Below are 114,318 nucleotides of genomic sequence, written 5' to 3' on the forward strand. Positions count from 1 at the left end.
AACGGAAATATCACATTTACGTAAGTATTCAAACCCTTTGTTATGAGACTCGAAATTGAGCTCAGGTGTATCCTGCTTCCATTGATCGTCTTTGAGATGTTAGGACAATTTGATTGTAAATTCAATTGATTGGACATGATTTGGAAAGACACATACCTGTCTGTATAAGGTCCCACAGTTGACAGTTCATATCAGTGCAAAAACCAAGCCATGATGTCAAAGGAATTGTCCGTAGAGCTCCGAGACAGGACTGTGTTGAGGCACAGATCTGGGAAAGGGTACCAGAACATTTCTGAAGCATTGGAGGTCCCCAAGAATACAGGGGCCTCATCATTCTTAAATGGAAGAGGTTGGGAACCTCCAAGACTCTTCGTAGAGCTGGCCGCCCAACCAAACTGACCAATCATGGTAGAAGGGCCTTGGTCATGGAGGTGACCAAGAACACAATGGCCACTCTGACAGAGCTCCAGAGTTCCTCTGTGGAGATGGGAGAACCTTCCAGAAGGATAACCATCTCTGCAGCACTCCACCAATCAGGCCTTTCTGGTAGAGTGGCCAAACAGAAGCCACTCCTCAGTATTATGCATTTGGCAGCCCGCTTGGAGTTTGCCAAAAGGCACCTAAAGGACTCTCAGACCATGAGAAACAAGGTTCTCTGGTCTGATGAAACCAAGATTGAACTCTTTGGCCTGACTGCCAAGCGTCACAATTGGAGGAAACCTGGCACCATCCTTACGGTGAAGCATGGTTGTGGCTGTGGGGATGTTTTTCAGCAGCAGGGACTGGGAGACTAGTCAGGATCGAGGAAAATAAATGAACGGAGCAATGTACAGAGAGATCCTTGATGAAAATCTGCTCTAGAGCGCTCAGGACCTCAGACTGTGGTGAAGGTTCACCTTCCAACAGAACAACGACACAAAGCACACAGCCAAGACAACGCAGGAGTGGCTTTGGGACTGAATGTCCTTGAGTGGCCCAGCCATTGCCAGGACGAACCCAATTGAAGATCTCTAGAGATACCTGAAAATCGCTGTGCAGCGACGCTCCCCATCCAACCTGACAGAGTTTGAGAGGATCTACAGAGAAGAATGGGAGAAACTCCCCAAAAACAAGTATGCAAGCCTGTAGCAAGAAGATGGCTGTAATCGCTGACAAAAGAACTTCAACAAAGTACTGAGTAAAGGGTCTGAACACTTATGTAAATGTGATATTTCAGTTTTTACTTTGTCATTATGTGGTATTGTGTATAGATTGATGAGGGAAAAAAACAATTTAATCAATTTTAGAATAAGGCTGTTGCAGTGAATGTCTAAGGCACTGCATCGCAGTGTTAGTGGCGTCACTACAGACCCGGGTTCGAACTGGCTTACGTAGTTAAATAATTATTAAAAATGTTTTATTAAGATGCTGCTGTTAATCTTGTTGTTGTCTATTTCTCAGCAAATGGAAGATAAGTTTTCAAATTAACACATCTCTCTGTCACGTTAGTGCATGCCAACCACCCCTAACACTAAATTCCGGTCAAGCCCTGCCCATCATTACCACATGGTGCCAGGCAACACATACAGCACTTTGGAATGGTATGGTTAATGTTTTTTATTGATCCAATATGGTGTGTCCCCTTATAACCCAAGGCAGCAAGATAATAAACTCCATATAAGACACTATTAGTAAAATATCAACCATACTGTGCATACAGTATTTCTGTAGTGACGCAGTCTTCTTTGACTTTGCATACATGTTTTATTATATTCTCCTCTGACAGAGAACAGAGGGATGTTTTATCAGGTGAGGTTAGCTACAGTTAAACCTAGTGTGATAAAGGCACAGAAAAACCAAGATGGAGGTGAAAATACACTGTGACCAATACTCTTAAAGTCTGAGAAAGTTCCATCCAAACCTAAAATAGAAATGAGGAGTGGGGGTAAAGGGGATTGAGAGCATGGGTTGTGGCTTGAGCTGTATTGCGTAAGAGAAGCTGTACAGTGCTGGAGGAAGGTACCACATCTTTCATATAAGCAAGTGAGAATGAGAGTGACTGACCCATATAGGCTACTGACTACAAAGTGAAAAGACAGAGAAGCGATAACCACACGCTATGGTGAGAAAGAAGCTCATTTCTACACAGCATGCAATGCACATGCACACATGCATATTCACGCAACCACCATACTATGGGGATGATGAAGGGGTTGATGGAATCCATGTGGGTTGACATGTTCATTTTGATACATGTGTATTTGCAGTCTTTATTGAGCAAACAGAAGCATCTACCACACTCTCTCTCCATTTGTGGGTGTTGTTATGAGACTAACGTCAGGGGCTTATTCAAAGAACCTTGCAGATAGAACAGTGATGTACAGAAGATCAGAAGTCGTCTGTGTAGGCCTATATTCTGTAAAACACATTCCTATTAGCTATGCTTCTGATCACATGTAAATAAAATAACTACACCACAGTCATCGAAAGGGACATGCAACTCTGATGGTAGCTGCAGAATGCTGGATAACTTTCAAATATAGTGTTCTTTAATCCTGCATAGTGTTGAAAATATATAGCATCTGACAACTCAAACATTTATATTTCTACAAAGGCAATTTGTTTTTCAGGTATTTTCACCATGCAGTTCTGGACGTATTTATTCCATTTTCTTTTGTACTGCGTTGTTTTGTCTTGACACATTTACTACCATTTTCCATTCTCTCACAATGGACATTAACATTCAGTAACCTTCATTGTAAATGTACACAATACCACAATAAATCTGCTCCTTTTATTCTCTGTCCCCAACGCACTAGACGACCAGTTCCTACAGCCTTTAGCCGTACCCTTATCCTATTCCTCCTCTGTTCCTCTGGAGATGTAGAGGTTAACCCAGGCCCTGTAGCCCCCAGTTCCACTCCTACTCCCCAGGCGTTATCATTTGTTGACTTCTGTAACCGTAAAAGCCTTGGTTTCATGCATGATAACATCAGAAGCCTCCTCCCTAAGTTTGTTTTATTCACTGCTTTAGCACACTCCGCCAACCCTGATGTCCTAGTCGTGTCTGAATCCTGGCTTAAGGCCAACAAATATTCTGACATTTCCGTCCCCAACTACAACATTTTCCGCCAAGATAAAATTGCCAAAGGGGGTGGAGTTGCAATCTACTGCAGAGATAGCCTGCAGAGTTCTGTCATGCTATCCAGGTCTGTGACCAAACAGTTCGAGCTTCTACTTTTAAAAATACACCTTTCCAGAAACAAGTCTCTCTTATAGACCCCCCTCAGCCCCCAGCTTTGCCCTGGACACCATATATGAATTAATTGCCCCCATTTATCTTCAGAGTTGGTACTGTTAGGGGACCTAAACTGGGAAATGCTTAACAGCTGGCCATGCTTTACACCTGGCTACCCCTACTCTGGTCAACAGCTCTGCACCCCCCACAGCAACTTGCCCAAGCCTCACCCATTTCTCCTTCACCCAAATCCAGATAGCTGATGTTCTAAAAACAAAATCAGCTGGGCTAGACAATCTGGACCCTCTCTTTCTAAAATTATCCGCAGCAATTTTTGCAACCCCTATTACTAGCCTGTTCAAACTCTCTTTTGTATCTTCTGAGATCCCTAAAGATTGAAAGCTGCCGCAGTCATCCCCCTCTTCAAAGGGGAGACACTCTAGACCAAAGCTGCTACAGACCTATATCTATCCTACCCTGCCTGTTTAAAGTCTTCAAAAGCCAAGTTAACAAACAGATCACCAACCATTTCGAATCCCACCGTACCTTCTCCGCTATGAAATCTGGTTTCAGAGCTGGTCATGGGTGCTCCTCAGCCACGCTCAAGGTCCTCAACGATATCATAACCGCCATCGATAAGAGACAAAACTGTGCAGCCGTCTTCATCGACCTGGATAAGGCTTTCGACTCTGTAAATCACCACATTCTTATCGGCAGACTCAATAGCCTAGGTTTCTCAAATGACTGCCTCGCCTGCTTCACCAACTACTTCTCAGATAGAGTTCACTGTGTCAAATTGGAGGGCCTGTTGTCCGGACCTCTGGCAGTTTCTTCGGGGTGCCACAGGGTTCAATTCTCGGCCAACTCTTTTCTCTGTATACATCAATGATGTCGCTCTTGCTGCTGGTGATTCTCTGACCCACCTCTACGCAGACGACACCATTCTGTATACATCTGGCCCTTCTTTGGACACTGTGTTAACAAACCTCCAGACGAGCTTCAATGCCATACAACACTCCTTCCATGGCCTCCAACTGCTCTTAAATGCAAGTAAAACTAAATGCATGCTCTTCAACCGATCGCTGCCCACACCCGCCTGCCCTTCTAGTATCACTACTCTGGACGGTTCTGACTTAGAATATTTGGACAACTACAAATACCTAGGTGTCTGGTTAGACTGTAAACTCTTCATCCAGACTCACATTAAGCATCTCCAATCCAAAATTAAATCTAGAATCGGCTTCCTATTTTGCAAGAAAGTATCCTTCACTCATGCTGCCAAACATACCCTCGTAAAACTGACTATCCTACCGATCCTTAACTTCGGCGATGTCATTTACAAAATAGCCTCCAACACTCTACTCAGCAAATTGGATGTAGTCTATCACAGTGCCATCCGATTTGTCACCAAAGCCCCATATACTACCCACCACTGTGACCTGTATGCTCTCGTTGGCTGGCTCTCGCTTCATATTCGTCGCCAAATCCACTGGCTCCAGGTCATCCATTAGTCTTTGCTAGGTAAAGCCCCGCCTTATCTCAGCTCACTGGTCACCATAGCAGCACCCACCCGTAGCACGTGCTCGAGCAGGTATATTTCACTGGTCATCCCCAAAGCCAACTCCTCCTTTGGCCACCTTTCCTTCCAGTTCTCTGCTGCCAATGACTGGAACAAATTGCAAAAATCACTGAAGCTGGAGTCTCCCTCACTAACTTTAAGCATCAGCTGTCAGAGCAGCTTACCGATCATTGCACCTGACATAGCCCATCTGTAAATAGCCCACCCAACTACCTCATTCCCATATTATTTATTTTTTGCTCCTTTGCACACCAGTATCTCTACTTGCACATTCATCTTCTATCACTCCAGTGTTTAATTGCTAAAATGTAATTATTTCACCACTATGGCCTATTTATTGCCTTACTTCCCTTATCTTACTACATTTGCACACACTATATATAGACTTTCCTATTGTGTTATTGACTGTACGTTTGTTTATCCCATGTGTAATTCTGTGTTGTTTGTGTTGCACTGCTTTGCTTTATCTTGGCCAGGTCACAGTTGTAAATGAGAACTTCTTCTCAACTGGCCTACCTGGTTAAATAAAGGTGAAATAAAAAGATTTTAAAACCTGTCCATATCTCATTTTTTGGGCCTTCAGGCAGTTTACATTTTGTTTATCTATTTGGTCATTCCTTGTCATTTCAGCAAGCCATGTCACCCACCATCTCAGATTGTTCTGAAATGAGTTCTGTAGCTTGAAACAGATAAGATTAGCATTCCTAGATTAAAAAATATATATATATAATTTGGTCTCTGAGAAAATAAGCTAACTGATTGCACCTAAATTGGCCATTTTCATCTATAGGAATCATTCACATTAACCATAAGCACTCCCATTACATTGCGCATGATGTCATTCATTTGACATCCACAGCGGAGTGGAAATGCAATGCCCCCTTGTGGTTGAAGGCTCCATTGTGGTTGAAGGATCGAAACCATGCGTCTTCTTCAGTCCGGCCAGAGTCCGTCACAGAACAGGAAGTTTTTGATGATAATTAAAAACAGGTCGCAAGCTAGAATTTAGCGTAGCTTTTAGCTAGCTAGTTAGATGCTCTGTAGGCTTGCTTGACTTGCTAGAAAGTTACAGAAACAAGTTGATGAAAAAGTAACTAAACAAACATGTTTTATTATCAACTGAAACAATATTGTTCTACTGCATTGAATGAAAAGGTCATATTTTGCAATCTCCCAAAATAAATTAAATCCCCGACGAGAGACTAGGCTATATTTTGTCTTGCGTGTTGTGAAACCCTCCCTGAGCTCTTCGTCCAGTACCGGAACGAGATTGCATGAAGATAACGTACAGCATCATTAAATATGTCACGATGTATTTCAAGATCAATGCATGTGTTGTCAATGTAAGACTTCAAAATGTATGTGTTTTCAGATAGGCCTAACAAGATTCAGGTTTTACAATTATACAGCAGTCCCGGCGACGCTCTGTATAAACTTTAATAATCCTCGGTTGCAATACGGTTTTGGAAACCTTTGAAACTTTACTTTCAAATCATCGAGAAATCATATTTAAAAACAAAAAGGATCCCACGGCCATATTTCCATATTACACCAACTCTGTGTGTGCTTGTTCATGGAACAGAAAAACGACCACTAATTATGTCACGTCCTGACCCTAGTAAGATGTCATTTTCTATATTAGAGTAGGGCAGAGCGTGACAGGGGGTGTTTTTGGTTGTTCTAAGTTTTCTATTTCTATGTTTAAGTTCTAGTTTTTCTATTTCTATGTTGTGATCGTTTGGGGTTGATCTCTAATTGGAGGCAGCTGATCCTCATTGCCTCTGATTAGAGATCATATTTAAGTAGGGGGTTTTCTCTTCCTGTTTTCTGGGTGATTATATTTTGAGTAGTGTGTTTTCTTCTCTGCGTCACGGTTTGTTGTTTTTGTGGTTTCAAGTATTTAAGTTTATTGCATTCAGTTTCACATTTAATAAATATGTGGAACGAAAACTACGCTGCATTTTGGTCCAATCCTTCAAACAGCTGTGACAAATTAGCTATCCAGCATCTCAGAACACCTGTGTGTAACAGAAGAGGGAAGCCAGAAAAGTGTTGAACTGAAAATATAAATGTATTAATCAAGACTCTGCAGACTGTTTTGGCTGCCAGAGCCAGTTCAATTCTGGACATAAAATATAAAGATCTTGGACGCTAATGGAGTAGACTAGCCATCATGGGGTAGGCTACCGGTTGCTTGCCTATCAGCAGATTAATTTCTCTTTCCACTGCTGTTATAGAGACATCCTCTTGTTTATCTTATCTGAGCATAGGCCTGTTTATGGCATTTTATTACACAAATATTTACAGAGGAGGGAGAGACAGCAGGTGAGAGAGAGCATGGGGGTGGTGTGTGAGTGTAAGGGTGGTGGTGTGTGTGTGGTGATTTATAGGCCCCAGGCAGAGTCCATGTCTATTTAACACAATCATGTTTTCTGAATGAAGGGAAGTTCGAGCCGGCTCTTTTAGGTGAATGAATCAGAATGAAAACCCTAGCTGATAATACTTTTCCTGAATGATTTTTTCTTCGAAAGCTGTTTGCGGTGCAGAAAAAGGACAGGTATTTTAAAATACATAGGTCCATTATCATTTCTACATATTTTCTAACTCTTCTCTTTCAGTCGGTCACTCGGTATAACATACTACGGGGAGTTAACGACCAATCATATTTACCTGAAAACTGAAATCACGCCCAATGGGTCAATGGATGCCGAGCCCGCACTCGAAAGCCCTGTCTTCCTGGTGCTAATACCGGGGCACGCATTCATTTCTTATTCTTTGCTCTTCAGATTGCCTGAAGGAAGAATGTGTCAAGGAATTTACAAAATGTTCAATCACACAAAGACTACGAAATTCAGCTGTGACTTCAGTCTATGATAGTGGGTTGAGAGTACTCGTGCACTTAGATGTTGTGAGTTTTGGGTCGTGGTATCGGTTTTTGTATTTGCTAAAAGCCAACTATTTTCTGCTCTGCTTGTGTAGCCAGTGCTTCCTTGCTTGAGTGAGATGGCCAGTGGTAAGATTAAGTTCACAAAGGCTAACCAGCCGAGTTTGAACCTCCGGCCATACCCTAGGGCATGTAGTTTGACAATGCAAATAAAAGATACTCAGGAGTGCTGTCCTGTTTGTCTGGGGTAGAAACACACTCAGGAGGCTTTGGCTCGTACCAGTTTGTGTGACCATTGTCTCTGGCTGCGTTCAACTTCCATTGAGCGTCGGGCTGACTTTGTGAGAGAGATTGAGACTGCTGGCAAAGGGTCTTACGGTGAAGCGACCTCGGCAATGACGAAGTCTGAGGCCGGAAGAGAGCAGAGACAATTTCTCTGGCAGTGTTTAGAGTATGGATTCTGGAATGATATACTATCCCTGGTTGGCTCTGGAGGATTTTCAGAGTTTGAATAGGATTAACTCAGTCTGGGGGAGCCTAAAGCCCCGGCTTTGGATTCGGCGGGGGAGAGTGAACTATTGGTCTTCTCCCCTGCAGTGGAGTTCCACCAGGTTTGGGGGAAGGTATTTATCTCCTGTCCATGCATTGGTGAAGCCGTCGCTTACCCCTCTTTAAAGATTTTGCCGATGAGCTAAAGGCGAGCTGTGATACCCCTCTTTTGGCCAAGCTGGTAAAATTGTGTGCCGCCCTATGGGACTCCCAATCACGGCCAGATGTGATACAGTCTGGATTCAAACCAGGGACTGAGATGCAGTGCCTTAGACTGCTGTGCCACTCAGGAGCCCTGTAGAGGGTATGGAGGAGGCTGGGCTCGTTTGCACACCGCTGATAGATGGAATGCTGGCGAATTACTTAGCTCCAGATGCTAACAAGGGGCCAAATCCTAGCGCGGTGCTTCTGAATAAACACTGCCGATTCTCAGAGCATCAGCTGGACAAAGAGTACCAAGCTGCGGGTGTCGCGGACCGGTTGTTGAATGTGGTCACAATGCTATAGATGTATCATATCGATTTGCTGCAAGAGTTTAACAAGAACATGGAGGCGGGGTTCTCATGGGCCGGGTAGTGACTGCAGGGTCATCGTGACCGAAGCATCCTTACTGAGATATGGAGCGCTACTCAGAAAGAGGGATTTGGTAAACAGCGCAAAGGATGCTGCATATTAATTCCCTAGAACTACAGACAGTTTTGCTATAGCTGAGGTTTTTATTTCAGATGTTGGAGGGCCAGTATGTGCTGGTAAGGTCTATCAACAGGCGAGGGGGATGTGGTCTCTCTCTCTCCTAAACCTGGCACATTATCTGTTCTTAAGGAGCAGTGCGAATTTCCTGTCGCTCAGGGCGATGTATCTTCACAGCTATCTCTATGGCGTGGAGACTGCACCCCTCAGTGGTTGAGTTTCTCATTTTCAGAACTCTTTGGTGGACATTTTGACATTCTTGCTATAACTTTTTGTGTAGGGCCTTTCTTTTCCGCATTGAAGGTTTAAATGGCAGCCATTTTGGCGTGTCATGTAGGAATTGATGGCTCTACCCCGGGGTCTCAGCCTCTTGTGTGCAGTTCCTAAAAGGCGTGCGTGAGCTCAGACCAGTGTCGAAGGCTATGGCACCGACCTGGGACCTGGCTTTGGTCCTGGACGCTCTGTGTGAGCCTTATTGGACTGTGGCTCTGACAATCCTTTCCTACAAGACTGTCCTGCTCATGGCCTTGGTGTCGGCCAAGCGTGTTTGGGATCTCCACGAGCTATCAGTACACCCTTCCTGTTTGGAGTTCGCACCTGGCGACTCCAAAATGATGTTACATCCTAATACATCTTTTGCTCCCAATGTTATAACTACTGTATGTCTTACAGGTCCCACTTTTCAAACTATTCCCTTTCTCATCTCCTCCATATGGGTGTGGCAGCTTCTTGGCCATTGTTCAGGGGCATGACGATTGGTGATAACTGTGCTGCAGTGAATTGGGGTTCCACACATACCTTTGTAAGGTTTTATCGCTTGGATTTAACGGCTCCCAGTGTTGCTCATAGCGTTTGGCAGCGTACAGGTTGTGCTGCCTGGTAACCCTTATCCGGTTTACCACAGTTCCCTGTGAGTTTGAGCCTTGTGCTGCCTTTAGGTGTGGCAGCACCTAAAGTGCACATTATCAGGATTACCTCAGCTTTCTGTGGATTTGAGCCTTTGGTTGCTGTGGCAGCGTGCGAGTATATAGTTTTCAGGTTACTGCAGATTTCCTGTCTGTTTGGGCCTCGGGCTGCCATGGTTAATCGACTCTAGTCTATGCTATGCAGCGCACATGTGTGTTTCACCAAGTCATGACAGGTGTTCTAATGTTTTGGCGTTGAGGTTCTGACATTTTAGACTCGCAAGGTGAGTATAGTTTTTGAAACCATGGGGTCTATGGAATTGGTCTACATGTGGCTCTGACAGTTCACGCTTCTCTGGTAAATATTAGGGAAAAAGGTGGCTTCTGTAACTAGGGTTGCACGATATAGGCAAAAAATCATATAGCGTTATTAAAAAAACTAATATTACAATTGCAATTTGACTTGCAATAAATATCAAAACACTTGGGTGAACTGTTGGAATAATTGAAGTTTGATGATGTATATTTAGAAACAAAGTGGAAAGCAGCATCATTCTTGTTTGGAACAATCTGTTGACTGCATTTGACCTAACAGAACAGCATGCAAACTTATAGTAAATACTACAGCGAGGAGGAATTGTGCTGTTGGAGTGGCGGGGCCGGACTTGTTGTGTGTGAAAAGCAGCCGCAAGAGGGGAAAAAAACGGAATAAAAAAAGGACGCGATACACGGCCGGGTGGCGTTTCAAAATATTGCACACCATATGGATCTCTTGTGATATGGATATCTGAATTCAATTAATTGTGCAGCTGTAATCCCTTTTTGGAGCCGGTGGAACCTGTGTGTGCTTGGACTGCGCTGGGCCTCCTAGTTTGGTACCCTCTAAACCGACTTGGGGCGTGACCATTATCCCAGAAACCCTTGACCCACTCCAATTTGCATACCGCCCCAACAGATACACAGATGATGCAATCTCTATTGCACCCCACACTGCCCTTTCCCATCTGGACAAAGGGAACACCTATGTGAGAATGCTATTCATTGACTACAGCTCAGCGTTCAACCCCGTAGTGCCCTCAAAGCTCATCACTAAGCTAAGGACCCTGGGATTAAACACCTCTCTTTGCAACTGGATCCTGGACTTCCTGATGGGCCGCCCCCAGGTGGTACGGGTAGGTAACAACACATCTGCCACGCTGATCCTCAACACTGGGGCCCCTCAGGGGTGGATGCTCAGTCCCCTCCTGTATTCCCTGTTCACCCATGACTGCATGGCCAAGCATGACACACCATCATTAAGTTTGCCGACGATACAACAGTGTTAGGCCTGATCACCGACAATGATGAGACAGCCTATAGGGAGGAGGTCAGAGACCAGGATAACAACCTCTCCCTCAACCTGATCAAGACAAAGGAGATGATTGTGGACTACAGGAAAAGGAGGACCAAGCACAGCCCCATTCTCATCGACGGGACTGTAATGGTGCAGGTTGAGAGCTTCAAGCTCCTTGGTGTCCACATCACCAACAAACTATCATGGTCCAAACACACCAAGACAGTTATGAGGAGGGCACGTCAAAGCCTATTCCCCCTCAGGAGATTTAAAAGATTTGGCATGTGTCTTCAGATCCTCAAAAGGTTCTAAAGCTGCACCATCACTATTTTTAATTAACCTTTATTTAACTAGGCAAGTCAGTTAAGAACAAATTCTTATTTACAATGACGGCCTACTCCGGTCAAACCCGGACACAGGGACAATTGTGCGCCGCCCAATCTTGGCCAGATGTGATACAGCCTGGATTCAAACCAGGTACTATAGTGACACCTCTGGCACTGAGATGCTGTGCCTTAGACTGCTGCGCCACTTGGGAGCTAAATGTTCCCTCTGTTTTGAATATTGGCCAACTGACAGAGCTCGCACTTCCTCTTGAACTTTTTCTGACACTGTAACAGGAACATTGAGTTGGGAAACACCCCCAATATGTTTCATTGGAGGAGAATTATTATTGTTTTATTTAACCTTTGTTTACCCAGGTTAGTCTCATTGAGATTAAATACATTTTTCAAGAGAGACCTGGTCCAAACAAGATAGCAGCAGGGAGAGCAATGTTTGATACAAATATCAGACATATTGTAACAACTTACAGACATAGACACACCATAAAAAATGAACATTTACATAGACAGACATACATTTCAATTACAGAAACATACAATCGTCTTAGATTTAAAAAAATATATATCATATGTACCACAGCATCAAGTCCGAATGACAATCACATTCCTTGGTAACATGTGAGTCAACCAAACATTCAAACTCCTCCAAGGAAACAAGATCGTGGAGATTCATGCTGGTCTGGACAGAATTACAAAACCATGGGTATTAGTTAAAATACATTTTGCCATGATACTTTCTGATTTTAGTAACTGTTAAAAGTAAGTAGTGAGACCGTAACTGGTATTTATTTCCTGACCTTATCAAAGAAAAACAGTGATAAAGTCACAGTTTTCCCAAAATGCCCTTCTAAATCATAGTATAACAATGTGTAAGCCTAAGTAGAGTCAACGACGAACAGCCAACAGCACTATAGAGATCACAGTGATGTGTCAGATGCTTTTGGTTGCTAATAAACCTAAGAGCTGCATGATACACGAAATCAATTGCCTTCAGGGTAGTGGTTGAGGTCTGTATATAAATTACATCACTATAGTCCAAGACATACAGGAATGTACCCGTACCAGCTATTTTCTGGCCTCCAAAGAAAAACAACCCTTATGCCGGTAATAAAAACCTATTCTCAACTTGATCTTCTTTACCAGGTTCTCAACATGATTAGGGAGACTCAGCTTCACTTGCTCTATGGAATTTCCTTCCAAGGTAGTAATGACATGGTTTTCAGAGTGTTTAGTATTGGAAAATACTATGTATTTTGTTTTAGAGGAATTCAGAAGAAGCTTCAAATCAAACTGATTGTGTTGACGGATGTTAAAAGCTGTTTGAGCTTTTTCAAAAGCCAAAGTCAAACTGCCACTTGAATAGAGAACAGTGTCATCCACATAGAAATGTACTGTACATCAAATAAAATGTATTGGACACATACACATATTTAGCAGATGTTATTGCAGGTGTAGCGAAATGCTTGTGTTCCTAGCTCCAACAGTGCACTAGTATCTAACAATTCTGAAAAATACACACAAATCTAAAAGTAAAAGAATGGAATTAAGAAATATATAAATATTGTGAGAAGCAATGCCTGAGTGGCATTGACAAAAAAATACAGTATATACATATGAAATGAGTAAAACAGTATGTAAACATTATTAAAGTGACTAGTGTTCCATTTAAAGTGACCGTCAGCAATATCAAGTCTTCCAATGTTGTTGGGTCCACCAACAAAATGAAGAACCCAAGTATGGATCAAATTCAAAGAATGGCAAGTATTTAAGATGCATTCAATGGTATCAGACTGTTGTTCTTTAAAAGGAAATGTCTGTCACATAGAGAAGAGCGATAGCAGAACGATAGACAACTGGTTGAGGAAACAGGCAGTGGGCTTCACGTAAAACGTCAATGTGGTCAGAGCAGTAAATGAGATGGGGAAGATTGTTGAGAATGCTGTGAATGTCTCAATAATGATACTGTTATAGCGTGAGAAGAAAAAACCTGTGGGTTATGAGGGTGTCGCAGTTATCATAGTGTCAAAGTTGAGTGTCTGAACGTGGTGAACTGTTCTTGTTCTGGTTAAAAACACTCCCGTAGAACAAGAAAAGAGACTTCTTTAGTGCTATTAGTACATCTGAATTAACTGACAACTGCTAAATGGTTTAACTAGCTAACATAAACGTCTCACAATAGGTTTCTAACCTCAAGGGTCTGTTTAAAGGAGAAATAAATACAATATTTATCTCTAATTTGTAATATTTTTTTCATAAATGTGTTTTTCTAGAGATGTTGTAATGTGTCAATATAAAAACTGTTTACTGGCAACATATCCATGTTCCATTCAATGTAGCCTAGTATTTACCAACTATCCTGTATGTGAATGACTGCCTTGGATGTCAAAATGATTGGGGTATTAATTTCAAGATTCAAGATTTTAAAGGTTCAAGATTTACAATATTTCTTAGCGTTAAAAGTTATACTTACTTACTCAGTCCTCTTATTCCCTTCTGGGACATTAAGCCGCTGTCACGGCTGTTCAAATGATCGGACCAAAGCGCAGCGTGTTCGTAGTTCCACATCTTTATTAACCGTGAAACTAAATGCAATACACCAATCACTTGAAATACCAAAACAACAAAACATGACGCAGAGAGGAAAACACAGTACTCAAAAATTAACAACCCACAAAACCAAAAGGAAAAAAAAAACTACATAAATATGATCTCCAATTAGAGACAACGAGAACCGGCTGCCTCTAATTGGAGATCATCCCAATAACCCCAACATAGAAATAGAAATCTAGAAAGCCCACATAGAAACAGAAAACAATAAAACCACCCAAAACACCCACTGTCACGCCCTGACCACTCTACTATAGAAAATGACCTCTTACAAGGGTCAGGACGTGACAGCCGCAACAATTGTCTCCCACTGGAGTATGTCTTTGACCACAGCTTGTGCCATCTGTCCCATAACCTATAAAGACTCAGCTCATCCAGCTCAGCAGCCACTACCGTCCGTCGCCATGTCGTTTTTGGCCGGTGTATCTTATAAAAGTTATAGTTCACCCTATTACAGAAATGTGTCCATTGTTGTCTTACCTCGGTCTTGTCCTGATTCCACGGCATCTACTCCACAATTCCACGGCATCTACTCCACGGCATCTACTCCACAATCCCTCATAAATCACAAACTGCAGGATCTTCTCCAAAATGAATACGGGAAAAATATACTATACAATATCCCTATACTAACGTCACAAAACTTGAGAAAACCAATCAGAATGCAGGTGAAACATGTCTGTCCAGCTAACCTTCACAAATGTGTCAGTTCATGTGTTATAAGAATGTATTTAACGAGCTGTGAGGAACTGAAGAATAAATGAACATGTCTGTGACAAAGCTTATCTAGGTAGACATATTTGCTTGACATGCATATTATTTAAGAGTAACAGTAATCAATAATAATACATTTAGTTTCTTAACCTGCTTTCAGTTAAAAACAATCTCAAAGTGCTAAAGAGTAAGTATATTGTTACTATTGAGTGTACAGTAACTGATTTTAATTTGCTATTATTAGCTTTAGGTGTTGGGTTAAGTAGTTTTAGTTTTTACAGGCTCTGATTCAGACGGAGATAAATTGACAAATAATTCACTTAAGTACATTTTGGGGGGGCATAAGTCCATGTTAAATCAACTTATCTCAAGTCTGAATAGGGTCCCCATTGCCTACTGAAATGTTTTTTTTTAACCTTTATTTAACTATGCAAGTCAGATTCTTATTTACAATGACGGCCTAGGAACAGTGGGTTAACTGCCTTGTTCAGGGGCAGAACAACAGATTTTTACCTTGTCAGCTCGGGGATTCGATCTAGCAACCTTCCGATCTAGCAACCCAACATACCCTTGCGCAGTTTTCACATTTTGCCGCCTTAAATTAAATTATTAAAAGGGATTCAATTGGGATTTTTTTCTCACTGATATACACAACCTACAACACATTTTCAAACTAAAAGAACAATTGTAGAAATGTGACAATACTTTTGGTCCCCTAAATTGGGGGAGCTATGTACAAGAAGTGCTGTAATTCCTAAACGGTTCACCCAATGTTGATCAAAATAGACAGCTGACTGTCTGCACACAAAGACACTAAACACATTACGCCCTGTTCAAATCGATCATTATTGTGTCACCTGGTCAAATTGTTCACAAAACAAAACATACAATATCCTTTAAATAAATGCACGTCGCTACACCCGCAGTAATATCTGCTAAATATGTGCATGTGACCAATAAAATGTCATTTTATTTGATGTAAAAAAATATATAATAATAATGTTTAATCAAGAATGATTAACGAGTGTCCCTGGCTGTTTTCTCTCTCTCCTCCCTTCTCTTGCTCTCCCCTCTCTCGCTCTCCCCCCTCTCTCACTCTCCCACCTCTCTCGCTCCCCCCTCTCTCTCTCTCCCTCTCCCCCTCGCTCTCCCCCCCTCTCTCGCTCTCTCTCTCTGCCTCGAAATGGAATGCTCATCCACCATCACTCAACATTCAAAAATTATCTGGAGAAGAAAGAAGGCACACAGGATAAGTTAATCTATAACAGTCTTTTGAGAGACAAATTAACAGGTGTTACCTTTGATGCGGTTTCATCATATTGAAAAACACAGCAAAGATTCCTGGGTACACCACCAAGGCTGCCGCTCCGATAACAGGATAATATCTCCCTCCATGCCCCTCCTCTTTTTTGTGTTGTGTGTGAAAAGCAAATACAGCTGTAGATGGAGTTATAGCTGTTACTAACTCCACCCACCCGGCCCCTGGGACAGCTTAAACTAACAAACTTAATGTCTGGGCGCTCTTGTCGAGTATCTCAGACTATGTCATTTGTAGATGATTGTGTGGAACCAGTTGGATGATTGGCTACAATGCTGTTTTCTCAAAGAAAAAAACAGAAGGTGACGCTACTGTATCTCTTCGGTATGTGCCCCTTGATTATTGTGACTGTGGTTGTAGAGACTTGAGACTAGAGACAGCTGTTGTTAAACTCATTTGTGACACCTTTAGACATTTTTCCATGTGATACAGAAATGTCATATATATGTGTAAGCTATACATGTCGGCTTATTAGTCTTATTAGTTATGTTCCCAAATGTAATTACTATATCTGCAGGCTTGGCTACCTGATGCTTTATACAATTTTATGGGACTTCCACTGTTGTTCCAGGCGTAGCCTACACCCTCAAGTTACACAACAAATATAAAAGGAGGCAGCGATCCATTTGCTAAGGTTGTAGGGAGATTTTCTGTGCAAAAGCAATTACACAAGCATAGCCGCAGAAAGCAGTTTGATGGTGGGGGCTGGTCGCTGTTAGTTTTTTTCCTTCTTTTTTATTTTTCAGGGGGTGCTATAGCACCCCTATTTCCCGTGGCTATGTTCACAAGCGTTGATGGCTACACCTAACAACAGTTGTGTGAAAAAAATTTGTGCAGACAAACTCTGTTGTATCTCATAGAGAAAGCGAAGTTGATCCATTTGAGTAACTCGAGGTGACTATGTCATCTATTTCTCTGGGACTAATGATCTGACTGACTGAATTTGCCTCTTATTTGAATGTTGGGCTTGAATGTGAGCTCACACAAGTCATTCTCCTCTGTGTTCAGGATGGAGAAGAGAGAGCATTTTCTCTTGGTAACAAGATTTTATCAACTCACTGCATTAGATGTTTGTCCAACTTGCCTAAAGCGCTGCTCTTGAACAACTTCCCTTTTCTGAAACTGTAATATGAACAACTGTGTTTATATTTCGTGTGACAATTTAAAACATTATTGTCGTGATAAGAACTAGAGTGTGGAATCTCCTCCATGGTGTTGCATTATTGAATGACAATGAGCATAGGTCCATCAACAAAATGAAGAACCCCCGTAGATCAAACATTCAGGGCCTGTTTCCTGGACACAGATTAAGCCCTGGACTAAAGAGTATGCACAATGTAGAATCTCCATTAAAATAGGCTTTTAGTCCAGGACTAGGCCTAATATGTGTCTGGGAAACAAGCCCTCAAAGTATTTAAGATAGTGTGAGAAGGTTGTGATTTCAATACAGGCTGTTAAAAAAGAAGATGGTCTAAGTTAGGAACAGTGCTAACAGTGTAAAAATGAACCAGTTACATCTGAAGTTTCTAATCTTCGAATTTGAGAAAAAGACATTTGTTTTTTAACAATGTGTGTGAGCATGGTGTGTAGAGCATGGTGTATGCAACGTCAGGGTTGTGGGTTCGATTCCCATGGGGGGCCAGTACAAAAAACAAAACAAACAAAAAAAATGCATGAAATGTATTCACCACTGTAAGTCGCTCTGGATAAGAGCGTCTGCTGAATGACTAAAAATGTAAATGTAAATATCATCAGGTAGGCCTACAGTATATGCACTTGTAACTTTTTTTACATTCAGGAAACTATCTACTAATTTATTATATTTTATTCCATGATATTGTTGTTACAAAATAGATTTGTGTTGACTGTGGGCATGGGAATACAAGAGCATCTGCTATGCTAAATTAACAAACTAGGCATGCGTAGCTCACCACATGATTCTCAAACCAAAGACTGGACAAACTCGTGTTTCTTAAAGTTAATTCAAAGGCACTGTAGAATGACTGTATAGCTTAGTAAGGCAATTTTTGTGTCATTATTGTTTAATTATAAGTAATTGTTATTGGAAATGTCTATTTATACATCCTAAATGCAAAATGGATATGCATGTTGCTAAGGTTTGATTTTCTCCTACAATGGCATAACCACATCTATAGCTCAGTACTTGAAGCAAAGATATGCATATTCTTGTTACTATTTGAAAGGGAACACCTTGAAGTTTGTGGAAATGTGAAATGAATGTAGGAGAATATAACACATTAGATCTGGTAAAAGATAATACAAACAAAAAAACATGCAAGGCCATACATTGAGATATGATTCTATGTGTAATTAAGATGTTGTCCACAACATGCCAGCAGTGTGTGTGCAAAATTTTCAGACTGATCCAGTGAAGAATTACATTACTACACAAAATGTTGTATCTTGTCTGCGAGGAGTTGCCGTGATAAAAGTGTTTTGTTATTGTGCACTATCCTCAAACAATTGCATCGTATTCTTTTGCTGTGATGGCTTCTGTAAATTGGACACTGCAGTTAGGTTAACTTCTTAAGGATGGTGGCAGTATTGAGTTGCTTGGATGACTGACGTGCCCAGAGTAAACTGCCTCCTACTCACTCCCAGAAACTAAGATATGCATATTATTAGTAGATTTGGATAGAAAACACTCTAAAGTTTCTAAAACTGTTTGAATGATGTCTGTGAGTATAACAGAACTCATATGGCAGGCAAAAACCTGAGAAAGAATCCAACCAGGAAGTGATTTGTAGTTCTTCTATCTAATCCCTATTCAAACTACAGTGTCTGTGGGGTCATTTTGCACTTTCTAAGGCTTCCATTGGCTGTCAACAGCCTTTAGAAACGTCTTTCATGTGTCTCCTGTTACTGGGCAGAGAACAGGAGCTCAGTCTATCAGTGGACTGCCTGGGAGCAGTGAATTGTTTACTGTGCGTTCACACTGGCGCTCCGCTCATTCTTTTTCTTCTGTAATGAATACGTTATTGTCCGGTTGGAATATTATCTACGTTTTATTTTAAAAGACCCTAAGGACTGATTGTAAACATCGTTTTGACATGTTTCTACGAACGGTAATGGAACTATTTGACTTTTTGTCTCTTATTTTACGCACACGCGTTATGCCTTTGGATAGTGATCTGTACGCACGAACAAAACGGAGGTATTTGGACATAAATATGGAGTATTTTGAACAAAAATAACATTTCTTGTGGAAGTAGGAGCCCTGGTAGTGCATTCCGACCAAGATCAGCAAAGGTAAGGGAATATTTATAATACTAATTCTGAGTTTAGTTGACTCCAGAACTTTGCTGGTATCTGTATAGCTTGCTTTGACGGTTGAGCTCTGTACTCAGAATATTGACAAACGTGCTTTCGCCGAAAAGCTATTTTAAAATCTGACACAGCGGTAGCATTAAGGAGTAGTATATCTATAATTCTTTCAGTAACTGTTGTAAATTTAATCAACGTTTATGATGAGTATTTTTGTAAATTGATGTGCTCATTCACTCAGTCTAATGTTTTGCTTTCGCCGTAAAGCCTTTTTGAAATCGGACACTGTGGTTAGATTAAGGAGAATCTTATCTTTAAAATGGTGTATAATACTTGTATGTTTGAGAAATTGTAATGATGAAATTTCTGTTGTTTTGAATTTGCCGCCGTGCACTTTCACTGGCTGTCATCATATCAATCCCGCTAACGGGATTCAAGCCATAACAGGTTTTAACAAGAATGTAAGCTTTCTGCCCATATAAGACATGTCCATGTCTATGTCCCAGAAAGTTGGCTATTGTTTACAACTTCATTATAGTCACATGGGCGGTAGGTAGCCTAGTGTTTAGAGTGTTGGACTAGTAACCGAAAGGTTGCAAGATCAAATCCCTGAGCTGACAAGGTAAAAATCTGTCGTTCTGCCCCTAAACAAGGCAGAGTTAACCCACTGTTCTTAGGCTGTCATTGAAAATAAGAATTTGCTCTTAACTCTTGTCCCATCCAGGTAAAATTTTTAAAAAACATTATCGCATATTGAACAACAACTGTCCTGTTTTAGGCACACCATTCCTGAAGAGGTTTTACAGTGCTGTTGTTGTTGATGTTGTTGAAATGCTGAGCGCTCCTGCCTCCTGCCTGCGTGTCACAAATGCTTCAATTAATTTCTTAAATGGCAGGCTATAGCCTTGAAATAATATGAATATAGCCTAAATAATTCATTTTCGTTCATTCCTGACTTACTCCTGACTGACTTAGAGTTAGTATGTTGTTTAATTGCCTGTTGAAATGTTGAACTTCAATTGATAGTGACAGAATCACACATTACTTCCCAAGCAAAGTCAATTTGTCTCCTCGGCTATAGAAGTTTGTAGCGCAACCTTCTATGTCATAAGCTAGGTTTTCATCCAATTGGGACAGATTTTCATGCAAATACCCTAGAATACGCATAAAGAAAAAATATGCGCATTTTCCCACCTCTGGTGTTTTTCTACCAAATTGACATTTCAAGGATAAAAATCAGTGTTTGATGACGTAACGCACACAAAATGCACTTTTTCGCTTAAGTTTTCATGTACTGAATAAAAATCGAAAGTTATGTATTATGTTTCCATCGCACTTTCAACTATACCAATAGTATTGTCACGAGCAAATGTGTGCTATGGTTCTGGCATGTGCACTCTAGCCAACAGATCACAGATAGTGTTAAGGCTGTGCGGGTAAAGTTTACATCAGGGGTAGGCAACCCTGTTGATGAAGTGCCGCAGACACTTCATGTTATTGATTTAACCGACCTGGAAGACCAGGTGTGTTGAATTTAGCAATCACTGAACTGCTGAATTATCTCAGTTGGTCAGGTATGGTGCCTAGTTGGAACAAAATCCTGCAGTACCTGCTGAACTCCAGGAACAAGGTTCCCTACCCCTGGTCTACATGATGAGATTATTATGGATTTTTTTATATGTAAAACGGCAGTCAAGTATTGATCATCATGTCACCAGAATCAGATCCTCGATATTTATTGGAAAGGAGCATCAAGATCACAGTGCAATTTCAACACCCTGTGAAGTTCATAAGTTATTTCATCTATAGCCTAATAAACTGCATGGTTTCCGAGTCGTAGTGGGAGGACCACACACTGTATCATCGTGTGACTCCAAGTTTACTTCGATATGATGGTTTTTATATAAATATTTGCGCATAAATGCGTTTCCACCAGAGAAGAGCTTTGACTGGGCTGAGCGGGAGCTGGGGTGCCAGGGCCAAGGGGTGGGAGGGCCAAGATTCCAGAGGTGGCGGAATGGAGTGCTCGGTTTTGGATGTAGGCTTTGAGCATAGCCTGAAGGTAAGAAGGTGCAGTTCCCCTTGCTGCTCCATAGGTAACCACCAGGGTCGTAAAGATGATTCGAGCTTCGACTGGAAGCCAATGCAGTGTGAGGAGGAGCGGGGTGACATGGGAGAACTTAGGAAGGTTGAACACCAGGTGGGCTGCGGGATTCTGGGTAAGTTGCAGGGGTTGGATGGGACAAGAGTGGAGCCTAGCCAACAGAGAGTTGCAGTAGTCTAGATGGGAGATGACAAGTGTCTGGATTAGGACCTGCACCGCTTCCTGTGTGAGGAAATATTGTACTCTACGGATGTTGTACAGCATGAACCTGCAGGAGCAGGTCCCTGCTTTGATGTTTACAGAGAACGACAGGGTGTTGTCCAGGGTCACGCGAAGGCCTTTCCCGGGAGGAAGATCAGCTCTGTTTTGTCGAGGTTGGTCTTGAGGTGGTTGGCCGACATCTAAGTTTAGACCCATGTTGCCACTTGGGTGTCAGAAGTTGGAAGGAGAAGAGCAGGAAGGAGAAGATCTGATGGTCCATGTTGGCGAAGGTAGTGGACAGATCTAGTAGGATGAGAGAGAGAGTCAGCTTTGGCAGAGAAGAGAGCCTCTGTGACACAGAGGAGAACGGTCTCAGTTGAGTGAGCCGCCTTTAAGCCTGACTGGTTAGGGTTAAGAAGATCGTTCTGAGAGAGATAACCAGAGAGTTGGTCAGAGACAGCATGCTCAAGTGTTTTGGAAAGAAAAGAAAGGGATACCGGTCTGTAGTTTGACATCAGAGGGGTCGAGTGTTGTTTTTTTGAGAAGGGGAGCGATTGGCCATCATGAAGTCAGAGGGGCCAGTGGTTAGGGATGAGTTGATTAGAAATGGGAGAAGGTAACAAATGACATGACCCTCCCCTGTACTAAATAAAAAAATACTGAACCTTCCCCTTGACTGAAATTGAAAAAGCATGACTCTCCTCCATTTTCCTCCGGGTCACAATAGTGTAAATTTCAACTACCCCCTAATTGGAAAAACACACCTGGCTGTTGACCAAGAAAATGCATTAAAGGGAAGGTAGCATAAAACTAACCACATATAACATGGATTTGCATTAGTACACGCATCAAAGTTCCAAACTTTTTTTTTTTGTTATTACATAAAACCGAGTCATGTAATGTAATATGGAGGACCCAGCAAACCAGCTTATTCCCTAGAATGTAAACTCCCACATAAATAACTTCAAATTAAACCAAATCGTTTGCACTCAATAATATTGGTTTCAATCAGATGTTTTGCTTCCAAAGAACAGCAAAGGAGCGATGTGGTTCAGAGCGAGTAACGGTTATTCACAGCTAATTTAATTTTGTCTCCTAGAGATTTCTTTGTCAGATTTTCCAATATTTGTTTTACGTACAAGAAAATGCACTGCGATAGGAAACAAATTCATGACATACAGAGAGACATAAAACATACAAATTCATGACCAATAAAAACAAAAGTTTACATCTCAAATTCTTTTTTGGGGGGGCTTTCTTTTTCTGGGAGTGTTCCAGGAGTTCGACTTTCCACTTTCCACTTCCTGTCCAAATGCCTTTCAGGAACCTAGGGTCTTCACATGGATTTTTTTTTATAGCCAGAATGAATCATATCTACACTGCACAACAACTGTCATTGAAAGCACAGTGCTTCCCTTCTGAATAATTCTACTTCCATCAAATATCCCCATCTCTTCAATGTATCAAATTACATAGACTAAGTCATCATTTATGAGACTGTAACAAAGCATAACATCTGCTAATTTGGGTTAGACTATTCATTTGTTATCTTAACACTATGACATGTTATATAACAGGCCTGAAAATTCTAGGTTTCACTGTTAGCCGCATCTTATTTTAGATAAAAGTGCATTGCACAAGCCACAACATGTCGCTCATAGTACATAATATGTATTTGAAAAGTACATTACCTGAATGATGGAATATGGGTTTATCGTTCTTAGGGTACTCAATCCATACCATGAAGGCCAATGGGGTGCTGCCTTCTGCCCTCTTCCCAGCTTCACACACCATCTTCATCTAGGAAGAGAAGGATGTGTTAGTAAGAACTACAAAAAATACAAAATGAGGATGCTACTACCACCACCACTACTACTACTACTACTACTAAAAGTAATTATCCACAGGTCGACTAAATGCTTGAGGACATAGATGTCAAAACATGAGAAGAAGTTATTAAGGGTAGAAAAATAGGAAATAGCCATTGTATTACTTTGATTAATGAAAATCACTTCTTGCATATCGGTAACTGCCAAGACTGACTATAGCCTATAATGGCCTTAATCTGGATTTACACTCTACTAGGCATACTCTAATAGAGGCTCTGCAAATGTTTTGTAACTTTTAGCAACAAAAATATTTCACTTTCTGTCTTTTATTATTGCTCAGATTAATACCTGGACGAGTGAAAGCCAAGCCTCTGCTGACTACACTGGCTGACTAACAATAACTACTCTCTGCTCAAGCAACCGCCATTTGGTCACAAAGCCCTCTGCTTCATTTGCCTCACAGACCGTGGACGTCAAACACATAAAAACGTAACAGGAATCAGACAACAAAATTAAGTACGAAATAATTTACAAGATATGATTGAACTGTGCTGTGTATAGTCAACTTTTTTCTTACCACCTCAGGTCTTATCCCAGCTTTGATTAGACTAGTACATGCAACTTCAATTGTAGGCCTATTTACTTTCCAGGCTTCATTTTGAAATGATATGGAACCATCATGGAAATGGTTGAAGTGGTCTCTATGTAGACTGACATCGGCTGGGAATGTCATGCCTGATTAGGCCTCTGTCTAATTGTCTCTTTTGCTTGTGTCTTGTGTGTTTTTGTGCTTTCTTTATACGTATGTGAGCTGTGGAAAGGATTTAAATCAAATCTAATTTTGTTATCCCTGGTAATACCATGCCCTTCTGACTCCACATTGGAGATACTCAACTTCCCTTTTGATTAGCTGAGGTGATTTGGTCAAGTGTGAAATGCTCAATCGTGCAACAGTTGATCCTTGATTGTGATACAGTTTTGGAAACCTTGAACATTCAACTTAATTATCATCCAGAAATAACTTTAAAAGTAGGCCTACACAAGATAAACTTAGTGTTATCTGTTTTAACACAGATTTCCACCAAGATTTTTTTGTATAACACAGCTTTGAGCCAATGTTTGTTTTGTTTTCCTTTAGTGTCCTAGTTCAGGTAAATATTCAGCAAAAAACACAAATGTGGGAATCTGTGTCAAAACGATGCACATTAAGTGCATAATTTGTATTTGTAAAATTATTTTGGGGTGATATGAAGGTAAAGTTACTGTAGTTGCCGAAATCGTATTGCATGCAATGATTATTAGCCGGTTAGACAGAGCGTCGGCCATCGGGACAGCTGTACACAGTGACTCCACTGGGATCAATGGTTAGAATGAATGAATGACCTGTATGGCCTTGGTTTCTCATAAGCAGGTTAGACCTAGCTCTGATTTACCCAAGGTGTGTTTTGTTTTCGCCAGGCATAATGGGAAACAAGTCGTCCAAAAAGTTATACCTTTGACTCATCTGTCCGTAGAACATTCTTCCAAGAGTCTTGATGATCATCCAAGTGCTTCCATTTTTTTGTTTCTTGATGAGATGGGTCCCATTATGTCTGGTGAAAACCAAACATTGCATTCCACAGTAAGAACCTCATACCAACGGTCAAACAGGTGGTAGTGTGATGGATTGTGGATGCTTTGCTGCCTCAGGACCTGGATGACTTGCCATAGAAGGAAACATGAATTCTGCTATGTATCAGAGAATTGTCTGTGAGCTGAAGCGCAGCTGGGTCATGCAGCAAGACAATTATCAAAAACAGACAAGTCTACATGAAAATTGTTTAAAATCAACACATTTTTAGTTTTGGAATGGCTGGGTCAAAGTCCAGACCCAATCCCAATTTAGATGTTGCGGCAGAACTTGAAACAAGCAGTTCATGCTTGAAAACCTACAAATGTCACTGAGTTAAAGCAGTTATGCATGCAAGAGTGGACAAAATTCCTCCACAGTGATGTGAGAGACTGATCAACAACTACAGGAAGCATTTGCTTTGCTTTATCTTGGCCAGGTCGCAGTTGTAAATGAGAACTTGTTCTCAACTGGCCTAACTGGTTAAATAAAGGTGAAATAAAAACAATGGTTGCAGTCATTGCAGCTAAAGGTTATTGAGTGTAAGGGGGGAATTACTTATACACACAAGGGCATTTTGTTGTTATTTGTAAACTCAGGTTCCCTTTATTTAATACTAGGTTTTGGTTGAAGATCTGATAACATTCAGTATCAAAAATATGCAAAAATAGAGAACCAGAAAGTGGGCAAATACTTATTCACGGTACTGTAAGTTCCTGTAAATATTGGCACAGAAGTTGTCAATTGTCCTAGGGACATCAGAGATCATATCATTCCCTTTAACTGTTGAGTGGTGTTACTTTTAGAGTTAAATGTATCCAGTATGAAAAAATAAGTAGAGTTCTGCTCTCCTTCAAGCCATTTTTTCATTGATCTGATGAAAGCACCTCCTGCCTTAACCTTGTTAATGTCATCCAGTTTGTTGGTTAACTAACTTAGCTTTATCCGTATCTGAAAGACGATTAAGAGGTCTCTGGTAGAGTGAGGTAATTCTTTATGTGTAACGCGGGTCGTACAAAGGGGACCAAGGCGCGGCGTGTGAAGTGCTCATACTTTACTTTAATTGTGAAGACACTTAGAACAAAAATTACAAAAACGACCGACAACAGTTCCGTCAGGTGAACATACACTAAACAGGAAACAACTACCCACAAACAGGAAAAAACACCCCTACTAAATATGACCTCCAATTAGAGGCAGCTGGGTCAAATCATACAATGTGTTTTTCTGGATTTTTGTTTTAGATTCCGTCTCTCACAGTTGAAGTGTACCTATGATAAAAATTACAGACCTCTACATGCTTTGTAAGTAGGAAAAACTGCAAAATCGGCAGTGTATCAAATACTTGTTCTCCCCACTGTATATTAAGAATATGAATTCAGAGGGCAGAAATGATTAAATATTAAACCATTAGACCTCTCACTAAAGGCCTTAGTCATACAAAAGTTATACTTAAATACAAACTGGTTCTCTAGCAGATTAGTAAGAATGTCTCACCCCATGTTCAAGAATGGCCTTTTTCCCTTCATTAAGATTACAACCATTCATGATATGTTTCACATGTGATAGGCCAAGGCCAGAGTGACCCCAAGGGCCAAGACTGAGCAGCCTGGCAGCTAGGGATTGCCTAAGTGGGTATCTCACCTGACGTGGGCATGTTTTCAATACAGACTCCATTTATCATACAGTATTCGATATAAGGAATACAGATGTTATGAAAGTTGCACAGTATACCCTTAATTGTGTAATAAATCAAATCTAGTGATACATAACTTGACATTTCTGCCATCCATTGTGACATTGTGGGAGGATAACCAACCTTCCAATTAATGGCAATGCATTTCTTAGCCGCTATAAATGCTAGGTTACACGGTTTCTTCTGATAACAGTCTCCAGTATCAACATTTCCAAGCAAACAAAAACAGGGAGAATATGTGGACATAATGAGATAAAAGAACATACTCTTTGCCAAAATTCATCCACCATTCACAAGACAATAACATTTGCAAATTTTCCCCCTTTTGTGCTTTACACCTCCAGCAGAATAATGCCATTTCTGAATGCATGATATTCAATTTAACTTTCATATACAGTGGCAAGAAGAAGTATGTGAACCCTTTGGAATTATCTGGATTTCTGCATAAATTGGTCATCAAATTTGATCTGCTCTTCATCTAAGTCACAACAGACAAATGCAGTCTGCTTAAACTAATAACACACAAATTATTGTATTTTTATTGTCTATTTTGATTGCATCATTTAAACATTCACAGTGTAGTTTGGAAAAACCCTAGGCTTTCTCCAAAAGTTAATTGGAATCAGGAGTCTGCCAACCTGGAGTACAATCATTGACACGAGATTGGAGATGTTGGTTAGAGCTGCCCTGCCCTATAAAAACACTCACAAAATGTGAGTTTGCTATTCACAATAAGCATTGCCTGATGTGAACCATGCCTCAAACAAAAGAGATCTCAGAAGACCCAAGATTAAGAAAAGTTGACTTGCATAAAGCTGGAGAGGGTTACAAAAGTATCTCTAAAAGCCTTGATGTTCATCAGTCCACGGTTAGAGTGGCCGCCCCGCGAAGAGGACTGCAAGAGTACAGTGCAGAATGCTCAATGAGGTTAAGAACAAACATAGAGTGTCAGCTACGGACTTAAAGACACCTCTGGAACATGCTTACATCTCTGTTGACAAGTCTGTGATACGTAAAATAGTAAACAAGAATGGTGTTCATGGGAGGACAACACGGAAGAAGACACTGCTGTCCAAAAAAAACATTGTTGCACACATTGTTGCACACACTGAAGTTAACAAAAGAGCATCTGGATGTTCCACAGCGCTCCTGGCAACATTTTCTGTTGACAGATGAAAATAAAGTTTAGTTGTTTAGAAGGAACACACATCACTATGTGTGGAGAAAAAAAGGCACAGCACATCAACATCAAAATCTCATCTCAACTGTAAAGTATGGTGGAAGGAGCATCATGGTTTGGAGCTGCTTTGCTGCCTCAGGGCCTGGACAGCTTGCTGTCAACGACGGAAAAATGTATTCCAAAGTTTATCAAGACATTTTGCACGAGAATGTAAGGCTATCTGTCCGCCAATTGAAGCTCAACAGAAGTTGGGTAATGCAACAGGACAACGACCCAAAACACAGAAGTAAATTAACAACAGAATGGCTTCACAGAAGAAAATATGCCTTCTGGAGTGGTCCAGTCAGAGTCCTGACCTCAACCCAATTGAGATGCTGTGGCATGACCTCAAGAGGGCGGTTCACACCAGACATCCCAAGAATATTGCTGAACGGTCCAACATTCCTCCTGACCGTTGTGCAGGTCTGATCCGCAACTACAGAACACTTTGGTTGAGGTTATTGCTGCCAAAGTAGGGTCAACCAGATATTAAAACCAAGGGTTCGCATACTTTTTCCACCCTGCACTGTGAATGTTTACACGGTGTGTTCAATAAAGACATGAAAGCATATAATTGTTTGTGTGTTATTAATTAAAACATCTTTGTGATTGGTGTCCCTTCCAAGGGACGGTTGAGCTAATGCAATTAGCATGAGGTTGTAAGTAACAAGAACATTTTCCATGACATAGACATATCTGATATTGGCAGAAAGCTTAAATCCTTGTTAATCTAACTGCACTGTCCAATTTACAGTAGCTATTACAGTGAAATAATACCATGCTATTGTTTGAGGAGAGTGCACAGTTTTGAACATGAAAAGCTATTAATAAACAAATTAGGCACATTTGGGATGTCTTGATACAACATTTTGAACAGAAATGCAATGGTTCATTGGATCAGTCTAAACCGTTGCACATACACTGCTGCCATCTAGTGGACAAAATCGAAATTGCAGCTGGGCTGGAATAATACCTTATCGCCTTTCTCTTGCATTTCAAAGATGATTGTACAAAAAAATACAAAAGAATGGTTGGTTTTTTTCTATGTATTATCTTTTACCAGATCTATTGTGTTATATTCTCCTACATTCCTTTCACATTTCCACAAACTTCAAAGCGTTTCCTTTCAAATGGTACCAAGAATATGCATATCCTTGCTTCATGTCCTGAGTTACAGGCAGTTATATTTGGGTATGTCATTTTAGGCGAAAATTGAAAAAAAAGGGGCTGTGTTGTGAATTAGACTCCAGGTAATATCGAAGGGTTCACATACTTTTTCTTTCCACTGTAGTACATTCTATGGATGATCTTAAAATGCAGTCATTTATGTCTGAGATTATATGAACATGACAGGGCATATCTGTATCCATTCATCATCATCAATAGTGTCTCCCTGGTCTTCCATACATTTTTATTTTACATGTTTTGTGTCATCGTGAAAAGCCACTATCAACCCATGATACAGTTTGGAAATCAACTTTAGAGGTTTGTCTAACTGCTTTAAAATCATTTTAATCTTGAAGCTTCTTGCCTGTCCAGTGTTTGCTGCACTGAGAGAGTAAAGTGTTGTATCTGCAAAAGTTCCCCTCTGCGCAGTCACAGACTGGTCTTCCCTGACTGCCTGACCCTGATGAGACCCCTGTCACCATCTGATACTGCTCAGATGAGGCATGACAAATAATTACCTTGGTGTACATTTATACATTATATTATCCAAGAAAACAATCAATGGTTCAATAATTGAAATTACCATTATTCCCAGATCACACTGTAGCCTACCCATCAACTCAAGATGGAACTTTGTATCCATTCACTGATTGTTATAATATATTGCAAAATTCACCTGAGCTCCATCGACTGGTCTTCCCTGGCTGTCTGACCCTGCTGGGACACCTGTCACCATCTGATCCTGCTAAGACATGATGAGCATAGTGTTGTGTACTGACTGTGCACCATGACAGTGAAGTCTGTAGAGCTGTTTATACTGTGTCAGTGTGAAAAGTAGTGAATTAGCTAGGGAAACTGACAGATCAATAACGTTACATTGCTATACTGACTTATAAAAACTCACATTACGTCGGAATATGTTGCTCTTTAATAGTTTGGCCGCTTGTTTCATTGTTTGACTCAGGTCTCGTGTGATTGAGGCAAACATAATAGCTAAAGTTAGTGAGCTAGCTAGCTAACGTTTGCCAACTTTTGCCTAGCTCTAGCTAATGGTACATCATAAAATGTACTTCGCTATACAGTGCCCTCACTAATATTGGCACCCTTGGTAAATATGAGCAAAACAGGTTGTTAAAAAATGTCTTTGCTGTTTATCCGCTTTGGTCTTTCATTCAATATGTTCACAAAAATCGAACCTTTAATTGAAGTAAAATTATTGAAATTAATACGTGAAATAAATGTGAAACATATTTTTCTCCGAAACATGTGTGCCACAATTATTGGCACACCTAGAAATAAATCAAGTATATTCCCATTCATATTTTACATTTTTAAGTTCACCTGAGTGATTAGGAACACTTAAGTGGTAAGCCATGACTTCCTGTTTCACTGGGGTATAAATATGAGGACATACAGTTTCCATATTTCTGCTTCTGTAACGGCCGTCGTAGGAAGTGGACCAAGGCGCAGCGGGTATGTGAATGCTCATATTTATTTTATGATGAACACTATACAAAAACAACGAAACGAAACGAAACGAAACGAAACCGGCCCGGCCCGGCCCGGCCCGGCCCGGCCCGGCCCGGGCCGGCCGCCCGCCCGCTAAACCGTCATGCAGGCTACACACAGCTATGCACAAACAACCTCCCACAATTCCCATGACAAACACACCCCTATACATAGGACCTTCAATCAGAGGCAACGAGGAACAGCTGCCTCCAATTGAAGGCCCAATACCAATTAACTAAACATAGAAATAGATAGACTAGACTGAACATAGAAATACACTAACATAGAACATAGACCAAAACCCTGGAATACTCTAAACAAACACCCCACTACATAAACACACACCCCGAACCACATAAAACAAATACCCCCCCTGCCACGTCCTGACCAAACTACAATAACAAATGACCCCTTACTGGTCAGAATGTGACAGCATCACTATGGGAAAGACCCGAGAATACAGTAATGATGTACAACAAAAGGTTGTTGAGCTGCACAAATCAGGAAATGGCTATTAAAAAATAGCTAAACGGTTGAAAATGCCTATTTGTAGAATAATAGTGAAAACTATGAAATAACACACCTCAAAACAATGAAATAACACATATGGAATCATGTAGTAACCAACAAAGTGTTAAACAAATCTAAATATATTTTATATTTGAGATTCTTCAAACTAGCCACCCTTTGCCTTGATGACAGCATTGCACACTGTTGGCATTCTCTCAACCAGCTTCATGAGGTAGTCATCTGGAACGCATTTCAATTAACAGGTGTGCCTTTTTAAAAGTTAATTTGTGCAATTTCTTTCCTTCCTGCGTTTGACCCAATCAGTTTTGTTGTAACAAGGTAGGGTCGGTATACAGAAGATAGCCCTATATGGTAAAAGACCAAGTCCATATTATGGCAAGAACAGCTAAAATAAGTGAAGAGAAATGACAGTCCATCATTACCTTTAGACATGAAAGTCAGTCAATCCGGAAAATTTCAAGAACTTTAAGGTTTCTTCAAGTGCAGTCGCAAAACCATCAAGCGCTATGACGAAACTGGCCCTCATGAGGACCACCACAGGAAAGGAAGACCCAGAGTTACCTCTGCTGTAGAGGATAAGTTCATTAGAGTTACCAGCCTCAGAAATCGGCAAATAACCTCTATGGGCTAGGTGGGACGCTTGTCCCACCTACGCAACAGCCAGTGTAATCCCGTGGTGCGATATTCAAATACCTTAGAAATGCTATTACTTCAATTTCTCAAACATATGACTATTTTACACCATTTTAAAGACAAGACTCTCGTTAATCTAACCACACTGTCCGATTTCAAAAAGGCTTTACAACGAAAGCAAAACATTAGATTATGTCAGCAGAGTACCCAGCCAGAAATAATCAGACACCCATCTTTCAAGCTAGCATATAATGTCACATAAACCCAAATCACAGCTAAATGCAGCACTAACCTTTGATCTTCATCAGATGACAATCTTAGGACATTATGTTATACAATACATGCATGTTTTGTTCAATCAAGTTCATATTTATATCAAAAACCAGCTTTTTACATTAGCATGTGATGTTCAGAACTAGCAAACTTCTGGTGAATTTACTAAATTACTCACGATAAACGTTCATAAAAAACAGAACAATTATTTTAAGAATTATAGATACAGAACTCCTCTATGCACTCGCTATGTCCGATTTTGCACATTTTGCTATATTCTCAGTAGATAGCCCGGCATCACAGGGCTAGCTGTTTAGCACTCACCAAAATCAGATTTACTATAAGAAAAATGTTATTACCTTTGCTGTTCTTTGTCAGAATGCACTCCCAGGACTTCTACTTCAATAACAAATGTTGGTTTGGTTCAAAATAATCCATAGTTATGTTCAAATATCCTCTGTTTTGTTCGTGTGTTCAAGACACTATCCGAATGGTAAAGAAGGGTGACGCGCACGACGCATTTCGTGACAAAAAAATTCTAAATATTCCATTACCGTACTTCGAAGCATGTCAACCGCTGTTTAAAATCAATTTTTATGCCATTTTTCTCGTAAAAAAGCGATAATATTCCGACCGGGAAAGTGTGTTTAGGTTCAAAGACGAAAGAAAATAAAAACATGGGGTCGACTCGTGCACGTGCCTCAGCCCATTGTCCTCTGATAGAGCACTTGCCAAAAGCGCTAATGTTTTTCAGCCAGTGGCTGGAATTACATCATTCAGCTTTTTCCCGCCTTCTGAGAGCCTATGGGAGCCGTAGGAAGTGTCACGTTACAGCAAAGATCCTCAGTCTTCAATAAACAGAGTCAAGAAGCTCAAGGAATGGTCAGAGAGGGCACTTCCTGTACAGAATCTTCTCAGGTTTTTGCCTGCCATATGAGTTCTGTTATACTCACAGACACCATTCAAACAGTTTTAGAAACTTTAGGGTGTTTTCTATCCAAAGCCAATAATTATATGCATATTCTAGTTTCAGGGCAGTAGTAATAACCAGATTAAATCGGGTACGTTTTTTTATCCGGCCGTGTATGTAAACCTCTGACCCACTGGAATTGTGATACAGGGAATTACTCGTTAAATAATCTGTCTGTAAACAACTGTTGGAAAAATTACTTGTGTCATGCACAATGTAGATGTCCTAACCGACTTGCCAAAACTATAGTTTGTTAACAAGAAATTTGTGGATTGTTTGAAAAACGAGTTTTAATGACTCCAACTTAAGTGTATGTAAACTTCCGACTTCAACTGTGTATATATATATATATATATATATATATATATATATATATATGTGTATATATATATATATATATATATATATATATATATATATATATATATATATATATATATATATATATATATATATATATATATATATATATGTGTATATATATATATATATATGTGTATATATATATATATATGTATATATATATATATATATGTGTATATATATATATATATATATATATATATATATATATATATATATATATATGTGTATATATATATATATATGTATTCAGACCCATTACTCAGTACTTTGTTGAAGCACCTTTGACAGTGATTACAGCCTCGAGTCTTCTTGGGTATGACGCTACAAGCTTGGCACACATGTATTTGGGGAGTTTCTCCCATTTTTCACAGCAGATCCTCTCAAGCTCTGTCAGGATGGATGGGGAGCGTTGCTGCACAGCTATTTTCAGGTCTCTCCAGAGCTCTGTCAGAGTGACCATCAGGTTCTTGGTTACCTCCCCTGGTCACCTCCCTGAGCAAGTCCCTTCTCCCCCGATTGCTCAGTTTGGCCAGGCGGCCAGCTCTAGGAAGAGTCTTGGTGGATCCAAACTTCCTCAACGTAAGAATGATTGTGGCCGCTGTGTTCTTGGGGACCTTCAATGCTGCGGAAATGTTTGGTGACGTCCCCCAGATCTGTGCCTCATCACGATCCTGTCTAGGAGCTCTATGGACAATTCCTTCGACCTCATGGCTTGGTTTTTGCTCTGACATGCATTGTCAACTGTTGGACCTTATAAAGACAGGTGTGTGCCTTTCGAAATAATGTCCAGTCAATTCAACTGGCCAATTTGCTCCAATCAATTTGTAGACACATCTCAAGGATGATCAACGGAAACAGGATGCACCTGAGTTCAATTGTGTCTCATAGCAAATGGTCTGAATACTTATGTAAATAAGGAATTTCTGTTTTTTATTTTTAATAAGTGTGCAAAAATGTCTAAACAGTTTTTGGCATTATCATTATGGGGTATTCATCCATTTTATTATAAGGCTGTAATGTAACAAAATATGGAATAAGGAAAGGGTTCCAAATGCACTGTACATTCTTTGCAATGTGTCATAAAATAGTCAAACATCATGCAGAAAAACAAACACCTAAAGGAGTTTTCCAATACCGTAAAAATTGTGTCAGCTTAGTTGCATATTTTGAAAAATGTTATTTAAAATTTTTGTAGCCTACACTAAGTAAATGGAAGAAGGCATGCTTGAAGGAGTTCAGTATGTCCCTCCTTTTTATCTTCTCTCAGACTCTATAGACACACACGCTTGGTAAAATTAGGAACCACATTGTCCAGAAAAGACCACAGCTGACACAAGGAAAAACTGGACACTCACAGAAATGTGTAATGTCAGTTAGTATTATATGTAGATGTTTTTTTCTCTGTCTCTGTGCTTTACGTGTTAAAGTAATGAACTACTTTGTCATTTTTTGCACAGATGACATGATAGTGCAGATGCCTCAGAGGGTTGAAGAAACTGTTTACTCGGGTGTTCGCATTAGACAACCCACAGAAGATGACCATAGTCATTGTTCATAATATTGCCTTATATGGCATTTCATTACTCAGAACTGTCCCTTACGGTCCTGAATGTTTATCAACTGACAGAAGTCAATCACATTGCTGCATTACTGTAACTGAAGCTGCAATCCATATTATGTGAGCTTCCATTTCTTTTTAACATTTTCCAGCTTTTCAGAACAACTCGGTATGTGCTTGGGGTATAGGCCTAGCCTGGTATAACCATCCTGATCTCGCAAGCTTTACAATGTGTTTCACTATCTTTGTAGCGAAACACATTGTAAGATCAGGAGGGTTATATGAGGCTAGTGTAGGCCTGCTTCTTCACATTATGAAATCTAAAGTCTGGTATTAGCTTACAAGTGGTGTGGGTTGGCAAAGCAGGCTTACTGGGTTGACGTTCTTCCCAACTGAACTAGTTTTCACAAATGCATTGGTTGTTCTACAATAGTTGTAACTCGTACTGCAGTTTACACATATGCACTTTTGCAAATGAAAGAATACGAATGAGTTTGACATCTTAGATTATAGAACCCATGGTGAGTACATCACCAAAGGTGGCCAATCCATGGTCTGCTAGGGCTGAATTTCATGCATGTTTTTGTTACAGCTCAACTGAATGAATGAAGACCAATATAAGTTAATTATTTGAATCAGTTTGTTGGTTTGTTAGTGCTTCACTGGAACAAAACCTGCCGGCTGCTGCTCTCTGGACTAGGTTTGGCCACCCATATTACAACCAGTGCGTTGTTTATGCTGGCATGTCATCACCTTCATCTGTGATATCAAAGACTACACCCACAAAATGATCTTGTAGAGACTTGCACGTTATTGTGTAATCAGGCTCATTCAACCTATTAAAATTGTTTTGGCCAACCGAGAATGAGCCATTTCCCAATGTTATACCTTTTTGTAGATGAGAGGAGTGATGCTAGACTTAAAATGTACTGCACACATCTGACCCTTTTTTACTAATTAGACACTAATTACAATCTGTGCTATGTCTAGTATTTACTTAGTTTATCATTAAAAACCTGACCTTGCTTGCTGAATTATACACATGGCGGTGTTCTGACTTGAGATCTGCACATGCAACTCTTACTTTTGTATAAACCATTTAATTGATGTAAAAGGGAGATTTTCATGGAAATTTAAGTTCACTTTTTTTTATTTAACTAGGCAACTCAGTTAAGAACAAATTATTATTTACAATGACGGCCTACCGGGGAACAATGGGTTAACTGCATTGTTCAGGGGCAGAGCGACATTTTTACCTTGTCAGCTCAGGTATTCGATCCAGCTCTAAACACCTGTGACGACCGTCGTAGAGAGGAGACCAAGGTGCAGCGTGGTAAGTGCTCATGATTAATTTTATTATAACTCAGAACACCAAAACAACAAACAAAGGAAACCGAATGTCACGTTCTGCAGGCTTTCACTGAGCTGTACAAAAGAAAGATCCTGGGCTGCCTAAGTATGATTCCCAATCAGAGACAACGATAGACAGCTGCCTCTGATTAGGAACCATACTCGGCCAAACACAAAGAAATACACAAACTAGATTGCCCACCCCGCATCAGACCCTGACCTAACCAAAATAGAGGAAATAAAACGTCTCTCAAAGGTCAGGGTGTGACAACACCAGGCTACCTGCCGCCCCTTGACCCCTTGATTTATTCCACATTTTGTTGTATTAAAGCCTGAATTCAAAATGGATTACATTTATTTTCCTCTCATCCATCTACACACAAAACCCCATAATGTCAAAGTGAAAACATATTTTTAGAAATCTTTAAAAAATGTATTGAAAATTAAATGCAGAAACATCTAATTTACATACGTATTCACACCCCTAGTCAACCAGGTTTTCCTCTAGGATTTTGCCTGTGCTTAGCTCTATTCCATGTATTTTTATCCCCCAAAAATCGCTCTTGTCCTCGCCGATGACAAGCATACCCATAACATATTGAAGCCACCACCATGCTTGAAAATATGAAGAGTGGTACTCAGTGATGTGTTGGATTTGCCCCAAATATAACACTTTGCATTCAGGACATGAAGTTCATTTATTTGCCAAATTTTTTGCAGTTTGTCTTTAATGCCTTATTGCAAACAGGATGCATGTTTTGGAATATTTTTTTATTCTGTACAGGCTACCTTCTTTTCACTGTGTCATTTAGGTTAGTATTGTAGAGTAACTACAATGTTCTTGACCCATCCTCAATTTTCTCCTATCACATCCATTAAACTGTCACTGTTTTAAAGTCACCATTGGCCTCATGGTGAAATCCCTGAGTGGTTTCCTTCCTCTCCAGTAACTGAGTTAGGAAGGTCGCCTGTATCTTTATAGTGACTGTGTGTATTGATACACCATCCAACGTGTAATTAATAACTTCACCATGCTCAAAGGGATATTTCTAAAAACATAATGCCACTTTGACATTATGGGGTATTGTGTGTAGGTGAGTGACAAACAATCTCAATTAAATCCATTATAAATTCAGGCTGTAAAACACCAATATGGGGAAAAAGGCAAGAGGTGTCAATACTTTCTGAAGGCATTGTAGATCTCAAGTCAAAATGCCTACCACCCATTATGCACATACTGCATTTGATTGTACCAATATTTGAAAATGTTTTGCATGTGCCTTGCAATTTACAGTATGTACACAAAAAGGTAATACATGTACTTTCAAATGACAGCAGCCATCAACTGACTGCCTGAAGCTGTTCATCTTATGAACAGGTTTGGACTTGTTGAATTGTTTCCCCAATCCTCTGAAAATCTTACTGACTCAGTCTGTAAACTGGCTACTAAAAGCTTGAGAGAAAGCTTTGTTAATACAGCATTGTTTCTATGTTGTACCACATACTGGACTGGACAGGTTGTCATTATACTTGGAAATTAGACTTAGTGATGGATGGACTTCGAATACTGATTTGTGTCATGGGTGACCTGCTTGATACTAACACATAGCACTCTGCAGTCATTGTGTGAGGATGTGGGTTTGGCAAGTAAGAATGTATTGGTGAACCTTTGTCCTCTTGGGAAAAGCAGATAACAGGAGATGAGAGGAGTGATAAGTTCCAACAGGCAGGTGCCCTTCCAGTTTTCAAAGTGCCCTTTTAGGTGGTGGTATAATTTCCACCCCAAATAATACGTTTTTCTATATATTTTTTGTCATTGTTGTTTGGTGGTGGGGGGGTCATCAAGTTTGCCACCCCCCCACCCTGTCTGTTGGTTGTGCCTGTTGAAAGGTACGTGCACAGATAGGGCTCTACCTGTGCAGAGCGCATGCCCATTTGCCTTTTCTAGTCTCCAAAGTGCCCTTTTCAGTGGTGATAGAATCATCTATTCTTCAGAACCAAAATGTTGTGTGTCTTGATTGTTGACCAATCATCAGCATTGGCAAACAAACAAACTCCAAACAAAGGCAGATTCAGATTAGTGCCCCTAAATAACTTGTTTAATTTCCTCCAGTTTTGCCTGACAAAAGAATAGTCCTACATTTATATTATCCATTTAAAATACAGTTTAGAAAACTACTATGGCGATATTTTTTGCCAGAACAATAATAGGCTACCTGGCGATCTGATTTATCAGTTTCATATTTCAGATAGGCCTAGTCCAGCAAACATATTACATAACCACAACCAACCCGACAAATGGATTGGTAATTATTGGTAATGTCATGACCTTCCCTAATGTTGTGGCAATGAAATCTACCAATAATTACCAATCCATTACATCGGGGTTTGTCGTGGTTAGGTGACGTGTTTGCTGTGAGTTTGGGTGGCTACTGGCTATGTTGTATGTGTAATATTATGGGATGAAGATGCAACATATTCTGGTGAATTTATTACAATATTTGTGAGGAAGAACAGGGCTACCCGGCTGGCAAGGAGCACTCTGCAGGGAAGCTGCCCTCCAAAGTGATGGCACCTTGCCGATAGAACATGGTTTTCCTAGTTGATATTGGATCCTAAAATGAATGAATTTCTGCTCCAAATGCAGGTGTAAAACACAGTTTATTTCTGGATCTGGCGTTGTGAAAATGCATCAACATTTATGCTGTAATGACAGGCTACATTTGCGCAGCGATTTTGCGCGTATGTTTTCGTGTTCACACATACATGGACTTGCTTGCGGTTCCCAAGTTTTGTAACACTACTTTTTGGTGGTAGTGGATCAAAAAGTTTGAAAATCACTGTGATACATGATAGTGGCAACAAATGGACTTGGGTTGGATATAGTAATGGTATTTCTTGCAATCTTCTATTTTGACTGGAATTGTGTGGCTATTCCAGTTCAAAACAGTTTTGCTAAATACTTCGCTCATCAGATGATGCTGTTTTCCCCTCTTCTTGTAATAATTGCTCAAGAGTCTGTGGGGGTGCAATTTTTTTAGTTTGAGCACATACCCCCCCAAAATGAGTGCGGTGTGGTTGGCTTAATATTAAAGATTCAGAATTAGCTCGTTAATACCTAAACGCAGTGGCGACACTTCATTTGAGCCCCAGCTGTTCAGAAAAAATATAATAATTGTAACACTTGGGCTTCGTGGGTGTGGAGTCAGGTGCAGGAAGCAGGAAAATGTTTGGTACAATATGTAATTTAATAAGTACTGAAAACTGAGGAAATGTGTCCAAACACAACAGGGCGAAACAATAACCCCGAAGTCTAAAATACACGTACCACAAAACATACAAAGTGACAACACGTAACAAGCCCGCACACAGAACAGGTGGAGAGGCGGGCTTAAATAATAATACTAATTACTAATAGAAAACAGGTGTAACTCGTAAAGACATAACTAACAGAAAAACGAAAAAGGGATCGATGGCAGCTAGTAGGCCGGTGACGACGACCGCCGAGCGCCACCCGAACAGGGAGAGGAACCGCCCTCGGCAGTAGTCGTGACAGTACCCCACCCGACGCGCGGCGCCCGCAGCGTGCCGACACTGGCCTCGAGGTCGACCCGGAGGACGAGGCGCAGGGCGACCCGGATGGAGGCGATGGAAATCAACTATCAATGATGGATGCAGTATGTCCCCCACCAGGACCCAGCACCTCTCCTCCGGGCCGTACCCCTCCCAGTCCACGAGGTACTGCAGGCCCCCCACCCAGCGTCTTGAGTCCAGAATGGAGCGTACTGTATACGCCGGGCCCCCCTCGATGTCTAGAGGGGGCGGAGGGACCTCCGGCACCTCACCGTCTTGTAGGGGACCAGCTACCACCGGCCTGAGGAGAGACACATGAAACGAGGGGTTAATACGATAATAAGAAGGGAGTTTTTTTAATTTATAACACACCTCGTTTATTCTCCTCAGGACTTTGAAGGGCCCTACACGCTGCGGACCCAGCTTCCGGCAGGGCAAGCGGAGGGGCAGGTTTCGGGTCGAGAGCCAGATCCTGTCTCCCGGTGCGAATATGGGGGCCTCACTGCGGTGGCGGTCAGCGCTCCTCTTTTGCCTTTCTCCTGCTTGTTTAAGGGATTCCTCTACAGCTCTCCAGGTGTCTTTGGAGCGCTGCATCCAATCCTCCACTGCAGGAGCCTCGGTCTGACTCTGATGCCATGGTGCCAGGACCGGCTGGTAGCCTAACACACACTGGAAAGGCGACATGTTAGTGGATGAGTGGCGGAGTGAATTTTGCGCCACCTCAGCCCAGGGTAAATACCTCGACCACTCACCTGGCCGGTCCTGGCAGTACGACCGCAGAAACCTACCCACCTCCTGGTTCACTCTTTCCACCTGCCCATTGCTCTCAGGGTGATAACCGGAGGTCAAGCTGACCGAGACCCCCAGACGCTCCATAAACGCCCTCCATACATGGGACGTGAACTGGGGACCCCGATCAGAGACGATGTCCGCCGGCACCCATGGGTGAATAGAGCCTCCGCAGTCTGTAGGGCCGTAGGGAGACCGGGCAACGGGAGGAGATGGCAGGACTACCAGGACTACCAGAACCGTGTTATTCCGCTGAGACGGGGGAGGATCGGTAAGAAAGTCCACCGACAGGTGAGACCACGGCCGTTGTGGAACGGGGAGGGGTTGTAACTTCCCTCTAGGAAGGTGTCTAGGAGCCTTGCTCTGGGCGCACACCAAACAGGAAGAGACGTAAAACCTCACGTCCTTAGCCAAGGTGGGCCACCAGTACTTCCCCCTAAGGCCTTGCACTGTCCTCGCCACCCCAGGATGACCCGACGAGGGTAGCGTATGAGCCCATCGAATCAATCGATCACGGACACCAAGCGGAACGTATTTACGACCTGTAGGACAATTTGAAGGCGCAGGCTCCATCTGCAACGCCCGCTCAATGTCCGCGTCCACCTACCATACTACTGGTGCTACCAGCTTAGAGGCTGGAATGATGAGAGTAGGATCGATAGACCTATCCTCAGTATCATAGAGGCGGGACAGCGCATCAGCCTTAGTGTTCATGGAGCCTGGTCTATATGACATCCTGAACTGAAATCGGGTGAAAAACATGGCCCACCGTGCCTGACGCAGATTCAGTCTCCGGGCTGCCCGGATATACTCTAGGTTCCGGTGGTCAGTCCAGATGAGAAAAGGGTGTCTAGCCCCCTCAAGCCAATGTCTCCACACTGTCAGAGCCTTAACCACAGCTAACAACTCACGGTCCCCCACATCATAGTTACGCTCCGCCGGACTGAGCTTCCTAGAAAAGAAAGCGCAGGGGCGGAGTTTCAGCAGCGTACCCGAGCGCTGTGATAGAACGGCACCCACCCCAGCCTCGGATGCGTCCACTTCCACTATGAACGGCAAAGAGGGGTCCGGGTGCGCCAACACGGGCGCATCAGTGAACAGCGCCCTCAACTGGTTGAAGGCTCTGTCCGCCTCTGCCGACCACCGTAAACGCACCAGTCCCCCCTTCAATAGTGAGGTAATTGGAGCCGCCACCTGGCCAAAACCCCGGATAAACCTCCGGTAGTAATTGGCAAAACCCAAAAACCGCTGCACTTCCTTCACCGTGGTGGGAGTCGGCCAATTACGCACGGCATTAACACGATCACACTCCATCACTATCCCTGAGGTGGAAATGCGATAACCCAGGAAGGAGACAGCTTTTTTGAAGAACTCACATTTCTCAGCCATGACGTATAGATCATGCTCCAGCAGTCTACCAAGCACCTGGCGCACTAGAGACACATGCTCGGCGCATGTGGAGGAGTAAATAAGGATATCATCGATATACACAATCACTCCCTGCCTGTGCAGGTCCCTAAGAATCTCATCCACAAAAGATTGAAAGACGGCTGGAGCATTCTTCAACCCATACGGCATGACGATGTACTCATAGTGGCCCGATGTGGTACTAAATGCGGTTTTCCACTCGTCTCCCTTCTGGATACGCACCAGATTATAAGCGCTCCTGAGATCCAGTTTCGTGAAAAAACGCACTCCGTTAAATGATTCCACTGCGGTAGCAATGAGAGGTAGTGGGTAACTGAACCCCACTGTGATAGAATTGAGACCTCTATAATCAATGCAAGGACGCAAACCTCCCCCATTTTTTTCACGAAAAAGAAACTCGAGGAGACGGATGAAATGGAGGGCTGAATGTACCCTTGCCCCAGAGCTTCCGTGACATACGTTTCCATAGCCAACGTCTCCTCCTGGGACAATGGGTACACGTGACTCTTAGGAAGCGCAGCATTATCCTGGAAGTCTATTGCACAATCCCCCGGTCGATGAGGTGGTAATTTAGTCTCCTTCTTTTTACAGAAGGTGAGAGACAAATCGGCATACTCGGGGAATGCGCACAGTGGAAACCTGGTCTTAACTCTCCACCGACATTTCACAAATGAGTGATTAGGCAATAATGGAAGAATCTATGTTGTCCTATTGTCAGAAAAGGACCCAAGCATTGCAGTGTGTATATTCACAGGTGAAAGCAGCCCGTGAGTAGCAGGAGCCAGGAGATAACTGGGAGCACGGGCTGAATCCCAGAGACCGAGTGTACATCAAGATCCATAACAAAGACCAAAGCCAGTGGGAGTACCGTTGAGGACAGTGGTGTCTCTCTATCATAGGTGAAGGATATTTTAAATAAACAAAAAGAGTTCTACAAGCAGTTATTACAACAACAACAAAAATATCTTCAAGTGTTTTTTCCAAATACTGCTGGAGTCAACTAATAAAATAATGGATGAGCTGACCAGAGAGGTCCAGGACCTGAAGAACAGTTTGCAGTTCTCCTATGGTCAGCTCGATGATTTAAAACAGGAGAACGGCAAGATGACAGCAATCTGTAAGTCATTGAGAGAGGACATCAGTTCTGCATGTGAATCCATGATAATAATGACGGAGAAATCAGATTATCAAAAGGGACAATCAAGGCGGAACAACATGGTTGTGTTCAGAATAGCAGAATCTCCACATGAGACCTGGACGGAGTCTGAGGACAAAGTGAGGGAAATGATCTCGGACAAACTGAATATAGACCACAGGAAGATTGAGGTGGAGAGCCCACAGGTGACATGCCCAGGCTGAGTGGTCAAGTTCCTGAGGTTCAAGGACAAGGTAGCTGTTCTGGAAAGAGCCAACAACCTGAGAGGAACATACAGTGCATTCGGAAAGTATTCAGACCCCTTCCCTTTTTACACATTTTGCTACGTTAAAGCCTTATTCTAAAGAAATTGAAAAAATCACCCCCATAAGCATTCCTGTCTCTTCTGTAGATGTTATGTCCTTGTATTGCTACTACTTTATCATCAAATGAATTATCTAAGTGAGTCTCAGAAATGGCTAATATTTGATTGTTATCTGATGTTAGCAAGTTATTGATTTCATGAACCTTATTTCTAAGGCTAAATATATTCATATGTTCTATTTTCAACCCTTTCCTGTGGAGCTTATCAGAGAGACATAATATGGAAAAGAGCACACAAAGCAAGATCATTTTTTAAATATTTTCAGCAGTCCATTAATCAGCTGGTGTGTGTAAGTGTGTGTGTGCTGCGGGGTTGAAGCTATGAACCCATTGGGTAGGCTCTCTCATCCCTTCCAGGCTTTTGGGAGGGAGGGTGGACAATGAGCCTGTCATAGCAGATGTAAGCAATGTCCCCACCCGCTCTGGCAGCTTTCATGACTGTGATAAGTTTTTTCCTCTTCTGGTGCACAGCTTCAGTATAGTCCTCATTGAGGAAGATATACAGTGCATTCGGAAAATATTCAGACCCCTTGACTTTTTCCACATTTTGTTACGTTGCAGCCTTATTAAAAAGTTTATTAAAAGAAATGTTCATCAGTCTACACCAGTGGAGATTTTAGCATGTAAATCTTGGTGGGGCAGAAGAAAAAAAGTGGGATGCATACCAGCAAAGCCACTACACATAAAAACATAGCTGATATGGCAGAATTGCTTAAACAAATGTGGTTTCTACTGACAATTGAGATGTACAAACTATGGCATAAGAGAACGATGAGTGGATAAGAGGCAATCCGTAATTTCGATTAAGACATTAATGAGCAAGCTAAGACGGACGTAGTCAATATAACTATTTGTTCAGCACTTTTGAAATGTACATCGACAAAATTCAGAACATGGGTCATCCTTACAGTGTTCTCCCTGTACACCAAGTCAAAACTGTAGGATAAATAACAGAGGCATATAAGCAAACAATGAAAGCTCTTACAATATTCAACGATTACATTTCTCTAAAACAGGTTATTGGCTATTTGTGCACCACCAAGTTAGAACAGTAAGCAAAATTAAGAGGTGAAAATAGACCAAATTATTAGGGTGAGGCACATTGAATGCCGTTTGGGTCTTTGCGTGTCCAAAAAAAAAAGACACGTCATATAACATTATTTGACGCGTTAAATAAGCTTTTAATTTAACACGTCAAATAACACAATTATATTATAGAATGTTTTGTGTGCTGAATTTGCACATGCAAACCAAGCACCGCAATTACTATAAGTAGCACTGTCAAAGCTGTACAAAATTTTTTTGCCAAACAAGCACACACCGGACCAGGAACGATGTGTTTACAATACCGCATTGGTGAAAATCGACCAAATTATTAGGGTGAGGCACATGGGCTACTAACAGCTTACTACACAACACTTAGTATTACTTTCTTAGCTACAGTATAAATTTCTCCCTAGCGTATTACATTATTTATGCAGCAGCATACAAGACATTTTTGGACTCACCTTGTGAAGGTGGTGCAGCGGTCCAATGTTGGCAAATTTTGTCATCAAAGTCTGGCATTCTCTGGATTTATGGTGGGAACTCGTAAAAGAAAAACACAGCCACTCCATTGAATAGCAGGCTAACATTAGTGGTTTCTTTGCAATGCTTGCAGATAGCCACTGATTCTTTCCAAACGACTCATTGTTGAATTTGCGATTTACAACTTGTTGTGTAATCTTCATGTCCAATGGCCGATGAGCACCGATACGTTTTATCTATAATTTCTCTTCAATATTTCTCTTCATATGAAAAGGATTAAAAAGGATTTGCCAGTAGATTGTCGACTTGATGACAACTGACGATGACTGCTAGCTAACACTTTGATAGTAAGATGTTGACATGATCAGTCCAATTAAAGCTACTGTAGATATAACGTGATTTGATGTCATTCAATCTGTGGCCAATGACCTTGAGCCTTCTTGGATGGGCACTTCTAATATAACTCTATGGAAGAACCAAAGGGGCTAACATTTTCGAGCTCTAACCTTAGAATTGGGGATGACGTACTGTCCCATGAGTGACAGAAAACTGAGCCAATTTAATTTACCCTAGGTGGACTCCAATGAAGTTGTAGAAACACCTCAAGGATGATCAATGGAAACCAGTTGTACCTGAGCTCAATTTTGAGTCTCATAGCAAAGGGTCTGAATACTTATGTAAATAAGATACTTCTGTTTTTCATTTTGTATACATTTGAAAACATTTCTAAAAACCTGTTTTTGCTTTGTTATTATGGGGTATTGTGTATAGATTGATTAGGATTTGTATTTATTTAATCCAGTTTAGAATAAGGCTTTAACGTAAGAAAATGTGGAAAAAGTCAAGGGGTCTGAATACTTTCTGAATGCCCTGTAAGCTTAGATTCCACCACTTCATTGATTGTTCTTCAATAATTGTGTAACACAGTTTACACATATGTATTCTTGCAAATGAAAGAAGATGAATGTGTTTGACATCTTGGAGTATTGAGTTGATTATAGAACCCATGGTTAGTAGATCACCAAAGTGGCCTGAAGAAATTTGTCTTGGCACCTAAAACCCACAAACTTTTACAGATGCACAATTGAGAGCATCTTGTCGGCTGTATCACCGCCTGGTACGGCAACTGCACTGCCCATAACAGCAGGGCTCTCAAGAGGGTGGTGCGGTCTGCACAACTCATCACAGAGGATAAACTACCTGCCCTCCAGGACACCTACAGCACCAGATGTCACAGGATGGCCAAAAAGATCATCAAGGACAACAAACACCCGAGCCATTGCCTGCTGACCCCACTATGATCCAGGACGCGAGGTCAGTACAGGTGCATCAAAGCTGGGACCAAGAGACTGAAAAACAACTTCTATATCAAGGCCATCAGACTGTTAAATAGCCATCATTAGCACAATTGAGGCTACTGCACTCTATATGTAGACTTGAAATCACTGGCCACTTTAATAATTGGAACACTAGTCACTTTAATAATGTTTAGATATTTTGCATTACTCAACCGGGATTCTTCTGATGGAATTGAGGAGCATCGATGACATCGTCCCCACAGTGACTGTACGTACATACCGCAACCAGAAGCCATGGATTACAGGCAACATCCGCACTGAGCTAAAGGGTAGAGCTGTCGCTTTCAAGGAGTGGGACTCTAACACGGAAGCTTATAAGAAATCCCGCTATGCGCTCTGACGAACCATCAAACAGGCAAAGCGTCAATACAGGAATAAGATGAAATCGTACTATACCGGCTCCGATGCTCGTCAGATGTGGCAGGAATTGTAAAATGTTACAGACTACAAAGGGAAGTACAGCCGAGAGGTGCCAAGTGACACGAGCCTACCAGACGAGCTAAACTACTTCTATGCTCGCTTCGAGGCAAGTAGCACTGAAAAATGCATGAGAGCATCGGCTGTTCCGCTCTCCGCAGCCGATGTGAGTAAAACCTTTAAACAGGTCAACATTCACAGACAGATTACCAGGACGTGTACTCCGAGCATGCGCTGACCAACTGGCAAGTGTCTTCACTGACATTTTCAACCTCTCCCTGTCTGAGTCTATAATACCAACATGTTCGAAATGGACCACCATAGTCCCTGTGCCCAAGAACACTAAGGTAACCTGCCTAAATGACTACCGACACGTAGCACTCACGTCTGTAGCCATGAAGTGCTTTGAAAGGCTGGTCATGGCTCACGTCAACACCATTATCCCAGAAACCCTAGACACACCCCATTTGCATACCCCCAGACAGATCCATAGATTATTTAATCTATTTTGCACTCCACACTGCCCTTTCACACCTGGACAAAAGGAACACCTATGCGAGAATGCTATTCATTGACTACAGCTCAGCGTTCAACACCATAGTGCCCTCAAAGCTCATCATTATGCTAAGGACCCTGGGACTAAACACCTCCCTCTGCAACTGGATCCTGGACTTCCTGACGGGCCGCCCCCAGGTGGTGAGGGTAGGTAACAACACATCTGCCACACTGATCCTCAACACAGGGGCCCCTCAGGGGTGCATGCTCAGTCCCTTCCTGTACTCCCTGTTCACTCATGACTGCACGGCCAGGCACGACTACAACACCAAGATTACATTTGCCGATGACAACTGATCACCAACAATGCCGAGACAGCATATAGGGAGGAGGTCAGAGCACTGGCGGTGTGGTGCCAGGACAACAACCTCTCCCTCAATGTGAGCAAGACAAAGGGGCTGATCGTGGACAAAAGGAAAAGTAGGGCCGAACAGGCCCCCATTAACATCGACGGGGCTGTAGTGGAGTGGGTCGAGAGTTTCAAGTTCCTTGGTGTCCACATCACCAACGAACTATCATGGTCAAAACACACCAACGCAGTTGTGAAGAGGGCACGACAAAACCTTTTCCCCTCAGGAGACTGAAAATATTTAGCATGGGTCCCCAGATCTTCAAAACGTTCTACAGCTGCACCATCGAGAGCATCCTGAGAGGTTGTGTCACTCCCTAGTATGGCAACTGCTCGGCATCTGACCATAATGCGCTACAGTGGGTAGTGCGTACGGCCCAGTACATTACTGGGGCAAAATTCCTGACATCCAAGACCTATATACTAAGCGGTGTCAGAGAAAGGGCCTAAAAATGGTCAAAGACTCCAGTCACCCAAGTCAAAGACTCTTTTCTCTGCTACCGCCCGGCAAGCGGTACGGGAGTGCCAAGTCTAGAACCAAAAGGCTCCTTAACAGCTTCTACCGCCAAACCATAAGACTGCTGAACAATTAATCAAATGGAAACGCGGACAATTAACATTGCCCCCACCCAGTGTTTTTTTTGCTTTGTCATTATGGGGTATTGTGTGTAGATTGAGGGAAAATGAAAATGTAATGTATTTTAGAATAAGGCAGTAAGGTAATATAGCATGTGAAAAAAGGGAAGGAGTCTCAATACATCCAAATGCTCTTTGTTAACTCTGTCTGACCTGTGGAGTAATGGTTATGGTGGTTGATCCCCAACGGAAGGTTTGTTAGTTTAAATCCCTGAACAGAAATTAATGGGGTAACATTTTTCTTGTTCCCTTTGTGGGCCTGAAAGTGGCCAAGATGTTCAAATGTTCATAGATGACCAGCAGGGTCAGATAATAATTATCACAGTGGTTGTAGGGTGCAACAGGTCAGCATCTCAGGAGTAAATGTCAGTTGGCTTTTCATAGCCGATCATTCAGAGTATCTCTACCGTACCTGCTGTCTCTAGAGACTTTAAAACAACTGGTCTGTGACAAGGTAGCACATCCGGTGAACAGGTCAGGGTTCCATAGCCGCAGGCAGAACAGTTGAAACTGGAGAAGCAGAACGACCAGGTGGACTGGGGACAGCAAGGAGTCATCAGGCCAAGTAGTCCTGAGGCGTGGTCCTAGGGCTCAGGTCCTCAGAGAGAAAGAAAGAAAGGTCAGAGAGAGAGCATCCTTAAAATTCACACAGGACACCGGATAAGAGAGCAGAAATACTCCAGATATAACAGACTGACCCTAGCCCCCCCCATCCCCGACACAAACTATTGCAGCATAAATACTGTAGGCTGAGACAGGAGCGGTCGGGACACACTGATACTCCCAGACAGGGCTAAACAGGCAGGATATAATCCCACCCACTTTGCCAAAGTACAGTCCCCACACCCCCAGAGGGATATTTCAACCACCAACTTACTATCCTGAGATAAGGCCGAGTATAGCCCACGAAGACCTTCCCCATGTCACGAACCCGAGGGGGGGCGCCAACCCGGACAGGAAGATCACATCAGTAACTCAACCCACTCAAGTGACGCACTCCTCCTAGGGACGGCATGGAAGAGCACCAGTAAGCCAGCGACTCAGCCCCCTTAATAGGGTTTGAGGCAGAGAATCCCAGTGGAGAGAGGGGAACCGGCCGGGCAGAGACAGCAAGGGTGGTTCATTGCTCCAGTGCCTTTCCGTTCACCTTCACACTCCTGGGCCAGACTACACTCAATCATAGGACCTACTGAAGAGATGAGTCTTCAATAAAGACTTAAAGGTTGAGACCGAGTCTGTGTCTCTCACATGGATAGGCAGACCATTCCATAAAAATGGAGCTCTATAGGAGAAAGCCCTGCCTCCAGCTGTTTGCTTATAAATTGTAGGGACAGTAAGGAGGCCTGCGTCTTGTGACCGTAGCGTACGTGTAGCTATGTACGGCAGGACCAAATCGGAACGATAGGTAGGAGCAAGCCCATGTAATGCTTTGTAGGTTAGCTGTAAAACCTTGAAATCAGCCCTAGCCTTAACAGGAAGCCAGTGTAGAGAGGCTAGCTTTGGAGTAATCTGATCATTTTTTGGGGTTCTAGTCAAGATTCTAGCAGCCGTGTTGCTTTATCCGGGTAGCCGGAAAGTAGAGCATTGCAGTAGTCTAATCTAGAATTGACAAAAGCATGGATTAATTCTTCTGCATCGTTTTTGGACAGAAAGTTCTGATTTTTGCAATGTTACGTAGATGGGGAAAAAAGCGGTCCTTGAAACAGTCTTGATATGTTTGTTAAAAGAGAGATCAGAGTCCAGAGTAACTCCGAGGTCCTTCACAGTTTTATTTGAGATGGCTGTACAACCATCAAGATTAATTGTCGGATTCAACAGAAGAGCTCTTTGTTTCTTGGGACCTAGAACTATCATCTCTATTTTGTCCGAGTTTAAAAGTAGAACATTTGCCGCCATCCACTTCCTTATGTCTGAAACACAGGCTTCCAGGGAGGGCAATGTACAGCTGTGTGTCGTCCGCATAGCAGTGAAAGTTAACATTATGTTTCCGAATGACATCACCAAGAGGTAAAATATATCATGAAAACAATAGTGGTCCTAAAACAGAACCTTGATCGATGGTATCAAAAGCAGCACTAAGGTCTAGGAGCACGAGGACAGATGCAGAGCCTCGGTCTGACGTCATTAAAAGGTAATTTACCACCTTCACAAGTGCAGTCTCAGTGCTATGATGGGGTCTAAAACCAGACTGAAGCGTTTCGTATACATTGTTTGTCTTCAGGAAGTTAGTGAGTTGCTTTTCACATTTTTTTAGAGGAATGGGAGATTCGATATAGGCCGTTAGTTTTTATATTTTCTGGCTCAAGGTTCGGCTTTTTCAAGAGAGGCTTTATTACTGCCACTTTTAGTCAGTTTGGTACACGTCCGGTGGATAAGGAGCCGTTTATTATGTTCAACATAGGAGGGCCAAGCACCTTGAAGCAGCTCTTTCAGTAGTTTTGTTGGAATAGGGTCCAGTATGCAGCTTGAAGGTTTAGAGGCCATGATATTCATCAATGTGTCAAGAGATATAGTATTAAAACACTTGAGCGTCTCCATTGATACTAGGTCCTCGCAGTGTTGTGCAGACTCATGACAACTGAGCTTTGGAGAAATACGCAGATTTAAAGAGGAGTCCGTAATTTGCTCTCTAATGATCATGGTCTTTTCGTCATAGAAGTTCATGAATTTATCACTACTGAAGTGAAAGCCATCCTCTCTTGGGGAATGCTGCTTTTTAGTTAGCTTTGCAACAGTATACATTTTTTGGGGGGGGATTATTCTTATTTTCCTCAAGTTGGTAAAATAGGATGTTCTAGCCGCAGTGAGGGCTCTTCGATACTGCACTGTACTGTCTTTCCAAGCTAGTCAGAAGACTTCCAGTTTGGTGTAGCGCCATTTCCGTTCCAATTTTCTGGAAGCTTGCTTCAGGGCTTGGGTATTTTCTGTATACCAGGGAGCTAGTTTCTTTTGACAAATGTTTTTGTTTTTAGGGGTCCGACTGCATCTAGGGTATTACTCAAGGTTAAATTGAGTGCCTCAGTTAGGTGGTTAACTGATTTTTGTACTCTTGACGTCCTTGGGTAGGTGGAGGGAGTCTGGAAGGGCATCTAGGAATCTTTGGGTTGTCCGAGAATTTATAGCATGGCTTCTGATGATCCTTGGTTGGGGTCTGAGCAGATTATTTGTTGCGATTGCAAACGTAATAAACGGTGGTCTGAAATACCAGGATTGTGAGGAAAAACATTAAGATCCACAACATTTATTCCACGGGACAAAACTAGGTCCAGAGTATGATTGTGGCAGTGAGTAGGTCCGGAGACATGTTGGACAAAACCCACTGAGTCGATGATGGCTCTGAAAGCCTTTTGGAGTGGGTCTGTGGACTTTTCCATGTGAATATTAAAGTCACCAAAAATGTGAATATTATCTGCCATGACTACAAGATCCGATAGGAACTCAGGGAATTCAGTGAGGAATGCCGTATATGGCCCAGGAGGCCTGTAAACAATAGCTATAAAAAGTGATTGAGTAGACTGCATAGATTGCATGACTAGAATCTCAAAAGATGAAAACGCAGTCGTTTTTTTTTATAAATTGAAATTTGCTATCGCAAATGTTAGCAACACCTCCGCCTTTGCGGGATTCGCGGGGGATATGGTCACTAGTGTAACCAGGATGAGAGACCTTATTTAACACAGTAAATTCATCAGGCTTAAGCCATGTTTCAGTCAGGCTAATCACATCAAGATTATGAACAGTGATTAGTTCATTGACTATAACTGCCTTGGAAGTGAGGGATCTAACATTAAGTAGCCCTAACAGCAGTTACAGTGGGGGGGGAAAGTATTTGATCCCCTGCTGATTTTGTACGTTTGCCCACTTACAAAGAAATGATCAGTCTATAATTATAATGGTAGGTTTATTTGAACAGTGAGAGACAGAATAACAACAAAAAAATCCTGAAAAATGCATGTAAAAAATGTTATAAAATGATTTGCATTTTGATGAGGGAAATAAGTATTTGACCCCTCTGCAAAACATGACTTAGTACTTGGTGGCAAAACCCTTGTTGGCAATCACAGAGGTCAGACGTTTCTTTTGTAGTTGGCCACCAGGTTTGCACACATCTCAGGAGGGATTTTGTCCCACTCCTCTTTGCAGATCTTCTCCAAGTCATTAAGGTTTCGAGGCTGACGTTTGGCAACTCGAACCTTCAGCTCCCTCCACAGAGCTGTGGTCTGGAGACTGGGATTAAGGTCTGGAGACTGGCTAGGCCACTCCAGGACCTTAATGTGCTTCTTCTTGAGCCACTCCTTTGTTGCCTTGGCCGTGTGTTTTGGGTCATTGTCATGCTGGAATACCCATCCACGACCCATTTTCAATGCCCTGGCTGAGGGAAGGATGTTCTCACCCAAGATTTGACGGTACATGGCCCCATCCATCGTCCCTTTGATGCGGTGAAGTTGTCCTGTCCCCTTAGCAGAAAAACACCCCCAAAGCATAATGTTTCCACCTCCATGTTTGACGGTGGATATGGTGTTCTTGGGGTCATAGGCAGCATTCCTCCTCCTCCAAACACGGCGAGTTGAGTTGATGCCAAAGAGCTCCATTTTGGTCTCATCTGACCACAACACTTTCACCAGTTGTCCTCTGAATCATTCAGATGTTCATTGGCAAACTTCAGACGGGCATGTATATGTATTCTTGAGCAGGGGGACCTGGCGGGCACTGCAGGATTTCAGTCCTTTGCGGCGTAGTGTGTTACCAATTGTTTTCTTGGTGACTATGGTCCCAGCTGCCTTGAGATCATTGACAAGATCCTCTCGTGTAGTTCTGGGCTGATTCCTCACCGTTCTCATGATCTTTGCAACCCCACGAGGTGAGATCTTGCATGGAGCCCCAGGCCGAGGGATATTGACAGTTCTTTTGTGTTTCTTCCATTTGCGAATAATCGCACCAAATGTTGTCACCTTCTCACCAAGCTGCTTGGCAATGGTCTTGTAGCCCATTCCAGCCTTGTGTAGGTCTACAATCTTGTCCCTGACATCCTTGGAGAGCTCTTTGGTCTTGGCCATGGTGGAGAGTTTGGAATCTGATTGATTGATTGCTTCTGTGGACAGGTGTCTTTTTTACAGGTAACAAGCTGTGGTTAGGAGCACTCCCTTCAAGAGTGTGCTCCTAATCTCAGCTCGTTACCTGTATAAAAGACACCTGGGAGCCAGAAATCTTTCTGATTGAGAGGGGGTCAAATACTTATTTCCCTCATTAAAATGCAAATCAATTTATAACATTTTTGACATGTGTTTTTCTGGATTTTTGTTGTTATTCTGTCTCTCACTGTTCAAATAAACCTACCATTAAAATTATAGACTGTTCCTTTCTTTATCAGTGGGCAAACGTACAAAATCAGCAGGGGATCAAATACTTTTTTCCCCCACTGTACCTTGCCAGCTAAATCAGCCAACGAGTAGCCAGTTTCTGCTGGCAACACAGACAGCCGGTGCCTCTGATCATCTCTCCAGTGCTGGTCCTATACACCAGTTTTTCAGAAGCTTTGACTTCACACATCCTGTCCGCACACTCTGTGGTGTCTGTGTGGTCCTAAATCCATGTTATTTTACCTGAAATGCACAAGATCCTTTTTTTCCTGGATCTTTGTATAATTGTAACCCATTTTGAGTCACACAAAATCATTTCTTCTCTGAAAATTAATCCACAGATGAAGGGGGAAACACAGTTAGTTTCTAGTAATCTCTCCTCCTTCAGTCTTCTTCTTCCGTGGACTTTATATTGAGGTTGGCAACCAACTCTAAGGTGCATGACCACCACCAACTGGACTGTAGTGTTGAGCTCAGCATTCAATCACCCAAGTGGGTATTTTCCTAAAAAAACAATGAGATGGGAGAAGTGGGACTTGCAGCGCATCATGCGTAAAGAATAGAACCAAGTTCTATTTTAGCACCTGACTATGCAGATGCTCATTGACGCACGCAAGCAGTTTGGATGAAATTATTGAATAACATGTATGTGCAATGCCTCGATCATACCAAGTGTCATTGCGCAAAATGATAGGCAGCATCATCTGGATGTATGTGTGCAACAAAAGTTCAACATTCAACTTCTGTTACCATTTCTGTCAAGCCGTCTACGCATACTGTTTGATGCATACATTCGATAAATCCAATGTATGGACCACACAGAACACACTGCAACTGCTCTGCAAAGCATTGCTGCAAGGCAAACAGCCCATGCCATTGAAAATGAATGTAGGGTATTAGGGGGTAACTAGCCCCCTGAGGTAACTGGTCCCCCCCTGTAATTCACATAAAGACCACAAGATGTCACCAAATTATTTCCCCAACACTTTACCTGGCTGCCACTGTTCTTGCAGAACAAAACATGTCCTCTGAATCATCATAACTTTCGGAGATATTTCAACAAAACGATTTTGTGGTTAAATGTATCAAATTTTTATACATTTTGAAAAAGTTTTAGATATATTCCAATGAAGTTAGATGTATATATTTGTTTTAATATACAAGTAGCTTGTATACTAAATATGTTGGATGAGTGTGTTGTGGTTCCATGTATTAGGGGGTAACTGGCCCCAGTTAGAGAGAGTTTATGCTAACTTGATAGCTAGTAACTTCACTAGCAGTAAATGCTAGCCAGCTAGCTAGTTAACATAAGCTGCTAGGAGGGCTAGCTAGCAACCTTACTACCAAATCGTCTGAGGTAATATAAAATAAAAAGATAACGTAACTTAATTTCAGTTGTAAATGTTTCCACTAGTGACAGATAGCTTTACAGTTAATGTTACTTTATGGCTTTTTAGATATTTTACATCATATAGCTAAAAGGCTAGCACATTTTTTGAGAGAGAGCTTTTTCAATTGGCATCTCTCCCCCGTTTTCAGTCACAGGTGGGGACTGGATTAGGTGTGAGCGGTGCAGGAGGTGGGCTCATGAGTTGTGCTCCAATTTTACTGGGGATAATTTTATTTGTGACGTATATACACATTTGAATTGTGCAATAGCAGAGCATAAGGGAATTGCCACATCAATGTTACACTCAATTAATTTGCTAACCTCTCTGGGCTAGGCAGGACGAATTCGTCCCACCTACGTAACAGCCAGTGTAATCCAGTGGCGCGATTTTCAAATACCTTAACCTGTTATGGCTAGGGGGCAGTATTTTCACGGCTGGATAAAAAACGTACCCGATTTAATCTGGTTACCACTCCTACCCAGTAACTAGAATATGCATATACTTATTACATATGGATAGAAAACACCCTAAAGTTTCTAAAACTGTTTGAATGGTGTCTGTGAGTATAACAGAACTCATTTGGCAGTCAAAAAACTGAGAAGGTTTCATGCAGGAAGTGGCCTGTCTGACAAGGTGTCGTTCTTCTTGTCTCTGTTTATTGAAGAGTGAGGATCTTAGCTGTCCCGTGACACTTCCTACAGCTGCCATAGGGTCTCAGAAGGCGGTAAAAAGCTGAATCGTGGCTTTGCAGGCTCTGGCTGAAAAAAAAGTAGCGCGTTTGGGTAGTGGCTGGTTACAGTACTGTGAGACTCAGGCTCGTGCCCGCGTCGACCGAAAGCTTTGTTTACTTTCCTCTGTTTAGCTAAATGGACATTCCCGGTCGGAATATTATCGCTTTTTTACGAGAAAAATGGCATAAAAATGGATTTTAAACAGCGGTTGACATGCTTCGAAGTACGGTAATGGAATATTTTGATTTTTTTTGTCACGAATTGCGCCATGCGCACGACCCTTATTTACCCTTTCAGATAGTGTCTGGAACGCACGAACAAAACGCCGCAATTTGGATATAACGATGGATTATTTTGGACCAAACCAACATTTGTTATTGAAGTAGCAGTCCTGGGAGTGCATTCTGACGAAGACAACAAAAGGTAATCAAACTTTTATAATAGTAAATCTGATATTGGTGAGTGCTAAACTTGCCGGGTGTCTAAATAGCTAGCCCGTGATGGCTGGGCTATGTACTTAGAATATTGCAAAATATGCTTTCACCAAAAAGCTATTTTAAAATCGGACATATCGAGTGTATAGAGGATTTCTGTATCTATAATTCTTAAAATAATTTATGCTTTTTGTGAACGTTTATCGTGAGTAATTTAGTAAATTGTTAGCAAATTCCTCCGGATGTTTGCGGGGGGGTATGCTAGTTCTGAACGTCACATGCTAATGTAAAAAGCTGTTTTTTGATATAAATATGAACTTGATTGAACAAAACATGCATGTATTGTATAACATAATGTCCTAGGTGTGTCATCTGATGAAGATCATCAAAGGTTAGTGCTGCATTTAGCTGTCTTCTGGGTTTTTGTGACATTATATGCTAGCTTGAAAAATGGGTGTCTGATTATTTCTGGCTTGGTACTCTGCTGACATAATCTAATGTTTTGCTTTCGCTGTAAAGCCTTTTTGAAATCGGACAGTGTGGTTAGATAAAGGAGAGTCTTGTCTTTAAAATGCTGTGAAATAGTCATATGTTTGAAAAATGGAAGTTTTTGTATTTTTGAGGAATTTGTAATTCGCGCCACGCCTATCATTGGATATTGGAGCAGGTGTTCCGCTAGCGGAACGCCTAGATGTAAGAGGTTAAAAATCCTATTACTTCAATTTCTCAAACATATGACTATTTTACAGCTATTTAAAGACAAGACTCTCGTTAATCTATCCACACTGTCCGATTTCAAAAAGGCTTTACAACGAAAGCAGATTGAAGAAATTGAAGTAATAGGATTGTCATGTTAAAGACTGCTGTGATTTAAAGTCTTGCATTATTCAAATAATATTTAGTTCAATTGTACATAATGGATTGTACGGAAAAGGAACAACAAAGAACAAAGAAAATGTATGTGCAGGTGAGTTAAAAAGAGCAATTTTACATCAAATCTCCTCATAGTGTAAATAATAAAAATAAGACAAGACTTAGCTTTTAAGGATTACTTACTTAATCATTTCTAAATAAAACTGATGGGGCAATTATCCCAGGACTTCAAAAAAAGGCCCCTTTTCTAAAAAACAACATTTCATGAAATACCAAAAAGTGTAAACTGTTGCCATTTATTTCCCTTTGTAGTTCATTCGTCTAAGCATGACCTTCATCCACATATCAATTCACATACCATTTTTTTTTCTCCGAACTTTGCTTTTTTTTTGTGTCAGCAGTTAGGCATTGTTCTTAGGGATGCGGCTAGTTACCCCATAGTACCCTACTTCTGGCATACCAAAGTGCAATGAGCCTGTTGGTGTGATCGAGGCGTTACTTCATTTTCCAATGCTGGCCGAATGACGAATTCTTAAAGACTCAACAAGAAGGAATGTAGCCTACATTATAAAGATAACTTGAAAACGAAATATGATGAAAAGTATTAAGGTGGAATGGCCGTTGCTTTGGTGTCATGTTTCAGGTAAGACACTCATTTCATCATAAGCCATTGTCCGGGTTTTGGTGTATTTTTGGGGGGGAAGAGATCAAGCCTCTGACATGTTGAATAAGGAATAAAGTCTGCTCTATTCATGGGACTTCTATCTGCAACATTCGAGAACGTTTTGTAACTTAATGTGGCCCTGGTAACATTACCAGAAACTCAGTATTACGAAGCCGTTCTTAATGTCTTGCACAGTCAGTGTATATTCTTATATTTGTTTGTCATATTTCCGATGTTGGGAAGAGAATAGTTACGCAGAAGGCTATGTATGTTTGTGCACATGGAAGTCCGTGATTAATGTTTACTATAGGTTAATTATCATTTTGACAATGACTATACAAAATCATTATTCAAATTACAAAAATGGGACTTCATGATATTTTTGTCAAAATGACTAAGACTACTGTACATAAAAAAAGAAAAGAGTGCCAATATGACACTGGTTTGGATAGGAAGAAACACTGCTCCTCTATTCATTCACTTATCTAAAGCGTTCGACGCTGTCGACCAATCTTTACTAATTCAAAGGTTGTCTGATCAGGCGTCATGTAGGCTACTAAAGATAACGTTAGTAGTTTTGTTATCTACAGACTGGGTCATTCTAGATAGTTTTAGAGGGCGACTAAACTTTTTTTAACTGCTTTTTGTAAACACATTTGCCTATCATGTTGTCTATGAAAAGTTGAGTTCACAGGAAAGGGAAGTTGTCACTAGTTACCACAGTCAAAATTGGCAAAAAAAAGTGTCTCTGTAGGCAGTGAGCGTGGGTGTGAAATCACCTCCATCTTTAGTTTGACAGTCACACACTGAATACAAACACACACGCTTGCGCAAGGCACACGTTGAATACAAACGTATTTCATTTTTGAAGATCCTAAGAAATATACTGCTCAAAAAAATAAAGGGAACACTTAAACAACACATCCTAGATCTGAATGAAATAAATAATCTTATAAAATACTTTTTTCTTTACATAGTTGAATGTGCTGACAACAAAATCACACAAAAATAATCAATGGAAATCCAATTGATCAACCCATGGAGGTCTGGATTTGGAGTCACACTCAAAATTAAAGTGGAAAACCACACTACAGGCTGATCCAACTTTGATGTAATGTCCTTAAAACAAGTCAAAATGAGGCTCAGTATTGTGTGTGGCCTCCACGTGCCTGTATGACCTCCCTACAACGCCTGGGCATGCTCCTGATGAGGTGGCGGATGGTCTCCTGAGGGATCTCCTCCCAGACCTGGACTAAAGTATCCGCCAACTCCTGGACAGTCTGTGGTGCAACGTGGCGTTGGTGGATGGAGCGAGACATGATGTCCCAGATGTGCTCAATTGGATTCAGGTCTGGGGAACGGGCGGGCAAGTCCATAGCACCAATGCCTTCCTCTTGCAGGAACTGCTGACACACTCCAGCCACATGAGGTCTAGCATTGTCTTGCATTAGGAGGAACCCAGGGCCAACCGCACCAGCATATGGTCTCATAAGGGGTCTGAGGATCTCATCTCGGTACCTAATGGCAGTCAGGCTACCTCTGGCGAGCACATGGAGGGCTGTGCGGCCCCCCAAAGAAATGCCACCCCACACCATGACTGACCCACTGCCAAACCGGTCATGCTGGAGGATGTTGCAGGCAGCAGAACATTCTCCACGGCGTCTCCAGACTCTGTCACGTCTGTCACGTGCTCAGTGTGAACCTGCTTTCATCTGTGAAGAACACAGGGCGCCAGTGGCGAATTTGCCAATCTTGGTGTTCTCTGGCAAATGCCAAACGTCCTGCACGGTGTTGGGCTGTAAGCACAACCCCCACCTGTGGACGTCGGGCCCTCATACCACCCTCATGGAGTCTGTTTCTGACCGTTTGAGCAGACACATGCACATTTGTGGCCTGCTGGATGTCATTTTGCAGGGCTCTGGCAGTGCTCCTCCTGCTCCTCCTTGCACAAAGGCGGAGGTAGCGGTCCTGCTGCTGGGTTGTTGCCCTCCTACGGCCTCCTCCACATCTCCTGATGTACTGGCCTGACTCCTGGTAGCTCCTCCATGCTCTGGACACTACGCTGACAGACACAGCAAAACTTCTTGCCACAGCTCGCATTGATGTGCCATCCTGGATGAGCTGCACTACCTGAGCCACTTGTGTGGGTTGTAGACTCCGTCTCATGCTACCACTAGAGTGAAAGCACCGCCAGCATTCAAAAGTGACGAAACGTCAGCCAGGAAGCATAGGAACTGAGAAGTGTTCTGTGGTCCCCACCTGCAGAACCACTCCTTTATTGGGGGTGTCTTGCTAATTGCCTATAATTTCCACCTGTTGTCTATTCCATTTGCACAACAGCATGTGAAATTTATTGTCAATCAGTGTTGCTTCCTAAGTGGACAGTTTGATTTCACAGAAGTGTGATTGACTTGGAGTTACATTGTGTTGTTGAAGTGTTCCGTTTATTTTTTTGAGCAGTGTATTATATAGTGGTACCAGCAGATGTGTTGTAACACTTTTTGCTTCATGCTATATTTGAGACAAGCTACTGGTATTGTTGCAGTGAACAACAGACTTGTTATGTATGTCATGTACTGTTAAAATATTGTTGATAAATGTTATAACTTTGTAATTGTATTATTTCATTGAGCATATATATACGGTTACTATCTTGTTTTATAATGCTATTTACTTTTCTCATGAGAATGGAGACAGACTATACCATATAGACATACTGACAAGGTGAATGTGCTTTGTATATTAAGCTATACCAGCTCCAGTAAAGAGATCAGAGACTCGGGTGACTTCTACGTCATCTTTACTAAACAACGTAACACAATTAACAATTGAAACAATTAACACAGTAGACAAAACAAGGTTTGTCCACTCCGCAAAAATAGCTTCACTCCTGCTCCTCAAAAGAGGCAAAGACAGTACTTTTCTTGTTGTCAACTGCCTCCACATAGAACATCTCATAATCTCTCTTTAACTGAGACATGGATGGTTCCTTGAGGAGAATATATTCCTCTTCATCCAGGCCACCATACAATAGTTGTTTAAAGGTTGTAACGCGGTCTTCCCCATCCATCCCAATTTCACTAGGGAGGGAAACAGTGCATGTTTGGAGTTCACATCACATTGCTGCCTCTAGGGTGTCCCTTAGAAGAACATCTGCTTCCTTGAAGAAAAAATTATAAATATTAAGAGTAGTTCCTCATTGGGTGATCAAGTCAAATTACAGCCCACTTTCACGATACCACCATTCAAACAAAAGCCCCTATTACTAAAGGGGTTTTCAGTGATATCTATAACTACTCAATAAGTCATCACAACTATTATATCTTGCCATGCATTAAGCCTTCAGCATTGCACACAGCAGGCTACATACCCAGTTCACAGCTCCCAGTTCGCTGTGCATTTTGTTTTCAGTATCGTCTCGAAAGAAAACAGATTGTGATCATTAAGTAATGTAAGGGAACCTCTAGGGATGTGTGTACAAGAATGCACCTTACTTTAGCTAATAGCCTATACAGTACCTGATCCTGCAGAGCTCAATGCTGATGTGAGGGGGGGAGTTAAGTCTTTAAACATTGGTTTAGGACTATACCACTCATCATATGACACCTACCTGTAGTGGGTTTTGTTTTCTATGCCTTTTTCGATCTTTCAACCTCTCTTCTTCAGATCTTAGTGAGTGAATTACATATATTACATACATTCAATATACAAATATATTCAGGTCAGCCTGGCACAGTGAAACAAGTGATTTTAAGGATGCAAATTAATGTTTTTATGATGTTCAAGACTTATGGCATGGGAAAGATTTGCAGGAGACCTAGGCACCACCATCGCCTAATTTGCTGCATGTTTTCCTTTGAAAAAGAAAATCACACAATCGGATGGGGATTCCAAAAAAACATTTTTCACTAGTGATGAGAACTTCATAATGTATACGTACCTCAGTGAAATCACACTGTGCTTCCATTGCAATGTACAGAGCGTACTGCAAGTTAAGAAAGATTAAGTTTTATAGTAATGATAACAACATTAATGATAATAGTAAGTAATAATAATACCCCCCCAGGAATACATTTCAGGATGTAGAAGACATCCTACCCAAGAAGTCAGAGCATGTCACATCAGCGTCCAGCTCTGCAGGAGTTTGATGTATGAATTGCATATGTAGTGTAAAAACTGTAGGAAATAGGTACCAAAAAGTGTCAAGAATAATAAACAAGAAAAGGTATGAGCAATAACAATAGTGTCCTTTGCATGCTGCAAGCACAGAAGTAATAACTTTTCATATGTTATATCAGAAAGTAGGACTAATATAATATACTGAATAGCCAGCATCTTACATTTACATTACATTTACATTTAAGTCATTTAGCAGACGCTCTTATCCAGAGCGACTTACAAATTGGTGCATTCACCTTATGATATCCAGTGGAACAACCACTTTACAATAGTGCATCTAAATCTTTTAAGGGGGGGGGGTTAGAAGGATTACTTTATCCTATCCTAGGTATTCCTTAAAGAGGTGGGGTTTCAGGTGTCTCCGGAAGGTGGTGACTGACTCCGCTGTCCTGGCGTCGTGAGGGAGCTTGTTCCACCATTGGGGTGCCAGAGCAGCGAACAGTTTTGACTGGGCTGAGCGGGAGCTGTGCTTCCTCAGAGGTAGGGGGGCCAGCAGGCCAGAGGTGGATGAACGCAGTGCCCTTGTTTGGGTGTAGGGCCTGATCAGAGCCTGAAGGTATGGAGGTGCCGTTCCCTTCAAAGCTCCGTAGGCAATCACCATGGTCTTGTAGCGGATGCGAGCTTCAACTGGAAGCCAGTGGAGAGAGCGGAGGAGCGGGGTGACGTGAGAGAACTTGGGAAGGTTGAACACCAGACGGGCTGCGGCGTTCTGGATGAGTTGTAGGGGTTTAATGGCACAGGCAGGGAGCCCAGCCAACAGCGAGTTGCAGTAATCCAGACGGGAGATGACAAGTGCCTGGATTAGGACCTGTGCCGCTTCCTGTGTGAGGCAGGGTCGTACTCTGCGAATGTTGTAGAGCATGAACCTACAGGATCGGGTCACCGCCTTGATGTTAGTGGAGAACGACAGGGTGTTGTCCAGGATCACGCCAAGGTTCTTAGCACTCTGGGAGGAGGACACAAGGGAGTTGTCAACCGTGATGGCGAGATCATGGAACGGGCAGTCCTTCCCCGGGAGGAAGAGCAGCTCCGTCTTGCCGAGGTTTAGTTTGAGCTGGTGATCCGTCATCCACACTGATATGTCTGACAGACATGCAGAGATGCGATTCGCCGCCTGGTTATCAGAAGGGGGAAAGGAGAAGATTAATTGTGTGTCGTCTGCATAGCAATGATAGGAGAGACCATGTGAGGATATGACAGAGCCAAGTGACTTGGTGTATAGCGAGAATAGGAGAGGGCCTAGAACAGAGCCCTGGGGGACACCAGTGGTGAGAGCGCATGGTGCGGAGACAGATTCTCACCTGTCAGGTAGGACGCAATCCAAGCGTGGGCCGCGCCGGAGATGCCCAACTCGGAGAGGGTGGAGAGGAGGATCTGATGGTTCACAGTATCAAAGGCAGCAGATAGGTCTAGAAGGATGAGAGCAGAGGAGAGAGAGTTAGCTTTAGCAGTGCGGAGAGCCTCCGTGACACAGAGAAGAGCAGTCTCAGTTGAATGCCCAGTCTTGAAACCTGACTGATTAGGATCAAGAAGGTCATTCTGAGAGAGATAGCAGGAGAGCTGGCCAAGGACGGCACGTTCAAGAGTTTTGGAGAGAAAAGAAAGAAGGGATACTGGTCTGTAGTTGTTGACATCGGAGGGATCAAGTGTAGGTTTTTTCAGAAGGGGTGCAACTCTCGCTCTCTTGAAGACGGAAGGGACGTAGCCAGCGGTCAAGGTTGAGTTGATGAGCGAGGTGAGGAAGGGGAGAAGGTCTCCGGAAATGGTCTGGAGAAGAGAGGAGGGGATAGGGTCAAGTGGGCAGGTTGTTGGGCGGCCGGCCGTCACAAGACGCGAGATTTCATCTGGAGAGAGAGGGGAGAAAGAGGTCAAAGCACAGGGTAGGGCAGTGTGAGCAGGACCAGCGGTGTCGTTTGACTTAGCAAACGAGGATCGTATATCGTCAACCTTCTTTTCAAAATGGTTGACGAAGTCATCCGCGGAGGGGGGGGGGGGGGAGGGGGAGGAGGATTCAGGAGGGAGGAGAAGGTAGCAAAGAGCTTCCTAGGGTTAGAGGCAGATGCTTGGAATTTAAATGTCTTACCATCACAACAAACACCCCACAGTTGTTTGAGAAACCTTGCTTTGGTAGGCCGTGACGTTTGAACAAGGTGCAATTTTCAATAAAGGAATGACAAACAAATGGTACAGTTAAGTGGAATAATTTAAAGGAATATCTAATCTGAAAATCATCCACATCAAAAGTCCTCCAAGGTCCAGGGGACAAGATCCGAGCAATGTTTCTGTGAACACGGTGCATGTGAAAGTAAAGAAAAAGTACAATTCAACAGCTTTTTATACTCCAGCATGCATAACAGTTTTGAACACAGTTGGAACTGAATTAGCCCAAGTATTTTTCACAACATGTATGAGTTTTGCTGGACCAGAAAATGTATTTTTGACTGCAAACACATCATTTCTCACATCAATGCACTCACATGCCAAAAATCTTCCCTTGGACACTGTTTCAAAGCAATCTATATGCTTTCTTCGTACATGTGTTTTGAAGTTTTTCTTATTTAACTTCAGTTTGCAGTGTGGACAAGTTATAATGACTTTTGAGACCAGGTGATTTCATTATTGTATATACTATGTGTAGGCTGTGTAGATGTGTAACTAAGGGAATGGCATCAACAATACACATTTAGAGCCAGCCAAACACAACAAGGCATACATTGAAGAAACACAGACATTCAATGATCAAATCGATTACATAACTGTACATGTAAACCTAGGCTTACTGCTCACGTAGACAAATTTGTCCAAATAAGATTCCCTCATTGTGAGCAATTAGCTAGCTCAGGTGCAAATGGGTGCTAATTAACGCTATGCTAACATCTGTGCGGTAGTTTGTCATATAAAAATATACCACTGCACTGGTATAACATGAATATTACCAAATACATTATGCATAATGACAGTCTTACTTACTTCCATGGTTTATGTTTTTATCCATGTAGGTTAGCTTAGGTTCAATTAAGATTTGCTTTCGTTCACGTTGATACCTTCGACGTTTACCTCAACTTGGGTGACCTTGAAGGAGACGGTAAGGGTTTGGATTAATTTCGTTTGACTCCGCCCGCATTGAGCTCGGCCCCAAACTGCACACTGCAGTCAGGGGCTTCTCGAGGATCTTTGGCTAAATTGGGGGACTTGTCCAATAAGAAACACCTTTTTTCCTTGATATTAGGAAAGGTGTCCAACAGGTTGATTTTAGGTCCTGTATGTCTTACTGTCTATATATATTATATAGGTCTTCCTGTACAACATTTTTACATACACCTGTATGCAGATGACAATGTTGTGTATACTATTGCCCCCACTGTTGACCAGGCTTTTTCGGAGCTGCAATCTGCCTTTGTTGAACTGAAATGGCCTCTTTATGCATTTAAAACCAAGTACATGATGTTTTCCAATTCACCTAAAAATGTATCTGATGATTTATGCACATGTACATTGGATTGTGCCCACGTTGATCGTGTCTCGCTTTTAAATATCTGGACATCTGGATTGACGAAAAGTTATCTTTTAAAAAGCTTATGGAAATAAGGATCTGACCCTTTTTTCAATTTTCGTCTAAAATGACATAAGCAAATCTAACTGCCTGTAGCTCAGAACCTGAAGCAAGGATATACATATTCTTGATACCATTTGAAAGGAAACACTTTGAACTTTGTGGAAATGTGAAATGAATGTAGTAGAATATAACACATTAGATCTGGTAAAAGATAAACAATGAAAAAATCTTCTTTTTTTAACCATCATCTTTGAAATGCAAGAGAAAGGCCATAATGTATTATTTCAGCCCAGGCGCAATTTAGATTTTTGCCACTAGATGGCAGCAGTGTACGTGGAAAGTTTTAGACTGATCCAATGAACCATTGTATATCTGTTAAAAACGTTGTATCAAGACTGCCCAAATGTGCCTAATTGGTTTATTAACTTCTTATGGATAGGTGGAACTTTAGCGTCCCACCTGGCCAACATTCGGTGAAATTGCAGAGCGCGAAATTCAAATTAAATTACTATAATTAATAAACTTTCATGAAATCACAAGTGCAATACGTCAAAAGAAAGCTTAACTTGTTGTTAATCCAGCCACCGTGTCAGATTTCAAAAAGGCTTTACGGCAAAAGCAAACCGTGCGATTATTTGAGAACAGCACCCAGCACACAAATGCATAACAAATCATTTTCAACCAGGGAGTTGCGACACGAAAGTCAGAAATAGCGATATAATATATGCCTTACCTCTTTGAAGATCTTCTTCTGTTGGCACTCCAAAATGTCCCAGTTACATCACAAATTATCCTTTTGTTTGATAATGTCTGTCTTTATATCTATAAAAACTCAGTTTAGCTGGTGTGCTTTAGTCAAAAATCCACTCAGTTTCCCTCCGTCAAGATGCATACAAAATGAATCCCACACGTTACTAATAAACTTTTCCAAACAAGTCAAATAATGTTTATAATCAAACCTTAGGTATCCTATTACGCAAATAAACAATACAAATTAAGACGGAGAATCGTTATTGTCTTTACCGGAGATAAACAAAAAGAACGCGCACTCATCCATGCGCATGGAAACACTACAAGCCAAAATGGGAGCCACCTAGAAAAACTACAATTTCTGGGTAATTTTTCCAAAAACCAGCCTGAAACTCTTTCTAAAGACTGTTGACATCTAGTGGAAGCCCTAGGAATTGCAATCGGGCACGATTTCGCCCTGTTATAAAAGTGCCAGCCATTGAAATCAGTGGTAGGACGATTTTTTGGGAGGGGGGGATGGTTTGTCCTCGGGGTTTCGCCTGCCATTTCAGTTCTGTTATACTCACAGACATTATTTTAACAGTTTTAGAAACTTTAGAGTGTTTTCTATCCGAATCTACCATTATATGCATATCCTAGCTTCTGGGCCTGAGTAGCAGGCAGTTTACTTTGCGCATGCTTTTCATCCAGATGTCAAAATACTGCCCCCTAGCCCAAAGAGGTTTTAATATTTTCAAGTTCATAATTGTGCACTCTGCTCAAACAATAGCATGGTATTATTTTACTGTAATAGCTACTGTAATTTGGACAGTGCAGTTAGATTAACAAGAATTTAAGCTTTCTGCCCATATCAGATATGTCTCTGTTCTTAGATTTTATTTTTTGCTACTGACAACCTCATGCTACTCACATTAGCCTACGTTAGCTCAACCATCCCGCGGGGGGACACCGATACCGTAGAGGTTACTTAGTTAGTTGAGAATAAAATGGGCTTCTTCTTTTTAAATAGATCATGCCTCTCCTTGAACAGCAGAAAGCAGATAATTCAGTCAACTTTCCTGCCAGTACTAGACTACGATGACACTATTTATATGAGTGCAACTGCCACTACACTGAAACCATTAGATTCAGTTTAGAACAGCACACTTCACTTTATTACGAGTTCATTACAAATCATTGCTTTCTATATCAGAAAGTAGTCTGGCCCTCTCCTAAGTCTTGTAGATCAATACACTGCTCTCTTTTTGTTTATAAAGCCCTCTTGTGCAAAGTTCTGTCATACTTTACTTCATTGTTAAATTACAGACATACGAGTTACCAGACCCCATCACAGGGATGGCTAACTCTAGATGACCCATTGATAACTACGGAATTAGGTAAATCTGCATTGTTTTTGGAATGATCTGCAGAGCTCTCTGCACCCTGATACTCTGGTGCCTCTAGGGCTGTTCAGGTTGTGTACATGCAGGGCTCTCTGGCAAAATGGGTTAGCGGGATACCAGTCGACAACATCCAGTGAAATTGGAGGGCGCGCAATTCAAATAAATAATCGTAATATTAAACATTCATCAACATACAAGTATCTTATATCATTTAAAAACTTAAATTCTTGTTAATCTAACTGCGTTGTCCGATTTACAATAGGATTTACAGCAAAAGCTTACCATGCAACATATTTTTCAGCCAGCACAGGCTTCACAAAATCACAAATAGCAAATAAATAAATCACTTACTTTTGAAATCTTCCTCTGTTTGCAATTCCAAAAGTCCCAGCTACAACATGAATGGTCGTTTTGCTAGATAAAATCCTTCTTTAAATCCCAAAAAGTCTGTTTAGCTGGAGCCATCAATTTCAGTAATCCACTTGTTTAACATGCAGACAAAGGAATCCAAAAAGCTACCATTAAACTTCGTCGAAACAAGTCAATCGACATTTCTATTTAATCCTCAGGTACCCTAAAATGTAAATAAACTATAACATTCCATACGGAAACTAGTATGTTCAATAGGAAAATAACATTTTTAAACGCGCGTCCTCTTCCTAGCGCGCCGAAGGACTGATATTGTTCCGGTGGTCTCTATACAAAAACTCAAAATTCTTACTCATTTTTGAAGAAACAAGCCTGAAACCTTGAACAAAGACTGTTGACATCTAGTGGAAGCCATAGAAATTGCAATCTGGGAGCCGGAATTACATAGGACCCATAGCTTTCCATTATAAGAACCTGGGTGCTAAAAAAACAAAAAACAATTCTGGTTGGTTTTTCTTCGAATTTTCACCTACCATATAATTTATGTTATAGTCTCAGATATTATTTAAACATTTTTTTAACACAACTTCAAAGTGTTTTCTATCCAACGATACCAATTATATATATATATATATATATATATATATATATATCCTGGCTTCTGGGCCTGAGTAACAGGCAGTGTACTTTGGTCATGTCAGTCCGGCGGAAATTCAGGAAAAGAGACCCTAGCCCTAAGATTAAAAATAAAAGTACAAAAAAAGAAAGTAATAAAAGATTGTGATTTTTTTTTTACAATGATGACATTTTAGTGATTGTGCCATTAACAGCAGAAGAAGAATTTGCTATCTAGAACCTTCTTCAGCTGTCCCCATAGGAGAACCTTTTGAAGAACCGTTTTTGGTTTCAGGTAGAACCCCCACCCCAGGAGGCTCTACATCCGGGGTGGGCAAACCTTTTGGCTCGAGGGCCACATTGGGATTTTGAAATTCAACAGAGGGCCGCATTTTTTGGGGGACCAATTGTTTGTTAAAATCAATTTGGGGGGGCCTCTCGAGTGGCGCAGCGGATTAAGGCACTACATCGCATTGCTTGAGGCGTCACTACAGACCCGGGGTCGATCCCAGGCTGTGTCACAGCTGGCTGTGACTGGGAGACCCATGAGGTGGCACACAATTAGCCCAGCATCGTCCGGGTTAGGAGAGGGTTTGGCAGGCCGAGATTTCTTTGTCCCATCACGCTCTAGCGACTCCTGTTGCGGGCCTGGCGCATGCACACTGACACAGTCGCCAGTTGTACAGTGTTTCCTCTGACACATTGGTGCGGCTGGGTTCCGGGTTAAGCGAGCATTGGAACAAGAAGCAGTGCGGCTTGGCTGGGTCATGTTTTGGAGGACGCACGGCTCTCAACCTTCACCTCTCCCAAGTCCGTATGGGAGTTGCAGTGATGGGACAAGACTATAACTACCAATTGGATACCAAAAATTTGGGAGAAAAAAGGTGTATGTCTCGCGGCCGGTTTGAAGTGCCTGGTACTTTTCCCCCAACTTACTCTACATGGAACCGAAAAGGGTTCGACCTAGAACCAAAAAGAGTTTTACCTAGAATCAAAAATTGTTATGCTATGGGGACAGCTGAAGAACCCTTTTGGAACAGTTTTTCTAAGAGTGTGTACAAACAAATTCGTAGAGCTACCAGTCCTGTCATTTCTTTCCTAACTGTCACCATCACATCAGGCCTTTACAGTTTTTGTCGATTGCTAAGACACTTTCAATTAAACTTTTAATGACACATAACCTAATGAGCACAGCAGTATTCTTTTTTGCAAAACTGTAAGTCATTTCTCATTGCTTTCACACAAAATGCAAATTCTAAGCAATTTTTTTGCAAAACAGTAAACACATCTCTCTACAAAAGAGGGAAATTTCAGTTGAGTAAATCATGTCAAACTAAATTAAAACATTTGGTCACAGCTGATATGAATTACTCCTATGATTGTGAACTACTTCTGCACGTGTGCAAAACTTCTTTGCACAATTGTTCAATCAGCAATCAGTCCTTATTCATGCATTAAAGAGGTCACTCACCTCTGAGTTGCTGTTTGCAAGAATGGACCAAGTAAAGGACAAGGTCAAAGGAGAGGTAGAGGGGCCCATAGAGGAAGAGAGGTTCAGATGTGACATTCTTTCTGCATTGGTCTTTGGTCAAATCATTTTAGGACAAAAGAATACAGCCCATGCTGTGATATGGTTACTTGTCTTTATGGTCATAGTCAGTACATGGTTTGTTGGAAGTATTTGTGTTTCTGTGGGGGATTTAAAGACGGGAATCAGAAGTCCACTTCACAGCATTGCTCCCTAGTGGCGATGACCCAGAAATATAAGAGATTTTTACCATGTATGGGTATATTGATAGTTGTAGTTAGTATTTATTGGGCCGTTGTGTAACGATTTATTTCATTAGATAAGAAGTTGATGGATGTAGTTGATTTTGTCATGTATTTAAGTCTTAATGCATTTAAAAAAATGAAATGTGTCATTTTGGCCAACTTGTTTCAGTTTGGGGCTGACTGTTAATTCTGTGTGGACACTTTTTCTCAAGCAATCAAGAAAAATTAATTTGCAACATTGCAATATTAGAGAAGAACTATGATATTTAAGTCAATGCGTTGATATTGAGTCTCTCTTTCTCTCCACAGTACTCTGCTCAGCCCAGTATTCTACCCAACCTGAGACTTGGCAGGTGAAAGGCATCGTGGGAAAGTCTCTCTCTTTTCCAGAAAGGGTGTTGAAGTCTGGCACTTTACTTTATGGAGACCTTGGCAACATTGCACATGTGTACCCTGGTAAACAAAGTAATACCAACCTTGAGAAGAGATTTAAAAAACGCCTTCACTGGAACAATGTTACTGGATTCTTCACTTTGTCAGACCTACAAATAGACGATTCTGGGATTTACACTGTGGACAATGCAGATGAAGAGATGACACATGCATTTCAGCTGACTGTGTACTGTAAGTGTGTGTGCTGTAAATTACAAAATCATTAAAATGGTCGTTTTATTGGTTCGGTAAAAAACTGAGCGATGGGGCTGGAGAAATGTAACCACTCTCAAATTCATAGACAGAGCTATGGATAGAAGGACTGATCAACCATTATATAACAATTATAGTTGTAACCATGTTTTTAGACTATATAGTGTTTGCTTACAATTTCTTTGTTTACAAACACTGGAGTAAAACAAGCTGATGGGTTCTCTGACGGGGACTAAGCTCAGGAAGCATTTATAAGTTATATTCTTCAAGATGTGTCCAAATCATGAATGTATAAGTCCAAAAATGTATGTAGCATCTGCTCTTTGCCAATTTAAAGATAAGTACCATTTCACCAATTCCCATTTATTCATTATTTGTCTTCCAGATGTTCTGTCCAAACCTCAGGTGACGGTCCATGATAACATCTCCTGTAGCTTGGTGTGTTCTATGGAGAACAGGAGAGAGGTGACCCTGTCCTGGTACAAAGGAGGGGAGATACTCAACCAGACCAGCAGCCCTGACCTCAACATCATCCTCTCTATACCTCTCAAGGTGGATGTACAGAACAGAGACTCTTACAGATGTGAGGCTGCCAACCCAGTCAGCAAGGGGACAGCTGTTGTTCCACATTCCTGTATAGAGAGTGATCCCTCCAAGGTGACAGGTAAAAAAAAAACATGTACAGTGGCAATGTTACATTGCAGTATCCAGACAATACCAACTGCTATATGAAACTATAAGTATGGTAGAGCTCATTTTATGAAACACTGTTTTAATTAAAATATAGTTTCTATCTTTTTACTTCAGATGGTGATGAGAGGACTCGAGGTTCTCTTATTATTGCTGTAATCTGCATTCTGGTTGCTTCAGGACTTGTTGGTCTTGCAATATATCTTAAGAAGAGGAGAAATGGACCATATCTCATGCAGGTATTCATCTTTTAGCGGGGAGATGTCATTCCGTCAAAACATGTTGTGCAGAACCTTTTTTAATGATCATTGATAGTTTTTTTGGAAAACGTAGGAATTCTTTGCCTGAACAACAGCTACAGGTCAAATAAATATGTATCTTCCACACTTCCTCAGCTATCTCAGACCACTTCTCTAAATGTTGATAAAGCAGAAGGCACACACACACACAAGCATGCTCGGACAATTACTTTATGGGTTCTCTGACGCCAAAAAGACTGCTAGTACAGACACAGGTATCCATAGTAACATGAGACCTATGTGTTTGAAGAACTTGTCTTGGGGGTGAGCATTGGTGCATATCTGTCAGTTACTCCCACCCACACTGTATATTTAATTTCCATTATTTGCCTTTATAGATTCACCCGAAAGAAAGCAAGATGACATTCTGTATGCAGAGAACTCACATTAAACCAGCAGATAACCAGGTTACTTACTAATAATGCTACAGCCTGATAAACATAGGAGATGTAATACAGCAGCTTTAGCAGCCCTGATGGCTACAACTGTTGACTTTAGCTCTGTGCCAGTGGGTTAATGTGGTCTTGAGTTGCACAGACCACCTGAGTTTGATACCTGGCCTGATGTCATTGCATCCAGTTTTGTCCATGTGATATGGTTGGGTTGCACAATGAGAAGCCACACAGCTCATTTTGTTCATACACTGAACAAAAATATAAATGCAACATGTAAAATGTTCCCATGTTTCATTAGCTGAATTAATATATCCCCAAAAGATTTCATACGCACATGAAGCTTATTTTAATGAAATTCTGTGCACAAATTTGAGTGCATCCCTGTTAGTGAGCTTTTCTCATTTGCCAAGATAATCCATCCACCTGACAGGTGTGGCATATCAAGAAGCTGATTAAACAGCATGATAATTACACAGGTGCACCTTTTGCTGGGGATAAAAGGTCACTCTAAAATGTGCAGTTTTGTCACACAACACAATGCCACAGATGTCTCAAGTTTTTAGGGAGATTGCAATTGGCATGCTGAGGAGTATTTCTGTCTCTAATAAAGCCCTTTTGTGGGGAAAAACTCATGATTATCTGGGCCTGGTTCCCACGTGGGTGGGCCTTTGACCTCCCAGTCCCACCCATTGCTGCACCCCTGCACAGTCATGTGAAATCCATAGATTACGGCCTAATGAATTAATTTCAATTGACTGATTTCCTTATATGAACTGTAACTCAGTAAAATCCTTAATTGTTGCATGTTGCATTTTATACTTTTGCAGTGTAGTAATGCCTTTGATCTTCCTGTGTCTTTAACAGTATTTGCCAACTCTATGGACTCTTAAACTTGGCTTCATGGTTCCTCCCACTAGATTTAAGAATGGTTCTAGATGTGGTGACTGTTGAGTTACCTAGTCCAGAACCATGAGAATAGATAAGAGAGCATCAGACTTGTCTTCCTCTGGTACAAAGTATCTGATAACGAAACATGATCCTTTTTCTTTTTTGCTACACCTTTTCTCATCCCCCCTCTCTGCCCCTCTTTCCTTGTTCCTCTCCAGCCTTCCCTCCCTACCTCTTTCCCTCTCCCTGTCTAGGAGGAGTGAACAGGCATACCAGAACTTGATCCGCTTAGAGACAACCCTGAGCTGACATCAGTTTATTATACACTCCAGTTACATTGCATCGCTGCCAGCGAGGATGTTAACACTGCATGAAGGAGAGCGAAAACAGGAAGTTACTGAGAGGGTGACATGATCATTCACATCCAAGAGAAGGCATTACATTCTAAAGAGGACGTTAACACAAAATTATAGTAAAGATTAATCTAGAAAACTTAATGGAGGCACAGTTGTTACTGGAGAAAATTCCCATTTAACTATTGCATTGTTGTTATTTCAGACTTCCTGTGTTGGTCATTCTTTTGTTGAATTAGGGCCTTGGTGAAATTCACTGATATAGACAAATTCAATAACTATGCCTAGAGTTTTTAGTGGGTGATCTCTTTTTTTATTTTTATTTCACATTTTTTTTAAACCAGGTAGGCCAGTTGAGAACAAGTTCTCATTTACAACTGCTACCTGGCCAAGATAAAGCAAAGCAGTGTGACAAAAACAACAACAGAGTTACACATAAACAAACGTACAGTCATTAACGAAAAATAAAAGAAAAATAGAAAAATCAATGTTATGTGTGTGCAAATGTAGAAGAGTTGGGAGGTAGGCAATAAATAGGCCCTAGAGGCGAAAATAATTACAATTTAGCATTAATACTGGAGTGCTAGATGTGCAGATGATGTGCAAGTACTGGGGTGCAAAAGAGCAAGAGGGTAAGTAATAATATGTGGATGAGGTAGTCGGGTGTGCTATTTACAGATTGGGTGTGTACAGGTACAGTGATCATTAAGCTGCTCTGACAGCTGATGCTTAAAGTTAGAGAGGGAGATATAAGACTCCAGCTTCAGAGATTTTTGCAATTCGTTCTAGTCATTGGCAGCAGAGAACTGGAAGGAAAGGCGGCACAGTGGAGATAAGCCTAGGCATTGAGTGACGATTTATAGGTTAAAACAAATGGAACCTATCTAAATACAATTCACTAGTGTGTTTGCTATGCTACTGCTGGGCCAAAGCTTATTTTCAGTACTGTCTGTTTTGTTTAAATGTAGGTGCCTCCCCTGTATCTTTTTATAGCTGGTCATTGTTTAGCTTGCCAGTGGATAGCAGCTATGTACATAAAAAGCAGATATTTGGTTAGGTATAGCCACCTACTCCTTATAAGCAATGGCTGTTAGGCTACATTGGAAACAAAGTCCACAAGGACATTTTTCCTTTCACCATGTAGATTCTATTGAAACATTTCTGAGGGGTATATTTTGATTTTCCTTTTGACTCAGACAAGTATCTTTGGTGACATTTTACTCTTATTGCTTTTGGCAAAATGCAGATATGATTAAGTGTAGTTCAGATCTTGCTTTGACAACAACTGTGTTCATGCAGTTTGAATGTACGAAATTAACAGTTTATTATGATGGACCATTTATTGCTTGTCCTTTTCTAGCTACACAGTATGTAGGTCATCATATCTTAAGAATACAACCACTCCCTCCTGCACGCTCCTACATTAGCCCACATAGTGTATAACTATGAAAAAATATCTTCCAAGATATTTCATTTTTATATATATCAAGTAGAAAGGGAAGAGGTAGAATGGCAGCTGTTGTCTCTTTCGGATGACAAGTCACCTGGTACAGATAATCTTGATGCCAAATTTCTTAGTTACAGCTAACCAAATATCTTCCAAAATCTCTCATTCTTTTTACAAGTGCTTGATGTATGGGGTGTTCCCAGAAGTCCGGAAAGAGTCAAAGGTTATACCACTACCCAAGGATAAAAAAATGTGCATTCACTGGTCCTGATAGTCTTCCAATAAGCTTGCTGCCTGTGTTAAGAAAATTATTGGAAAAAATTGTTTCTGTACAAATCAAGGATTATTTCTCATGTAATGGTCTGATAGCATGCATACAGCATGCATACAAAGAAGGACATTCTACAAGTACAGCTTTCGAACAAATGACAGATGATTGGTTAAAGAGTATGGATGACAGGAAGTTAGTTGGTGCAGTGTTGCTAGATTTCAGTGCTGATTTTGATGTAATTGATCATGAACTGTTACTAGGTAAACTCAAATGTTATGGTTTTAACTCTCCATCTCTATCCTGGATGGAAAGCTATCTATCCAGGAGAAGGCAAAACATGTTATTTAATGGTAGCTTTTCAAACAGTAATGATATACATTGTGGTGTTCCTCAAGGAAGTTGCCTTGGCCCACTTCTCTACTCTATCTTTACTATTGATTTACCTTCAGTAATGAACAAAGCAAGAGTGGTCATGTATGCTGATGACTCTACAGTGTATAGCGCAGCATCAGAATGTTATGAGCTATCAGATGTACTGAGCAGTGAACTAAGAATGGTGTCTGAGTGGGTTGATATGAACAAATTGGTGTTGAACATTTCTAAAACGAAATGTTTTTTATTTGGTTCAAGATATATGCATGCTGATGAAACCCAATTTAATTTGTCGATGAATAGAACGCATGTAGAGCAAGTAATTTTTTTTTTTTAAACTACGCAGCTTTATCATGGTCAGAACACATAGATAATACTGTTACTAGATGTGTAAGGGAATTTTTGTTACAAGAAAATGTTCACATTTAACACACTGAATCTGGTGATTCAATACCTAGTCTTATCACACTTAGAGTACTGTCCAGTTATATGGTCATCTGCAGCAAGAAATATATAAAAAAAAAAGATTCAAATCGCTCAAAACAGGGCTGCCAGATTAGCTCTTCATTGGTCTGTCTGTATGAATATTATCCAAATGCATCAGAATCTTTCATGGCTTCACATTGAAAACAAATTACTATCCAGTCTTCTGATTTTCTTTAGGAATGTTATATTAAAAAAAAAAAACTATATTTTTCAGGCCAGTTAGTACATGCTAGCAACGTGCATAACCACCAAACCAGACAGGCAAATTCAGGGCAGCTAAGACAACCCAAGCCAAGGACAAATTGCCTTAAATCTACTTTTTTATATAAAGCCATAGGGGAATGGAACTCTTTACCAATTCATATTTCTCAGGCAAAAGTAAATCCACCTTCAATAAAAAAAAAAATTGAACATCTAATGCGATAGATCATATGACTGGAAAGCATCAACTGAATGTTAAATGTGTTTCCTGTCAGGTATTTTAATTGTCTGTATTGCCTACTTGTTGAATGTTTGAAGTCATGATTTGTGGTTGTTTGTAATGTCTTGTTAATTGATGTTGGACCCCAGGAAGATTAGCTAGCATTACGGCGTTGGCTAATGGGGATCCTAATAAAAAAATATATGAAGTCAAAGACTTACCCATTCATTTAATTTAAAGGTATACAATCTGGGATATTTCCTAATGTTAAAATGTTAAATGTTAAAAATCACCCATTCAGCTTGAAAAATATACTTACCTTAACACAACCCAACATATTATTTAAGTTTACTCCATTGTTTTATATACTTTTTTTGTAAACAAAGAATGTCTTACTACTAGGGATGCACGGTATATCGGTGAACATATCGTAATCGGACGATATTAGCTAAAAATGCCAACATCGGTATCGGCCAATGTCTAGTTTAACGCCCGATGTTCAAAACCGATGTCAAAGCCAACATGCATACCTATATAATGAAGGTACATGATGTAAAGACGCCACGTCAAATTTTGCGCTATACGTGCAACACAGCATTCCTAAACTAGTCCACAATGTCTGCTGTGTGGATCGAGCAGTCAACACGTCAAAATTTCAGCGAGACAACTCAAAGGCGAAATCTATTAAAGCCAAGATAATGGAATTCATTGCCCTTAACAATCAACCGTTCTCTGTCGTGGGTGACGTTGGCTTTCGCCGACTGGTCGAGCACCGGTTAACACTACCAGGTGCACTATTTTTCCGATGTTGCCCTAACAGAGTTACACAGTAATAGCTTCACTGCTATTAGCTTCACGACATACATACTATGGAACGCCGTTTAAGTCTCTGCGTGTCAAAAAAGATACAGTAGCACTGTCAGAGCTGTACAAAAAAGTCAGCAAACACAGGCCAGAAAAGATGTGTTTACAATACCGCGTTGGTAATAAAGCATCATTTGTTCGACCACAACTTCTGGGGTAGCTAGCTTTAGCTTGGTACCTAGCTTGCACCAACACAACCAGCCTGAAAACTACTGACCAGTAAAAACTGCAGTCACTTTCATTATTCTTTGCAATGATTTAGGAATCCTTGTAAGTATTAGCTAGGTTGCCACTTGTTGTTTGCCTATTTAAAATAAATAGCTAGCCAGCTACTTAACCCTGTTGCCCTAAGCAGCCAGCTAGCTTCATCTGGCTAGTGAGGCTCGACTGGACTTGGTTATGTGTTGTGAAACTAGCCACAATAAGGATTAGGCACAATAGTGGAAGTTGCGGTTTGCCTTCAAAATAAAAATGTCATTGACAGTGATGCAAATGAAAACAAATGGTAGAATTATTCCAAACTTTTATTTTGAAGGCTAACTGGCAAAGTCCTCTATTGTGGCTAATCCTTATTGTGGCTAGCTTCACATAGATGGGTCCGACCACCATTAATCAAATAAGAACTGTTTTATAAATTAGGGTTATTTTAGATGATGACACCTAGCTATATAGATAGTCTGCTTAAGTAGCTATAGTTAGCTAGCTATATTTTTTGACACGCAAAGACCCGAATGGCGTTCCATAGAAATCCTGGTTGAGAATGAAACGACTGAACAAATGAACGAAACAGCACAGCATGTAAGTGAAATAAATAGCTTTTGATTATGTTTTACTGGTAATGGGGACATACGTAAATGCCAACAAAATAGCTTTTTAGTCAGTGTGGTGTGTGTAACCTTTATTTAACAAGGCAAGTCAGTTAAGAACAAATTCTTATTTACAATGACGGCCCGAACAGGGCCAATTGTGTGCCACCATATGGGACTCCCAATCACAGCCGGATGTGATACAGCCTGGATTCGAACCAGGGACTGTAGTGATGCCTCTGGCACTGAGATGCAGTGACTGACGGCTGCGTCCGTATGTGTGCGTGTTAACTATAACTATAATAGAATGTTTAAAAGGCTGCTAAAATGTTGAATACCGGTTATCCGTATCGTTTTTTTTTTGGCAAGGAAAATATTGGATATCGGTATCGGCCAAAAGTATCATATCCGTGCATCACTAATTGCTACAACATACCTCTGAAAACTGTCAGTCGTTGCAGCCATAGTTGCATTCAAGAGTTTCTCCAGAGACATTTATCCAGAAACCCACAACCTCCAGATGCTGGTTTTAATGTTTGACCTAGATAGTTTGTGTATGTATTGATATGTAGGCTACGTGTGCCTTTTTTTTTAAATTGATGTAGTTCTGTCTTGTTGTCTATTAATGTTAATGTTCTGTATTTAACTGATAATGCCAGAGAAACAGGTGTTTGGAGGATATATCCTTCAAACACCGACTTTGAGGGCATTATCACTTTTATACAATGGGTTACCAACATATTTAAATAATGATTGACATATTTTCATAAAAAAATATATTTTGATGAATTTATTCATATTATTTAATCTTTCCACAAGATATAGTCCCGAAACAAATCTAGGGTTGCTACCCAAGCCTGCTGGTCGTTCATTCTATTGGTTCGGTTGCCAGAGACACAACCCAGTTGTTCATTCTAAATGTTCCATTGCCATACTGGTTCTCATCCCTTGCTTGCTAGGTAGCCAACTACGGCTAACTTACAGTCACGTCAAACAGTGCAGACAGAATAACAGAACAGAACAGAACAGAACATTCATAATAATGAGCTAATGAGGTATGATTTCGCCTGGCATAGAAAATGTGCTCTCTCGTTAAGACTAAACTGGAAAGACTGCAAACTAGCTGCATTTCATTTTACCTTTTTTCAACTTACAATTCTGATGCCAGCTGATTCATGATTTCGACGAGCTGAGAAACGCTGCATGCCTCTCTCTCTCTCTCGTCCCGACCCCTACAAGTTCATTGCTATGGGACAGATGGAGATCGAATTTGAATATTGAAACAATATTGCAAATGTCGCAGAGACAGACAACAAGGTTTATACAAATCTCTACTGTTGAAAACTAAATGTTAGTCTAAAAGAAATGTGAGATAATGTCTAAATGATTTTTGTATTGGAGATAAAGTTTATAAATTGTTTGGCTGGGCTGATGAGACAGTGGATTGCGCAGTCAGATGGAACAGAGTAAATAGGCATTTTAACGTCAGATAGATAAATATACACCGGCTGGAATTTGCATTTAACCAATCAGCATTCAGGATTAGACACACCCGTTGTATAATATGTCATGGTTCATGTTTTGTGTGGACCCCAGGAAGAGTAGCTGCTGCTTTTGCAACAGCTAGTGGGGATCCTAATAAAATACCAAATGTAGCCTACTTCTAGGGTCAAATTAGAAGGTACCACTGTAATTGTTGGGTGGTTTTCAAGTGTGTTTCTCTATTTAATGAGTTTAAGTCTATTTGGGATGTTTTGTCCTGTTACTTTTACATGTCTTATTTGAAAATAATTTATGACTAATCCTATTAAAATTCATACATTGCTTTCAAGGAAACAATGTGTTTTTCTTGTAATGTATTTTCCACATCTAGTGGTTGAATGTTTTTATATTTCAGTATACTGTACTATACATACTACACTATTTTGTACTCTGAGCCAGTGTACTGTATATTGTAAGTGTAACTTAAATCATGTGTCAGCAAAATGTTCTCAAACCTTTCTATGCTTTTACATTTGAACTGTGGCCATGCATTATTGTGCCAATTTATATTTTATATAAAAACATGTCTTGTAAATTATTCCATGCCAATTATTATTATAATCACACTTGGTCAGAAAACATGAGTGCTTCATTTATCATTCTGTGTATTTTTCCACAAAGTTCAGATTGTGCAATGTTGTGATTCCAGTGTTTTGTTACAGGAAATGAGTAACATTACTGTATGAAACACAGATTAGCCATACAGTCTTTCTGGTGCAGGGGTGTCTGGGTGTTGAACTTTTTCACTAGAAACGAGCCTATATGTATAAATAATTAAGTGTGTAAAATATATGTAGTGAACAAAGTGAACACCAAATTAAATAGAACCTATATGTTGTGAAGAATCTATTTATATCATCAAGGAACTCAGGGAAAAGACAAGAGAAGAATGTAAATTCTCCTTATAATTCTCCTTTCTTGTAACAACACAACAAGCAACCTGGTCTCAGAGAAAGACGTATAATACTATACATAGCATTCGGAAAGTATTCAGAACCTTTCCCCTTTTCCACATTTTGTTACGTTACAGCCTTATTTTAAAATGGATTAAATTACATGTTTTCCTCATCAATCTACAAACAACAGCCCATAATGACTAAGTGAAAACATGTTTTTAGAAATGTTATCGTATATATATATATATTAAATACTTTATTTACATAAGTATTCAGACCCTTTGCTCTGAGACTCAAAATGGAGCTCAGCTGCATCCTGTTTTCATTGATCATCCTTCAGATGTTTCTACAACTTGATTGGAGTCCACCTGTAGTACATTCAATTGATTGGACATGATTTGGAAAAGCACACACCTGTCGATATAAGGTCTCACATCTATGCAGCACTCCACCAATCCAGCCTTTATGGTAGAGTGGCCGGACAGAAGCCGCTCCTCAGTAAAAGGCACATGACAGCCTGCTTGGAGTTTGCCAAAAGGCTCCAATAGGACTCTTTGACCATGAGAAACAAGATTGAACTCCTTGGCCTGAATGTCAAACGTCCCGTATGGAGGAAACCTGGCACCATCCCTACGGTGAAGCATGGTTGTCTTTCAGTGGCAGGGACTGGGAGACTAGGGAAAGATGAACGGAACAAAGTACAGAAAGATCCTTGATGAAAACCTGCTCCAGAGTGCTCAGGACCTCAGACTGGGGCGAAGGTTCACCTTCCAACAAGACAACAAGCACACAGCCAATACAACGCAGGAGTGTCTTCGGTACAAGTCTCTGGATGTCCTTGAGTGGCCCAGCCAGAGCTCAGACTTGAACCCTATCGAACACCTCTGGAGAGATCTAAAAATAGACACTCCCCATCCAACTGGACAGAGCTTGAGAGGATCTGCAGAAAATAATGGGAGAAACTCCCCAAATACAGGTGTGCCAAGCTTGTAGCATCATACCCAAGAAGACTTAAGGCTGTAATCGCTGCTAAAGGTGCTTCAACAAAGCACTGATTAAAGGGTCTGAATACTTGTAATTGTGATATTTCATTCAAAAAATGTTTTACATTTGCAAAAATGTCTAGACCTGTTTTTGCTTTGTCATTATGGGTTATTGTGTGTAGATTGATGAGGAAAAACACAATTTAATCAATTTTAGAATAAGGCTGTAACATAACAAAATATGGAAAAGGTCTGAATACTTTCCGAATGCATGATAAGATGTATGATCATTTACATCATCCAATTCGTAAGAACTATGATACCGTCCTCTAATTAGTGTGATATTGTACAAACACTATTCCATTCATAATGTAACCTAACATAAAGTAATGTATCATACTAAATGGCGGGGAACATATTTACGTACACTGCTTAAAAAAATAAAGGGAACACTTAAACAACACAATGTAACTCCAAGTCAATCACACTTCTGTGAAATCAAACTGTCCACTTAGGAAGCAACACTGATTGACAATACATTTCACATGCTGTCGTGCAAATGGAATAGACACCAGGTGGAAATTATTAGCAAGACACCCCCAATAAAGGAGTGGTTCTGCAGGTGGTGACCACAGACCACTTCTCAGTTCCTATGCTTCCTGGCTGATGTTTTGGTCACTTTTTAATGCTGGCGGTGCTTTCACTCTAGTGGTAGCATGAGACGGAGTCTACAACCCACACAAGTGGCTCAGGTAGTGCAGCTCATCCAGGATGGTACATCAATGCGAGCTGTGGCAAGAAGGTTTGCTGTGTCTGTCAGCCTATTGTCCAGAGCATGGAGGCACTACCAGGAGAAAGGGCAGTACATCAGGAGACGTGGAGGAGGCCGTAGGAGGGCAACACCCCAGCAGCAGGACCGCTACCTCCGCCTTTGTGCAAGGAGGAGCAGGAGGAGCACTGCCAGAGCCCTGCAAAATGACCTCCAGCAGGCCACAAATGTGCATGTGTCTGCTCAAACGGTCAGAAACAGACTCCATGAGGGTGGTATGAGGGCCCGACGTCCACAGGTGGGGGTTGTGCTTACAGCCCAACACCGTGCAGGGTGTTTGGCATTTGCCAGAGAACACCAAGATTGGCATATTCGCCACTGGCGCCCTGTGCTCTTCACAGATGAAAGCAGGTTCACACTGAGCACGTGACAGACGTGACAGAGTCTGGAGACGCCGTGGAGAACGTTCTGCTGCCTGCAACATCCTCCAGCATGACCGGTTTGGCAGTGGGTCAGTCATGGTGTGGTGTGGCATTTCTTTGGGGGGGCCGCACAGCCCTCCATGTGCTCGCCAGAGGTAGCCTGACTGCCATTAGGTACCGAGATGAGATCCTCAGACCCCTTGTGAGACCATATGCTGGTGCGGTTGGCCCTGGGTTCCTCCTAATGCAAGACAATGCTAGACCTCATGTGGCTGGAGTGTGTCAGCAGTTCCTGCAAGAGGAAGGCATTGATGCTATGGACTGGCCCGCCCGTTCCCCAGACCTGAATCCAATTGAGCACATCTGGGACATCATGTCTCGCTCCATCCACCAACGCCACGTTGCACCACAGACTGTCCAGGAGTTGGCGGATGCTTTAGTCCAGGTTTGGGAGGAGATCCCTCAGGAGACCATCAGCCACCTCATCAGGAGCATGCCCAGGCATTGTAGGGAGGTCATACAGGCACGTGGAGGCCACACACACTACTGAGACTCATTTTGACTTGTTTTATGGACATTACATCAAAGTTGGATCAGCCTGTAGTGTGGTTTTCCACTTTAATTTTGAGTGTGACTCCAAATCCAGACCTCCATGGGTTGATAAATTGGATTTCCATTGATTATTTTTGTGTGATTTTGTTGTTAGCACATTCAACTATGTAAAGAAAAAAGTATTTAATAAGATTATTTCTTTCATTCAGATCTAGGATGTGTTGTTTAAGTGTTCCCTTTATTTTTTTGAGCAGTATATTTTGCTAAGGTGTATGTAAACTTCCGACTCCAACTGAAATATCTGTGTACTACAAATGGAGGGGACATATTGCTCACACTCTGCTAATATTAAAGGCATGAAAAATATTTTCACCTGTTATGTGTGTATGAAACTCTGCAAACGCTGCAATGTTTAAGTGTTCCCTTTATTTTTTTGAGCAGTATATATATATATATATATATATATATATATATATATATGTATATATATATATATATATATATATGTGTTTTCATAATCATAACCTTCTTTCTTTTCTCTCCAAAACTCTTGAACGTGCCGTCCTTGGCCAGCTCTCCTGCTATCTCTCTCAGAATGACCTTCTTGATCCTAATCAGTCAGGTTTCAAGACTGGGCATTCAACTGAGACTGCTCTTCTCTGTGTCACGGAGGCTCTCCGCACTGCTAAAGCTAACTCTCTCTCCTCTGCTCTCATCCTTCTAGACCTATCTGCTGCCTTTGATACTGTGAACCATCAGATCCTCCTCTCCACCCTCTCCGAGTTGGGCATCTCCGGCGCGGCCCACGCTTGGATTGCGTCCTACCTGACAGGTCGCTCATACCAGGTGGCGTGGCGAGAATCTGTCTCCGCACCATGCGCTCTCACCACTGGTGTCCCCCAGGGCTCTGTTCTAGGCCCTCTCCTATTCTCGCTATACACCAAGTCACTTGGCTCTGTCATATCCTCACATGGTCTCTCCTATCATTGCTATGCAGACGACACACAATTAATCTTCTCCTTTCCCCCTTCTGATAACCAGGCGGCGAATCGCATCTCTGCATGTCTGTCAGACATATCAGTGTGGATGACGGATCACCAGCTCAAGCTGAACCTCGGCAAGACGGAGCTGCTCTTCCTCCCGGGGAAGGACTGCCCGTTCCATGATCTCGCCATCACGGTTGACAACTCCCTTGTGTCCTCCTCCCAGAGTGCTAAGAACCTTGGCGTGATCCTGGACAACACACTGTCGTTCTCCACTAACATCAAGGCGGTGACCCGATCCTGTAGGTTCATGCTCTACAACATTCGCAGAGTACGACCCTGCCTCACACAGGAAGCGGCGCAGGTCCTAATCCAGGCACTTGTCATCTCCCCGTCTGGATTACTGCAACTCGCTGTTGGCTGGGCTCCCTGCCTGTGCCATTAAACCCCTACAACTCATCCAGAACGCCGCAGCCCGTCTAGTGTTCAACCTTCCCAAGTTCTCTCACGTCGCCCCGCTCCTCCGCTATCTCCACTGGCTTCCAGTTGAAGCTCGCATCCGCTACAAGACCATGGTGATTGCCTACGGAGCTGTGAAGGGAACGGCACCTCCATACCTTCAGGCTCTGATCAGGCCCTACACCCAAACAAGGGCACTGCGTTCATCCACCTCTGGCCTGCTGGACCCCCTACCTCTGAGGAAGCACAGTTCCCGCTCAGCCCAGTCAAAACTGTTCGCTGCTCTGTCACCCCAATGGTGGAACAAGCTCCCTCACGACGCCAGGACAGCGGAGTCAATCACCACCTTCCGGAGACCTGAAACCCCACCTCTTTAAGGAATACCTAGGATAGGATAAAGTAATCCTTCTAACCCCCCCCTAAAAAGATTTAGATGCACTATTGTAAAGTGGTTGTTCCACTGGATATCATAAGGTGAATGCACCAATTTGTAAGTCGCTCTGGATAAGAGCGTCTGCTAAATGACTTAAATGTAATGTAAATGTAATAGTGACCATAAACCCCCAATAAGTATAATCGTTTTACAAGTTGTTTCGGCCTACGCGGGGAACACTCTTGTCCTTCGACTTTCTTTTGTAGGCCTATTTTTTTCCAAATAGCATCGCCTATTTATTTATTCATGAAATTAAAGTAATTCATTACAAACTTTTTTTTTGTAATGGGTTTTCAAGCTTCTGAATCTGGCGGGCCACGTTGAGATTAACTTTACAAGACTCAGGGAGATGACATTCCCACAAGCAGCACTGCATACTGTATGTTGGGTGTGTTTGGTAAGGCTAAATAAACCGATTGTAGATGATAGCTGGGTTGTGAGCACCAGCTATCGGTCTAAGGCATCACTACAGACCCGGGTTCGATCCCAACCGACTGATCGGTTGTCCCTTAAGGCGGCGTACAATTGTCCCAGTGTTATCCGTTTAGGGGAGGGTTTGGCTGAAGTAGGCCGTCATTGTAAATAAGAATTTGTTCTTAACTGACTTGCCTAGTTAAATAAAGGTTAAATAATAAAATAAATGTTTTTCTTTAAAATCTAACCCCCATATCACACAGCCACAAGCTAAAAGCATAATATAATGTGTGTTCATTACTAAAATGACAAAAAAAATCAAATAAATGTATTGAGAGAGAGCCTCAAATATCACATTTATGTGTATATATCCACTGTACACATACATTGGCAATTGGTTCCTGTTTCAGTCATGTCTTTGGCCACATTCACATGGGTGAAATACAGTGCAAATAAAGTATTCAGACCCATTTACTTTTTCCAAATTTTGTTACGTTACAGCCTTATTTTAAAATGGATTAAATCGTTTTTCCCCTCATCAATCTACACACACACCCCATAATGACAAAGCAAAAACAGGTTCAGAAATTTTTGCAAGTGTATTAAAAATAAAAGTAAATATCACACGTACATAAGTATTCAGACCCTTTTCTCAGTACTTTGTTGAAGCACCTTTGGCAGCGATTACAGCCTTGAGTCTTCCTGGGTATGATGCTACAAGCTTGGCACACCTGTATTTAGAGAGTTTCTCCCATTCTTCTCTGCAGATTATCTCAAGTTCTGTCAGGTTTGATTGGGAGCAACACTGCACAGCTATTTTAAGATCTCCTCAGAGATGTTAAATCAGGTTCAAGTCCGGCTCTGGCTGGGCTACTCAAGGACACTTTGTTGGAACCTTAGTAGGAGTGTCGTTAAACATAGTGCGCCTCGCCTTATACACTCTAACATTGAGCTCTTACCAAGCGAGCCCTTCCTGGAACGCGCCGAGAAAAGGAAGTGGAAGTAGTGCAGCAGCTGCTATTTAAATGGGTCATCCACAGCACAACAGTACATAACTCAGCCCGCCTAAAAGATTATTGGAAATATAGCGGCTGTGAAGAGACCTCTAAAGTCCCAGCAATAGAGAACTAGAAAACTACAACGCTTCAATATTTGGGAATATCAGTATGTTTCATCATCGGTAAGTAGGCTATTCCTGTAGAAGTTGTACTTTGTGTTGGTTACTGTTGTAATATATAGGCATATATTCTCATAATGTATAGGCTAGCCTATTAGACCTACTGTTATTCATTTATACATTTAATTCGTTGTCTATCTATTGTTTAGCCTATTGTCCTTGTCCTTTTTAAACGCCATTCCCCACGAATAAAGTCGCACAAAAAGTATACAGCTCTGGTATCAAAACTTGCCATTTCCCCGGGAAGAGGTTGTGGGTGACAACAGTGCTGTTAGTCTGGTTCAGTCTCTCATCTCTATCGTACCACGACAGAGTCACATCTCTCCCAATGTCCACACAACACACCACTGAACCGCTCTCACTGCCAGGGGGAAATTACCAGTTATGATACCAGATGACACGGAGTGGAATGTTTTACCTGAACAAGCTAACCAAACATGGGCTATCAGCAAATTGTAAAAAGCATTCCAAAAATAATTGGTGTCAAATTTGAATGTAGACTAAATTATTCATATAGCCTATGCCTATGACTTATCATAAGATCAAAATGTGTCAAATTTGTATGATGCCTTTATGGAAGAAAAAAAAAAATTACATTTAGAAGCAGCCTCGTCACATGGAGATGCAAAATAATTTGTGTTGACTGACTACCTCAAATTATAATTTAACAGAGAGTGATTTTGCCCCATGTAGTCTATAGCCATCTCTTTTCCTTCGTTTTGTATGCACTATTTAGCCTACTAACTTAGGACCAAGGTAAAAACAGTTTCAGGTTGGATATTCGCCAGATATTTGGGCTTTCAAACCTCAATAGCTTTCAAACCACTTAGGCCACAGACTACAAATAAGTGTCATGATGTTGGACAAATTGTGCACAACATTGCACAGGTCTTATTTTCACGATTTTGACATTAATTTGCTTTCCAAAGCTAATAAACATGTGGAAATGTAAGCAGCATTCAGTATTCTGAGTTGAATTAGTTCGGGAGCGTAAACAAAGTACAAACTTTTTTTATATTCTAATTTCAATAGCTCCTTGGTCATGTGACCTACTGACCTCAAATACAGTTCAGAATGTACATTCAGTGGGCCTACACATTGCACACCCTTTAGTTTGTCCATTTTCATCTCACACGTTGTTACATGAATTTTGTACATTTTCTAATTTCAATACCTCCTTGGTCATGTGACCAACTGGACTCAACCAAGGTTCGGAATGTCCATTGACTATCCTATATTGCACACCCTTTAGTTTGTACATTTTCATCTCACACGATTTTACATTAATTTGCCTGCTCTGCCCCACTGAAAGACAGTGTCACTCACACACCTATTCACTTGGGCCTTCTCCCTGGAGCCTTCCTGACCTCCAGGCAGGCCCCCATTGACCTGGTGACCTCTGACTCCAGGCCTCTAGGCCTACACTCCATGCCCGCCTCACTGAAAAGGACATAGTGTACATACCCCTGTGCCCACCTCAATGCAACATGATCCATCCAGGGCCTCAGCTGGACGCCTAAAATGTGAGAAATGTAAACAAGATGCTACAGTAGTGTGTCTGTGTGTGTATGGAGGGAGTTCCAAGAAGATGCATGTGTGATGTGCCCCTCTGTGTCAATGTTGAAATGACATAAATGGATGGCAAATGAGATAGTGATGAGAGTGAGAGCATACAGTATGAAAATAAAGACCCCTTGGGATCTAAAATTAGTGTGGGGTGCCCTCTTGTCTCCTTTAGATGTCTCTAGATGTCCCATTGATCACTACGGAATTAGGTAAATCTGCATTGTTTTTGGAATGATCTGCAGTGCTCTGCACCGTGATGCTCTGGTGCCTCTAGGGCAGTTCAGGTTGTACATTTTGTATAATTTGTTTACATGCAGTGCTCTCTGGCAAAATAGGTTTTGGTCTCAATGGGATTTCCCTGTTAAAATAAAAGTACAAAAAGTAATAAAGGATTTTTTACAATGATGGCATTTCAGTTATTGTGCCATTAACACCAGAAGAGGAATTTGCTGAGATAGTCTTTATTTCCATGAAAACTTAATTTCAGTTTTTACACTCTTAGAAAAAAAGGTGCTATCTAGAACCTAAAAGGGTTATTCAGCTGTCCCCATATGAGAACCCTTTTAAGAACCGCTTTCGGTTTCAGGTAGAACCCTTTTGGGGTCCATGTAGAACCCTTACCTCAGGAGGCTCTACATGGAACACAAAAGGGTTTGACCTCAAACCAAAAAGGGTTTTAATTAGAAACAAAAAGTGTTATCCTATAGATACAGCCGTATAACCCTTTTGGAACCATTTTTTCTAAGTGTATACAAACATATTCATACCAGTCCTGTCATTTCTTTCCTAACCGTCTACATCACATCAGGCCTTTACAGTTTTTCTCGATTGCTAAGACACTTTCAATTAAACTTTTAATGACACTGATTTCCATCATAACCCAATGAGAACAACAGTATTCTTTTTTGCAAAACTGTAAAGGCTTTCACACAAAATGCAAATGCTAAGCAATGTTTTGCAAAACAGTAAACAACTCTACAAAAGAGGCAAAATTCAGTTCAGTAAATCATGTCAAACAAAATTAAAACATTTGGTCACAGCTGTACAAATTACTCTGAATGTAAACCTCTTCTGCACGTGTGCAAACTTCTTTGCACAGTTGTTCAATCAGCAATCAGTCCTTATTAATGCGTTAAAGAGGCCACTCACCTCTGAGTTGCTGTTTGCAAGAATGGACCGCGTAAGAGGCAGAGGGCAAGGACAAAGGAGAGGTAGAGGGGCCCATAGAGGAAGAGTGGTTCAGATGTGTGGAGGTGGAAAGTTTATGATTACCATCCACATGACCAGATGTCCCTCCTAGACGCAATGAATGCCAGTTGTATGGCAATCACTGCAGAGGACTTCCAAGCGTGGATACGCCATGCGAGGATATTTTTTCTTCGCTACATTGCAAGGGAAAACATCCAGGGTGATGTTGATGAAAACATATGGCCTGATCGACACGAATGAATAGACTGAATGTAGTGTATACTGTATTGGTGTTGCCTTTTTTACATTTCTTTGTTTTTGCCATGATTTGTTAGGTTGGTGTATTTTATTTTTATTCTCTGTATATACTGTACAGCATCATTGAATTTGTGAAGGACAACATGGTAAAAGGTCAAATAAAGCCTTTTGTTTCTGGATATTCATGCAATTGAGTGACATTCTATCTGCATTGGTCATCTTTGGTCAAATAATTTTAGGAAAAAAGAATACAGGCCATGCTGTTGTATGTTTAGTTGAGTCATAATGCATTTGAAATGTGTCATTTTGGCCGACGTGTTTCAGTATGGGGCTACATGTTAATTGTTTTCGAAAAAGTTAATTCAATTTGGACACATTTTCTCAAGAAATCGAGAAACTGTAATTTGCTACATTGTTATGTTATTAGAGAAGATCTATGATATTTAAATCCATGCGTTGATATTAAGTCTCTCTTTCTCTCCACAGTACTCTGCTCAACCCAGCATTCAGCCCAACCTGAGACTCGGCAGGTGAAAGGCATTGTGGGAAAGTCTCTCTCTTTTCTAGTGACGGTGTTGAAGTCTGGCAATTTACTTTATGGAGACCTTGGCAATGTTGCACAGGTGCACCCTGGTAAACAAAGTAATACAAACCTTGTGAAGAGATTTAAAGACTGCCTTCACTGGAACAATGTTACTGGATTCTTCACTTTGACAGACCTACAAATAGACGATTCTGGGGTTTATACTGTGGAGAATGTAGAAGAAGATGAAGAGAAGATGACACATACATTTCAGCTTACTGTGTACTGTAAGTGTGTGTGTGTGTGTATATGTGTGGCAATCAGCAGTAGAAACAATACTAAAGCGGTCACTTTATTGGTTCGGTAAAAAGCTGAGTGATAGGGCTGGAGAAATGTAACCACTCAAATTCATAGACAGAGCTATGGATGCAAGGACTGATCAACCATTATATAACACTTATAGTTGTAACCATGTTTTGAGACTATATAGTGTTTGTTTACAATTTCTCTGTAAACAAACACTGGAGTAAAACAAGCTGATGGGTTCTCTGACGGGGACTAAGCTCATGATGCAAGTTATATTCTTCAAGAATCATTGAGTACATATCATTCATTTATAAGTCCAAAATTGGATGTAGCAACTGGTCTTTGCTACTTTAAAGATAAGTTCCATTTCACTAATTCCCATTTATTCATTATTTGTCTTCCAGATGTTCTGTCCAAACCTCAGGTGACGGTCCATGAAAACATCTCCTGTAGAGTGGTGTGTTCTGTGGAGAACGGGAGAGATGTTACCCTGTCCTGGTACAGAGGAGAGGAGATACTCAACCAGACCAGCAGCCCTGACCTCAACATCACCCTCTCTCTACCTCTCAAGGTGGATGAACAGAACAGAGACTCTTACAGATGTGAGGCTGCCAACCCAGTCAGCAAGGAGACCGCTGATGTTCCACATTCCTGTATAGAGAGTGATCCCTCCAAGGTGACAGGTAAAACATGTACAGGAGCAATGTTACATTGCAGATATCCAGACAATACCAACTTCTATATGAAACAATAAGTATGGTAGAGCTCATTTTATGAAACACAATGTTTTAATTAAAATATAGTTTCTATCTTTTTACTTCAGATGGTGATGAGAGCACTCGAGGTTTTCTTATTATTGCTGTAATCTCCGTTTTGGTTGCTTCAGGACTTGTTGGACTTGCAATCTGTCTTAAGAAGAGGAGAAACAGACACTCACATGCAGGTATTCATCTTTTAAAGGGGTGAAGTTATTCTCCTTGTCAAAGTCAAAACATGTTGTGCACAACCTTTTTTAATTATCATGGATAGTGTTTTGGAAAAGGTAATAAATGTTTGCCTGAACAACGGATGCAGGTCAAATGAAGTGGTGTATCTTCTACACTTCCTCTGCTTGGTCAGACAGTTGCATTGTCTCAGACCACTTCTCTAAATGTTGAAAAAGCAGAAGGCACACACACACAAGCACACTGACAATCATTACTTTATAGCTTCTCTGGTGCCAAAACGACAGCTAGCACAGACACAGGAATCCATAGTAACATGAGTTCTTAGTGTTTGTAGAACCTGTCTTGTGGGTGAGCATTTGTGCATATCTGTCAGTTACTCCCACCCACACTGTATATTTCATTTCCTTTATTTGCCTTTATAGATTCACCTGAAAGAAAGCAAGATGACATTCTGTATGCAGAGATAACTCACATTAAACCAGTAGATAACCAGGTTAGTAATAATGCTACAGGCTGATAAACATAGGAGATGTAATACAGCAGCTTTTGCAGCCCTGATGGCTACAACTGTAGGCTTTAGCTCTGTGCCAGTGGGTTAATGTGGTATTGAGTTGCACAGGCCACCTGAGTTTGATAACCGGCCTGATGTCATTGCAACCAGTTTTGCCCATATGAATTGTTTGGGTTGCACAATGAGAAGCCACACTTCATATTGTAAATACAGTACCAGTCAAAAGTTTGGACACACCTACCCATTCAACCAGCCTCACAACTGCAGACCACGTGTAACCATACCAGCCAGGACCACCACATCAGGCTTCTTCACCTGCAGGTCATCTGGGAGGGGTGGGAGGGGTTGGGTCTGGCTCCTAAGTGTGTGGACCTGTGCCTTCCCTGGCCGACTCATTGCTGGGCCCTTGCCCAGTCATGAGAAATCCATAGATTAGAGCCTTTTGAATTCATTTCAATTGACTGATGTCCTTTTATGAACTGTAATTCAGTAAAATCTTTGAAATTGTTACATGTTGCATTCATATTTTTGTTCAGTATAGTAATGCCTTTGATTTTCCTGTGTCTTTAACAGTATTTGTCAAGTCAGTGGACTTAAGCTTGGCTTCTTGGTTCCTCCCACTAGATTTAGGAATGGTTCTAGATTTGTTGACTGTTGAGTTACCTACTGCAGATCAATGAGAATAGACAAGAGAGCATCAGACTTGTCTTGTTTCCTTCCTCTGGTACAAAGTATCTAATAACGAAACACATTATTATTTTTCTTTAACTTTTTTGCTACATCTTTTCTTGCCCCCTGTCTCTGCCCCTCTTTCTTTGTCTATCTCAATCCTTCCCTCCCTACCTCTTTCCCTCTCCCTGTTTAGGAGGAGCGAAGAGGTATACCAGAACTGGATCCGCTTAGAGACAACCCTAACCTGACATTAGTTTATTATACACTCCAGTTACATCACATGGCTGCCAGCAAGGATGTTAACACTGCATGAAGTAGAGAGAGAGAGAACAGCAAGTTACTGAGAGGGTGACATGATAATTCACATCCAAGAGAAGGCGTTACATCTTACAGTGGACATTGAGAAAAAGTTATAGTAAATATTCATCTAGAAAACATAATGATGGCACAGTTTTTCCTGGAGGAAATTCCCATTTAACGATTGTGCTGTTATCATTTCAAACTTCCTTTGATGGTCATTCTCACAGTCTTTGTTGAATTGGGGCCTCGATCAGATTCACTGATAAAGACACATTTAATAACTATGCCTAGGGTTATTAGTAGGGTGATCGCTCTTTTCAAGTGCCCATTGTCCCAATGTATAGGTTAAAACAAATGGAACCTCTTAATACAATTCACTAGTGTTTGCTATGCTACTGCTGGTCAGAAGCTTATTTTCAGTACTGTCTGTTCTGTTGTTTAAATGTAGGTGCCTCCCCTGTATCTTTTTATAGCTGGTCATTGTATAGCTTGCCAGTGGATAGCAGCTGTGTACATAAAAAGCAGATGTTTGGTGAGATAAAGCCACCTACTCCTCAGCACAATGGCTATTAGGCTACGTTGGAAACCACCATGTACATTGGAAACCACCATATAGATTCTGTTGAAACATTTCTGAGTGGTAGATCTTGATTTGCCTTTTGACTCAGAAAGTGTTCTTGGTTGACATTTTACTCTTATTGCTTTTCACAAAATGCAGACATGATTAAGTGTAGTTCAGATCTTGCTTTGACAACAACTGTGTTCATGCAGTTTGAATGTACAAGAGTCACAGTTTAGTTTATTATAATCGACCATTTACTGCTTGTCCTTATCTACACAGTATGTAGGTCATCATCTCTTAAGAATACAATCACTCCCTCCTGCTTGCTCCTGTAGTCTCTCCTATTGGAGCATGTTGTGCTCCACCTACATTAGCCCACATACAGTATATATCTGTGAAAAAACATCTTCCATTTTTATACTTTTCTATTTCAGAGTAGTTACTGAGACGGAATATTAAGGTCATTTAATTCACATTTCACTATTCTAAAATACAGTAACTGTCTGACTTATTCAAACTGATAAAGATTTTTGTACTGAGGTTTTTTGTACTGAGCTTCAATATATCAAGTCAGACTTACCCATACATTCAATATAAAGGTATACAATCTGGGATATTTTCTAATGTTAAATGGTCATCAACCCCCCATTCTGCTTGAAAAATATACTTACCTTATCACAACCCAAAATATTATTTAAGTTTACTCTATTGTTTATATTTTTGTTGTCATTTTTGTTTTTGTAAACAAAGAATGTACTGCTTCAACATACCTCTGAAAACTGTCAGTTGTTGCAGCCATAGCTGCGTTCAAGAGTCTAAGGTTAGCAACATTTCTCCAGAGACATTTCTCTAGAAACACACAACCTCCAGATTCTGGTTTTAAAGTTTGATCTAGATAGTTTGTGTGTATGTATTTTAAATTGATGTAGTTCTTTCCTTGAGCTGTTGTCTATTAATGTTCTGTGTTTAAGTGATAATGCCAGAGAAGCAGGTGTTTGGAGGGCAAACCGTGCCAATATATCCTCCAAGCACCAGCTTCGAGGGCATTATCACTTTTATACAACAGGTTACCAACATATTTAAATAATGATTGACATATTTTCATTAAATGTTTTATTTTGATGAATTTATTCATACTATTTCATTCTTCCACAAAATATAGTCCCGAAACAAATCTAGGGTTGCTATTCAAGCCGGCTGATTGCTTGGTTCCAGTTTCCAGAGACGCGACCCAGTCGTTCAGTCTTTTTGTTCTGTATCCATGGACGCGACCCAGTCGTTCGTTTATAAATGTTCCATTGCCATACTGGCTGGCAACTTTCTTATCCCTTGCTTGCTTGCTAGCTAACTACGACCAACTTAGACTCACGTGAAACAGTGCAGACAGAATATCAACAGTAGCTGCATTTTATATAAGCTGTTTTCTAGTGACATTTATTTGGATACATCCATAACAATGAGCTAAAGAGGTACGATTTTGCCTGGCATAGAAAATGTGCTTACTAGTCAGGACACTTCTTTCAGAGGAGCTAGCCAACAACACAGCTAACACAATTACTTCCAACTGAAACTCAAAGACTGCAAACTAACTTCGTTTTACCTTTTTTCAATTGACATTTCTTTGTAGATATCCATAAAAATGATGCCAGCTGATTTATGATTTTGACAGGCTGAGAAACTCTGCCTAACTCTCTCTCTCTCGTCCCAACTCCCGACCCCTACACATTCATTACTATGGGACAGTTGGAGATCAAATCTGAATATTGAAACAATATTACATATGTCGGAGAGACAGACAACAAGGTTTATACAAATCTCCGCTATTGAAACTAAATGTTAGTCTAAAAGAAATGTGAGATAATGTCTAGATGCTTTTTGTAGTGGAGATCAAGTTTATAAATTGCTTGTCTGATGAGACAGTGGATTGCGCAGTCAGATGGAACAGGGTAAATAGGCAATTTAACGTCATAGATTTATCCGGTGGTAACTTGTGGAATAGACACCGGCTGGAATATGCATTTAACCAATCAGCATTCAGGATTAGACCCACCCGTTGTATAATATGTCATGTTTCATGTTTTGTGTTGACCCTACGAAGAGTAGCTGCTGCTTTTGCAACAGCTAATGGGGATCCTAATAAAATACCAAATACCAAATGTAGCCTACTTCTAGGGTCAAATTAGGAGGGACCACTGTAATTTTGGGTGGTGTTCAAGTTTGTTTCTCTATTTATTGAGTTTAAGTGTATTTGGGACATTTTGTCCTGTTACTTTTAATGCCAGGCAGCTGTACAATTCTAATATTAAAAGAATGATGACTAATCCTCTTACAATTCAACCATTGCTTTCAAGGAAACAATGCGTTTTTCTTCTAATGTATTTTCCACATATAGTGGTTACACATTTTTATATTTCAGTATACTGTATACTGTACATACTACACCATGTTGTAGTCTGAGCCAGTATATTGTAAGTGTAACTTAAATCATGTGTCAGCAAAATGTTCTCAAACCTTTCTATGCTTTTACATTTGAACTGTGGCCATGCATTATTGTGCCAATTTATATTTTACATAAAACATTTCTTGTAAATTATGCCATGCCAATTATTATTTTAATCACACTTGGTCAGAAAACATGAGTGCCTCATTTATCATTCCGTGTATTTCTGTGGTGTATTTTTCCACAAAGTTCAGATTGTGCAATGTTGTGATTCCAGCGTTTTGTTATACAAAATGTATATTGTATATAAAAAAAACTTTACGATAAAGTGGTCTGACATAACATCACCATCTTTTCAAATCTCTGACCAAGGTTGTGTCACGTTTGTTGTATGAAGGAGTGGACCAAGGCGCAGCGTGTGTATCGTTCCACATTTTATTTAAACGGTGAAACTATGCAAGACATACAAATAAACAAAACAACAAACCGTGACGAAGAGGTGCAACATACACTTACTCAAAATAATCTGTCACAAAACCTAGTGGGAAAAACAACAACTTAAATATGATCCCCAATTAGAGACAATGATGACCAGCTGCCTCTAATTGGAGATCATCCCACAAAACAACAACATAGAAATACAGAAACTAGAACCCCACATAGAAATACATATACTAGACAAAACCCCCAACATAGAAAAAAGAAACTAGAACCAACATAGGCATAAATAAACTAGACAAAACCCCCTGTCACGCCCTGACCTACTCTACCATAGAAAATAAAAGCTTTCTATGGTCAGGACGTGACAGGTTGATAATGCATTGTTTAGCAAGCTACACCTGTGCAATATTGCCCTTCATAAATTAACTGCCCACTTCCAATACTTGCTCTGGAAAAAAATACCTTCCCACAATCTCTTTCACTTGCTGAGTTTCAGACTGGGCTGAATGCTGGGCTTCACAGAGTAGATAACTTAGATATCTCAGTATCAACACACTTGTCACAAAGTACAGTATAATATTATATACGTAAGCTACAAAATTTTGAGCCTGTTTTTTCCAGTTAAGACCCCCAACAACTGCAGTCTTTTTTTGCTCATGCTTCAACACTTGTCTGGAAACTAACCGCAGCATTTTCACCCATCTCACTTCTCTGCCCATGATCTATTTAATGAAGCACATTACCTGTTCCTCAACCACTCGTCTCTAACTCTACCATCTGGCCTCTACATGACAGATAGACACTGACCACGTAATCACAGGAAACCACCAACATTTTCTGTTGAGTGGAGCAGTCTAACTCACCTTTAACAAGCAATGCAAATACATGCCTACCTTGGATGAAATGCATGAATGAAAAGCTGATCGTTATTACGTTCTAATAGATTGGTTGGACACATCCTCTATAGATAGTTACATCATCACAGAAGGAATTGTCCTCAAACTTCATTGAAATGGGAAACACAAACAAGTCTATACAATTCCTGTTATAGTTTGAGAAAAAATTTCAAAAGGCACTCGCACATCTGAGCAATCTTTTTGCAGGTGAAAAAGCTCTGACGAAGGCCGTGAGGCCGATACGTAAGCTTATTAAATATCAGTGATACTATCAAGAGCAGTGTACGGTTTCCTTTTTCCTTCATCCTGTTATAGTTTTAGAAAAGTAATGGGAGAGAAGGAAAGTCATCTTTCAGAGGAAAAGACCCTTTAATTCAGATCAATTCTAACGAGAGATGAATCAGTTAACAGTCACAGATACTGTAAATGTGGAGTTTATAATCATTGTTCCACATGTCGTGTGAATCAAAACAACCAATCAAGTGTTGGCATGCTCTGTAGTTATTGTGCCAGACTGGACTCAATGGACAGACGTTTGGTATTTTACGTAAATCTTTTCACCTCCAATAAGTAGTATTGATTACAAAGAAGGTTGCTTAAGACAAAAAAATAGGAGGGAGGTTGGTCAGGAAGCATGGGTAGGGTATATATCGCGACCGTCTAGCAATCCAAAAGTTGTGTGTTTAAGTAAACTGTAGCATTTTAGCTTACCCTTCCCCTAACCATTATTCTAACCTTATCCCAATTCACGTAACTTTTTACGTAAATTACCCTAACCTTTGTTGTTGCTTTTCCTAACCGCTAACGTAAATTCTCCACATAATTCTCCTTTGGTGTTACAACACAACAAGCAACCTGGTCTCAGAGAAAGACATATAATACTACCCCTTTTCCACATTTTGTTACATTACAGCCTCATTTTAAAATGCATTAAAGTACATGTTCTCCTCATCAATAACCTGCAATGACTAAGTGAAAACACGTTTTTTTTTACGTTTAAATTCTTTATCTAAATAAGTTTTCAGACCTTTTGCTATGAGACTCAAAATTGAGCTTGGGTGCATCCTGTTTTCATTGATCATCCTTCAGACGTTTCTACAACTTGATTGGAGTCACCTGTGGTAAATTCAATTGATTGGACATGATTTGGAAAAGAACACACCTGTCTATATAAGGTCTCACACTTGACAGTGCATGTCAGAACAAAAACCAAGCCATGAGGTCGAAGGAATTGTCCACAGAGCTCAGAGACAGGATCGTGTTGAGGCACAGATCAGGGGAAGGGTACCAAAACATTTCTGCAACATTGAAAGTCCCCAAGAACACAGGGCCCTCTCTCATTCTTTAATGGAAGAAGTTTGGAATCACCAAGACTCTTCCTAGGGCTGGCTGACCAGCCAAACTGAGCAATTGGGGTAGAAGGGCCTTGGTCAGGGAGGTGACCAGGAACCCAAGGTCACTCTGACAGAGCTCCAGAATTCCTCTGTGGAGATGGGAGAAACTTCCAGAAGGGCAACCATCTATGCAGCACTACACCAATCAGGCCTTTATGGCAGAGAGGCCAGACAGAAGTCACTCCTCAGTAAAAGGCACATGAAAGCCCGGTTGGAGTTTAACAAAAGGCACCTAAAGGACTCTCAGACCATGAGAAACAAAATCGAACTCTTTGGCCTGAATGCCAAGCATCCCATCTGGAGGAAACATGGCACCATCCCTACCGTGAAGCATGGTTGTGGCAGCATCATGATGTGGGGATTTTTTTCAGTGGAGGAGACTGAGAGACTAGTCAGGGTTGAGGGAAAGATGAACGGAACAAAGTACAAAGAGATCCTTGATGAAAACCTGCTCCTGAGCGCTCAGGACCTCAGACTGGGGAAAAGATTCACCTTCCATCAGGACAATGATTACACAGCCAAGGCAACGCAGGAGTGTCTTCAGTACAAGTCTCTAAATGTCCTCTTGAGCCCGGACTTGAACCCGATCGAACATCTCTGGAGAGATCTGAAAATAGCTGTGCAGTGACGCTCCCCATTCAACTTGACAGAGCTTGAGAGGAACTGCAGAAAAAAATGGGAGAAACTCCCCAAATACAGGTGTGCCAAGCTTGTAGCATCATAACCAAGAAGACTCAGGGCTTTAATCGCTGCCAAAGGTGCTTCAACAAAGTACTGAGTAAAGGGTCTGAATACTTGTGATATTTCATTTTTTTACATTTGCAAAAATGTCTAAACTTGTTTTTACTTTGTCATTGTGGGGCATTGTGTGTAGATAGATTTTTTTTAACAATTCTAAAATAAGGCTGTAACATAACAACATTTGGGAAAAGTCAAGGAGTCTGAATACTTTCCGAATGCACTGTACATCCTCCAAAATGTATGATAAGTTACATCATCAGATTCAGAGGAACTATGATACCTTCCTCTAATTTGTGTGATAATGTACACATGCTATTCCATTCATAATGTAACCTAACAGAAAGTAAGGTATCATAATAAATGGTGGGGAACATAAAATCAGCAAAAAAAGAAATGTCCTCTCACTGTCAACTGCGTTTATGTGTAAATATTTGTATGAACATAACAAGATTCAACAACTGAGACATAAACTGAACAAGTTCCACAGACATGTGACTAACAGAAATTGAATAATGTGTACCTGAACAAAGGGGGGGTCAACATCAAAAGTAACAGTCAGTATCTGGTGTGGCCACCAGCTGCATTAAGTACTGCAGTGCATCTCCCCCTCATGGACTGCACCAGATTTGCCAGTTCTTGCTGTGAGACGTTACCCCAGTCTTCCGCCAAGGCACCTGCAAGTTCCTGGAAATGTCTGGGGGGAATGACCCTAGCCCTCACCCTCCGATCCAACAGGTCCCAGACATGCTCAATGTGATTGAGATCCGGGCTCTTCACTGGCCATTGCAGAACACTGACATTCCTGTCTTGCAGGAAATCACGCACAGAACGAGCAGTATGGCTGGTGGCAATGTCATGCTAGAGGGTAACGTCAGGATGAGCCTGCAGGAAGGGCACCACATGAGGGATGAGGATGTCTTCCCTGTAACACACAGCATTGAGATTGCCTGCAATGACAACAAGCTCAGTCCGATGATGCTGTGACACTCCGCCCCAGACCATGACGGGACCCTCCACCTCCAAATCGATCCCGCTCCAGAGTACAGGGCTCGGTGTAATGCTCATTCCTTCGACAATAAACGCGAATTCGACCATCACCCCTGGTGAGACAAAACCGCGACTCGTCAGTGAAGAGCACCTTTTGCCAGTCCTGTCTGGTCCAGCGACGGTGGGTTTGTGCCCATAGGCGACGTTGTTGCCGGTGATGTCTGGTGAGGACCTGCCTTACAACAGGCCTACAAGCCCTCAGTCCAGCCTCTCTCAGCCTATTGCGGACAGTCTGAGCACTGATGGAGGGATTGTGTGTTCCTGGTGTAACTCAGTCTGCCACTGCGAGGACTATCAGCTGTCCATCCTGTCTCCCTGTAGCGCTGTCTTAGGCGTCTCACAGTACGGACATTGCAATTTATTGCCCTCGTCACTTCTGCAGTCCTCATGCCTCCTTGCAGCATGCCTAAGGCACATTCACGCAGATGAGCAGGGAACATGGGCATCTTTCTTTTGGTGTTTTTCAGAGTCAGTAGAAAGGCCTCTTTAGTGTCCTAAATTTTCATAACTGTGACCTTAATTGCCTACCGTCTGTAAGCTGTTAGTGTCTTAGCGACCGTTCTACAGGTGCCTGTTCATTAATTGTTTATGGTTCATTGAACAAGCATGGGAAACAGTGTTCAAACCCTTTACAATGAAGATCGGTGAAGTTATTTGGATTTTTACAAATCATCTTTGAAAGACAGGGTCCTGAAAAAGGGACGTTTCTTTTTTGCTGAGTTTATTTATATAGTAGTCTTACGAATTCCCCTGAGGCCATGTTAGAGATATTGGGCAGACCACAACTTGTAATAGCTTCCTTCTCCCATGAAAAAGCTATATTTACTACCCTATATATTTCTATCTTTATTTATCTCGTGCAGTGATATAAAAAAAGCACATTGTTTTAAAACAACAAACCAACAACCTATAGTTAAAATAGTAGGAAACATCAATGTTGTAATGAAATGAATTCCCCTATCGGGACTACCCCAATCAATAAAGCATCCATTTTGTAGGCTTCTGCAATGTCCTTTCATTTTAATTATATTATTAGGACATACAGGATTACACTTAAGGTTTATGTGTAGTGGTAAAATAGGCTGCTGGTATGTTCAGCACAAATAGTTGCTCTAACTTAATTCCCACCGTGTTAGGCTGCAATCAATAAACCAAATGCACATCATTTAAGTAAATAAAGGTAAACATAGGCCGACATATCGACAAGACATAACAGCCTCAACTTAAGTTGAGCCCTCCATGTCTTAATGGTTAGGACCTTACAGGTGCATGTGAGATCTCAACAGACCTGATCTCACCACCAACCTAACCTCTTACTCCCTCTGGAGGTAGAGGGAGAACATTACAACTCCATTTACAGCTGGTTAGCTGCCAACCTTGTTAGTAACCGGACCGCCAACATCACTACACCCTGTGAAGATGGAGGCCTTGGAGATGAGGAAGGTAAGATACATCTTTATCCTTTATTGCCATCAGCTCTGAGCTCAATACACTATTGTATAAATCTTTTTGAGACGAGGGCTTAATAGACTTGTTATATTGGCACTCCCGAGTGGCGCAGTGGTCTAAGACACAGCATCTCAGTGCAAAAGGCATTGCTGCAGTATCTGGTTCGAATACAGGCTGCATCACATCCGGCTGTGATTGGTAGTCCCATAGGGCTGCGCACAATTGGCCCAGTGTCGTCCCGGTTTGGCTGGGGTAAGCCGTCATTGTAAATAAGAATTTGTTCTTAAATTACTTACCTAGTTAAATAAAGGTTACAATTTTTTTTAATTAATTTGCGATTAACCTGAGATTAGATTGGATAACATTTTGAATTTCACTGTGAACTTATACAATTATATACTTGCGCTCGTGGACCCCAGGAAGAATATCTTCTGATTATTCAACAACTAATGGGGATCTGAAGAAAATAAAATAAACTTTTTGCAGTTTGCATTATATGCTTCTGTGTTCTATTTATGTGAGGTACTATGTATGTAATGTATTGTATTTGTTTTTCACCCACACAAAGATGAGAGGCATGGATGAACATTCTCTTATCCCAGCAGCATCCTTTGTGGTGTACTCAGGAATCTTTGCAGTGTTCTTCATAAGACAAAAGGCAATTTTAAAACCGTCCCTGCACTCCTGCTGTATCTACATACATCCCCCTAATCAGGGTTTGTCATCTAGGTTTGGCCCTGGCCAAAATTTTGTCGGAGCCAATAGTCATCGGGACAGAACATAAGTTGTAATATAATATTAGCACAATTCATTGGCCTACACTACAATTTGAACAACATTTTTAACACATCTGATTAGTACATAATAAATTCATAAATAAGCTCATGAAATCACGTCTCTATTCAATTACTATTGTTGTGTATTTCTCTGTGCGCTGATTGGTGGTGAAAAACAGGTCTACGAAGCCTACTGTAGGCTACACTACTTTTTTAACGTCAACATTTGTTCAGAACAATTATTTTGATAGCAAGAGAAAAGTATCAAAAGATAGGTGGATAATAAAATCGAAGTTTCAGGGAAGAATGTACAGAGATATATGGGTTCATCTTTCCATATATTCCCAATGCCGAGCCAATATGTCTTATTTGCAATGCAAATATCTCTATTTGCAAATAATTCAATCATTAAAAATCCAAGCATATAACTTTCAAAGTGGCCCCAGACAGAGGCCGGAGCAGAAACATTGAAGAGTTAATAACTGCAAGCTACACACAAGTATTTTTTGGCAGACATATTATGTCACTTAAACGGGTTAAATCTGCATTTACAAGGAAGAGGGAAAACAGTTGTGTAGCCTACATGGTGGAAAAATGTGAGGCCTTTACTAGGAAGCTTGAGTTGTTCGATTTGGACTTGTCATCTGGAAGGCTGCTGCACTTCAGCACACTGAAGAAACGACAGGCAGAGGGACCAGGCCGCAGCATTGTCACAGAGCTGAGGGACAAGTTCTCCACCATATGGGAAGACTACAGCATGCCCAAGGATATCATTTCATTTTTACGTGTTCCTCTCACAGTCCGCCCAGGTGGAGAATTCTCCTCCCTTGCTAAGAAAACGTCACCCTTGCTGGATTAGGCCGCAATTCAATTCAAACTGAGCTGATTTGAATTCCAGACATCGAGCCAAGTCAGGAATGAGCTCAGGAGTGCCGAATCCTTGTGTGCGTTTTGAGTGGCATGCAGCACAATAAAGAAACTTGCATTTTATGTGCTAACAATGTTTGGATCGACTTACACCTGCGAGTCCTCATTTTCCTCTATGAATGCAATATAGACTCACGACAGGATCCGGATTTCACATAAGTCAGTTGTGGACTGCCTGCGCTTCAAAATCACATCCATCTCACCCGACATCCACAAGATCGTGTCCGAGGGGAAATTCAACTTTTCCCATTGAGTAACTTAGTGGCCTATATAACACTATTTAGTAAATACTAACATTACTGTGAGTGCTTATCCAGGGATATGTAGGTCTCAAGCTGACAGGCTATCCCGATCAGACATTCAGACATAGATATCACCTTTTATCTTTAAAATATTTGTAGGATGCTACATTTTTGTAACTAGGCCTAATATAAAAATGGCACTTCTATTAGGCCATATATTTTTTATATTGTGAAAGATTCTGCTAAGCCTCATAGCCTACCTCAGCCATTAAAGGTATATTTTATACAGGCCTAGGCTCGGCAGAAATAGACTCCAATTAAGCCATCTTGTTGTTTGCGAAATCAAATTAAGATTATTGTTGAAATGAATTACTCAAATGGGGTAGTTTTTCTCTATCTGTTGCTGTGCAACACTTGCATAGAAAGTTAGCAATATTTTCAGCACCAGGCGCTGTTCAGCTGTTGCATCTGTTCGTTTCAGCACCACAAAATGGTCCACTGCATGCTTTATTAGTTGACTGCCTCCTGCATTCTCTCTCCTGATGAATGACGTTGGCTGACATGTCCCAGTAATACATAATAAGGGGAGAATGTGAGAATCTCTGGACATTTTACCAGACATTTTACCATGTGAGAATCTCTGGTAATTGAACATATTTCTTAAGCTATTTTTGCAAATGTAATATTGCCTATAGGACGCAAAATTGCTGGGACCGTGGCTGGCAAGTAAGCTGCCATAATGACTAATAAAACTCACATTGCAGTGAAAAAACTATAGAATATCAATATTTGGTAGATGGTTTCATCGTTTGATTCAGGTCTTGTGCGATTGAAGCTAAAATAGCTAACACTAGCCAACTTTTGGCCAGCTTTCTTTCTAACGGTACATCAACTGGCGAACGATTAACCAAGTTAATTTACATCTGAAACGGGACAAAACAAAGATTACAAAACATTTCCGTAAAAACGACAGCTGTTAGACAGTTATTATTACTATCTGACAGATAACTAGAAGTTAGAGCTGACCTGGTTGAGGTAGCTACTGTAGCTTATAAATTGACCTCAATCGAGAGGGGATGAAACATTAGCTAACATTACATGTCAGTTACAATACTAGCTCAGCACTTCGAATAAACAGTAGTTTAAAAAAATTGTTAATTTAAACAGTAGTTACTGTGCCAGCTACATCAGTCAAATAAAGAGTAGGCAGTTTCTGCTCTGCTTGCTTTTACAACTTGGTGAAAGAGTGCAACACATACACACTGAATTATGCTCAACTCTCAGCTTTGCCTTCACACAGCCTGTCAGCCCACTCTGTGGTGTGCCCTTGGTCCTAAATCTAGTGGTCCTAAATCCAGCCAGCTTAACACTCCAAACAGCCCGATCGCTCGGAGGCGTCCGCAAGGTCCTAAAGCACACCATTGCTGTTTTTTTGTATCACATTGCAATTATAAAACTGTGGGGGGGGCAAAAATGCAATTTCAGAATGTGTGGGGAACATAACCCCTGTCCCCAGTGAAAGTTGCACCGCTGGTATAAATAATATAAAATATAAAAACATTCAACCACTAGATGGGTAACCTAACATAGCGCTATTTGGAGAAAAGACATCGGAAGAAAGGCCCAACATTTATCAAATCAATTCTTGCAATTTTATAGGATTTTTTAAATAAAAAGTTAAACATTTACTGTTTACAGTCATTATTGTTTTAAAATGTTTTAATGTAAAGCTGCATGTCATGCAAAGTGACAGGACAAAATGTCACACACTTAAACTCAATAAATAGAGAAACACTTGAAATTCCCCAAACAATACCCTAGAAGCATAGGCTACACTATCTCCTGGTCGCTGAGACTAGCCTACTGTCTCCTGTTCACTGAGACAGTGAGAGGTTGCCAAGCCTATTGTTATTAGTACTGTTATTTCAGGGCATTATGTTCTTGTCTCATTGTCTATTAATTATAGAGTTGATCATAGTTCAGTGTGTATGTGTTGCACTCTTTCACCGAGTTGTAAAAGCAAGCAGAGCAGAAACTGGCTACCCTTTAATAGACAGGGTTCTCCAACTGGCTACCCGTGGGCCAAATCTGGCCCGCCAGCAATATTATTTGCCACCCAAGGCCCCCCAAATTAATTATGCAATGTCCCAAGAAGGAAGTTACCCTACCTAAATAATACAAAGTTACATTTGAACTTAATTCATGAGGAGAGAGAATGCAAGCCAAACCTTCATATCATAACCGCTAAATGCTACACACTGCCTACATTGTTTTCACCATATTAGCTAGCGTCAAGTCAACATAGCTACTAGAACTAATGCTTTAGTAAACCCATTACGATCGTGCAGTACAGTGTACAGTTAGCAAGCAGTTTAGCAGTTACAGTTTAGCAGTTAAACCGGCGGGCCACTGTTCAATTATCGTCTTTCTCTCTCTTTGAGTCAACTACTTAGCCCATTTTATGCAATGCAGTACTAGCTAGCTGTATCTCATGCTTTCAGTACTAGATTAATTCTCTGATCCTTTGATTTGGGTGGACAACATGTCAGTTTATGCTGCAAGAGCTCTAACAGGTTGGAGAACGTCCTCCGGAAGTTGTCATAATTACTGTGTAAGTCTATGGAAGGGGGTGAGAATCACGAGCCTCCTAGGTTTTGTGTTGAAGTAATTGTACCCAGAAGAGGACCGTAACTAGCTGTAGTCCGGCTACACCATGGTGCTACCCTACAGAGGGCTGTTGAGGTTACTATAGACCTTCATTGCAAAACAGTGTGTTTTCATTATTTATTCTGGTGACGGGAATATATTTTGTATAGTTTTATCTAAAATGGATAACGTTTTTAATGTTTCACTATTTTTATTTCCATAAAATTCACTGAGGAGGACAGTCCTCCCCTGCCTCCTCTAAGAAGCCTCCACTGGGAGGTTGACCTGCAAGAATTTGGGATTTTGCACTTGCTTCTTTCATTGAAAATCCTACACCTTCTTCTTCTGTTTCTATGAGATTTGGTTGGTGGATCGCATCCAACTTTTAGGTGCATACAACGCCACCTTCTGTACTGGTGTGTGAGGTCACTCATCACCTACCTACATTATATTATTTGATACAACAATACAAAATTGGGAAATTTGCCGTGCCAACTCCCCAAAAAATACTACTCATTCCACTATTGAACCCTATCTAGTCCTACTCCAGACCAACAGTCTGAGAGGACATAACACTTCCACTCAACACCTCCTGCAGCTGTTCTGCAGTTAATCCTTGCAATCTCAAATACTTCTCCGCCTCTGCCACCACAACCTCTATTTTCTGTGACTTTCAATCCACTTCTTCAGTATAATTGACAACCATGGCTATAAATGCTAAAAAATCCCACCTTACTGAAGCTCATGTTCTTCCCATCACTCTCTCTTGGTCTCTGCCTACTCACAGGAATCCTCTCAGGATCCCTCACCCTGTACACATCGTCCTCTACCACTCTTCACTGCTTCGGCATAATTCATTTTCTGTACTACTCCAACCCTGGCAACCTCAGTCTCCCTTTCTCTCACTGGACACCTCCAATCTCCAGCCCCCACAATTAACACACACAACGTTCTCCACCGATACCACACAATCCTTCACATTGACAATTCTGGATGTGGGAATGGGTGCTGTCCTCATTGAACATAAATCTGCCTGATGGTTTCATCATGATCCATTACACCATTACAACTCTTCATATAATTTATAAAAATGCCTTTATTTGTATGGCACGTTCAATGGAAACAATGACAAACTTTGGCTGCATGGCCTTCATCAGGGAGTACAAAGATACAATAATACAATGTCGTCTTTAGAACAGCATTTGCCAATCAATCCTGATTTGAAGAGGGAGTGGTTACAGAACTCATTGGACAACACCTTGTAAGCAATACTATACACATTAAAAAGTATAATACTGTAGATAAGTTACCAATATTCAAATCAAGGCTAGAAGCATCAGAACCCCAAGAAAAAACAAAGTTCTAACCTTGAATATGACTGGGAAAAGTGGTAAGAATAAGAGAGACATCTATTTTATAGTACACTAGACCACAGCAGTCTAAACATAGATGAGGGCAATAAAGCAATATGTCCACTAGATGACAGCAAAGGGCTCTCTCCCAGCTCTACAGGAAAGTTGAGAAATCCATATCTTCATTTAAACCAGGATACTTAACTTAGTGACCTGTAGTATGTAAATCCCAAAACTTTCCCTTTGGTTTAGCTGTTTAGGATGGTCCCCTTTTCTAATTGAGTCCGGAACTTGATCCATACCCATAGCTCATATGGAGTCAGGGTCACCATGGTGTAAATACTTGTAGTGCCTTGTCATGGGGTAGTCAGTTATGAAATGACAGAGGGGATACAGATAGGTGGGAGAAACAGATTGAAGGGCTGGAGCACGGAATGTAACCCCGGTCTTCAGTGGGGAAAGGGGTGAAAAGTCTAAGCCAGGTGCGTTACTGCTGTCTGTTAGACCACAGGCTCTGTATGACTTGCATACATTTTTATTAAGTATATGTTGTTGTTGGGTTTTTTTGGTTGGTAAATTTCAATTCATCACAGAATAATTTATTGTAGAGTGGCTATGTGGTTGAGAGGGTAAAATTCCAATTAAATGTACCATCTTACTGGCCCTCCTGTTTCCAATATGTCTAAATAAAGCATAGAAAAAATAAAGGTGGAATTCTTTAAAAAATATTCTCAGTATATATTATCAATAAATATTTAGGCTATAAACCATTCTCATTTCTAAACCAGTTTTTGTGATTTGATGCTGCCTTTTGCATAAACTGAAGCCCCAAAAAGTGTTTTCACAACATTCTCTTAAAAACATCATTATTTAGGTTGAGTGTTTCAGAGCACTTCATTTCGGTGTGTTAAAAAACTTACACTGGGATTATATACAAACACCCTCCAAACACCAGATCTCAGTTTACTGCCTGCTTTCCAGGACCTCTACAGCACCCGGTATCACAGGAAGGCCAAGAAGATTATCAATGATCTCAGTCACCCGAGCCACGGCATGTTCACCCTGCTACCATCTAGAAGGTGCAGACAGAACAGGTGCATCAAAGCTGTGACCGAGAGAATGAAAACCAACTTCTGTCTCCAGGTCATCAGACTGTTAAATAGTCACCACTAGCTGGCCTCCACCCTGAACTTAGTCACTGTTACTAGCCGGCTACCACCCTGTACTCTACCCTGCACCTTAGAGACTGCAGCCCTGTGTACAGTGTCTTTGAACACTGGTCTCACTTCATATGTATATACTGTATTGTGTATTCTGTACATACCAGTTCTATTCATATACTGCCCATAATGTCTCAACACACCATTATATACATATATATTTATATTCCAGAGTCTAACATTGCTCATTCTTATATTTATATTCCAGAGTCTGACATTGCTCATTCTGATATTTATATTCCAGACTCTGACATTGCTTATTCTGAAATTTATATTCCAGACTCTGACATTGCTCATTCTGATATTTATATTCCAGAGTCTGACATTGCTCATTCTGATATTTATATTCCAGTCTGACATTGCTTATTCTGATATTTATATTCCAGACTCTGACATTGCTTATTCAGAAATTTATATTCCAGACTCTGACATTGCTTATTCTGATATTTATATTCCAGACTCTGACATTGCTTATTCTGATTTTTATATTCCAGTCTGACATTGCTTATTCTGATATTTATATTCCAGTCTGACATTGCTTATTCTGATATTTATATTCCAGACTCTGACATTGCTCGTTCTGATATTTATATTCCAGACTCTGACATTGCTCGTTCTGATATTTATATTCCAGACTCTGACATTGCTCGTTCTGATATTTATATTCCAGACTCTGACATTGCTCGTTCTGATATTTATATTCCAGACTCTGACATTGCTCGTTCTGATATTTATATTCCAGACTCTAACATTGCTCGTTCTGATATTTCTTCATTCCTTTCTTTAATTTGTTTTGTATTATTGTATATTGTTTTAATTAGGGGGTATTATATTATACAGTCATGTTACACTGTACTGTATGTACAAGTGGGTAACCTGTGTAAGTGTGAGGTGTGAAATGGAAATGTGTTTTGTTGCATATCCCACTCCCCTGAGACACCCTCAGAGAGTGGGGGGTCACGGCCAGGGATCAGCCAATATTGACAGCGACCCTGGAGCAATTAGGGTTACTTGCCTTGCTCAAGGGCAGAACAACAGATTTTGGTTACTGGGCCAACGGTCCAAACCGCCAGACTACCTACACTATTGCTCTGTTGGGGTTAGAAACATAAGCATTTCACTGCACCTGTAATAACATCTGCAACATATGTGTATGCTATCAATAATACTTGATTTGCTTAGATTTTTGATTAGGAGCACTACTCTCCATGGTTTCATTCCACAACCATGCTGTTTTGAGACTTTCTTATTTCACAGTGTAGTTTCACACAGCAGCTGTCCCTAATCTTTGCAAAGACTCCACAATGGGGAAGAGACAAATAATGCGTTTACATTGAAGGAAAAAAGTATTTGATCCCCTGCTGATTTTGTACGTTTGCCCACTGACAAAGAAATTATCAGTCTATAATTTTAATGGTAGATTTATTTGAACAGTGAGAGACAGAATAACAACAAAAAATCCTGAAAAATACATGTCAAAAATTTTATAAATTGATTTGCATTTTAATGAGGGAGATAAGTATTTGACCCCCTCTCAATCAGAAAGATTTCTGGGTCCCAGGTGTCTTTTATACAAGTAACGAGCTGAGATTAGGAGCACACTCTTAAAGGGAGTGCTCCTAATCTCAGTTTGTTACCTGTATAAAAGACACCTGTCCACAGAAGCAATCAATCAATCAGATTCCAAACTCTCCACCATGGCCAAGACCAAAGAGCTCTCCAAGGATGTCAGGGACAAGATTGTAGACCTACACAAGGCTGGAATGGGCTACAAGACCATCGCCAAGCAGCTTGGTGAGAAGGTGACAACAGTTGGTGCGATTATTCACAAATGGAAAAAACACAAAAGAACTGTCAGGCCGATCTCCCTCGGCCTGGGGCTCCATGCAAGATCTCACCTCGTGGAGTTGCAATGATCATGAGAACGGTGAGGAATCGGCCCAGAACTACACGGGAGGATCTTGTCAATGATCTCAAGGCAGCTGGGACCATAGTCACCAAGAAAACAATTGGTAACACACTACGCCGTGAAGGACTGAAATCCTGCAGCGCCCACAAGGTCCCCCTGCTCAAGAAGGCACATATACATGCCCGTCTGAAGTTTGCCAATGAACATCTGAATGATTCAGAGGACAACTGGGTGAAAGTGTTGTGGTCAGATGAGACCAAAATGGAGCTCTTTGGCATCAACTAAACTCGCCGTGTTTGGAGGAGGAGGAATGCTGCCTATGACCCCAAAAACACCATCCCCACTGTCAAACATGGAGGTGGAAACATTATGCTTTGGGGGTGTTTTTCTTCTAAGGGGACAGGACAACTTCACCGCATCAAAGGGACGATGACGGGGCCATGTACCGTCAAATCTTGGGTGAGAACTTCCTTCCCTCAGCCAGGGCATTGAAAATGGGTCGTGGATGGGTATTCCAGCATGACAATGACCCAAAACACACGGCAAAGGCAACAAAGGAGTGGCTCAAGAAGAAGCACATTAAGGTCCTGGAGTGGCCTAGCCAGTCTCCAGACCTTAATCCCATAGAAAATCTGTGGAGGGAGCTGAAGGTTCGAGTTGCCAAACGTCAGCCTCGAAACCTTAATGACTTGGAGAAGATCTACAAAGAGGAGTGGGACAAAATCCCTCCTGAGATGTGTGCAAACCTGGTGGCCAACTACAAGAAACGTCTGACCTCTGTGATTGCCAACAAGGGTTTTGCCACCAAGTACTAAGTCATGTTTTGCAGAGGGGTCAAATACTTATTTCCCTCATTAAAACGCAAATAATTTTATAACATTTTTGACATGCGTTTTTCTGGATTTTTTTGTTGTTATTCTGTCTCTCACTGTTCAAATAAACCTACCATTAAAATTATAGACTGATAATTTCTTTGTCAGTGGGCAAACGTACAAAATCAGCAGGGGATCAAATACGTTTTTTCCCTCACTGTACCATGTCCTCAAAAGGTCAAATTATATACAATTAACACTACTATATTTAGCATTAGCCATACTCTGAATCCCACACTTTAACACTTTCAATTAATTTAGTTTGAACAGGTTTTTGGTGCTTGTCACCTTGGCCATGTGGTTGATGATATCAGTCAGAGATGGTGTATTTCTCCCTGCCCCCGTATTCTATAATCTCTGTTTCTCTGCATCCTCACCACATCCTGTCTAGCTTAGAGACAGAGACCCTCACTACACGTCTCCATAAAGAGAAATAAACATCATTTATCATACTCCTTGTATCTTCAATCAATCAAATTGATTTATAAAGGCCTTTTACATCAGAAGATGTCACAAAGTGCTTAAACAGAAACCTTAAAATGATTTTATTAGCATATAATCCAACTAAGATGCTATTTATGAACTTGTGGTTGTGTATTTCACAGCAAGGGGAAGAGAGTTTAAAACCTGAACAAATCTCAAACACTAAAACCCCGTCCCTCTTGCCCTGCTATCTGTGCATTGCAACCACACTTTCCAGTTCCGACTAAGCCTGGCAAGTCATTATTACCACACGATTCAAGTACTCAACTTTTTTTTCCAACGGCTAATGCATTTTTTATTATCATGATTGTCTCCACATAGCAACGTTTCCTACTTCACTCTGTATTGCCTTACTGATAGGGCTCTCTATCTGACTAGATGCTTAAGAACTCTAAAACCACGCTTGTGAAAAATAAAGGCCTCCAGCTGTCCACTACTATAAATAAAAACACAGAATATCTAATGCATTCATGAATTAAATTACTTTAGCCGACATGTTGCGGTTGATCTGATGAAGGTGCACATGGGACTATTTATATAATGAATATGAAATCGGAGGGCAGAAATGTTTAAATATCAAAGCATTAGACCTCTCACTAAAGGCGTCAGTCAAACAAAAGTTACACTTAAATCCAAACTGGTTGGAGATTGTAAGAGTACATGGACATAATGGCTAGATCATTTTTCAAGCTGTTCAAACATTCATAGATGACCAGCAGGGTCAAATAATATGAGCAGTGGTTATAGAGGGTGCAACCGGTCAACACCTTAGGAGTAAATGTCAGTCGGCTTTTCATAGCCAAGCATTTAGAGGTCAAGACAGCAAGTGCGTGTGAGTGTGTGAGTGAGTTAGTGAGTGAGTAGAGAGAGAGAGAGAGAGAGAGAATCGAAACACACACAAACAAACACACACAGTAACACGTGTTAATGAGTCCCCGAGAGCCGATCTGTTATCCATCGATTGGTTTAATAGCCCGGCTGCTGTAGGTGTGAAAATCCCCCATATTTGCAATGTATTCAATGCTTATGTACTCTAAAGTTTTTACACAGTATCTGTTCATCAACATCTTTTTGCTTTCGTTAATAAAATAATAATAAAAAAAAGACTTCCAAAATGCTGATGTTTATTTCAACTACTGTACAGTACATCTATGCTACATTTTAGTTGCTCTTCCCCCCAGCTCCACCACCACGGGTAAAACCTTGCTGAGGTGATCAATATATTTGTTGCATTGTTTTGTCGTCAGTTTCTTGCTTGTAGGCTTGGAAGAGATACACATACATTTATCACAATAAAGTAGGCTAATGAAGGCAACAAATTGTTGCTTACTGGAACACCAAGAGTCATCCAATTGATACAATCAGATTTGAAGCAATAGCCTACCCAAGTGTGGTCAACTATTTCAGCACCGTTT

At 41.1% G+C, this 114,318-nt stretch overlaps 1 protein-coding gene across 7 annotated transcripts; it reads left to right on the forward strand.

Moving 5' to 3' along the window:
- Nucleotides 1–16,042: 16,042 nt before the first annotated feature.
- Nucleotides 16,043–96,850, forward strand: LOC106598658 (T-cell surface antigen CD2). Of its 7 annotated transcripts, none has more exons than XM_045716742.1 (6): nucleotides 16,077–16,464; nucleotides 90,734–91,057; nucleotides 91,481–91,759; nucleotides 91,963–92,019; nucleotides 92,446–92,516; nucleotides 93,400–96,850. In XM_045716742.1, the coding sequence occupies exons 1-6, from the start codon at nucleotides 16,413–16,415 to the stop codon at nucleotides 93,517–93,519; spliced, it is 903 nt and encodes a 300-aa protein (XP_045572698.1). In that variant the 5' UTR covers nucleotides 16,077–16,412; the 3' UTR covers nucleotides 93,520–96,850. The 7 variants fall into 7 exon arrangements, with proteins under 7 accessions (XP_045572701.1, XP_045572698.1, XP_045572697.1 ...); XM_045716741.1 differs by having other exon boundaries at nucleotides 16,082–16,464; nucleotides 91,900–92,019; XM_045716745.1 differs by lacking the exons at nucleotides 90,734–91,057; nucleotides 91,481–91,759; nucleotides 91,963–92,019; nucleotides 92,446–92,516; nucleotides 93,400–96,850 and adding exons at nucleotides 70,978–71,292; nucleotides 71,699–71,977; nucleotides 72,121–72,242; nucleotides 73,804–74,482 and having other exon boundaries at nucleotides 16,043–16,464.
- Nucleotides 96,851–114,318: the final 17,468 nt, after the last annotated feature.

The sequence above is a fragment of the Salmo salar genome, chromosome ssa04, assembly GCF_905237065.1.
Source record: "Salmo salar chromosome ssa04, Ssal_v3.1, whole genome shotgun sequence".
In the NCBI taxonomy this organism is placed as follows: domain Eukaryota; kingdom Metazoa; phylum Chordata; class Actinopteri; order Salmoniformes; family Salmonidae; genus Salmo; species Salmo salar.

What these genes read in the sequence shown, in the direction of transcription:
- LOC106598658 (XM_045716741.1), top strand. Translation starts at nt 16,413, where the DNA reads ATGCTGTTTTCTCAAAGAAAAAAACAGAAGGTGACGCTACTGTATCTC. An exon ending in ATTTCAGCTTACTGTGTACT is followed by an intron (nt 91,058 to 91,480) that starts GTAAGTGTGTGT and finishes TTTGTCTTCCAG; the next exon opens with ATGTTCTGTCCAAACCTCAG. An exon ending in TTAAACCAGTAGATAACCAG is followed by an intron (nt 92,517 to 93,399) that starts GTTAGTAATAAT and finishes CTCCCTGTTTAG; the next exon opens with GAGGAGCGAAGAGGTATACC.